The 144,179-nt window shown below is 45.4% G+C and overlaps 1 protein-coding gene across 4 annotated transcripts; it reads right to left on the minus strand.

Annotated features, from left to right (window-relative positions):
• Nucleotides 1–12,615: 12,615 nt before the first annotated feature.
• Nucleotides 12,616–97,849, minus strand: GAL3ST3 (galactose-3-O-sulfotransferase 3). 4 transcript variants are annotated; one of them, XM_030219795.1, is made up of 4 exons: nt 97,410–97,849; nt 88,469–88,563; nt 24,073–24,347; nt 12,616–14,594 (listed from the first exon to the last, which is right to left on the minus strand). In XM_030219795.1, the coding sequence occupies exons 3-4, from the start codon at nt 24,192–24,194 to the stop codon at nt 13,394–13,396; spliced, it is 1,323 nt and encodes a 440-aa protein (XP_030075655.1). In that variant the 5' UTR covers nt 24,195–24,347; nt 88,469–88,563; nt 97,410–97,849; the 3' UTR covers nt 12,616–13,393. The 4 variants fall into 4 exon arrangements, with proteins under 4 accessions (XP_030075655.1, XP_030075654.1, XP_030075653.1 ...); XM_030219794.1 differs by having other exon boundaries at nt 88,469–88,568; XM_030219793.1 differs by lacking the exon at nt 88,469–88,563.
• Between the last annotated feature and the right edge of the window lie 46,330 nt (nt 97,850–144,179).

Raw genomic sequence — 144,179 nt, forward strand, 5'->3', positions numbered from 1 at the left:
CCCTCCCCCTCCTCCAGCACACCAATTGCTTGGGTGCAGTGGCGGGAATCTCAGACACCAGAGACAGAGGGGGGGGGGGGGCTGACACCAGAGAGACACAGGAAGGGAGGTATCTCTGTCACACACACACTCTCTCACATACAATGTCTTTCTGACTCTCACTCTCACACACTCTGTCTCACACTGTATCACATTCGCTCTCTATGTGTCACACAGTCACTCACACACTCGCTTGGTCTCATACACTCACTCTCACAGAGAATCTGTGTCTCACACACTCTCTCGCACACACACACACACTCTCTCACACTGTGTCTCACATACGCACTTGCACACACTCTCATTCTCACACACACACTCTCTCACAGACACACTCACACCCAGACTCACTCTCTCTCTCTCTCACACACACACACACACTCACACTTTCACTCTCTCTCTCACACAGTCACTCTCACATACACTCTCCCAAACATACACACTCCAAGGAAAACCTTGCTAGCGCCCGTTTCATTTGTGTCAGAAACGGGCCTTTTTTACTAGTCTGTAATAATATTCATTTTGTTCAAATTTCTGGTCTATTATCATTTTCAGAATCTTAACCATTTCCTACTCCTGTAGAATTTCATTTGCTGTATCAATTTTTCTTTCTCAAAGGGTTTGATTAGGTTATCCATGTAGCTCACTAATAAGATTATATCGGAAGCAAAGTTATTTACTACCACCGTTAGGTCCTGGAGCGCCTTCCAGATGATATTCAATGTAACCTCCACGGGAGCCAAAAACTCCAAGCTGATAGTTCTTACGGGGTTAGGAGTGGCACCGCCGACTCGGGTTCAGCTGTAAATGACTTCCGTTTCAGCATGGACTCCTAACTCACTCCTCTACTCCTTTGGACATAGTGGTTAAATGATTCGAGAGCGATGAAGTTGTTTCCAGGTCCAAGAGCGTCAACGCTCCTTCACCGGCGCTAATCAAAGGACTCACCAACCCAGTCATCTGTGGGCAGCTCATCGCGCAGTGGTCCCACACTTGCTGCACAGGGGACAAAACTCTGGCCATCAGCGGCTGACCACCGATTGTCCCCTTCCTCTCAGTTAAGGTAACTGCAGTTGCAGAGAGGAAATTTCAAGTAAACAAAGACAAAACTTCAGAGGACAGCTGGGCCATTGAGCGTACGAGCTTCAGGTCACCATCTTTCCACTCTCCCTAGTTTGGGACACTCTTTGTCTGGTTTCTCCCCAAAGGCCTGCCTGTTATGGGTAACCCTTCAGCATAGCTGAGTCATTGAAACACAGAAGCCCCTCCACCAAAAAGGAATGTTTTAAAATCTGATTTATACTTTCAGTTTCTCCGCATCATCACCCTTGAAAACCATTTCTGATGGAACCTGTGGGCCAACACTTTACAGGACCAGGACACTGCACCAGTGATTTCACAGTAAGAATCCTGAAAGGTAACTTTAAAACAATACAGGAATATAAGACCTTTGAAGTCAGAAAGATTGAATATTTTGACACCCAACAGACAGGACTTAACAAGGATCTGGGTTTTCTAGCCCATTATAAACCATAAAGTTGTATTTCTCTGTTTATCACTCTCCTCTCAACTACCCACACCCATCCTGTTAGACTATCAATGAAATGAAATGCTTTGATGTTCCCAGGCATACCTCCTACCCACCCCCACCTTGCTAGACTGCCATTGAAATGCTTTGAAGCTTCACTTATATATATACTATCAACTAACACATTTGCTTATTTCCGATCTGACGAAGAAGGGCAACCTTCGAAAGCTAATCAAGAAATGTATTATGTCCAATAAAAAAGGTATCATCTTATTTTCTTTTCCATGTTTTATTTTGTTTGATTTCTATTGATAACCTTTAAGAGTGGACTAACACGGCTACCATACCTCTCTACTGATGATGGAACCTGATGATGCTAAAAATTTATATGGTGCTACGTAAAACTGATGTCATAGAGGTCACGTGATGCTAGGCTAAGGGGAGGACGCCGCACGTAGCAGCTCCGCGGATCCCCAGATAACATCGACCCGTAGCGACATCAAAATCGGGGGAAAACTCAGCGAAACCGCCGCAAGAGCAGTGGGAACTCCCCTACAACAAAATCTATCGAAATCGCCGCTGCAAACGGGCTGGAATGGCGTCAAAATCGAGCCGCAAGGAAGGAGCGAGGAGCAGCGTGGGAGATGGCAAAATGGCGGACGCAGGCTCCTCGGGTGAATCGCTGAGCTCGATCTGGGCGACAGAGATTGCGGGGGAAGTATCGAGCCTCTTGGAGGTATCGGTGGACAAGAAATTGCAACGGATCTCAGACCAAATCGAGCAGCTGGACGGAAAAATAGAAGGCTTAAAAACGGACATGTCAGGCTTTCAGCAGCGCCTTTCTGATATGGAAGACCAAAGTATGCAGCATGAAAGCCAACAGAAAGAGATGCTAAAAAGACTGGAAAGCCTAGAGTCCAAGCTTGAAGACTTAGAGAACCGCTCACGCCGTAATAATTTAAGGTTTGTGGGATTGCCTGAGTCCATTAGGGAAGTGGATCTCAGGCAGTTTTTGGAGAAATGGCTGCCAAAAGCGTTGAATTTGAAAGAGCTGGAAAACTGTTTGAAGATTGAGCGGGCACACCGGCAGGGCAGTACCAGACAAGGGAAAGAGAGACCAAGAATTGTAATATGCAGAGTCCTGAATTATACCCACAAGCAGGATATTTTACATACATGGCGCTCGCGGGGCAAGATCTAGTATGAAGCTTCTACAGTACTTTGTTTCCAAGATTTTTCAGCAGCGGTGGCGGCCCAGCGCAGACAGTTTACGGAGGTCTGCAAGCAGCTCTACGAGAGGCAAGCACGTTTTGCATTACTATTTCCCGCCAAGCTGCGCATCCAGTTTGAAGGCAAGCCACATTTTTTCACATCCCCTGCGGAGGCGAAGCAATTTGTGAACCGAATGGAAGTTCGCGAGCAGGAGAGCGGTGACGGAGAGGTATCTGGCAATCTGCCGGGTCAGCGCCCGGCGGGAAAGATCTATGCAGAGAGGAACACAAGCCGCAGGGAGAAGATCACTGAGGAAAATGCACCAGGAGCAGTAGAGGACAGTGCACTGAAGGTGTCAATTACTGGTGGGCATGAGGGCAAGTTAGAAGCGATATGCCTATAATTTGAAAACTTTTTCCAAAGTTGAGTTATTAAAAGTTATACTGTAAGGAGAGGTCGCCGGGTGAGGGGAGGGGCAGGGGGCGTGACCAGTTCTCAGCGAGGACGCAGTTACCAGTGAAGAGGGGCTGGGGAAGAGGGGGGGGCGGGATGGGGAGAGGGGGGGGGGAGTATAAGTATATGCCTAAATATTTTCTGTGTCTAGTATGGTTTGTTATGTTTTTTTCTTATTGTAATTCTTCCTTCCGAGCAGCAAAGGTTGAGAGATGTAACATGTTCTGTTTCCAATGGAATGGTGGATGGAGGTTGCACCCAGGGGCTGGGGGGTGCGGTCTCACAGGGAGAGTTCAACAATCTATATATAGCACAGGAGTCCTACTGACCGATGGGATCAGTTAAATTAATTTCCTGGAATGTGGGGGGGATATCCTCGCCCATTAAACGCACCAAGGTGCTGCAGGCCCTGCGGCGGCACAAGGCAGATCTTGCTTTGTTACAGGAGACACATTTGACAACTCAGGAGCACAATAAATTTCAGCAGGGATGGGTGGAACAGGCAATAGGATCCCCAGCGGTAGGTAAGAAGGGGGGGGGGGGTTGATATTAATCCGGAAAGGCCTACAGGCTCGGATAAAACGAGTCAAGCGGGACTCCGAGGGCAGATATGTACTAGTTGAAGTGGAATTGGGGCAATCTATGTATATTCTATGTAATGTGTATGCACCCAATGTGTATGACCGTAAGTTCCACCGATCCCTCATTGAGCTGTTGGGTCCCTATCAAGGGGGAAATGTGATCCTGGGAGGAGATTTTAATCTGGTGTATGATGTTCAGATGGATAAAACAGGTCCCTCGGCTTCAGGTCAGAGCCCAGGGGTGGGGGGCTTACCCTTTCTCTGCTCCACATTGGATTTGATTGATGTATGGAGAGTGTTACACCCAAATGTAAGGGACTATACTCATACATCTAGAGCACATCTTACGCAATCGCGTATAGATTACTTCTTCATCTCGAGAACTCTATTTTCAAAAGTACAAGTAGCGGAGATAGGGCCGTGCGAGGTTTCGGATCACTCAATCATCTGGTTCCAGCTACAGGGTCTAGGGTCTGGGGGAGGGGGAGGTTGGAGATTCCCCTTTGAGCTATTTTGGGACTCCCAATTTAAAGCATATGTAAATGACAAATGGAAGGAATATGCAACTCACAATAAGCAACATCAAAACCAACCTAGTTTATATTGGGAAACATCAAAAGCGGTGATACGGGGAGAGATAATTGCTTACAGGGCTAGAGTCAAGAAGATGAGGGATAAAGAGATCATCAGACTGGAAAAGGAGGTCCGTTCACAGAGGATTAGATGTGGGACACGTATGACACCTGGGGAGAAGGGAGCTCTCTTAGCCACTCAGAAAGCACTGAATGAATTACTCCATCAGAGGGCTGTTAAGTCTCATAAGTATTATCAATATCAATTTTTTATCCATGGTAACAAAGCTGGGGCACTGCTAGGGAGATTGGTGCGGGGGAAAAGAGGTACCCAGGGAATTTTAGAGGTAAAAGATGAAGGTGGCCAGCTTCGCAGAAAATCTAAGGACATTGCAGAATGTTTCAAACGGTATTATGAGAAATTGTACAGGGAGCCACTAGACACAATGGAAGACAGTATGCTGTACTTGACTAACCAGGCCTTACCTCGGGTGTCAGAATCCCAGAAGTTATATTTAAATGGTCCAATTACAGAGGGTGAGCTGATGCTGGCGCTCCAGCAGAGTAATATACAAAAGGCACCGGGGCCTGATGGATATACCATAGCATATTACAAGTTAGTCCAAGACCAGGTGACAATCCCTCTGTTAAATCTTTACAATGACATGGCAACTTCTGGGGCAATGTCAGATGCCTTGAACGTAGCAAAAGTAATAGTGTTATTGAAGCCTGGGAAAGATGGGTCTGAGGTAGAGTCGTATAGGCCCATATCTCTCTAAATTGTGATGTCAAAATTTATGCTAAGATTTTAGCCAACAGGCTGTCATGAGTATTGCCAGATTTGATTGCGCCCCCGCAGGTGGGATTTGTGAAAGGCAGGTCGGTGGGGAGCAATGTTAGGGCACTATTGGCATCCCTGGAGATTGTGGAGAGGCGGAAAAGGCCTTCCCTGTTGGTCAGTTTTGACGCAGAGAAGGCCTTTGATCGGGTGATATGGAATTTCATGTTCACGGTTATGGAAAGAGTCGGAGTGGACGGGTACTTTCGGAGGGCAGTGGGTGCGCTCTACTCTAACCCACAGGCTTACATGTGGGTCAACGGGGAGAACTCGGCACGGTTTCAGATCAGAAGAGGCACCCGGCAGGGGTGTCCATTGTCCCCACTGCTGTTTGTGTTAGCTCTGGACCCTTTGATCAGGGAAATTGAGAACCACCCAGAAGTGGAGGGGGGTGACATGGGGCACTTCATCGTTCAAGGTTTCCGCGTTCGCGGATGACATATTAGTACATCTAACACACCCAGCTCGATCGTTGAGAGCTCTGTTGGAATTGTTTCAGGAGTACGGCGATTTTGCAGGGCTCAAAATCAATTATTCTAAATCTTTGGCATTGACAGCTCACACAAGTGTGAAGACAGAGTGGGGAGATGGATTCCAGCTCAAGTGGGCTTCGGATTTTCTTCCTTATTTAGGAGTGAGAGTCTCTATGAGAACGTCCCTGTTATACCAACTAAATTTCAATCATCTGTTAGATAAGCTAAAGAGTCGATTGAGCTTGTGGGGGACATTACTGCTTACGTTACATGGGCAGATACATCTGTTTCGAACGGCTGAATTCCCGAGGTGGCTATACACATTCCAGGTACTACCCCTGTGGCTTCGGCGTAAAGACCTGAGTCAGCTCTATAGGTACCTGAGGAGGTTTGTATGGAGAGATGCTAAACCGAAACTTCCTTTAAACTTACTCATGGGCTCATGGAGGGAGGGAGGTATGGGACTTCCTAATATCCGCAGATACAACCAAGCTTGTCTGCTGCGCCACTTAGGGGACTGGCTAATGGGGAGGCAGGACTATACACCACGGGATATGGAATATGAGTTTTTTAAACCGTTTCATCCACACTACTTATTGCATTGCGAGAGGAGAGCAATTCCGATATACATGCGAAATAGTGTGCTATTGGGCCCCTTGAGGGAGGTTTGGAGGGACTTGAATAGGATATGGGGCTTGGAGGCAGATGTATCAGACCTACTGCCACTGCAGGACAACCCACAATTTGCCCCAGGGTCTGAAAATAAAATATTTCGCAAATGGGCGGATTTGGGGATCACGAGGCTTGAGCATGTTCTGGATACAAGGGGGAAGATCCTATCATTAGGAGCCTTAGGAGTAGGCATTTGTATGAATCACCTATTCGCATATCATCAATTGGCTCACTACGTACGGTATCTGAACCAAAGTAAGCTGGAAAGTGGGCATGGGCGTAGAATTAGGGCCTTTTTTGGGATAGTCCCCGGAGATAGGTTGTCGGTATCGGGCCTGCAGAAAGCTATAGGGGTGCAGGAGGGACAGAGGAATACGGAGGTTATTCACCAAAGATGGGGAGTAGATTTGGGACAACCAAACTTGCAATTAGATTTCCCTAAATTGATAGCTCGTATTTCCCAGTTGTCGGTTAATGCAGGTCTTTGGGAGTGTCAGTACCGTATAATATACAGGGCGTATATGGCCAAAAGTCAATTATTCAAATTTGGGGGGGTTGCAGATCCGCTTTGTGCGAAATGTGAGCAGGGGGAGGGTATGCTAGTACACTCCCTTTGGGCATGCCATAAGATTCAGGCATTTTGGAAGCAGATATTTCTTTATCTAGAGTCTCTGGTGAAGCTACGGATACCATTCTCACCTCAGGGGTATTATTGGATAAGTATGAAGTATTTCGACTTCATGGTAGAGGGACCCAGCAGCTCATTCGCAAGGCCAGTCTGGTCGGGAAGAAGCTCATAATGGGCGCATGGACGAGTGAGTCCCCACCAGATTACTGGCATTGGAGGAACAAATTACATGAACTTTTATTGTTGGAGCGCAGGAGGGTTGGGTCTTCCCCCAGAAGGCGAAAAGCATTTTTGGCGGTGTGGGAACCCTATATACAATCCTTGTCACATAAAGCTCGCAGTTTAATATTTAACAAGCTCTGATAGGAAGAGATGTGTGGTTTTTTTTTTGGTTTTTTTTGTTGGTTTGGTGAACAGTCAGGAAGAATAAGGACACAGAAAATGGGAAATTGCATTCATAGTGAGGGTTTGGATAGGGTCATGGGGGGGGGGGGGGTTAATAGATGGTTACTAAATTAGGGTGGAGTGTCATCAGAGTTCAGGCACTCTGCTAGAGCAGCGACTTTTAAATACTGCTGTGATAGTTGAAGGCTCCACTATTTATATTTGTGGTGCAGCATTGCAATATAGTTTTATGTTAGAGGGTCATAAATGGACTTCAATATAATGTGAAAAGCAGTGTATGAGGGACTTTTGGGAGGGGGGAGGAGAATACTGGGAGAAATGTTTGATGGTAGATTGTTCTATTCTATGAGAGTCGCATACGCATTTGTACTGTATGTCTTATCTCCATTTGTTACTTGAAAATGTTCTTTCTGAAGTACCATCAATAAACTGTTGGAGACTTTGGGGGGGGGGGGGGGAAGGGGGGAGGAAGGGAGGGAAGAAAAATGTAAAATATTCTTGGAGAGCAAAGGTAATTGTTCTATTTCTCTGTGTTAGTTGCAAAATGGAAGTTGTCTCTTCAATAAAATATATTTAAACATACAAATACTTGACAGGTCAATAAAATAAATACATCAACAAAACTGATGTCATATTGCACCTTGACAAAGCCGAATAGTGAAACTTTGGCCATAGTCAGTGTATTAACAGTTTTGATGTGGACCAGCATGAATGAATCAAAGCTAAGTTAAATTTTATATTTTTTGATAATTTTTATCACCATTTACAGGTTACCAAATGGATAAGCATTCCAAGGAGTTTTAATGATCTTTTGTGGATATTTTTTATGCCAATGATGTCACTGGAGCCCAAGAAATTCCTACCATCGATCTAAAGTGATTTATAGGGTGGAGGATGGAAATCTGAGGCATTTTCCTCCACATTTCTTTTTATTACACTCCTTGGAATCTTTTGAATATCAAGTACTCACAGTTGGTTTAAGACATTGAAGAGTTTTTGATATCTAGAATTGAATGGTCTCTTCAATCCTCTAATAGTAATTTAGTTACAGGTAGAACTCTTACATCTTCTTCTGTAAAGACCAAATGAAAGAATTCAAAATGGTCTTCTCCTACCTTTTGCTCCTTCATGATCTACCAGTTCCACAGAATCCCTCACAGGCTTTTTGCTTCTATTCATTCTGTCCTGGCAGATGGTAGTACAGCTCTACCAGAATACTCCTTCCCTTCACACATGAAATTTCTATCCATAAGGATTCCACACTGCAATCTGTTTCATGTAGAATAATTATTTTGTTTGACTCAATTCCCTCTTTAACAAATAGCACAACTCCCCCTCCAATTTGATCCACTCTATCATTGTGATATGATTTGTACCCTAACACAGTGTCCCATTGATTGTCCGCCTTCCGCCAGGTCTCTGAGATGCCTATTATATCTACCTCTTCGTTTAGTGCTATATACTCCAACAATCCCATCTTAATTTTTAGGCTTCTAGTATTTGTATATACAGACTTCAAATTGTGCTTTTTCCTTGCATCTACAAGCTGCTTAGAAGTTGATGGGGATAATGCATTTCCCTTACTCTATTCTCCCCTGAAACACTCCCGACTTTCACTATTGTTGAAATCTCTCTACTGGGATTCCCTAACTGTCCTGTTTCATTAATATCCTTCAAGGATACTCCACACCAAACCATGCACCGCTGGGAGACTATTGGCTCCTCCCCCCCCCCCCCCCCCATTTTAGTTTAAAAATCTCCTTTTTAAATGTTAGCACCAGCAGCCTAGTTCCATCCCGGTTAAGCTGGAGTCCATCCTTTCCCAGAATGTTGCCCAGTTCCTAACAAATCTAAATCCCTCATCCCTGAACTTCCCAGCATGGAGCCTTCTCTCTGCTGCATTCTGCTTCACCAGAAACAGGAAGTTGTGTTTGGGGGGGTAGAGAGGTTTGAGAAAGGAGATACTGGATTGTTGGTGGGGGGAGAGATACTGGATCATTGGCAGAGGGGGGAGGCAGCAGAGGGGGAAGACAGCAGAGGGAGAAATGCTGGACCAGGGGTTTAGCACCCTTTATCACCAGTCCATAGGTTGAGCCGGACCTGGCCAGCTTGCTCAGTGGGGTTTAACTGGGTGGGAGCCTCTCCTGCCCAGTTAAACTCTTACCATTGGGGGCCGATATTCAGCCAGTGGCAGGTAGCGCGGTTAAAGTCCGCTGCAAGTGCCAATCCGGTGATCGGCATTGAATTTCTGGTTTCATTTCTGGCCACTGGCTATTTATCGCGATTAGCCAGTTAAACGCTATTTAAATGGTCAGCAGCTGTCGCTGGTTAAATAGTGCTGAATATCGGGTGGGGGGGGGGGATTGTGTCTAGTGGAGGAGTGGCCTAGTGGTCAGAGCACCAGCCTTGCAATCCAGAGGTGGTTGGTTCAAATCCCACTGTTGCTCCTTGTGATCATGGGCAAGTCACTTAACCCTCCATTGCCTCAGGTACAAACCAAGATTGTGAGCCCTCCTGGGACAGAGAAACATCCAGTGTACCTGAATGTAACTCACCTTGAGCTACTACTGAAAAAGGTGTGAGCAAAATGGAAATAAAATTTTTAAAAAAATAGTTTTGGAGGCTGGACCTTTAGATGGAGATAGACAGAATGGAAGCCGTGCAGGGTAAGGCAATCAAAAGCCCTGTGAAATGAAGCCTAGGACCTAAACATGTATCCTAGAGGAAAGGAGAGAGAGGTGTACTGGCTCCTACGTTACCCTTGATATTTGGCTTGAATCTGGGCATTAAAGACCTATCTGTACTTCATCCAGGCTTTCCCACTTAGTTCCTATGGGCTTCCTCTCTCATATGATGCATGGGAATTGCTAGTGCAGCTTTATAAAAGAAGTCCAGAATAATTTACCTTAATATTTTGATTTTCTGTTTTCACTGGACTTCCTTGCTAGCTGAGCGATACCCAGTGCTGTGACCTATGACCCTTAGCACTGTACTGTTCTCCCATGCTTTTCCCTCCTATCATGTCTTTTATAGACTTAGTTGTCAGTATGCTCTCTTTTATACTCAGTTATTGAGTTTTATAAAATACATTTCGTAACCTAGGCCTTTTTCTGTATTATCCTTCTTGTTACCCCATCCTAATTGTTTTAAAATGTAAACCACTTAGATATTTACTTGGTAGGTGGTATATCAAAGAAATATTAACTATAACCGGAGGGAAGAGTAGCTTAATGGTTAGCACAATGAGCTGAGAACCTGGGGAACCATGTTTGATTTTCACTGTGGCTCCTTGTGATGCTGGGCAAGTCACTTAACCTTCCACTGCCCCAGGTACAAAAAACATAGATTGTGAGCCCATTAGGGACAGAGAAACTACCTGTATATAATAAATGTAAGCTGCTTTGGTTGTACCACAGAAGGGCAGTATATTCAACCCCATGATGCTTTACCTTTACTATTTAAATACCTGGAAGATAGAAAGAATGGCTCAGAAGCAAACCTTTTTCAGAAGAAAGTCTACTGTAGAACAAAAGGTCATGACATGAGACTCCAGAAGGGTAAATTCAGAAATAATATTAGAAAGCATTTGTCCATGGAACGGGTAGTGGATACATGGAAAGGCCATCCAGGAGAGGTATAAAACAGAATTAGGAACACCTAGGATATATGTAGAGGGGCATTTTCAAAAGAATGTCCAAATCAGAATTGGGACATCCTTCTCATAAAATCTAAAACGTCCATCTCACAGCCATTTTTGTACAGGAAAAAATGTCTGGGTTTCCTGTTCGAAAATAGTGACAATATCCAAAATGAATAACCATTTTTCAAAATAAAACATCCAAATTATGAATGCCAAAAAACCAGGGACAAGGACAACTGCCTAGCAGCATTTTTACAACAAGGACCACACAGACATCCCTGTAGAGCAGAGGGCCAGCCTAATGATTAGTGCAGTGGACTTTAATCCAGGGCTCGACAAACTCAGAACAGGAGTCCTCCGCACAGGTAACCCTGAGATACTGCTCAATAGTGCTTCTGCGTTCTTTCATGTTTATTAGTATTTTTAGACTTTCCATCCACGATATTGAGCAGAGCGTTGTAGAGCTATTTTATCACAACACACAGAGACTCCTGAAGCAGGCTCTTGGGGGCCAAAACACGATTTTGTGTCGCGTCCTTTTTAGTGTGAATAAAACTTCTGATGTGAACTCTTTTAGTCCATTGGTTGTTCCTGCTCTGCATCATCCTTCGTGTCACCCCCGCTGTGTTTGTTTACCTTTAATTCTGGGCACCAAGGATCATATTCTACTGCAACTCTATTATTTTAAATGCTGAACCCTCCAGCGACAGAGAAATACTTACTGTACCTGAATGTGCACTACCTCAATAGCTCTCAGGCTTGCCGTTGTCTTTAATATTTAGGTTCAGTAGGTATATCTCTGTTTCTGGAGGGCTCACAATTAAAAGCTTTAAAAAAAAAAAAAAAGAACTGAAGTAGGATTTCAACCTGGGTCCCCTGGTAGACAAATCACTGTACTGACCACAAGGCTACCCTTTAGACCTGCTTGTTGCTGTATTCAGAATGCACATAATACCTGATGTTGTCAGGGAGCCTAATTTCCCATCCCAGTGTCACTTTCAGGGGTGAGAGAAGGAAACAGTAACCATGCCTTAATCCCTCAATCACCTTTTTACACCCTGGATGTAAATGAAATAGATCTATCTTAGGACACCCTTCTTTATTGACTTGAATGTTTCTTCATGTTCAATTATCGCTGCTGGATGCCCCCTTGCTATTTGGATGAACTGCAGAGTAGGACATTCAAATTCTGCCTTTCAAAAATCACAATTTGGGTGTTTTTGGCAGATGGACTTTTTTTGGCCATTTTGAGACATCTATAAGATTTGAAAATGAGCCCCACAGAGTACCTTTTGTTGTGAAAAAGGTAGGGAAAAGCCAGAGTAAGTGGGGTTTGTGGCACTGTAACAGGAAGCAGAACGGCCAGACATAAATGGGGCTTATAGTCCATATTTAGTTTTCCTGTTTCTAATCTCTATTCTCTGACTGTATGGCCCAGTGTATGCTGATGGAGTTTGCATATAATAAGTATTGCTCTATAATCCTGTATGATAATTTATTAAGGACAGCTTCCAGAAAGTTCTGCAATTAAGGGAAAAATGTGAATAAGTATAAAATAATTTTAAAAACCTCTTTATTTGTGTTGCAAATTTCAGTTGTCATTCTAGGGTTGTACAGAACAGACATCTGCAGACCCTGTCCACAAATGCTGAAACATGATTGGCTGAGTCTGGTGAGTTCGTATTATAACCGTGACCATTGCCTCTGCAGAATTTCTGTTGGTTTTGCTGAAGAGGTATGCATGTACGTAGACATATGCTGAGAATCAGTGGAGAGGGGAGAAGGGATTTTTCAAGTGACAGTAACTGATTTATGAACTGTTCAGTCAATGAAACTCTCTCCTTTCTCCTTAAAGTGCTTGTTGACCATCTTTGATTCAGGTAAAAATCACAGAGAAACCCAGAAGCATCAGTAACTTATCTCTTGAGAAACTGAAGTGCTAAAACTTTCATGTGCCGTTTCTGGTTTTACTCTGTCTTTATATTATTTTTTATTTTCCTTTGGTACATTTTTGTCCCACTTGTAAAATTCCATTAACTTCTATGGGATTTTGCCCAGATCAAAGATGGCCACCTAGCATCCGGTGATATATTAGCATTCGTTCTCTCTAATTATATTAAAATTCCTCTTTGCCTGTACTGCCTAACTATTGCTAAAAAGAACTGGAAGAATTGTTTTATTTGATCTAGAGCTCCTTTTCCAGCTCCCAGGATCTCTGAAGATGGAGACTGACTGGAGGTAGAGAGCTGGTTTAATAGAACAAACAGGCTCATGTTAAGGGTGTGGTCTTTTAATGACACTGCATCCCCTCAAAGCATTATAGAAGATCCTAGAGGCTGTGGCCATCCTATATCAGTTCATTATTGAAACCCACTGGTTGATGGTGCTCCCTCTGGCAGGATAGGGTGACTGGACCCCCTTGTGATGCTGGCTCTGCCCCCTTGTTAGTGATTTTGCTGGCAGTAGTGTTCGGTGGCCCATCTTCTGCCGGACCTTTATACCCTGCTTCTTTAACAGGTACTTGGTATATTGCTTTTCAGGCATTACCAACTTCAGACAGAGCTCTGAGCCAGCAACAGCAGGAAGGTCATAGCCCACAATGCTAACCTTGTTGCTGGGCTGCCATGGTCGCAGATCCTTGTTTCTAATCTGTGCAGCTAAGCGAGGTTGGGGACTGCCACCAAAACACTGCCTGGCCAGTTGCTCCCGGGCCTGCCTCAGCTGATCCACCTCCTTTTGCACGCACCCTATGCCCAGCTGCCGTATCTTCTCCCAGAAAGTGGCATTGAAGTGATCATATAGCTGGGCATCCAGTGCATTCCAGGCCCGGATCTTATCTGAAAGAACTGATGTGACATTGACTTTTGACTCCAGGCTTCTCATGTTGAGTTTGACATACACAATGTCCTCCAGGTCCCATGAAAACAGCCTCCTCATGAGGACCAAGGACTCATCGAAGTATTCAGCTATCATAACCAAGGAGAAGAGACTCTCCATCTTCTTGATGAAGTCCAAGATGTAACCTTCGTCCTCTGTGGCATGGTCAATGTCTCCACCCAGGTCATAGATCAACGTGTTGTGAGCGTACATGGAATACTTCTCCTGGGGCTGGTAGTACTTCAGGGGGTTGCTGAGGAAGGCATCCATAGAAGCATTGGGGACTGTCTTGAAGGAGAGACAATACTGGTTATAATAGCTGAAGAGTGATTCAAACATGGCAGCTGGTTCACGCAGAATGGTAACATAAGCAGTATCATTGGGCATCAGCCGTTTTAGCTCTGATGTGTTCAGACGCATATGGCTGGCCACGATGCTGGGATGTATGGTGTAGGGGTGGACAAATCGGATTGAGAAGTTCTGAGGGTAGCAGAACTGGTGTTCGCAGGTGTTGTGTGGAAGGGCCACGGTGAGATTGTGTCGTTCAGCAAAGCGGAAGAAGATGTTCTGCACTGTACTGCTAGCTGTCTTGTGTGTCTTCAGAAAGGCTACAGCTGTTAGCTTCTCCTGTGAAGCACCAGGGGAAGCACAAGAAAAGGGCAGAGATTTGGGCAGCCTGGAAGAGGGAAAAAGAGAGTTATGAGCCATGGTCAGAAATTGCCATCTAGTTTCTTAGATCATGAGGAACATTCACTCCTCCTGCAAAATTCTTGACTTTTTGAGAAAACACTCAATTCTTCTACAGTCTAAATTCCTGTTTTGAAAAAAACCCCACTCTACAGAGACTCTGCTGTGTCACAGGTACACTCACTCCTTGTTCCTGCTATGTAACTTACTGTATGCTAACGTTATGTTAATTTATATGTCTAGACCACCATCCTTATACCAAAATACAATCCAAATACAATAGCATGTATCAATGTACCATTAATCTGATATAGCTGTAGATAACATTAATACAAAGCAATTAATAAATATAATATATTTGGTATCAATATGCTGAAGCACAAACCAGATAACAAGATCCAGTTGATAATAAAACATTCAACCATACCACAATACCCTTAACTCATTCAATACTCCCAATAAATGCTCCTCTTACTCTGACTCACTTTTTCGACAGTATCCCTGCTATATTTAGGGGACACTACATGATTCTGTAGAATCTCTGCTATGCCACAGCAAAACTTACTTATTTATTTAAGAGAGATTTACTATATCACCTTAACTAACGGGAAGATCTAGGCGGTTTACAGTGGTAACAATTACAAAATATCTGAAAATAGGAAAAAGAAACTACAAAATAAAAAATGGAAAGATAAGTCAATCATTCCTAAACAATCAAACCTAAAAGGTAAGGAAGCAGCTGCAGCGTTCAGTTGAAGGTGTTGTAGGACAGGAGCTTGGAGAAGGATGACATCTACCAGCTGAGGTGAATTGATAAAGATGCTGAGGGTGCTGTAGGACAGGAGCTTGTAGGAGTGGGGAGCATGTACCAGCTTTGAGTATCCTACATAAGGATGGTGAAGATGTTGTGAAACAGGAGATCTTGGAGGAGGGGAGGTAACATAGGAGCTAAGGCAGGTGTCCTGGTGGATGAGGACTCTGAGAAACTCAAGGGAAGTAAACATATCAGTTGAGGTGGGTGCCCTGGTGGACGATGGCGCTGTGGGACAGCTCAGGTAAGGGTTAGTAGCCACACACCAGCAAAGGCGAGTATCCTGCTGGAAGAGGACACTAAAAAGAACTATCTTTCAGGACATCATGGGGAGACAAGTAGCAGCAGAGGTGGGTGTCCTCATGTTCAAGGATGGTGAGGAAGATGGTGGGGATGTAAAATTACATGGGAACACAGCAGCTGAGGTGGGCACCCTGGTGAATGAGGATGGTTAGCTTTCTGTGGCCCAGAACACTAGCAACCTAGGTGGGCAAGTCACTTTACTCTCTGTTATTGCCTAATATTAAAAGCATTTTTCTGAATAGCAGTAGCTACTACTTGGGTAAATGCCTTTTCCAGGCCTTATCTTTGAAGTTTCAGCAGCACTGTCTGAATAGTGCCATTGAAAATTCTTACAGACTTCCACGGTGATGTTCAGAAGCTATTTAGATAACTATGCAGATAAAATTATGACAGCGAAAAGGCTAGTGTATGAGGATGGTGAACTTGGGACATGACACTAGAACAATGCTTCTCAACCAGTGTGTCAGAACACATTGGCATGTCACCAAAAACTTGACACCAAGCTTGTGCTGTCCTTGACAACCATGTGTGTAGCATGTTTGCTGCCACTATCACTCTGGAAGCCCTACCACCTTGTCTTTTTTGAATATTCAAGAAATGGTCCAGTACTTAGAGAGGGATCCTTAGGGATAAAGTAAGTACTTGGAGGGGGCCGTTGGGAATTGGATGAGTGCATGAAAAGGACACAGGATTAGGTGAGTCCTTGAAGGAAGCTTGAGGAATGGGTGAGTGCCAGAGAGGAGCTCAGGAATGGGTGAGTGCTTGTGGGAGCTCACTAAAAGTAAATGTTTGGGGCAAGAGTTGGGGAGGCAGGACTCAAGGACTAAGTAAATGTTTGGGGGGGGGGGGGGTGAATGCTTGGGCAGGGGAATTTGAGGATTTGGTGAATGTTTGGGGAGGGGGACCTCAGGTGCATGCTCCAGTGGAGGGAAGAGGGGACAAATAAGGAGTTAGAAATTCGGTAGGAGAGCAAGAATTTGAGAATCAGGTTGGAGAGTGAAAGAACATGGGATTGGGTAGGAGGGTGAATGGATTAATGAGCATTTGGTATGGAGGAGAGTGGGGAATAAGAGATTCCATAGGTATCCAGGGATTTCACAGTTAAGTGAAGGGTATGACTACATGTTAGACAGGCTGGATGGTGTGAGAAGGATAGAGAGATGATGTGAAGGACCTGGAGGGGTTGATAGGCAGTAGAAAGTGAGAGGGGACTCCGCAGGCAAGATGAGAGATACATTTATCGGACTGTCTTCATTGGTACCAGATGAAACGGGCACTGAGAACTCTTCTACATTGGAAGTGTCTGATTTTCGGCTCTCTCGATTGGAATACACAAGGAAGAGGATTTATTCCATAGAGGTCCAATGGAATGGAATAAACTACATTACTCTCAGGAGGCAGAAGTACTTGGTTCTGTTTTCAAAAAACTATTAAAATAGCATTTTTTGATGCAGGCTCAGATTTGATTTCAGTATAATGGGGACATAATACTGTGATAAATCTTATTGTATTTTTTATATGTGTGTGTGATTGATGTGATTTTATTATATGTTGTATATTTGTGCTACTCTCTGGATAAGAGTGGTATATAAATGGCATTAAATAAAATGAAAATGAGAGATGGTAGAAATGGGGAAGCTGGGACGAGGTGAAAAGAGGAATAGGGAGCTGATTAAGGAGTGACAGAAGAGGCTTAGGAGGGACTAAAAGGCTGTAAGAGTGGGAAGGGAGGTGAGCAGGTAAGAGTAGAAGCATGGCTGACAACGTTGGGATTTAACCAGTTAGGTTAAATCCCAATGACCAGCTCTGCCCCTGATATTCAGTGGCACTTAACCAAATAGTGCTGCTCAATTTCATCATCTACTGCTGCAGCTCTATTTAGTTAGTGCCGGGATGGAATGGTCCATGGGTGGAATTGGGGTGGAGTGGGGGCAGCACTGGGACTTGCCTAGTTAGCAGCAATATTCAGTCAGCTAACTGGGTAAGTGACTGGATAAAGTTAGGACAACTCTGCTCTCCTACCAAAGTCCTTATCGCCCACCTGCACTGAGGCACTCACTCAATTCCCAAATCCCTCCTGCTCAACCATTCACCTAATCCACCCAACATTTTCTCAGTCCACAACCACCATCTACAAAATCCCCAGTCCTCAAGCCCCCCTCAAGCACTCATCCAATCCCGAGGGCCCCCTCCTAAAACACTCACCCAGTCTCCAAGGGCCCCCTCCCCAAGCACTCACCCAATCCCTGAGGGCCCCTTCCTAAAGCACTCACCCAGCCTCCAAGGGCCCCCTCCCAAGCACTCACCCAATCCAAAACTCCCTCCCCATGCACTCACTCAATCCCATAATTCCCCTCCTCAAGCACTCACCCGGTCCCCAAAGACCCCTTCCCCAAGAACTCACCCAATCCTTAAGGTCCCCCTCCCCAAGAATTTACTCAATCCCTGAGCCCCCCTCCAAAGCACTCACCCAATCTCTGAGTCTCTTTCCTCAAGCACTTATCTGGATACTTATCTTAATATCGGTCAGTACCTGGATAAGTCCTGGGTCAGATAATCGGCGCTGGAATCCAGATAAGGTGCTATCCGGCACTCAATATCTAGGTATAAAATGCCATGGCAGATGTCATTTTAAAAAATCAATGAATGCTGTGGGCTCAACATTGATCCATTTTTTTCTTATAGTCATCAATGCAACAAATAATTATTTATTTTAAGATCTTTTAACAGTGCTAATTTCTTCCTCTGCTGTCTTTGTGCATTATTGTTAGTTTGGGTTTTTTTAAATGAACGAGGTACAGTAGTACCTCGATTTTCGTTGACGCCGGTTTCGGATTTCGTTGATTTTTTCAACGAGAAATTTGTCTCGGTTTTCGTTGGTTGCCTCGGATTTCGTCGAAAAAGAAGGACGTCCATCTCCCAATTTGTATCGAAAGATGGACGTCCTTCTCCTGATTTTGGGCATCCTCGTTAATTGCCTCGGTTTTCATCGGTTTCGGATTTCGCCGATTGTTTTTGGACAGATTATCGACGAAAACCGACGTTTCACTGTATCTTGGATATTATTGCAGTATATTCTACGTTATATATTTTTAGTGCTATCTAATTTGGCTTCACTTGGCTTTAGCAGATACACCCAGTGGTGTGCTGGTAAATTTTTAACAACAGGCTCTCTCCCCAGTCCACCTCTGTGCCCCACCCCCAAAAATACTGCAGAGCTGGCTATACCTGGGGAGAGAGCCTGGGGGGGGGGGGGGCAATACATTACTCTCTTCAAGGGAAAAAAAAAAAAATGCTCCCAGGTTCCAATCTAATTCATGTTTAATGTGGGTTACAATTCCATAAATAAGTAAATGAATAGATAGAAACTCTGAACATTAAACACCTGATTCTCATGTCTGTTTTATAAACCCTTAACCTGGAGAAAAAAAATAATCTCTGCACTAATATAACAGGATTAGGGTGTCCCTATAACCAGCCCCTCCAAATGACACACCGATTACGATATATAACAAACTAGTAAAAAAGGCCCGTTTCTGACACAAATGAAACGGGCGCTAGCAAGGTTTTCCTCGGAGTGTGTATGTTTGGGAGAGTGTATGTGAGAGTGACTGTGTGAGAGACAGAGTGAAAGTGTGAGTGTGTGTGTGTGAGAGTGTGTGTGTGAGAATGAGAGTGTGTGCAAGTGTGTATGTGAGACACAGTGTGAGAGAGAGTGTGTGTGTGTGTGTGCGAGAGAGAGAGAGTGTGTGTGAGACACAGATTCTCTGTGAGAGTGAGTGTATGAGACCAAGCGAGTGTGTGAGTGACTGTGTGGCACATAGAGAGTGAATGTGATACAGTGTGAGACAGAGTGTGTGAGAGTGAGAAAGACATTGTATATGAGAGAGAGAGTGTGAGCCCTGCCCTCCCAATCCATGCCCATCTGTCCCCTGCCCCCTCCATTCATCCTTTTCCAGCAATTCCCCTCTCTCCCTGAGCCCTGCCCTCCCAATCCATGCCCATCCATGCTCCTCTGTCACCTGCCCCCTCCATTCATCCCTATCCAGCAATTCCCCTCTCTCCCTGAGCCCTGCCCTGCAATCCATATCCATCCATGCCCATCTGTCCCCTCCATTCATCCCTATCCAGCAATTCCCCTCTCTCCCTGAGCCCTGCCCTCCCAATCCATGCCCGTCCATGCTCCTCTGTCCCCTGCCCCCTCCATTCATCCCTTTCCAGCAATTCCCCTCTCTCCCTGAGCCCTGTCCTCCCAATCCATGCCCATCCATTCTCCTCTGTCCCCTGCCCCCTCCATTCATCCTTTTCCAGCAATTCCCCTCTCTCCCTTCCATGACCCCCCCTCTCATCCATGCTCCTCTCTCTCCCATGTCCCAGCCTGGCCCGCCCTCTTCTCCCCCCCCCCCTTCGCATCCATGCTGTCGTTTCTCCCCTGCCCTCCCGCTCCCATTGTTCAACTTTACTGCCCACCCTCTTCTCTCCCCCCAACATCCCTTTTCTTTTTTCTTTTCTTTTTAAATTTACCTCCGTGGCGGTTCCGGCAGCGCAGCATCAGGGAAGGAGGCGGCGCTCCCGACGTCTAGCCTTCCCTTCGCTGTGTTCCGCCTTCTTCTGACATCATCCTTGACGTCAGAAGAAGGCGGAACACAGCAAAGGGAAGGCTAGAGACGTCGGGAGTGCTGCCTCCTTCCCTGACGCTGTGCTGCTGGAACCGCCACCACGGAGGTAAATCTAATATAATAAAACGCACCGTGCGTGGGTGCAATCCGTTTGTTTGTTTTTTTTTCCGCCCTCCACGTCATGACATTTGACGCGAGGGCGGGGCAGAGACGGCTGGCTGGCTTCACACCATGAATCCACGAACCCTTCAGGGAGTGTTTGAGTGACTTCAGAACGTTGTCTTCAGAACGTTCACGGTGCGTTGTATTATATTAGATTACTACTATACCTATGAAAAGTTATTCCCTTATTACACTTCCTCTGTGTGTATATGCACAAGCCGGCATGTTTGAAAATTCAACTTTTTTTTTTTACAGTATCCAGTCCACTGTCCACACCTCACCTCACCTCACCTATTCGAGACTTCCTCCCCGCTCCCCTGGTGAAAATTTATTCTGTTATTATACTACCTCTGTACACATCCATATGCACAAGCCGACATGTTTGAAAATATTTTTTTGAGAATCCTCCCTACAGTCCTCACCCTACCTACTCCAGGCCTCCTCCCCGCTCCCCCATCCCCCAAGCCGCACTGTCCCAGCACGTACCTAAACGCAGACAGCCACCCTGGTTGTCTAATCTATTCTTCGGGGCCCGGGCAGGAAAGATCCCCAGTCTTTCCTGCCCACTGCCGGCGCTGACCCTCCGCTCATGCCGCATCATCTTTAAAATGGCTGCCGAGATTTACAAGGGCGGCCTCGCGAGACTTGAGCCGCCACTGGAAGTCTCGACAGCCATTTTTAAACAGTGATGCGGCATTGGAGGGTCAGCACCAGCTGGGACAGTGCATACACTGCCGATTACCGCTGGGTACGTGCAGGAAAGACAGGGTGGTTGCCTTAAAGGCTATAGGTATGTGCTGGGACCCGCGGCTTGGGGGGGGAGGAGATGCGCTGCGAATTGGCTCACCCTGCCTCAACAACCAGCTCGCAAGATGTCAGAAAAATGAACAACCAGCTCTTGCGAGCCGGCTCCAGCACACCACTGGATACACCAATCTTTTTTTTTCTGGTCAGAGCAGTTTTTCTTCCTGTTCTATGTCTTTTGGCAGAAATTTAGATGTCAAATTGTATTCATCATATCTCATGTTAACAAATATGAGCCTCCAAGCTAAGTTATGGACAGTCTGGATATTAGCAAGCACATTGAAGCTGACTCAGATTTGATTCAATGGACATAAACCAAGGACAGAGAGGAGGCTTTCCTGGTGGGAAGTTTCTCCAATAGGAGGAGTATTGGTGTTCTAGTGGAGGAGTAGCCTAATGAGGCTTTGATCCTGGCAACCTGGGTTTGATTCCCACTGCAGCTCCTTGTGACCTTGGGCAAGCCATTTAAGGGCCCTTTTACTTAGGCGCGTAGGCGCCTACGCGCATCCAATGGGCGTCAAATTAGAACTACCACCCAGCTACTACATGCCCTGGGCGGTAATTCCATTTTTGACACTCATCCAAAACATGCGGTAGAAAGTTTCTACCACGTGGCGCTTATCCAGCGGTAATCGGCAGTGTATGCGCGCTGATGATTACCATCCAGTTAACGCGTGAGACTTTACCGCTAAGTCAATGGGTGGGGGTAAGGTCTCAGGCCAAAAATGGATGCGTGCTGGTTTTAATTTTGCCGCACATCCATTTCCACCCTCCCCCCCAAAAAGACCATTTTTGCAGGTGCAAAAGGGACCTGCGCACATCCAAAACACACACCTACACCAGCGCAGGCCATTTTTCAGCATGCCTTAGAGGGTCTTTTACTAAGGTGCGCTCACGTTTTTGGCGCGTGCTAAAATTCTGGGTGCACTAAGCATTAGAGACACCAATGCATTCCTATGGGCATCTCAAACATTTAGCACGCCCACAATTTTAGCGCTCCCTAAAAACGTGAGCGCACTTTAGTAAAAGGGCCCTTTAACTCTCCATTGACTCAGGTACAAAAACTTACATTGTGAGCCCTCTAGGGACAGAAAAAGTACCTGCATATATTGTGTACAGCACTGCTTATGTCTGGTAGTGCTATAGAAATGATTAGTAGTAATAGTCTAGGACATGGTATTTGCAGGGTTATAGTTGTATGAACTCTCAGAATTAACTACGTTAAGAATGGCAGGTTTTTTCCATAGGTTCTCAGTTTCTTAGTTTGAAAGGCTTTAAGACATTTCTGCACGTAAAACAGTGTTTCACGTAGAGCAAGGGCCTGTTATAAAACTGGCTGAACTATATCAGGACACTTCTGTGCTGGTAGGAGCTTATTCTGTAAAGCAGCGGTTTTCAACTGGTGTGTTATACACAGGAAATGAAAACCTGGTAAGCACAGTTTGCTGCCTACACATCCCGGGAAGGAGTACAGTGTTGGGGTTAGTGTAGCTGCGTCTTCTGCAGCCAGGCTGGGCTTCCTGCTGCCACTCTCTTCTCTGAGCCGCTGAACAATGAAGCTGCACTTGGGGGGAAGGGGGAGGACAGGAGACAGGGAGATGGACCATAAGGATGGAGGGGAAGGGAGAGGGGACAGGGAGTTGCTTGACCATAGGGGAGGGGAGAGGGGATGGGATAGGGAGTTGCTGGACCACAAAGGTGGAGGGGAAGGGAAAGCGAACAAGGAAAAAGTTATAGTGGATTTAGAAAAGGTTCAAAGAAGAGCGACCAAAATGATAAAGGGGATGGAACTCCTCTCATATGAGAAAAGGCTAAAGAGATTAGCTCTCTTCAGCTTGGAAAAGAGACAGCTAAGGGGGGGGGGGGGGGGGGGGATATGATTAAAGTCTATGAAATCCTGAGTGGAAACACTTTTAAGACAAATAGGAGGAAATATTTTTTCATGCAAAGAATAGTTAAGAGTGGAGGAGTGGCCTAGTGGTTAGAATGATGGACTTTGGTCCTGGGGAACTGGGTTCGATTCCCACTGCAGGCACAGGCAGCTCCTTGTGACTCTGGGCAAGTCACTTAACCCTCCATTGCCCCAGGTACAAATAAGTACCTGTATATAATATGTAAGCCGCATTGAGCCTGCCATGAGTGGGAAAGCGTGGGGTACAAATGTAATAAAAATAAAATAAATAAATAAAATAACTCACTTCTGGAGGATTTGAGAACAGAGGTTAGCGTATCTGGGCTTAAAAAAGGTTTTGGCAAGCTCCTGGAGGAAAAGTCCATAGTCTGCTATTGATATAGACATGGGGGAAGTCACTGCTTACCCAGGGATTGGTAGCATGGAATGGTGCTACCATTTGGGTTTCTGCCAGATACTTGTGACCTGGATTGGCCACTGCTGGAAGCAGGATAATGGGCTAGATGAACCATGGGTCTGACCTGGTATGGCTATTCTTATGTTCTTAATTGATGGACCATATAGATGGAGGGGAAGGAAGAGGGGACAGGGAGCTACTGCACCATAAGGGAGACTGAGAAGGGAGAGTGAACAAGGAGTTACTGGACCATAAGGGTGGAGAGCAAGAGAGAGTGGATCAGGAGGTGCTGGACTATAGGGCTGGAGGTGAAGGGAGAGTGGGCAGGAAGTTGCTGGCCCGTAAGGGTGATCTTGCTGTGGGATACAACATTAGCAGCAGAGGTGGGTTCCCTGGTGAATGAAGATGGTGAGATTGCTATGCAACAAGAACTCAGGTGGGGATGGAGTAGATACATACCTGCTGATGTGGATGCCATGATGGATGAGAAAACTGAGGGTGCAGAATCCTACCAGCACCAACAGGACTTTCTTCCTTGACATGTTAAGCAACCGTTTGTAGGAACACAGGGCAGAAGTCATAGCATCAGATGCTGAACTCTCTGAGGGGGTTCAGTCTTCATCCCCACTCTCCTAACCTGGCACCATCCGGTAGGCGTAGTCAGTCTGCATTGGTGTGTGAGCTGCAGAGACAAGTCATGGGGATTGTGTTTCTGTAGCTGTGAGAGGAGAGACCTATGAGAAAGGAAAAACACAGTCAATTTATAGAACAGCGTTTTATTTGATTCACAGAATGCAAGACTTTTTAAATAAATAAAACCTTGAGAAATCATATAGACAAACAGATAGAGGGAGATGGCTGGCAGGTGAGAGAGTGAGTACTGTACATATCTGGGTATGTGTGTGTATTTGTTTTTGTGTGTGTCTCTGTATGTGTGTAGTTCCACTCAGAATACTGCCTCCAAATATATTAATTTTCCATATTATGACAAGAATGAGACTCACTCATTAGCCAGAGTATAATGGATATGATATGACCTTTAATGTCTGTCCCCGAGCTCTGGTCCTACAGTTTCCTCAGTGTCCTCATCCACCAAGATACATACCTTGAGTCATTTCTCTCCCCTCCCCCCAAACTTCTCCCTCTCAAATTTACTGTACAGTTTCTCTCGGAGGTAATGTCTCCAGATGGATTATTTTTGTGTATACCAAGACACTAACGAACCTCACTCCTAACATTTTTGAAAGGTTTTCCTCATCCCCCCCCCCCCTCCACACACACACTGAAGCCCACCCCCTACCCACCAACATCAAACACACACACAAACACACACAAAACCTCTCAGACAGAATCCCCAAAATCCATTAACAAGAACAATGCTATAGAAATGGGTCCCAGATTGCTTTTCATTTAACCTGAGTGCAGCAACGTATTGCCCAAAGCTTCTCCATTTCACAAATATACCAAAGCTTATTAAGCCACTTTGTCAAAGAAGGAACAGAAAGGTCCTTCCATTGTGCAGCCAAAGACACTCTGGTTGCTGGCATATACATATTATAACATAGTAAATAACGGCAGATAAAGACCTGTATGGTCCATCCAGTCTGCCCAACAAGATAAACTCATTTTACATGGTAATACTTTATATGTATACCCAAGCTTGATTTGTCCTTGCCTTTCTCAGGGCACAGACCTGTTCCTGTACTAAAAATTCTGAAGCTAATGTCGAAGCCCCTTCAAATTTACACTCCAGCCCATCCATATCTATTCAGTCATGATCAGGGCACAGACCGTAGAAGTCCGCCCTGCACCGGTTTTACTCTCCAATTAACGGTGTCGCCATCCAATCTCTGCTATGATTCTGTGGATCCATTACTTCTAAACAGAATTCCTTTGTGTTTATCCCACACATGTTTGAATTCCACTACCATTTTCATCTCCACCACGCTTGCCTGACAAGCAGAACCTGAGATTTAGTAAGTCCCATAGGCTTCATAGGAAATATTTAGGGGACCACGGAATAGGTTTGGCCAACTGAAGTCTACAGCAGATAGCCTTCCAGAAAGCCTAGGCCTTAACACACATCCAGATCTCGTGCTCTCAAAATGTACAGCTAACACTTGCCACAAAACTTGCATTGTGCCAAAGACAGCTTCCCTCTGGAGTTCATAAGATGCAACATGAATAGGCAGGGCCGCCAAGAGGGGGGGAGGGGGCAGGGAGGCAAAATTCCCCAGGCCCGGGCCTCCAAGGGGTGTCTGGCACCGGGGTCTCTCTCTCTCTCTCTCTCCTGCCGGGATCTGAGTGATCGCATCCCGACAGGAGCAGGAGAGAGAAAACTTCCGCACCATGGCCGGGCCCCCCTTGGCGGCTGGGGAGAACCCGGAGGAGCAATTCCAGCACTGCTTTTCTGCCCAGCTGAGCAGCGACTTTTCCTCTCAGGGCACATGCTCGGTTTTGAAACCAGTATGCCCTAAGAGAAAAAGCAGCCGCAGGGGCAGGCAATCAGCAGAAGAGCAGTGCTGGAGAAAGAAGTCTTCTGCTGATGGGGCCTCAGGATCCTTGCCAGCCAACAAAATATTTCGGCAGCAATCTGGAGGGGCGGTGACAATTGTGGGGGACACCGGCCACAATCGGGGGGGTGGCAGCGGCCCTGCCCCAGGTGCGGCGACCCTGCCCCGGTTCAGTCTCTCGGTGGCCCTGTGATAGGCTCTTGAGAATTCCATTTAATCAGCCCTGTGGCACCCAAAACAATGGGAAATATTTCTGTATCTTGAGGTGATCAAAACCTCTTCTTTCTCCAGAATTCTTACAGTTGTGATCCCAGGGCTTTTCTGGTACAGCAATGTTGAATGTCTACACAGTTTCCAGTGGATGACATGTGCTGCATAAGTGTGGGTTCCTCTGTATCTTCATTGTGTGTTTATGTGGATGTATGTCTGTGGATGTATGTTTCTCGGCTCAAATGGGTTTGTCCAGCTCAGCTCCTTGTGACCTTGGGCAAGTCACTTAATCCTCCATTGCCCCAGGTACAAGAAACTTAGATTGTGAGCCCCTTAGGGACAGAGAAAGTACCTGTATATAATGTGTACAGCGCTGCGTACATCTAGTAGCACTATAGAAATTAGTAGTAGTAGTAGTAATGGCTAGGAATTTATTCCATCTACTTTGTAGTTCTCAAGAAGGACAGAAGTGCTTGTTTGGTGCTGGACTTGAAATGGGTCAATTGCTGCCTCAGGCATCACGTTTCCACATGGGGATGCTCCAGTCGGTCATCACCTCCATGCGTCCAGGGGAATTTCTTAACTCTCTGGACCGCAAGGAGGTGTATTTTCACATATTGATTTGGCCACCCTACCAGAAGTTCCTGTGTTTCACAATTCTGGCCTGCCCACGGCTCCCAGGACATTTTTTGTGATGGTGGCTATCTTTCTGCATTGTCGATGAGTCAGGGTGCATCCTTATCGGGACAACTGGCTGCTTTGGGTGTCTTCCTTTGCTGACAGCGAGCAGGCGACAAAATGGGCCAGATAGGTTCATTCCATCTCCTGTCATAAAACCTCTACATCTTGGCTACATCTTATGAACAACTAATTAACTATAGGGATTAATTTAGAACAACCAGAGTCAATTTTAATACATAACTACCAAAGACTCTAGAACATATGAAAAAACCTTTGCTTTTATTCACAATAAATGTCAATTATTCATACACCCCTACATACCCTGTAATGCCTCACTCAGACATTCACACTCATCTGCCCCCCATCTATGTACATACCATTAATATACAACTATAGATGCCTCTCACAGAGATGACACAGCTCATCACAGATTAATGCAATATACATATATCACTTTGAAACTCATCAATTAACCAATGAGCTCATCATGAGCGCTGGTTCCATAAGTCTTTAGAAACCTGCGTATAGTCTGTATCCATTGTCCTTTATAGCTGAAACCGCTCTATAAGAGTTACACCATATACAATTATATGGAAAAATTGGAATATTCCTCCAACCACATTGATGTTCCTTGTGGAAAACAAATATCACTGGGAATATCCAAAACCCACAGGTTAAGGAGGCTAGAAGCGTGTGTCCAAGTTTGAAAACATCAAATCGCCGGTTCCCCGATGCTGATCGGCATTTCGTTTCCTTCCTCAGGAGGAACCATAGCTGTAACAACATTAACAATCATCACCGTCTACAGACTTTAATGTATCTAATCATACAAGCAAATATTTTAAATAACACTTACTAATAATACTGCATCAGGCTGCACACCGGGTGGTAGTCGACCGGACTTCCGCCATGGAATCGTACCCCCGGAAACTGTTACACGTCCCCCACGACGGCTCACGAATTAAATACCTTTGAACTCATTAAGCAAACATGTGCGTCAATGCTTCACACCCACTCAACCTCCAAATTAAGGCCGTGCGGTGTTACTATATAGGGCATACAAAGAGACAATTAAAGAACCGACTGGCAGAACATGTCAGTAATCTAAGGTTAGGCAAAAAGGAGAACCCGCTGGTGTCTCATTGGCAGCGTTACAATCACACTATTGAACAACTTCAATGTGCAGTATTAGTGCAGATTGTACCTACCAATAGGACTGGAGACATTAGCGCTCGTTTATTATTATTGGAGCAGCGATACATTTACACATGGGGGACAGTAACACCGCACAGCCTTAATTTGGAGGTTGAGTGGGTGTGAAGCATTGACGCGCATGTTTGCTTAATGAGTTCAAAGGTATTTAATTCGTGAGCCGTCGTGGGGGACGTGTAACAGTTTCCGGGGGTACGATTCCATGGCGGAAGTCCGGTCGACTACCACCCGGTGTGCAGCCTGATGCAGTATTATTAGTAAGTGTTATTTAAAATATTTGCTTGTATGATTAGATACATTAAAGTCTGTAGACGGTGATGATTGTTAATGTTGTTATAGCTATGGTTCCTCCTGAGGAAGGAAACGAAATGCCGATCAGCATCGGGGAACCGGCGATTTGATGTTTTCAAACTTGGACACACGCTTCTAGCCTCCTTAACCTGTGGGTTTTGGATATTCCCAGTGATATTTGTTTTCCACAAGGAACATCAATGTGGTTGGAGGAATATTCCAATTTTTCCATATAATTGTATATGGTGTAACTCTTATAGAGCGGTTTCAGCTATAAAGGACAATGGATACAGACTATACGCAGGTTTCTAAAGACTTATGGAACCAGCGCTCATGATGAGCTCATTGGTTAATTGATGAGTTTCAAAGTGATATATGTATATTGCATTAATCTGTGATGAGCTGTGTCATCTCTGTGAGAGGCATCTATAGTTGTATATTAATGGTATGTACATAGATGGGGGGCAGATGAGTGTGAATGTCTGAGTGAGGCATTACAGGGTATGTAGGGGTGTATGAATAATTGACATTTATTGTGAATAAAAGCAAAGGTTTTTTCATATGTTCTAGAGTCTTTGGTAGTTATGTATTAAAATTGACTCTGGTTGTTCTAAATTAATCCCTATAGTTAATTAGTTGGTTATAACGTATACATATAGGGGCATGGCTGCCGCCGGGTGGGACTCTAAGGCCGGCCTGTCGGAGGATCGCATTACGGAACTATTGGGTGGAGTTCGATTGTTCTCTGGTGCACAGGTAGAACCTGACAGTTCCTGGGATGAGGTACTTCGGGTCCATAAGGCGCTGGTGCGTGCCAAGCTTCATTCAGCGGCACTCATTGAGTACTGTCATGCACAACGGGTCCCTAGGGGTCTACGGATTCCCAAGGAACCCAGATTTCTTGGTAATGACCAGTATGTGGCTAGATGGAATTCGGTAATCACACAGTGCTCGTTGGACCTGATGTTACTCACTATTGATGCCCTTCAGGAGGAGATGCAGGGCATTAGGGAAGATTTAACAGTAAAACAGAATGCCATGCGAGTAGCCCAAGATAAAAACATATTTGAGAAAAATTTGGAAGAACATAATATCAAAATAGATAATTACAGCAAAGAGCAACGTGCTATAAAGGTTGCTAAATTCCGCCGGGACGAGTATGATTACACCAAAGGATATATATATAGTTGGATGGATAAAAAACGAAGGGGTCGTAGAGGCAGGCCTGGTGGCAGGAAGGTAGCGTTTAAATTATCATCTAGTGAGTCATCAGGTGAAGAAGACAAACTAAATAAAAGAGGTATACCATCAGTCATGAGGGCAGGTGAAATACAGGACTCTATGGTAATGTTACCGGAGTCTTTTTTACGCATACCGCAAATACCTCCAGATTTGCCTCACGACCCCAAGCAGAGCAACAAATCCACCAAGCCCAAGCGGAATCTCAAGAAATAAGCACGGTAATCAATATATCAAGTAATAGATTGTCTGGGGTACAGGAGGAGACCTTGACCAAGGGATTATCATTTGTTCCTTCGAACAGATATGACTCTTTTGACACTAGAAGAGGTTTACATAGGTTCTTTCGTGTTTTGAGGTTACGCCTCCATTTTGGTAGTCCTGCCCAATTAGATAATGATAATAAACCCCTTATCAAACCAGGAGTTAGATCTCGATGGGTGCCCCCTGGAGTGGCGGATCCTTCCATTGTGGCCTATCAAAAATTAGTTTTGGCGGCGGTAGACGATCTGGAATCTCGTGGGTATAAGCAAGTCAGTAACTTGTCTCGAATGCAACGTCAAAGTATAACGGATTTGGCTAATGATGATAGAATTATTATTCAGCGGGCCGATAAAGGTGGATCCACGGTGATTATGGACAGGGACAAATATATACGAGAAGGGATGAATCAATTGAATCAGATACAATACTATACTCCTATTGATTATGATCCTACTAAATGGTTGCAGGACCAAATAGAAACATGTGTTGTTGAGGCGGTGTCGAATGGGGTTCTTACTAAGACCGACCAGAAATATTTATGTCACCCCAGTCCAAAAGTACCATATATATATTTTGTCCCTAAAGTCCACAAATCTCTCGTGGATCCACCTGGTCGTCCAATAGTCTCTACACGAGACTCGGTATTAGAACCTATATCCAAGTATATTGATAAACTCCTTAACCCTAGGGTGAAAAGAGCTACATCTTATGTTCGAGACTCTATGCATTTCATTCAGATATTAGATCAGTTGGACCCTTGCTGCGACGAGGAGTTTTACATGGTAGGGCTGGATGTCGTCGCCTTATACACAAATATTCCGCAAGCCCAAGCTATACAGATAGCAGTTGATCAGTTGATTGATTTACAATTGCCTTTGTCCAAAATTGAAGTGTTGACAAAATTGTTAACCCTGGTGATTGGGCATAATTATTTTCAATTTAACGATCAGTTTTATGTACAGACCAAGGGAGTTGCGATGGGTGCTACTGTCGCACCCTCCTTGGCTTGTCTATATATGACTCAATATGAAAGCACTTATGTTTACACTTCGCATTGGTACCGCCATGTTGTTATGTGGAAAAGGTACATTGATGACGTTATCTTGTTTTGGCGTGGCCCTCTTAGCGCGCTTAATGCCTTTATCGAAAGCCTTAATGGCGTCGATGCTAATATCAAATTTACCTCTAGAAGGCATTCTCACGAGCTTGACTTTTTGGATATTAAGATCATTAGAGCAGTGGATGGTAGATTTGCTACGACTATTTACCGTAAGCTGACTGATAGAAACACCCTTCTACACTATCAGAGCTTCCACCATAAAGCTCTGAGGAGGGGTGTTCCGGTGGGCCAATTCTTGAGGTTACGCCGGCTATGCTCTTCAGTTAATGAATTTAGGGTTCAAGCTCGGGACATGAGTGATAGATTTATAGAGCGCGGATATCCGAAGCAGATCATACGCAGTGCTTACAAGAGGGCGTTATATGCCTATCGTCCTTGGTTGTTTTATCCAGGTCAGGTCTCCTCCATTAACACAATGGCATGTGTCATTCCATTTTCACACAGAGCAGTGGGCATCTCTTCCATCATCCACAGATACTGGCATGTTTTGTCTGTTCATCCAGAGTTCAGGGAACGTCCCAAAGTAGCGTTCGCTCGACAGGCCAATATAGGGGAATTGCTTAAACGCCCTAAACGACAGAACACTGCAGGTAGACATTCCCCGTGTGGTAAATGTGTGTATTGCCGATATTCTGTGGACACTAGCGTAATTGATATTCCACACAGTGATAAACAATTCTTTTTAAGGCAAAACACCACATGCATCAGTGAGTGTGTGGTGTATTGCATTTGGTGCCCGTGTGCACTATACTATATAGGGCATACAAAGAGACAATTAAAGAACCGACTGGCAGAACATGTCAGTAATCTAAGGTTAGGCAAAAAGGAGAACCCGCTGGTGTCTCATTGGCAGCGTTACAATCACACTATTGAACAACTTCAATGTGCAGTATTAGTGCAGATTGTACCTACCAATAGGACTGGAGACATTAGCGCTTGTTTATTATTATTGGAGCAGCGATACATTTACACATGGGGGACAGTAACACCGCACGGCCTTAATTTGGAGGTTGAGTGGGTGTGAAGCATTGACGCGCATGTTTGCTTAATGAGTTCAAAGGTATTTAATTCGTGAGCCGTCGTGGGGGACGTGTAACAGTTTCCGGGGGTACGATTCCATGGCGGAAGTCCGGTCGACTACCACCCGGTGTGCAGCCTGATGCAGTATTATTAGTAAGTGTTATTTAAAATATTTGCTTGTATGATTAGATACATTAAAGTCTGTAGACGGTGATGATTGTTAATGTTGTTACAGCTATGGTTCCTCCTGAGGAAGGAAACGAAATGCCGATCAGCATCGGGGAACCGGCGATTTGATGTTTTCAAACTTGGACACACGCTTCTAGCCTCCTTAACCTGTGGGTTTTGGATATTCCCAGTGATATTTGTTTTCCACAAGGAACATCAATGTGGTTGGAGGAATATTCCAATTTTTCCATATAATTGTATATGGTGTAACTCTTATAGAGCGGTTTCAGCTATAAAGGACAATGGATACAGACTATACGCAGGTTTCTAAAGACTTATGGAACCAGCGCTCATGATGAGCTCATTGGTTAATTGATGAGTTTCAAAGTGATATATGTATATTGCATTAATCTGTGATGAGCTGTGTCATCTCTGTGAGAGGCATCTATAGTTGTATATTAATGGTATGTACATAGATGGGGGGCAGATGAGTGTGAATGTCTGAGTGAGGCATTACAGGGTATGTAGGGGTGTATGAATAATTGACATTTATTGTGAATAAAAGCAAAGGTTTTTTTCATATGTTCTAGAGTCTTTGGTAGTTATACATCTTATAAACACCAGAGAGGAGCTCTTTTTAGCAGTTTGCAGTAAATTTGAGAGACTGAGATCATACTCCACATATCCTGGCTTAGCCATGAAGTTCAATTACTGTTTGCGCAAAATGAACCTATTTGGAGGCACTGTCCCCTGGGAATACCTGCTTGCTCCTTGGTGAATCCAGACAGCTATACTCTTTGTTTGCATAATATCATATAAGGCATTCTCCATTGCCAATATGATGATGTGTCTCCTCTGTCCTACAATTCCTAAGTATCATCTTGTCAGAAATTAAACAAGGCTTTTAAAAGGACAATATACGTCCCCTTTATGAATGAACCAACATTATCAGATAATCTGCCACACACATCCAAAAAGCTCATATCCATATACAGTGGCAGCCCTACCATTAGGCCAACTGAGGCAGAGGCCTCAAGTGGCACTTTCCAGGAGCAGCATTCTCCCCTTCCCTCGCCAACCCTCTTCCCCACATTTACCTTATTTTTTTCATTTTCAAAATGCAGCAGTGGCAGCGACAGTGATTCCCATAGGCTGCCCTGCCACCAGCACCGGCCTCTTCTCTCTCTACTGCAGCCTGCCTCTTGCTTTCTACTAAAAAGTAGTATATTGAAACTACTAAGTAGTAAATTTAAAACAAATTGGAGAAAATATTTCTTCACTCAATGTGTAATTAAACTTTGGAATTCTTTACCAGAGACTGTAGTAAAAGCAGTTAGCGTAGCGGGGTTTAAAGAAGGTTTGGATAGCTTGCTAAAAGAAAAGTCCATAAGCCATTATTAAAAATGGACTTGGGAAAAATCCACTGCTTATTTCTAGGATATAACAAAATGTTTAAACACACATGAATACAAGTGTATTGCTTCTTCAGCTTATTGAGAGTGGAGTAGTCTCATATGTAACACACGATAAAGATTATTTGATTTTTCACCCAATGACTGGGTGTATTATCTGTGTGTATTGTCTAATCATTGACTGAACCTCCACCACCCTTTGCTAATCTTATATATAAAGATATATTTCTGTTTGTCAATATGCTAACATCTAATTTTATGTAGCACTTAGCTTGAACAAGTTGGTGCTCTTAAAACCCCGACAGGTCCCCGTTTCGTGGTTACTTTCTCAAGGGGGAGTCACCAGTTCTAAAACCAAAAACAAGATGCAGCACAAAGTTACTTACAAAATAGTTCTAAAGGCATATTAGTTGTATAATTACTTGTATTCTAAATAAAATTGCTGTTAGCTTACCAAGTAACAGTCCCCACAACCCCACAACCATTGAAGGGACAGATTTCGTCTGCAACGGCAGGAGTTATAAATTAAAGTGCAGAACTACATGCCGATCCACGGGCATTATTTACTACATTAAATGTCCATGTGACAAATATTATATTGGGAAATCAATGAGGTCACTACATGAGAGACTGATTGAACACCGTTCACGAATTACTGCACAAAATTTTGGAGCACCTATGGTACAACATTGGACATCGCAAAATCATACCATCGAAGATCTTAAATGCATGGTGATTGAACAAGTGATTCCCTCCACTAGAGGAGGTGATTTAAACAGAAAAATTTTACAGCGTGAAACCTTTTGGATTTTTACACTGGATACTATAGAACCAAGGGGTTTGAACACTTACACACAGTGGAGTTGTTTTTTCTAACACAATATTCCCCTTTTGATATAAGAAGTGAGCTATTCAGTCCTTGTCTCTGGTTGTATGGTTTATAACAAACACGTACACTGGTATTGGAATATTTCCATATCAGTTCTAGAGTGATTAATAGGCACCAAGTTCAACATATTTTTTTCAATGTTTTTCAATTTTCTCCTTTTCCTAATATATAGAAAAATCTTTTGATATGTTAAAACTTTTGCCACAAACAAATGGTTAATCAAGGAGTGCTGGCTCGAGACATACAAGATGAATATCAACAGTGGCAGTTTTCTATACTAGTCTTAGACAGGGCTTTTATTTAGTTTGAAGACTGTGTTAAGGACTTTTATTTTGAAGCTAGCTTCACAACCAGCTGGCATGGCTGAGCACTAACAAAAGACGCCGTGGCCATTTTTGAGAGAGACAGAGTAATGCTGCAGTTGCACTTGAGACTGTTACTTGGTAAGCTAACAGCAATTTTATTTAGAATACAAGTAATTATACAACTAATATGCCTTTAGAACTATTTTGTAAGTAACTTTGTGCTGCATCTTGTTTTTGGTTTTAGAACTGGTGACTCCCCCTTGAGAAAGTAACCACGAAACGGGGACCTGTCGGGGTTTTAAGAGCACCAACTTGTTCAAGCTAAGTGCTACATAAAATTAGATGTTAGCATATTGACAAACAGAAATATATCTTTATATATAAGATTAGCAAAGGGTGGTGGAGGTTCAGTCAATGATTAGACAATACACACAGATAATACACCCAGTCATTGGGTGAAAAATCAAATAATCTTTATCGTGTGTTACATATGAGACTACTCCACTCTCAATAAGCTGAAGAAGCAATACACTTGTATTCATGTGTGTTTAAACATTTTGTTATATTTTGATGCTCGACAGAGCACAGGCACAATTGTTTATTTCTAGGATAAGCAGCATAAAATATATTGTACTACTTTGGAATCTTGCCAGGTACTTGTGACTTGGATTGGCCACTGTTGGAAACAGGATGCTGGGTTTGATGGACCTTTGGTCTGTCCCAGTATGGCAATACTTATGTTCTTATGTACTGCATTTTCCTTAATTTGACATTATCAGGCAAGGGCTTCATCCTGGCAAAGAACTGGCCCAGCCGCTCCAACTCTTTGCTCCAAAGGTCCAGGAGGTCACTACACTGTTCTTCCCGCTTGAGACCCTTCCGGACCAGATGAATAGTCAAGACAAATATATGTTCTTGTTCTCTAGTCTCAATGAGCTTGGCCAAGCTCTCACCTAACCCTTCACACTCCCAATGACTAAACAGAACCTCACTTACTAGAATGCATTAACCAGTTCACATGTTAATGAATGTTAATGCACATTAATTCATGATAACTGCACATAACGAGGCTTGCATTAATATGTGTTAAACTGCACTAATGAAGCTAATGTGTATTAAAGCATATTGACTAATTAATACATGTTAGGCAATGAGGCCCATAGGAAAATAATTTGTGCCCCAAGTCAAATTCCTGTTGCAAACCTTAAAGGGCCCGATATTCAAAACTATTTAACCAGATAGAAATGGCTCCTGGTTGGTTAAATAGCATTTTAGTGCCTAACCGCAGATACTCAGCAGGAGATAACCGGTTATCTCCTGCTGAATATCCACAGTTAGCAGCTAGTCAGGCGGTTAGGTGTGGATATTCAGCGCCAAACCAGCTATGTTTAGTGGTTAAAATAGGCCGTATAGATAGCAGGCCTATTTTGGACTGAATATCGGCTTAACCAGTTAAGTGCCTAACCCCGCAACACAGCAATATAAATGTTCATATTGGACATAACCTACTCTTCTCCTTGACCCCCAATATGTTTATCAATTCTGATCATTGTATTTGTTCATGCCGGTATTGGCGACTGCCACTACTGCACTATGTAAGCCACATTGAGCCTGCAAATAGGTGAGGAAATGTGGGATACAAATACAACAAATAGATAAATAAATAAATAACTTGCCACGGTCAAAAATGAAAATGGATATTCAATGCCAGTCGCTGGAAACGGCCGACACTGAATATTTGGGTTTAGCCGCCGCCTGAATATTGGGGGGAGGGGGAAAGACCACATGGGGGTAATTCTATAAAAGAGATGCTAACATTAGTACAGCAAATACTTGTGTAAATGATTAGAGTACTGTGATATATGCCTATGTGTGTGCACATAAGTATGTATATGCCACATCTCACATAGTGTGTATTTGACATATGGGCGTACACATATGCAAAAACTGGATAGGGTGTGGACGGGGTCACACTTATGCACTTAATTTATAGTTAGGCACAAGCGCTTACACCAGCTCTATGGTGCCTAAGTTATACACCTGTATCTAACCTGTTAAACTAGCAATCTATTAAGAAAAGTAGGCGCCAACTTTCCTTTATAGAATATGTACCCCATAGGCGCCCTCTGGGTGCCTAAATATAGGTGTCCAATTACAGAGTTGTCCCCATGATGCATACTAACATTAACAATAAATTTATATTCCGCCATATACCTTTCGGTTCAATGCGGATCACACATCAAAGAACACTGGACATTTCTAGGAATAACAAAACATAACCTAACAAAAATAGGACATCCCTGAGCTACATACTCTATTTAACATTATTTAGCGGACTTCCGGTGAAGGCATGGAGCGGTGAAGACGTAAGACAGCACTGCTCCAAGGCGTCCTCACAAATCAGCGCTAGTAGAAGCGATTACCCACCCAAATTCGAAGCAAAATCAAACGGAGGACAGGAGGGTTTACCTGGCGATTTGCGGAGATTGGAAAGAATCGGATGGCAACGAAATCGGGACGAAAAGACCCCAGAGATAAGACCCGCGCCATAGACAACAAAATGGCGGACAGGGCATCGCCAGCATCGCCGTCACCTAGTTCAATGTGGGCTGCAGAGATCACTGAGGAAGTGAAAGCGGCGGTTGAACAAACGGTGGGAACAAAACTACAGCTCATACTGGATAAGCTAGAAGGGCTAACAGAGAAACACACACAGCTTTTTAATGAGCTTCAAGCAGTACAGCAAAGAATCGGGCAAGCGGAGGACGATATTAAAATGGTGTCGGAAGAACAACCTAGATTGCAGAAACTTCTAGCAGAGGTGGAAACGAAACTTGACGATCTCGAAAATCGATCAAGAAGAAATAACTTACGCCTCGTGGGGCTACCTGAGACTTTGCCAGAACGGAATCTATGTGTGTTTTTGGAAAAATGGCTGCCAGAAACACTGGAGAATGTGGAATTAGCGAAAGCTATGCGGGTGGAAAGAGCGCATAGACTCGGACAGAGAAGGGAGGACACGGGAAGATCCAGAGTGGTGATTTTAAAGATTCTAAACTATGCCCACAAAATGATGATTTTACAGGAGCTACGGACAGGCAAACAGCTTGAGTACAAAGGAAAGAAAATCTTGTGTTTCCAGGATTATTCTACGGCAGTGTCCACAGCTCGAAAAGGATTTGCACCACTGTGTACTAAACTCTTTGGGCACAAATACAAATTCAGTTTGCTTTACCCTGCCAAGTTAAAGCTGTTGGAAAATGGGCGCGCAGTAATTTTCGAGAAAGTGGACGAAGCAACCGCATATGTGGACCGCTTGCTTGCTACAGATCGTGAAGGCTGAGCTGGACAGGAGACCCGTGGAAGTGAAATGACCTATATTGAGCCCTGTAAGTCACAGTCTTGTTTGAGTTGTAGGAGTTATGTCATGAACTAAGTTATAAAAGTTAAAAGTTTGTAATTAATAGCAGAGTTTACCTGACAAAGAGATGGGAATGGACGGAGAGTAACTGACCGCGGAGTCAGGACTGGGAGAACTGAGATCAGCTGTTGTTGTTTGGTTACTGAGCCAGGTCACTGGAGGAGATCAAGATACTTGGCAGGGAAACATGCCAAGAAACAGCATCAAAGAGGAGAGAGCTGGGCACACAGAATGAGACCGCTGACTGACTGGATATAAATGAAAGACTATACCTAGCACTTTGAAGGCAGATGAGAGAAGAGACGCATGAAAAACATAGATGGGTAATAAAATTGATAAGTTATAGAGGCGCCAGAGCCTTCAAGCAACAGGAAGTTATGCCTAGTGGCATGAAGGGACGGAAAGGGGGGGGGGGAGAATAAGGGAGGGCTGAAGAGGAGGGGAGGGAGGGTGGGGAGGGAGGGAGAGGTTTTGGATGAATGTGATCACACAAAATGGGTAGGGTATGCAGAATCCTGGGTAGTTAAACTAATGCGGGCACTAATGGCACCTTGGGCCGGGGGGGGCGGAGCTGGGACACCCTCTCGGTCATAATAGAGCGCATGACAACAACTGGTGGAATATAAGAGCTGAGAGAGGAGTGACATGACAACATTACAGGTAGTGACATGGAACGTGGGGGGTATACACTCACCGGTTAAGCGACAAAAGATATTGAAAACATTGAATGATAAAAAAGTATCAATCGCATTTTTGCAGGAGACACACCTGACTAGAGAGGAACATGCAAAATTGAAAACATGGTAGGTGGGAGAAGTCTATGATGCCCCAGCGTTGGGAAAAAATGGAGGTGTAGCAATTTTAATAAGGAAAAATATTAATGTGGAGGTCAAGAAGATGGTGGCAGATGCGGGAGGGAGGTATGTCCTGGCACATGTGATAGTGGAACACCAACCACTGCTGCTCTGTAATGTTTATGCTCCAAATACTTATGATAGGCAATTTTACTCACAAATCACACGGAAAATACATGCATTGGGAGATTTACCGATGGTAATGGGGGGAGATATGAATGAAGTAATGGATCCAGAGTGGGATAGATCTAAACCCATGGGGAAGGAATTGGCAAGAAAGGAAAGAGGTATAGTTAAGATATGTGACGCTTTGGAATTGGTGGATGTGTGGAGGACACTACATCCAGTAGACAAGGATTTCACCCATCTTTCTAGAGCCCATCAAACATTGTCTAGAATTGATTATATATTGATTTCGAGAGACTTAGTGACAAAGGTGGAGGAGGTTCAAATTGGCCCTATAATGATCTTGGATCATGCTTGGGTGAGGATGCAACTGCGGATAGGTGTGGGAAGGCCACAATTTGGAGCCTGGAGATTTCCAGCTCATTTATACCGAGATGCCCAGTTCCTGCCTTTCCTGCTGGAGAAGTGGAAAGAGTATAGTATGAATAATGCCCAACATAGGGAAGACCCAGTCCTCTTCTGGGAGGTGGCAAAGGTGGTCCTCAGGGGGGACATCATATCATATCTGGCACACAAAAAAAGGGTTAGAGATAGAGAGGTGATTAGATTAGAGAAGCAAGTGGTGGCATTGCGGAAGAAATATGGGCAACAGCATGACTTAATTATTCGAAGACAGTTGTTAGAAACCCAACAGACTTTAAATGAAATATTACAGGAAAGAACCCAGAAATCGGCCATATATTATAAATATCAGCTTTATCGATTCGCCAATAAGAGTGGGAGGTTTTTGGCTAGGTTAGCGCACAAACGGCTTAGTGCTAAGAAAATACTTACCATGGAGAGTAGCACGGCCGGGAGGGTGAATAAGGATGAAGGTATAGTGGGCATACTGCAAGAGTTCTTTGGAAACCTGTATAAGCAGCAGGAAGACCTGGTGAGACCTAGTGAGGCCTACTTACATAGTATAAACTTACCTCGGATTTCGGCGGAGGAGGCGGAAGTATTAAATGCGCCAATAGCAGAGGAGGAGGTAGAGTTGGTAATAAAATGGAGTAAGTTAGGTAAGGCACCAGGGCCTGATGGTCTTAGGAATGAATTTTATAAAATTTTAAATACAGAGATAAGTCCATTGCTAGCCATGGTCTTTAATATAGCCATACAACAAGGACAGATGGGGAAGTATCTTAATAGAGCCCAAATCAGTGTATTGCCAAAGCCGGGTAAACCAGCTCATAAGCCGGACTCCTATAGACCTATTTCCCTGCTGAATGTTGAGTTAAAATATGTAGCTAAGATCTTGGCCAACAGGTTAGCGAGATTTTTGCCAGAATTGGTAGCAGACTCACAAGTGGGATTTGTCCGGGGGAGGGTGATCGCTAAGAATATGCGCCGGATATGGGTGGCCTTAGAGAAGATAAGACTTGAACAGATCCCAGCATTGTTAATAAGTTTTGACGCGGAAAAGGCATTTGATCGGGTGGACTGGACCTATTTGTTTGAGGTGTTGACAGCCTATGGTATAGAGGGGTTTTTCGCTCGGGCAATTCGGACCCTATATGCGAGCCCTATGGCTCAGATATATGCAAATGGGCTCCAGTCTGCATGGTTCCCGATACGGAGGGGCACGAGACAGGGCTGCCCACTGTCACCACTTCTTTTTGTCCTGGCACTGGATCCTCTCCTCCGGGAAATTCATAACAACACAGATATTGGAGGGGTAAGGGTCGGGAACTTCACTTTTAAGACAGCTGTGTTTGCAGATGACTTATTAGTTCTTCTTACAGATCCAGAGCGATCATTTCCCCACCTTATGGAAAGTTTAGAGGAATATGGGAACTTTTCTGGGTTTCGGTTAAACCTTTTGAAATCTGAGGCTTTGGCTAGCACAGAAACACTTAAGCAAAGATGGGGGGGCAGGTTCCCCTTAAAATGGGCACAAGGAGCCTTTCGATATTTGGGAATCCAGCTTCCCATGGACAATAGGAAGATCCAAGATATAAATGTCACCCAGTTATTGAGGGAAACGAGGGAGCAACTGGTGAGGTGGGAGGTATTGCCAGTGTCTCTTATGGGTCGAATACAGCTGTTTCGCATGATAATCTTCCCCCGATGGCTTTATGTACTGCAAACATTACCATTGAGGCTGACCAAAAGAGACATAGTGGCATTGAGGAGACTGGTGGTTAAGTTCTGTTGGGCAGGGAAGAAACCAAAAATGAAATGGCAGTACCTGCTTGGGAATTGGAGAAAGGGGGGGCTGGGGTTACCAGACATGCGTGAATATAACCAGGCCTGTCTCCTAAGACAATTGCGAGACTGGATCTTAGGTACGACTACATATACAGATGTGGAGTTGGAGCGGGCATATTTCTCTCCTTGGCATGTAAATTATTTATTGCATACTAAGAGAAAAGGACAAATACCGGACAGAATTAGAGGCTGTATATTGTTGGAGCCGCTATGGCATCTATGGAGGGAACTACTAGCTATGTGGGAACAGGACCCGACCTGTAGCATATTGTTACCATTGGATGGTAATGGAGATTTTACACCAGGAAGGGATAATGCAGTATTCCGTAAATTAAGGGAACAAGGAGTAGAACTGTTAGAAAGCTTCATCCAAGAGGATGGTACTTTGCTCTCCATGGCTGCATTTCAGCAACAATGTTCAGGGGGGGCAGCTGAGATATTGGCTTATCACCAACTAAAACATTATGTGCACAGTCATCCAAAAGAGAGTTTGGCCCCTGGGTTTGGAAGGAAGATTCGAGCCTTTTTAGAGGGGGATGCATTGGGTCAGGTATCGGTGTCTTGGTTCCGTAGGGAGCTAGAGAAAGGTCAGCGGGAGAGGCAGGTAACTGAGGTAGCAGAAAGATGGAGTGTGGAAGCACGGCATCAGATCTCCGAGCGTCACATACAACAATCAGTGGCAGGAACACCAAGGATAGTTCATAATGCGGAGTTGCAGGAATGTCATTTTAGACTACTACATAGAGCCTATTTCTCTCCGAGACGGGCGTTTCATGCAAAAGTCACACAATCTGATATCTGCTTAAAATGCAAGCAGGGAAAGGCAACTATAGCACATTGCATTTGGCAATGTAGATTCATCAAAAACTTTTGGGGGAGACTAGGCACATTTATGGGAGAGGCGCTGGGCTCTCGGATAGTCCTAACTTTCGAGAGAATGTTGCTGAGTATACCCGGTCATTGGAATATAGGTACACAAGGAGAACGTTTACTCCTGAGTAAGGCATGCATGGTGGGGAAAAAGTGCGTCCTTAATCATTGGATAATGGACACACCTCCCTCTTACTGGTATTGGAGGAATAAGTTTCACCAGTTAATGCTGTGGGAAGCACGAGGAGCTAGACTAACCCCTAAAAGACAAATGTGTTTTTTGCGTATCTGGGGGAAATACCTAAATATGATATCACCCCGAGCGCGCAGCCATGTGCTAAATAAACTACCCTGAGAGACTGGCAACAGGCAGGAGGGGGGGGGGGGGGGGGGGAGGGACGGGTAGGATAGGGCAAGGAGGGGGAGGGGATTTAAGGAATAGAAGGGAAGAGTACGGAGGGGAAGGGAGGGGGAAGCGACCCATATACATTATAACTGTGGAGTTATTGACCAATTCAGGTTAAGATATAGTGTTCTTATTATGTAATGTTTAAAGTGGGGAATGCATTACTTGGGAGGGGGATGGAGGGGGAAAAGTGTAAAACAGTTTGGATCTGGAACAATATTATGTTGTTTATAAGCAGCATGTTTGGATATCCCACATTTTGCAAGGTTGATGTATTGGAAAAGTTTAACATGCTGGTTTATCAATAAAAATTGTTGAAACATAAAATTATTTAGCACAAATTTTCTAAATAGGTATGTTTTAATCTGTTTGCGGAATTGGTTATCAGAGATTTCAGACATTAAGATATCCTTAAGAAACCTTATCCAAATGAACTGTCTGATATGAAAAGAGAATATCAATTAGTCTAGTTCTTCTCATATTTTTTAGAGAAGGGAAAGTGAAAAGTTCTGAAACCCTGATGCAGTGGCGTACCAAGGGAGGGGGGGCGGTGGGGGCGGTCCGCCCCGGGTGCATGCCGCTGGGGGGTGCCGCGGCGCGTGCCTGCTCTGAGTTCGCTGACTTCGCGCGTTCGCTGCAGCTCCCTCTGCCCTGGAACAGGTTACTTCCTGTTCCGGGTCAGAGGGAGCTGCAGCGAACGCGCGAAGTCAGGGAACTCTGAGGAGGCGCGCGCTGCGGCACCCCCCCCAGCGGCGTGCACCCAGGGGGGGTTCCGCGCTGCACCCGGGGGGGGGGGTCCGCACTACATAGGGGGGGCAGGGCGCCGCCCCGGGTGTCCGCCCCCCTAGGAACGCCACTGCCCTGATGACTCTTGTTTTATTAACAAAAACAAGATGATTAATGAGTAAAATGTGGATAGGCCATATATAATATATATAATATATAACACCCTCTCCGGAGTGTTTCCTGAATTTGGCGGGGGGGGGGGGGGGGAGGGAGGAGGCTCACCTGACAGATGCTCCCACTGGGGCCAGCTCTATTGTTCACCCTTTTATATATCTCTGGTTTCACTGATGACTCCAGTCCACCCATAGAATCCAGCTCAATGGGTGATGAGCACCTCGAATATTGAACAAACCTCTTGACTATGTCCAGGGAGAGGTAATTTCTATTGAATTTAGCATCCCCAATCATATTTAAGTTGGCTCCTATGACTCCACCTAAGGAGAAAGGGTATTTCCTCAGGAACTACTACAAAACTCAGTGAATTCAGCTTTCTTCAATTTCTCACAGCAATCCTACATCACAAAGCTCTGTCCACCAGTGGTGTAGCCATGAGAAGGGGGACATCTTGGGGGCCTTGACCCCCCCCCCCAGTTTGGGTTCAGACCCCAAAACTGAGGCGCTGCCTGCTGCTTTGGCTGGTGGAGGTCCCCAAAGCCCTTCCAGCAGAAGCCCTACTCCATGCAACGCTAGGGAGGCCTGGCAGCTGCATTTTTCCTGGGCTGCTGACATGCTGGCCACTCCCCACTCACTACTACTACTACTACTAATAATAATAATAATAATTCCTATAGCGCTACTAGATGTATGCAGCACTCTACACATTATAAGCAGGTACTGCTCGGTTTTACGAAATTCAGCATGTGCGAGGGAGGGAGGCCCCCCACCATGCATGGTTGGGTTTTGCGCATGCAAAAGGGAGCAGGCCTTCCTTGCACATGCTCAGTTTTACAAAATCTAAGCATGTATGGGAGGATCAGCAGCCCAAAAAAACTGACGCTAGTTTATGTATATGTACGTAGTGTCATGGGGTGGGGGGGGAGGAGGGGGAGTGAAGAGTGGTAGAAGGCAGGGCAAACTTTTGTGCCCCATTTTGGGCTCTGGATCAAAGATTCCAGATGGGCGGTTTTCCCACCCAATTGGGCGGCTTTCCGCGACCCGCTGCAGGAAATTTTTGCCCGCTGCGGGTCGCGGTTTTTTGGGCGGCTTTCTTTTCCGTTGGGCGGGGTTTTTTCCTTGCCGGCTGCGTTTTTTCATGACGTTTGGGTGGAGCTGTTGACGTCGGGGGTGGAGCTGTTGACATCATGGGCGGAGCTGTTGACGTTGGGGGTGGGGCTGTTGACGTCAGGGGTGGAGCTGTTAACGTCGGGGTGGAGCTGTTGACGTCATGGGTGGAGCTGATGATGGAGGGGCGGGGTTGATGATGGCGGGGGCGGGGTGTGTGGTTTTCGGGCGGGTTTAGAGGCTGGTTTGGGTCGGAAAAATTATTTAAATCTGGCAACCCTGCATGGACCCCCCAAAATTGGAGGTCTAGCTATGCGCTTGCTGTCCACTCTGACAGCCTCTAACAGCTTCCCTCAAACCTCTCACGCCTCTGTCACCTGTGATCTCTTCACTTCACACTGGCAGAGATCACAGAACTAACTCTCAAAATCCTTCACATCTCTGTCACCTGTGATCTGCTCACTCTGACAGACATCACACAACTAAGTCCCAGTGTTGCCAGGTTTAAATAAATTTTCTGACCCCAAACCAGTTCAGGTGGGGAAGTAAGGGAAGGTAAAGGCATATCTTCAAAGCACTTAGACTTAAAAAGTTACATGGTAACCTATGGAACTTTGTAAGTCTAAGCGCTTTGACAATCTGATATTTGCTTTGTAGGCTTAATTAAAGGGATTAATCTTGCTAATTAGAGATCCTGATCTCCAATGTTGTATTACAACACCTCTGCTTTTCAAAACTTGAAATTGTGTTCAGTTTTGGAGGCCGTATCTGGCTAAAGATGTAAAAAGACTGGAAGCGGTGCAAAGAAAAGCTACAAAATGATATGGGATTTGCGTTATAAACTGTATGAAGAGATACTTGCCGACCTGAACATGTATACCTTGGAGGAAAGGAGAAACAGGGGTGACATGATACAGACGTTCAAATATTTGAAAGGTATTAATCCGCATACGAACCTTTTCCGGAGACAGGAAGGTGGTAGAACTAGAGGACATAAATTGAGGTTGCAGGGGGGGCAGACTCAGGAGTAATGTCAGGAAGTATTTTTTCACGGAGAGGGTGGTGGATATGTGGAATGCCCTCCCGCGGGAGGTGGTGGAGATGAAAACGGTAATGGAATTCAAACATAGGATAAACACAAAGGAATCCTATTTAGAAGGAATGGATCTATGGAATCTTAGTGGACATTGGGTGGTGACACCGGTATTTGGAGAATAAAACCGGTGCAGGATGGACTTCTATGATCTGTGCCCTGAGAAAGGCAGGGACAAATCAAACTTGGATATACATATAAAGTATTACATACCATGTAAAATGAGTTTATCTTGTTGAGCAGACTGGATGGCCCGTTCAGGTCTTTATCTACCGTCAATTACTATGTTACTATGTAAATCTTCCGACACGAGACCGGGTGGGGGAGGGGCTAGTGCACAATACTTTAAGGAATAAAAGAAGCAAGCAGAAAAACTACAGATATCTAATTTTTATTGAGACCAGTGGTAACCTATCAAATATAGATTTAACAGTTATGAAATGCAGTGCTCAGGTAAACAAATAGATTTAGGTTTTGAAGATGCAGTGCACAGGTTCAAGCAATTTTTAAAAAATTTTTTAAAATAAGAACAGACAAAGTTTAGAGAAACAGAATAAAAAAGCCCAAATCACAGTGCAGAGGTAAGGATTAGCCAATATAAGGAGGAATTAATGCAGAAATTTTGCTTATCTCTAGACCATAAGGCTCAGCCACAAGACAGATCTCAAAGACCACAGTTAGGTCTTAGCTTCCTTATTTTAGAAGGTTAGCCACACCTCTCAAAGAGAGATGCTGGACCATGGAGAGGGGGGAGGGAAGAAAGATGGAAAGATGCTAACCATGGGCTAGGGGTTAAAGAAGAAAGGGAAAGGGGGAAAGAAACTGGATATGGGGCCATAGAGGGGGTGATGCTGGACATAAGGGGTGGGATAGGGACATAGAGGGCAGATGCTGAACATGGGGAGAGATAGGGACAGGGACACAGAGGGCAGATGCTGGACAGGACAGACATGGATGCAGAGGGAATGAAGGTGGACATAGTGACAGAAGGAATGTCAAATGGACAGACCATAGGCAGTCAGTGACTCAGATGTTGGGAAGGCTAAGGGGTAGAACTAGAGTGAAGCTGGGCAGGGCTAAAATGGGGCATGGCTGGGCAAGTTAAAATCTCTGGGGTGGGGGGAGGTGACACCTACGTCAGAGGTAAATGGACAGTGGGCTACTTTTGAACACATCAGGGAAGGACTTCTCTACTGTGTTGCTCAGATGCAGTTGCACCAGCTGCTTCCAACCCCTCACCCCGAATAACTCTGTTATTTATGGTCATATTTATACTGAATGAACACCAGGGAATTATGTGCAAAAAAATAGCAATGAACCAAAACAAACAGTAGATTAAACAGAACAATATTTGTAGTACTCTTGAAATACATGCAGGTGATTTAAAACTTAGTTCTCAGTCAGCCCTAGCCCTCCAGTCCTCCATCTTTCTATTGGCCATGTGAACAGTGATGCTGAATAGCACTGTAACAGAAATCCTGTGGTTACTGGCAAACAAAAAATGAAATTTATCATCAGTGGTTTTGTTCAGTTTCTATATGACCACCAGGCGTCAGATCTGCTGGCCTTTAGCTTATTATTGAGTTACCAAACATGCTTGGAATATCTGTTCATCTGCATTAGCTGTTCCTAACGGTAAGGGCAGTAGGCTCAGAATCAGGGAAGCCAGAGTTCAAATTCCACTGCCTCTAGGACCAGTGCTTTTTTTGTGCCGGTACGCAACGGTACGGCGTACCGGCACCGCTACTAAATGGACTTGGGGAAAAATCCACAATTCCAGGAATAACATGTATAGAATATTTGTACGTTTGGGAAGCTCGCCAGGTGCCCTTGGCCTGGATTGGCCACTGTCGTGGACAGGATGCTAGGCTCGATGGACCCTTGGTCTTTTCCCAGTGTGGCATTACTTATGTACTTATCCCTGATGTTACAATGGAGTTATGAGCAGTGCTAGAGAAAAATGAACACTGGAAGACAGAAGAAAAACAAAGTTAAGATGGTGGTGCCTGCTGAACAACAGCCTGTTCTGATTATGTCTCATGAAGTGGCCAAACACCCTACAATGCATCAAAGTGATTTTAGAAGATCAGATGTAACTGAATTCCACCTTACAGAAGCTGAAAGATGCTATAGGAGCCCGTGCAACTGAAATTGAGGACAACCAACAGAGACTAATTGCCCGGGAAATGGCGACCGAACAATTAACAGAGCGACTTCAGCAATGAAGTGACAAAACGCATTGCTCTCTGATCAGCTAGATAATCAGGAAAATAGGAGCAGAAGAAACAACCTTTGCCTGATTGGCTTACCTAAGACTGTCGCTGAACAGGAACTCCTGGGGCTTTGTGAGCGAGAGCTGCTGAAGGCCTTGGGCCTAGATGGAGAGCATGCTGTCATCAGGGAGGAGAAAGCGCAATGCGTGGGCACAGGTCCTAAGAAGAGAGGTAAACCTCGACCTGTGATCTTTTGCATCTTAAAGTTTGCAGACAAGGTTGTGATTATGTGCACCTACTGAAGCTCCTGACAGCTAGGGATTCAAGGGGCAAAGGTGATGCTTTTCGAAGACTTCTTGACGTAGGTTACAGCGCAGCAAAAAGAAATGATGCCATATTGCTCACTATTCTATAATAAAGGAGTAAAATTTTCACTACTATACCCAGCTAAAGTGCCAGTATATCAGAATGGAACAGTTAATGTATATACAACATCATAAGAGCTGCAGAAACTTTAGGCCACTATGAAGGACACTTAAGTAAATAATAATGGACTGTTCGTGATCTATTATGGAACTTATGGACTCTCAGATTTATTAATTACCATGTGGCTGCTTCTATGTGCAATTTTTTGTTCCTTTTTTTTTTACTGCACCAATGGTTTTCACGCTAGTTTCCTCTGATATTAACACTTCTTAGCTAATGATGGCTGAACTCCCATCGTGTATGACAGCAAGGCTCGGATTTGCTATGAGGTGGGAATCTTTAGTGCACTTATTTGGCATTTCCATACCTTGCCTAACAACACATTCCCCTTGGCGACCAGTCAGAGATATAGTTCTTGGGATGAGATCCATTGCCCCGTCTATTGGACAATGCCAAGTGATAGTTATAAGTTATAGTTTACATACTTAATTTTCTTTGTTGCGGTGTTTAAAGATTTACTGTTAGTTACTGTGACCTCACTCTCAGTAGTTTAAACTCACCCTACTATACCCGATAAATTACCTCAGATGTTTAAACCAAAACGGGAGAAAAGATACACAGTTAGTACGCTAACCCCATACTTCTATTTCTAAAATAGAGTAGGAAAAATTCTAAACTAACAGAAACATGGTGGACTAATAGGAAAAATCTAAACTTTAATACATGTTTGTTTTAAATAGAATCACAGGCAAACTACTACCTTCAGATAAGTATTAACACTCAGTGGCATTCCTAGGGGCGCTGACACCCGGGGCGGATCACCGATGCGCCCCGCCCCCCGGGTGCAGCGCCCTTCCCCGGAACAGCGCGACACCCCCCCCCGGTGAAATAACCCCCTGGGTGTAGCGCGATCCCCCCCGGTGAAGGAAACCCCCCCCCCCCGCGAAGGAACCCCCCCCGGGTGCATGCCGCTGGGAGGGGGGGGTGCCGCGCGCCTTTCGGCTCGTTTCCATGCTCCCTCTGCCCCGGAACAGGAAGTAACCTGTTCCGGGGCAGAGGGAGCATGAAAACGAAGAGCCGACAGGCGCGCGGCACCCCCCCAGCGGCGTGCACCCGGGGCAGACCGCCCCCCCCCTTGGTACGCCATTATTAACACTCAATACTAAAAAAACATGACTTCTATCTCCTAATCTCATAAAACTACAGAATCTACGAAGAAGTTGATTCTTTGCATTTATATTTTACTTTACCCTTTAATAAAACCTTTAATATTTTTTTTTCTTGCTAAATCCCTTGGTTGTGTGGAGTTTATTTGGGAACCCTATTTAAAACTGTGACACTCATATATTTATTTCTTCAATTATTCAAATTTACCTGCTCCACGACTAGGGGGTTTACAAGAATGGAACAAGTTCAGATCAGGCGGACTGGAACACGCTGGGACAGTTGGACTGGAACAAGCAGGCTGGAGCAGATGAACTGGAACAATCGGGGGGACTGGAACAAGCTGGGACCGTAGGATTGGGGCAGCAGGCAGAGAGAAGCTGGCTCGGGTGGACTGGGGAAGGCTGGAGCAGCTGGGCTGCCCTCAAGCAACACAGCAACCAGGGCGCCTGTGGGAGACTGCCTCGCTGTGCGCCACCCCAACAGCCCAGTCTGGAAGACTCGCAGTGCAGGCAGGCCGCGCCACGCAGCGGGAAGGGCAGCGTGGGTGTTGGGCTGCTGGGCCCGGGACTGCTGCGGTGGTGCGGTGGGTCCCCTGGACCGCTGGGCCAGGACCACGCAGGTCCGCAAACACCACTTCAAGCGGCAAGAGTGCTCACCGCCTGTGCGCCATGCCGCCCGGACCGGGCTCGCGCCACAAGGTCAGGCCCACACTACAGGCCGTAGGCGAACTCCCTCCGACTCCCAGCCGACTCGGTCCCGGGCAATTCCTACCGGGGAGCGCGAGTGCGACGACCGAGGGTGAACCTGGACCCAGGACAGCAGAGGCCACCGCGCCAACCAACGACTCGGGCTCTTCTGGGGGGGATCGCACTGCAGCGGGAGCGCTGGGGATACGATCCTCAGACCGGAGCTCCTTACAGTGCGTCCTCCCAGTCGGCCATCTTTGACTCCTCCCTCTCCTTCTCTGCGCATATCCAGCAGACTGCGAAGACCTGCCGCTTCTTCCTCTTTAACATCAGCAAAATTCGCCCTTTCCTCTCTGAACACACCACCCGAACTCTCGTCCATGCTCTCATTACCTCTCGCCTTGACTACTGCAACTTACTCTTCACTGGCCTCCCACTTAGCCATCTATCCCCCCTTCAATCTGTTCAGAACTCTGCGGCACGTCTCATATTCCGCCAAAACCAATTTACTCATATCACCCCTCTCCTCAGGTCACTTCACTGGCTTCCAATTAGATACCGCATTCAATTCAAGCTTCTCCTTCTTACCTACAAATGCATTCAGTCTGCTGCCCCTCACTACCTCTCCTCCCTCATCTCCCCCTATGTTCCCGCCCGTAACTTCCATTCACAGGACAAATCCCTCCTCTCTGTACCCTTCTCCAACACCGCCAACTCCAGGCTCCGCTCATTCTGCCTCGCCTCACCCTATGCTTGGAACAACCTTCCTGAGCCTTTACGCCAAGCCCCCTCCCTGCCCATCTTCAAGTCTTTGCTTAAAACCCACCTCTTCAATGCTGCATTCGGCACCCAACTCTTACCGTTCACTAAATCCAGACTGCCCCAATTTGACCGCCCCTATCGGACTGTCCGTTCACTTGTCTCTTAGAATGTAATCTCTTTGAGCAGGGACCGTCCCTCTATGTTAAATTGTACAGCGCTGCGTAACCCTAGTAGCGCTTTAGAAATGTTAAGTAGTAGTATTTTGTTTCACAGAATTCCTTTGGAAAACTCATATCAAAGGAATTCAAGTAAGTTCTCCAGTTTATTTATTATATATTTTTTTCTTAGCTGAGGGTGAAAGTTTTCTTTTCTTCTCACGACCAGATTTGCAGATAGCGTGGGGGCCCAAGGTTGATATTTTTTTCCTCTTCTTTGATGCTGGCAACTTCTTCTCAGGAGTCTTGTTTCTTCTTCCTACACCTCTCTTACTTAAAATAAATGAGGAAGGAAAACCCTGTCTTCCTGCCTGTTCATCAGTTCTAAGTAAGTGTCATTAATGGAACGCAATACTGTGGCCCAACTCACTAATAAAAATAAAATTAACCATAGTTTTCTAAACTTCCAGGCCTATGCTTCAACTTTCACTTCCCTAACCTAAAGGGCACATGAACAAGCACTAGTACTTGCTTTTACCACAGTACTCTGTCAGTGCTGCAGTTATCATTCCAAAATACAGACTCACAATCCATTCTCACCCCCTTAGCACTCACAATCTTTAAATACTTTCTGATACTATATCAAAATTTACTTTTGATTTAATATTATAAATAGAATCAGTTTGTTTTTGTTTCTCTCACTATTCCTAGAATTCACAAATACTTTTTGTATGAACTCAGCCCTTTCACAAAACAGTGATACAGAACTTTACTTAGCCCTGCTCCTAGGATCTTTCATCCAATCACACTGGATACACAAACGTTTGGTTCAGTACACTCAGCCTGACTCACTTCCCAAAGGTTTACTGACTTCATTGAAATTTGCTTTACTCAAGCTTCACTTTCCCAGGCAGTCATAGTGATGAAATCCACGAACACTCTTCCCCTTTTTACCTGAACTCATTCATGACACCGTTCCCACTTAAAAAAATATATATCTTTTTTCCCTAATTAGTACAAAAATCCTTTTCAGGATGCTTTCAAACCCCTTTTTACCACCTTCTCACCACTCTCACACTCAAAAATACATATTCTCTCTATTCAGCTGCTTCTGCCCAACTCTCAACTGACCAGCAAGCCGTTCCTTGCTCTGGAGGAAAGAACAAAGCAGAAACGAGAAAGAAGGCAATTAGGGACCAGACCATGCAGTACTTTGAAAAGAAAACAAGCTAATTTAAAAAGCACTCTACCTTCTATTGGTAACCAATGAAGTTTAACATAAAATAATGAGACGTTATCATATTTAGATAATCCAAACATTAAGCGTATAGTCGTGTTTTGCACAGTTTGGAATCTCTTCAACAGCTGCTTGGCACAACCCAAATACACTAAACTGCAGTTATCAAGATATGAAAATAAGAGTGCATGCATTAGATGCTCAAATTGATCTCTTTCAAAATATTTTCAAATACTGTGTAATTTCCTCATCAAAAAGAAACATAACTAGTGTATTAACCTGTGCTTCCATAGAAATTGAACTATTGACCTAACTACCCAAAATCTTGATAACCGTGGAAAGGTTATATTCAGCTTGATTAATATTAATAGTTTCAGGAATGCAGTCTGGCTTAGTGTCAAAACACTAACATTTTGTTTTATTTATTTATTTATTGCATTTGTATCCCACATTTTCCCACCTATTTGCAGGCTCAATGTGGCTTACAGAGGTCTGTTATGGCATCGCCATTCCAAGATATCAGATACAATTGGTGATGCAAAGAAATTAAGGATGGGAAAGAAGATCTAGAACTGGGGTGGATTGTTGAGGTGGTATAGTTAAGCTATGGGTCCTCTTTGTAGGCCTTGTTGAAGAGATACGTCTTCAGAGATTTACGAAAGTTAGATATTTCGTCGATTGTTTTCAGGTCAGTTGGTAGTGCGTTCCACAACTGCGTACTCATGTAAGAGAAGGAAGTCACATGTATAAGCTTGTATTTTAGTCCTTTATAGCTGGGGAAGTGTAGATTAAGAAATTTTTGGGATGATCTTTTGGCATTTCTGGGAGGCATTAAGTTTTAACTTGATAGACATCCATTTATCCAGTAAATCTATGCAGTAATGGACTCTAGAAAGATCAATGTCAAAAACCGATTGCAATGGGATCAGCATGGAGATATCATCAGCATAAATATAATGACGAAAACTGTAACATAGGCAACCGAGACCCCTCGGGCCTAAAGGTTATCTGATGTTTACAATAATAACACAATAATAACACGACACATGGTATTTTCTTAACATGGCATAACTTGGCCGCAGCTTTATTTATATACAAAACATCTTAACCCTAGGTAAACCCAAGCCGATCCAGCCTCAGGCTCATTTTCCAACCCAGTCCGCCGTCATAGCAAGACTGACCAATCGTAACCAGAGCTCCCCGCCGTACAGCAAGGGGGTTTGACCGTAAGCGCAGCTATCCCAGCTGCCTAGCTTATACCATCAGGCTTGGGTACCCCGCTAACGCTGCGACAAGATATATACGGGTACAATTCACAATAAACTGGGGAGGGGGGGCTGGGTGCATGCTGGTGCCCGGACGCCTGAAGAGGTCATCCGGGCTCCTCTCAAGGGTTTTTAAACCCCGCTTAGCCCTTCCCCCTTTAACAGTGGGGTGCCCTTGGTCGGCGGGAACATGCCCGCCACGCCTCGCCCACACCCCGCTGGCACTTATGCGCAGGCCCGTCGGGGCACGGCGCCATGTTACTGGCGGCTCCGTGCACCCGCTGGGGCACTGCGCCTTGCTTTAACATAGGCAACCAAGACCCCTCGGGCCTAAAGGTTATCTGATGTTTACAATAATAACACAATAATAACACGACACATGGTATTTTCTTAACATGGCATAACTCGGCCGCAGCTTTATTTATATACAAAACATCTTAACCCTAGGTAAACCCAAGCCGATCCAGCCTCAGGCTCATTTTCCAACCCAGTCCGCCATCATAGCAAGACTGACCAATCGTAACCACAGCTCCCCGCCGTACAGCAAGGGGGCTTGACCGTAAGCGCAGCTATCCCAGCTGCCTAGCTTATACCATCAGGCTTGGGTACCCCGCCACCAGCCCGGGGTAGCAAAGCTTGCCCCGGGCCCCCCCCACCATTAGCTGCGGCCTGTTATGCCGAATAACATGGTCTACCACGTTCTGCAACACGTTATTGAATAGGCCGAGACAAGATGGTCCCATCTCTTCGAAAGAACCCTGGGCAGATCTCCTCTGTCCATTCGTGCGTCGCCTGCCGTTTATCCCACGGCCGCAGCCCAAGTGGCGATTTGCCGATTCGCTTTCCTCCTGGGCCTGGCGTCTCGTGCATTCTTAATCCTTCGCCTTTAGTGTTTATGCCCGAGTGTAAGCCTTACGGTCTGAGAGCCGCTCATGTGTTACCGAGTGCCCAACATCTCACCCTGCAATATAAAATAGTGGTTGGTAGACATTCAGAAGTACATAAGTAATGCCACACTGGGAAAGACCACTTGGCCATCGAGCCCCGCCTCCCGTCCAAGACAGCGTCCATGTGTTACCCAGTGTCGCACATCTTGCCCTGCAATAAAATTAGTGTTTGGTAGATAATCATAAGCACGTAATGCCGCACTGTGCCATCGAGCCCAGCACCCTGTCCGCGACGGCCCCCAATGCCGTCATGTGTTACCGAGTGTCCACAAACTCACCCTGCAATATAAAATAGTGGTTGGTAGACAGTCATAAAGTACATAAGTAATGCCACACTGGGAAAGACCACGGGGCCATTGAGCCAAACATCCTGTCCACGACTGCGGCCAATCCGCCAGTAGTGCCTGACAAGCTCCCCAGTCGTGAAAACATTTCGTAATGTTATTCCTGGCACTGTGGATTTTTCCCCCCGTCCATATAGTAAAACGTCTAACCCTTTTAAAACTCTGCCAAGCTACTCGCCTTCAGCGAGGTTTTTGGCGATGAGTTCCAGAGTGTAATTATGCACGGGGTGTAAAAATTTTTTTTTTTTTTTTTTGTGGGGAAGTCGTCCCATTGTTGCTATCCTTTTTGTCGCCCTTCATTGCACTTACCAATTCTACTATATATCTCCTGAGATGCGTCTATCAGTACGGGATACTCGAGGTGCTCCTCCTCGCCTTTGAAATGGACCCCATGACCGTTGCCAGGAAGAAACAAGTATGAGATGTTTCTCGTGATGAGACCTCTCAGGACATAACTCCTAACTGATGACGCTGGCTGCATCGGTCCAAACTGCGGGTCTGTACACGTTATTGTTAGTTCGAGGGGCGTATGTCCTTGCTACTGAATCATCGTAGTTGCTCGGGAACGTGTTCCATGTACAGGGGTCTTTCTACATGGGTCTAGGAACCTGTCCCATGGCCGGAGGTTGTTCTCCGTGGCCTTAGTCGCCCCACCATAATGGGAAGGCTTTCGAACAACTCTGCCCCGGGGCGTCTAACCTATGCCTGAATGACTTGCCCATGATGATCACTAAGTTTCTCCACTAATGACTGCATGTCTTGCCTTGTTACCTTTTCCCTATACATAAGTCCCTGCCCTGGATGCTTTGCTTGTTTGCCACCAGTGATTGCCTTTCCCCTCTACTCCAAAGCACCAGCTATTAGAGTTTATGCCTCCTGTGTTTGTCACTGGGGAGTCTAAACACTATGTCCGCTCAGTGCACAAAATTTGCCGTCACGCATATGTTCTCCAGTTGTGTGTTTGACTAGGGGAATACCGAATGACTCTGCTCTAGGGGACATGGGCAACCCATGGGCATGCACTATTCTAATCGATTTAAGCCCCACTTCCCACTCCGACATCGTACTGGTGCACTGTCGGCAATCGTCAGGCCGGCTCGATGTCTGCTTTGGCCATGAAGGATCCCTGCCCTACTATCCTCGGGAGGGATCCCTGCCCTAATTGTCCTGTTAATTGCCATGACTCAAGGGGCGTGTCATACTAATCTTTCCTGGGGAGGGGTTTGTTCACAAGAGAATCGCCTACTGTTTAATGTCTGGTGCATATGGCCTTCTATCAGCCAGGGTCATTCTGTGATGATTCCTACTGGGTATACACTGATCCTTTGACAAGGCTGATTAGGGAAAATTCCTGCCACCTTCCCTGTGTTCACTACCTTCTCTCGCGTGCGCATCCCTGATGTGGAGTTCCTAAACGCTCTTCTGAGACTTGGGCCGCAATAAGGAATACTAAAACCCTGTGTAAAACTTTTGAGTATGTGGGCTTCGATTATTGTGTCAATCCCCACAGCATAGTGGTCTGGTTCCTGTGTGCTAGATTCTGCTTCAAACCTGATTGATGTTGCCTGGTTGCTGCGAAGGCACCATACTGTTAGCCGAGCTAAGTCTGCGGCTGGCTGTTCTCGCACTCCGTGCCATCCTTGCCTGGCTCTTGTGCTGTCTCTGGGCTCATGCAATGCTGTCTACTGTTTCTCCACCTTCCACTCTTTTCTATATTCTTGGCCCCTGTCTGCTTGTCCCGGCCGCCGACACTGGTCTCTTAGCTGGTTGAGGTGATCACTCTGAAAGATGGACTAAAATTATAAACTAATGAAATGGTTATTACCCACTCATCTGGCTTATATTCATGCATTGAACCATCGAGGCCCCACCCTTGATGTCTGTCCTTCACTATCTTTCATCGATATACATATCTATATCTGTACAATGTACTCATACCAATATACGTATATACATATACTTGCCATATGCTGCCATCGTCATGAAAGCGCTGCCATCCGCACCTGCTTGTTAAATATGAAGGAAGAGAGCACAATATGATTGAAACAAGCCACTTTGCACTCCGAATTTCCTTTTTATTCGGCGCAATTCTATATGCTATGTTATGCTGCCATCTGCTGTTGGCTGTGTGGGACTTCTCTTTAGGAGGCAATGAATGGCAAATGTTATGCTGCTATCTGCTGTTAGCCGGCGGGGCTACCTGCTTTCTTAGCGGCGGGGCCGAGGTTTCCTCCTTTTTTTTTTTTTTTTTTTTTTTAAGGGGTATTGGTTGCCATCGACTGAGCATTTAGGGAGCTGTTACTAGTTGGCCTCCACTCAAACGTCCACAAGTTATGGGAAGCTACTCTAGCTCGCAATATGTACAATATACTGACTTCAATACTTCGTTTGGTAACAGCTGACAACAGTCCTGACGCACAATATTTTCGTCCTAGCCTACTCTTCCTTGTCCAAGGCTGGAATGCCTTACGTTTCCATCCCAGACTCGCTAAATTTAAGACACAGGCCCCGTCTAATGGTATTAGCACCGCAAGGCTGGCCTACCTTTAATTTCCATCCATTACCATTAATACTTTCTTATTAAGGCCTCTGTAAATTTAAGGCACAGGCCCAGTCTAATGGTATTGGCACCTGATGCTGGACTATCTTTCAATTCCATCCTGTACCGTTATTTAATACTTTCTTACTAAGGACTCTGTAATTGAAGAACTTGGCCCAGTCTACGGGTCTTAGCACCCAAAGGGTCTCGTATAACTCCTCACGATGTAATCCATAGCCGAATTGTAACAAACTGTATTTCATTATTCATAATGTATTGTAAGCTACACTGAGCCCACAAAAAGGTGGGGAAATGTGGGATACAAATGCAATAAATAAATAAATAAGTCTGGAATACCTTCATTGCCACATACCGCCTTTTAAATTATGAAAGACAGAGAGAGATGAGATGTCAGCAGGTTTGATTGCTATCAAAAATTTCCCTGTTCTCTTGTGCAAGTCTCATATCTATAATCAACTGCGATTTGCTGGTCACTGGTGAGACCATCTGTTTAAAAGGCCACACGTTGTCTATAATTAGGGCTCGTATTCCCCACCCCCCTTGTCGTGGCCTACCGCGATGGCCGCTATTGTCTATCGAGAGCCTGGCTGCCCTTCGATTCGTGCCCACTCAAATGTGGCTGCCCTGAATGAAACCCATAGCTCCATGTCTAACCACCCCAAGATGGCCGCCGCTTGTGAGCCCTGTCCGCAATGTCTGCCCCATGTACTTCCCTTTTCTCCCGTGAGCTCACTAGTGGGACAGCCCCATTGCTTACATGGGGGACTAACCTCTGATCGCTCCTAAGGTCTGTCTTGAAAATGGCGGACACAGATCCCGGTCAAGTATACACATGCCGTATCACACGTGAGCTTACATTGTTGTGCAGACTATATGGATCGTGTAGGTCTCTTTCTGCTGTCATCTACTATGTTGCTATGTTTGTTTGCTTTGTTTTGAGTGAATGGTGATGACGGCCACATGGGGAGTGGAAACAGAGATCTACCCTATTGGCTTCCTTGCATACAGTGGACTAGAATAGGCTCGCTTCCACTGTTGTCAATTAAAACCTCCTTGCAACAGCTCATGGGTTTTTGATTTGTTTTGAGTGAATATCAATGATAGCTGCTTGGGGGAGTGGAAACAGAGATTAACCAAATGGCCTCCTTGCTTACAGTGGACTAGCTAGCAGCTCCCTCTCTTTGTTTAACCTCCTAAAAGGGGTGGCGCAGTGCTGGGTTATGGTTATCGAATTCGCAATGCGCGCAATGATTTTATTTATTTATTTCTATCCATTTATTTATTTATTTTTTAAAGGAGCCGAGCAAAGGAGACAATGGGCGGGGAAACCGTGCAGCGGAGTGGCAATTGGAGGGGCCGGCCGCACTCCCACTATCACTGACGGGCCTCTAACTCAACCCCGATCTCCCGACCGCATGGCACCCTCACTGAAGAACAGTGGGGTTGGATCTCGTGGATCCAAACGGATCCCACCCCGATGTCCCCTGCTGCACGGATGCATGTCTGCTCCCTTTGTTTTACTTACTGCGAGGGAGCCTCTAGACCGAGTGACGATAACTCCGCCGTCTCGCACGCTTCGCCGCTGCTGCGGGAGCCATAGCCGACCCGGCAAGGAGAAGAAGCGCCCGCCGCGCCTGGCAAGGAGAGAAGGCGCACTGCCGTGGGACTCCTCGTGGCTAGGCCAAAGTATTGGCCGGCACACGAGTGAGAGTTCGCGATGGGGACAAGGGCCGAACAGGCCAAAGGAGCTCAAATTCGCTTCAGCACTGCCGCCGCACCCACGTCGCTGCACCGGTAAACCCGCATCAGAGCACGCAGCTGGCTGCGATCGGGCGCTCTGACGCTGCGGGCTTAACCGGAGAACGCGCCTGGTCGGCAATGGAAAGGGATCGTTCGCTTCCCACGGACCTGCATGCTGGTGCCCGGACGCCTGAGGAGGTCGTCTGGGCTCCTCTCAAGGGTTTTTAAACCCCGCTTAGCCCTTCCCCCTTTAACAGTGGGGTGCCCTTGGTCGGCGGGAACATGCCCACCACGCCTCGCCCGCACCCCGCTGGCACTTATGCGCAGGCCCGTCGGGGCACGGCGCCATGTTACTGGCGGCTCTGTGCACCCGTTGGGGCACTGCGCCTTGCTTTTACTTTCTAACAGTGAACCAAGTGATCGCAAAATACAGTAAACAGTACAGGGAAAGTTGGGGAGGGAGGATCCCTGTGGCACTCCACATAGGTTGTGCCATTGGGAAGATAAACCATCATTCAATTTGACCCTATATGATCTTCTGGTCAAGAAACCGTTGAACCAGTTTGGAACATTCCCTGTATTTCTCATAACCTCTAAATTTTGTAGGAGGAGAGTATGATCCACTAAATCAAAGCAATAAAGCACTTTTGCCTTCACTCAAAAGTACAAAAACACATAATGCTGACTGAGAAGGTGAAGAATATTGTGCAAATCAAGATATTGAACTAACTGTAAGGTCACCTATCCTTCCATCGATTTGGCAAAGAACAGAATTGAAGCCACAGGCCTTTAGTTGGACACTAAATTTTTGGATTGTTTTAAGTCCTTTAGTATAGGTGTTATAATTATTTCCCCAAATCTACCAGGAAAGTTACCCAAGTACAGTTGTAGCTCAATCCAAGATCAAAACAGCACAGAACATTGGAGGTGCTAATCGATAAGGGAGACAAGTCTCTAACATACACTAAGAAGAAACGTATTTCTTAAATAGTTTAGAAAAATTGCTCCAATGAATAGAACAAAAATCACTCCAGGTTTGGTTGACAGGGATCCCCTCCTTTGAAGAACATTCAATGGTTACATCAGAATTTTTACCAGCAATCCAATCTTAATTATTTTCTGTTGGAAATATTTGGCTTACTGATTGGCAGAATGAGATTGTTTTGAATCTTGACTTTGAACAACAGAAGACTTTATAAGTGAGTTAACAATCAAGAAGAATTGTTTTCTAGTAGAACAATCCTTGCCAATCCAGTATAATAATTCTTTCTAGCGGACTTAATAGCCTTTTTATAATTATGAACTGCTTCCCGCCAAATAGTTCTAGAAAGAATAGTTTTATCTTTTTACCATTTCAGCTCTTGTTTTCTACATAGATGCTTTAGCTTCAATAGGTCTGGGGTAAACCATTTGTCACTGTCTAGATTGCTTAAGAGGCTCTTTTAATAAGCTGCATAGGCGCCTATGTGCACCCAATGTGCGCCAGTTTGAAACAACCACCTGGCTACCACGTGGCCCAGACAGTAATTTCATTTTTTACGTGCACCAGAAATTTTCCGGCGTGTGGCGCTAACCGGGCGGTAATCAGCATTGTACGTGCGCTGATGATTACCGCCCGGTTAACACATGAGACCTTACCGCTAAGTCAATGGGTGGCAGTAAGGTCTCAGGCCCAAAATGGATGCTTGCCAATTTTCATTTTGCCGCACGTCCATTTTCGGCCAAAAAAAAGGCCTTTTTTGCAGGTGCGCTAAATAATGAACCTGCATGTGTCCAATACACGCGTCTACACCAGCACAGGCCACTTTTCGGCGCACCTTAGTAAAAGGACCCCTACGTTTTGGAAAAAAAGAGGAGCTATTTCGTCTAAAATTCCCAGACTAGCTTCAAGCCAGTCACCTACAAAGCCCAGATCTCTATTTTCTGCCCAATGTAGAGATGCAGCATCCCAGAAATTGCTAGGTTCATTTCTACCTCTAATAGTATAATGGTGAGCTTGTGATTTGAATGAACCCTTAAACTGGCACCAATTAATTGTAAATGAACAATGAAAATTATCTGACCATAACATTTGTTCCCATATTGCATCTGACAAATTAATGTTAGGAGCAAAGGATCCATCATCACTGAAGGAAATTAAATCAAGTTGGTGACCTTTCTCATGGGTTGGGGAGGGAGGAGATGTAGAATAATTTAAAGAGGACAGAAAAGGGAAAAGGTCATTCCTTCCAGCACTCTGCAAATCAAATTCACAATAATCTCCCCTAAAATCAAGCTATAAGAGCTAGAAATGGAATTTTTAAAAACAAATTCATAAAAGAACGGATAGGTTTAGCTCACATCAGGAGGGCAGTAACAAATACATGTCAAAATATCTGACAAAGTGGAATCCTTAAATTGGCAAGCAAAAATCTCTAATTCTGGAATATTAAGGGAATCAATTAGGGTAACATCAAATATCTATATTAATAAATCCCACCTTGAACGTTCTGAAGCTCACTCCAAGGCAGAGAAGCTCACTCCAAGGCAGAGAAGCACAAAAATCCTGTAGTCTTCATAGGCTAGGACCAGTCACCCTCACTCATAGACCCGCCCTCAGCCACGCCCCATCTCTCTATATAAAACGCACCTCCAACATTCTAATGAAGCCTCACTTTCCCAACGTTCTAAAGTGAGGCGGCAGAGACCACTTTTTGAACATCAGTGTTTGCCCCGCCCACACGCTGCTGATTGGCTGTGCCTCAGGTGATGCACACAAAGTACGGTTCCACCTCCCAAACACTCACATGGACTTAGAAACCACCAAGCCTTTGAATGGGACCGGTGCTGCAGAGGAGCAGGAGTGGGACAGCGAAGAAAATGCAGCAGCGTTCAGGAAAAAACAAACAAACACACATGAGTCCCGCCCCTTCCTGAGGAGGGGGTAGCTACCAGCACGGGGACAAACCGCGAGGAAAGCACGGACGAAGAACGCCACTAAACAACCACTACATCGCGGACCTTACTCTGCAAGCTGTTCATGCGGTGAGTCTCCAAGCCGGCGTTCAGTGCCTACAACAGAGACTTCCAAACACATGCGCCCTCAGCCCCGTCCCCCCCTACAGAACACCACCCACATTCCACACTCGAAAAAAACCCATATCTACTCCTACTGCCTGCCTGCAACGGATCCCTCTGATTTCAACAAAAATACAAGTGCCTACAAATACCACATCAGAGTGCCCTGCTGAATTAAGATTACTGTATCACACTCACACGCAGAGAATCACCCCCTACCAGCCACAAAAAAAAATCCCACATCTAATATGGACAATCAGCATCACTCACTAACACACATACATACAACCAAACTGCCCACCACCCAAAATGCCACACACTGCCATGGACAGACAACATCTTGCTTTCACACTCATACACACACACTCCCTCCCCCAACCCCCTTAATACAAAAACTGAAACAGTAAAAACCTACATCTCTCTCTTACAAACACCCACAGATTCCCATAATCCCCCCCAAAAAAACACAAACACTCATACAGAACAACCCTACCCCACAAACACCCCCCTACAAACCCCCCCCACAAAATGGCACACACACCCACAGACACCCACAACCCCCCTCAAAACCACAAACACTCATACAGACTTTACAACTTAAAAAAACAACTCTTTTAAAAAAAATATATATCCCTTAATATCAAACAGAAAAAGAAAACAAAAAAAAAAACCACATGCTAGCGCCCGTTTCATTTGTTTTGGAAACGGGCCTTTTTTACTAGTATTCTTATAAAGAAGGGCAATGCCACCTCCTTTCTTGCCATTCCAAGATAAGGAAATAACCTTATAACCTGTAGCACAAAATTCATTGATCCGGGGATTATCATCAGAGAACAACCAGGTTTCAGTTTAAAAAAAAAAAAAGACATCCTGACTGATGTTCCCCAATCCAATCTTTAATCAGGAAAGATTTATTGCCTACTGAACAGCCTTTTTGCTGTCCTAACTTTATCCACTTACTTACGCTGATAGTTTATATTCTTGATCTTTCCAACATATACCATAAATATTACCATTTTGTCGGATGGCAAGAAGAAGTGATTCTAGAGCTAAATCAAATAAAAGCGGTGAAAGAGAACACACTTTTCTGATGCCTCTCTGTAACCTAAAAGGAGATGCTAAAAGATTGTTAATATATAGTCTAGCTGTGGATTGACTATATAATGATCTAATCATATGACAACACTTGGGGCCAAACCCAAACATTTCTAATGTTCTAAATATATAATCCCATTCAACACTGTCGAAGGCCTTCTCTGCGTCATGTGACACAGAGAAGGCCGACAATTGTATGTTTTGCTATTTGCATCAGTTAAAAGCATAATCAAGTGTCTATTGTCAATAAAACCTGATTGGTCTATGTGAATTAGTTGAGACATATACAGTAGGGTGCCAATTATCAGTTTTCCGGATGTCCAATTATCTGGATGGCTTCTGTTCCTTATCTTTTCCATTTTTTTATCATAATCTCTGTATCACAGTTATCACATTATCTCTAATATACAGTAAAAACATTTTGTAACATCACAAATAGCTTGAATTTTTTCCCATTTATAATTGAAAACAAAAAAATAATGCTCAACATGTAACTCTCAAAGTATATTCTCTTTTCAAAAATGAATTTCCAATTATCCGGATTCATGATTTATGCAGACCACCCCCTGCAGTCCAGATAATCAGAGACATACTGTACTTAGCTAATCTATTGGCTAGTATTTTGGCAAATAATTTTGCATAAATACTCTATTTGAAACTTCATTTGGATTGGGTCCTGATTTTGGTAAAACAATCATTAGCACTTCTGTCATAGTGCCCGACATGCCTCTTGACATCAGCATAGCTTGATGACAGCATATATGGCAAAATCAAGTGTTTAAATGCATTATAAATCTCAACTGTGAGGCCATCAATACCAGGTATTTTCCCTTGTTGTAATTCTTCTAGAGCATTTTGGAATTCTGCAGTAGTAATATCCTTTTCTAGAGTTTCATAATTTATGTCGGATAGTTTTGGAAACTCTACTAGAGTTATTTTTTGGGCTTTCTCTTGATTATAAACTTTTATAAAATTCCAAAATTTTTTGTATAATATCCTTTGGTTTGACCATGACCGTACCATCATCATTGTTAATTACACTTTTACTTTCCTTTTGTTTTTTACCTTTCAAATAATTTTCCAGTCACTTCCCAGCTTTATGATTAGATTCATAATATAAAGATTGCTGAATAAAAATTTTGCTTTTTCAATTAAGGGTCCTTTTACTAAGGCGCGTAAACAGATTTAGTGCTCGCTAATGATTAGGGTGCACTAAATGGTAAGACACCCATAGGAATATAATGGACATCTTATCATTTAGTGCGCCCTAATCATTAGCACGGACTAAGGGGTCATTTTACTAAGTAACAGTAAGCCCAACATGGGCTTATCACGTGCCAATACGGAACTACTGCCAGGCTACCACGGGAGCCTGGCGGTAGTTCCCACCCTTAACGCCCGCCATTTTCAGCACTACAAAAATATTATCTATTTTTGCAGCACCAGAACTTAACTGGCGGTAATTGGGCAGCGCCGCACGCTACCTAGTTACCACCAGATTAGCACAGGAGTCCTTACCACCATCTCAGTGGGTGGCAGTAAGGGCTCCTCCTCAAAATGGCCGCATGGTAAGTGTTTCACTTACCACACAGCTATTTCTTTTCCTAAAAAAAAAAAAAGGCAGCCTTTTACCTGCTGGGTAAAAGAGAGCCTAAGCGTGCATCAAAAACACATGCTGATGCTAATTCAGACCACCTTTTACCACAGCTTAGTAAAACAGCCCCTAAACTGTTAGCGTGCTTTAGTAAAAAGGACCTCTTAATATTTCATTGTATTTAAATTTAGACTTGACTATATTGCTAGGGGTTTCATTAGTCCATTTATTTTTAAGTCATGTTTCCAACATCTTGATTTCATTTTCTAAAGCAATTATTGCTTTTCTTTTTTAATGCAGATTTGCACTAAAGCTTATAATATTACCTTTTGTTGTTGTTTTGAAAGCATCCCATAGAGAAATTGGTGAATTAACCTCCTTGTTTACTAAGTCGTGCTACTACTTACTACTACTAATACTACTTATCATTTCTATAGCGCTACTAGACGTTTGCAGCGCTGAACACTGGACATAAAGATACAGTCCCTGCTCAACAGAACTTACAATCTAATTAGGACAGACAAACAGGACAAATAAGGGATAGGAGAATTACTAAGGTGGGAATGATAAAACATGGGTACTGAACAAGTGAGTAGGGGTTAGGAGTTAAAAGCAGCATCAAAAAGGTGGGCTTTTAGCCTAGATTTGAAGACAGCCAGAGATGGAACTTGATGTATCGGCTCAGGAAGTCTATTCCAGGCATATGGTGCAGCAAGAAGGAACGGAGACTGGAGTTAGCGGTGGAGGAGAAGGGTGCAGATAACAGAGATTTACCCAGTGAACATAGTTCCCGGAGAGGAATGTAGGGAGAAATAAGAGTGGAGAGGTACTGAGGAGCTGCAGAGTGAATGCACTTGTAAGTCAATAAGAGGAGTTTAAACTGTATGTTGAAACGGATAGGGAGCCAATTAAGTGATTTGAGAAGAGGGCTAATATGAGCATAGTGACACTGGCAGAATATAAGTTGTTAGGCAGAATTTTGAACAGACTGAAGAGGAGAGAGATGGCTAAGTGAGAGACCTGTGAGAAGCAAGTTGCAATAGTCTAAGCAAGAGGTGATAAGAGTGTTGATAAGGGTTCTGGTAGTGTGCTCAGAAATGTATATTATGAACCTTACAATTTGGGGAGGGGTGATATAAAAGCCTAAAAACATTGGTGACCATCCACCGCTGATAGAGGGGATTGATCAACCCCACTAATCGAGAAAGATAAAATCTTATATTGATATTAGGGTAACTTCCATGATCTAGTATTGGGTTTAGACTTGGAGAAGTACAATTAACAGAGTGAATCCAAGTCTTAATACTTGAAGATAATTGAATCCAAGTAGTTATACTTGAAGGGAAATCTGGCTCTGGGACGCTGGAGCCGATTCCGTGAGTAAATCCTAGACAGGTCTCATCGGAACCGTGCCTAGCAGGTATCCTATACAGTCCAAATCGGGACCGCACCTAGAGGATCCACGTCGCTGGTGCAGGTTTGCACGAAGAGTGGAATCGCCAGACAGAAGGGGGATACCTTGAAGGGTTCCGAAAATCCTAAGACCGTGAAGATAGGAGGCCTAGTCCATAGGAAGTATTACACCCATAAGACCAGGAAATATCCCATATACGTTGGCCCATTCAAAGTTGAAGCCATAACTGCCACCGCAGTAAAACTACAAGGTCACACTTTTTGGGTCCACCGGAAAGATATTAGAGTTTTCAGTGAAATACATGCCTCAGAAGCAAGAAGTGCCTCTCTCACAGACAAGTGACAAGCCAGAATCAGGAAGTGTCACTGATGTTACAACACCCAGCACAGCTGGACCAGCAGATTGATAACCCAAGATTGAGATTTACTGTAGAAATCTAGGGACCGTACGGATTTTTAATTGGTTTCATTCTTATCCTAGCATTTACTTTGTATTTACTACATTGGCTTAATGTTAACTGGAATCAACTTTGTGTTATAGCATCTGTGTTGAAAATTGTTGATATTTTACTGATTGCTTGTATGTCCCTGATTCACCAAAAGACAAATAGTATAGAGGTGGTACTTACTTCTTTGGGATTATTGTTTTACTTTTTTTCATTTTTGCTTTACTTTTGTTGTTAATTGACACTATAGTCCTACTTCTACTCCTGTTAGACTTCTGTTATGGTCTTTAACTTGTGTCTGCCTTGGCTGTCTTAAGGTTCAACGAATGGATGTTTGCGACTACACTTGTGCTATTTTTTGGAATTGCCTTCTTATTTACTTTGGCTTTAACTTTGACTTTACTAATCCTTTAACTATTTTGTATTGTCTTTACTGAGAACTGCTGAAAGAACTGTTGGTTATTGTTTCAGAATCAAGAAACAATTCCTACTATTATTCTAGGATCAGGTTAAACCCAGAAGCCAGCAAGTGCATCCAGCACAGCAACAGCAGAAGACACTGATCCAAAATTAAGATTTACCATACGTAATTTACAGACTATACCTTTACTAGTGATTTGCTTCATTTTTTTTTCTCACTGCATAAATATTGTATAGATAATTTCCAAGTTGAACGTGCTTAGCGAATGTTTGCAACAATTAACAATAGCTTGTTATTTTTAGTGCTGTTTTACGTCCTATGTTTTGCCCTTAGCTTTACCCTGGTTTTTGCACTTATCTTGTTTATGTTGGAAAAGTATCTATATATATATCACCCATCCCCCTTGATTTAAATTTACAACTGGGTATATTTTAATTTGATTTGGAGCATAGCATTATCACCATGTCCCCCAGTTACTTGCTGTTCTTTGCTATTGATTTGGTTAGCAACATTGACTTTGCCTTTGATTTGTCTAAGAACAATCGTCAGCTTACCAGTCAACGATATAGTGGCCTGAACAATCTTGATCCTCGAGAGGTAGATAGATTTTATGCTCAGGGAAATTACCCAATGATGATTACTAAGTATTATAACGAAACCACTTACCTGACCAGATTGATATCTGTTGGATTGCCAATTGTGGAACCCTAGATTGGTAGAGATGTATTACCGATACCCTGCTCAATTGTGCATTGTGATTGAAAAAGTCAATAGGAACTCCCCCTGTGAAGACTGGAAAAATATATGGTGGTACACCGGCAGTGGCCACCCAAAAAAGGAATTTTTCACATGGAATGATCCCCTGTGTAAAAGCATAATTCTCACCCGGCTAAAAGTTGATCCCAAGAAGTGCGAAATGACAAACTGTAACCCCATACTCATTACTTTCCAGGGAATGGATAAAACAATGAGTCGCACCTTTGGTATAGGAATAGATGCCCTGAGCCCCCATAAGGACCCAGTTGGGCGTTTTCGAATTACAGTACAATCAAAGTCTTTCTTCCTAACCAGACCGAAGCCAAGTAACCCTTTACTACCCCCACTCGTTAAACCCCAATTACCAGAACAACAGATGCCCGTCAAAGTACTCAATGTGACCAGCCTCAAGGAAACCTTTGCTATTGAGAGTGGCCCCACAGATGAGAACTTATGGCTTCAGTGAGGCCCCCTGCTTTTAAAATACCCCATAAAGATACTAAGTTTTCGCCTGTTTGTTGAGAATGAATGTTGCTAACCCTCAATTTGTTGGAAATTTATCCGCATGTGATTTTAGAGTCCTCACCATCAACTCTATTGACTATTCCAAATTCTCCAACCTTCGGGCAGATGTTTGGTGGTATTGTGGAACTAAAACCTTTTACCCTACCTTGCCCTGTAATTGGCAAGGGCAATGTGATTTGGTCCAACTCATGATCCCCCTCACCATAGCATCCCTACATCTAGGAGGCACCAAACCTGCCCACTCAAGGAGGAAGCGAGAAGAAGAAGAACCAATCCCCGGTTCCTTTGATGATAAAGTTTACATTGACGCTATAGGTGTTCCAATGGGGGTGCCAGATGAGTTTAAGGCTCAAAATCAGATTGCTGCAGGTTTTGAATCTTTATTTTGGTGGGTCACAATTAATAAAAATGTAGCATGGATTAATTACATTTATTATAACCAACAGCGTTTCATCAACTACACCCATGATGCAGTGAAAGGCATTGCTGAACAACTGGATGCCACCAGCCAAATGGCCTGGGAGAATCATATGGTTCTCGATATGATGTTGGCGGAAAAAGGCAGAGTTTGTACCATGTTAGGAGGCCATTGTTGCACTTTTATTCCAAACAATACTGCACCAGATGGCACTATCACCAAGGCCCTGCATGGACTCACTACTTTGGCTGAGGAACTTGCAGAGAATTCAGGGATAGACACATCCTTGAGAGGATGGTTAGACAATGTTTTTGGGAAATGGAAAAATTTCATTTTGTCTGGTCTAACCACCGTCATAATTGTTGTTGCTGTATTTGTGCTTCTTGGTTGTTGTGTAATACCATGTGTTAGAGGTTTGGTGCTAAAATTGATTGAAACTGCTTTAACCAAGAGAGAGCCTGCAGGGTATGCCTTAGCCCTGTATGAACCCATACAGCCTACTCCTGACGCTAATACCGCCTATGCTGAAATGCAACCGGTTCCCAATAATGATGACCCTGTTTATGCACAAATGCAAACTCCTCCTAGTGAAGAGGAGTCATATGATATCAAGAGCTCTGCTTAAAGCTGTATTAGGGACCGACTATAACATGATATAGAAACTCCTGTTTAGAGCTTTATTATATACTCAGTAGGTAATGGTCCTGTCCATCTCCTGAGGGACTACATATGGTAATGAAAGGGGTTGTTGCCTATAATATGTTGTCCATAGCTCTTTGCAACCTTGCCACTATCACCTTTGCTCCATACTCCTCACTTGTCAATATCCCATGACTATACACTCCCCTATATCTCGTCTCTTAAGTATAGAAGTCACCTCTTAGTGCTCACGAGGTCATACGGCCATGACAGGTAAGACAGGAACTGGAGTCTCATCCTGCTGAGGGGCTCCAAGAGGCCTGCAACCTAAGACAGCCTACGACTGGGGCACTAAACCTAGCTGTAATAACGCTGAGCTTAGAGGTGTGAGCAGGAGTCTGGGTGCAGGACCACACTTGTTTTCAGAGACACTACTTATTTGAAGCCCTTATTCTCTAAGGCCTTCAAGGGGGGAGATGTATATTATGAATCTGACTATTTGACTTTGGTTCAGGGCCTGAAATTACAAATAGCCTGACAGACCTCAGTGACAGTGACACTGGATTCAACTCAAGGGTGACTCAAGGGTGATCTGTTGAGACATGCAGGTGCAAGCAAGAATAAGGAAGTAGCAGGGGTGCAAGAGCATAACTGCCAGGGTTAGCAAACTTGTGGTAACAGATGTTCAGGAGAAAAACAGAACCATGAGTTCCCCCAGGAGAATGACTAGGCCTGATAAGGTTTTCCGAGAATAGATAACCACATTATTAGCATTTACAGTAAGCATTAACCACATTATTATCATATAACCAATAAGCATTAACCATATTATCATAGATCCAATTGGTATTAACCACGATATTATCATATCCAATAAGTGTGATTATTGTCATATTACCTATGTATGATTTACTTCTTTAATGAACATATATAAGTTATTGCACGGAAGTATTTTACTGGAGATCTTGTGCAGCTAACATGGATGTGTAACAGCCTTGTCTCCCATGAGAAACTGTATTGTGTGAGTTGTACTTGATAAATAAAGCAGTTAACCTTTCTCATATGCAGCCTTGGTCTTTTCTCACTCTATATATTGGGTAGTGGATATTTAATAGTATAGGGTGGGGGCCAAAAGGCCAAAATAACAGAAAGAAAAGGATGAATTTTGGTGATATTATAGAGAAACAAACAAGAGGTTTTAGCAGTCTGTTGAATATGTGCAGAGAAGGAGAGAGAGGAGTGGAAGATGACCCCAATGTTATCAGTTGAGAAGACAGGGAGGATGGGAGTGTCATCCACAGAGATAGGGGAAGAGGAGAGGTTGGTTTAGGGCTGTGTCAGCATTGCCTCATGGCAGCTGCTAACTCAGCTTAGTAAACAGGGGATAACTGAATTTACATTATTACTGAAATATTCCTCTATATATTTCTCCAAATATATCTTAAAATCTTCATTCACTAATAAGGAAATTTTAAATCTCCAAAGTGATGGGGGTGAATTTTCAAAATCTGTAAGCAACTTGACAGAGATGCCTGCTTGGCCACTTACAATAATATTTTCATACAATTCCAGGCAACATGGGCCCCATTCTGGATGACCCTGACCCCTGCCCCAAGAGGCCGTTTATTGAACATTTAAGCATCTTTCGTAGACTCAAACTCTGCTACTGACAGACAGATAAACATCTTGGTTTGACTAGGGGAAGGGGGTGGGGGGAGGAGGGGAAGGAATTGTAATAAGAAAATAATCGGTTTTTGAAAAGGTTTGATAAACATCTCAGCAGAAGGTAAAATCTAGCTCAGTTGAATGAAGTGTCTTCCACCCCCCGAATTCTATGTTTAAATCTTTTTTTATTGGCACATAAAAGCGAGTCATACAGTTCCAAAGTGTCAAACATTTAAAGGATTTTCTCCCAAAACTCCAAAGTTCTTCCCCCCAACACCCATTCCTCCCTCCCTCTGATCGCCATCAGTACACAGTCTCTTCCTAAGTTAAATATTTAACAAAGAACTACTGGATCTCGGTGTCAAGGTCCTCCAAAAAGGCTTCCAAGTGGCTTGAAAGTGTCGTCCAGTAACATGGGTAAAGTCTCACACCTGTAATCGATCCATTAGCAGTTGAGTAGTCATTAAAGTTTGCCAGTGCTGTAGGGTAGGGCTAGTGGCATCTAGCCAAAAATTAAGAATTGATGTCAGGACAATCAAGATGTCTTTGTGCAAAAACTCCCAGAGTGCCTTGGGCCCGGAAGCAGAGGTGACAGGAATCCCAAACAACAGTTACAGGCTACTTGGAATCAGGCAGAAACGCCGAATGGTAGTCAATAAAGCTGCCCAAAATGCCGCCACCTTCTGGCAATGTCAAAACATATGTCCAAGGGTAGCCCTCCAGAGTTCTGCCCTTAGGGCAAGCTCCATCAGAAGAGAACCCCACACAACGGACTCCATGTGATGAGATGTACAACCATAAGAACATAAGAATAGCCATACTAGGTCAGACCAATGGTCCATCTAGTCTAGTATCCTGCCTCCAACAGTGGCCAATCCAGGTCACAAGTATCTAGTAGAAACCCAATTTGTAGCAACATTCCATGCTGCCAATCCCAGAGCAAGCAGTGGCTTCCCCTATGTATATCTCAATAACAGACTATGGACTTTTCCTCCAGGAACTTGTCCAAACCTTTTTTTAAAACCAGAGAGCAAACTTACATAGAGTTTCTCTATGCTGAATATTCACGCTATACTTAGGGATGCCCAGAACAAAGTCCCGCACCTGAACAGATATAAGAGGCACTTGCAAGTCCTGGGACCACTGGGCAGCCACTCATGCAAAATCCATCTCCTCCATAGTATCCTGCAAACCATTTAGGTGCCACAAGCATATTGAATAAATGAATATGCCCCCAGAGGGACAGGGGTCCCACCAGGTCCAATGCTGTGGCAAAGTTATTCAAGGCCCTGGTCCCCTGCAAACCCCACACTGCAACCCAATGACTTCCATATCTATCAAGACCATGATCCAGGAACACGTAGAGCAGCAGTTGTCGAAGTACATTAGGATAAAATTTTGCATCAAAAGGGATAGGATTGTATTCCATTAATAAATAACCCCCCCCCCCCCCCGGCCCTCCATCCACACCTTATGGAGCATATATCGACCTTGAGTATCCATAGGGTGGCCTTATAGGCCAAATTTTTGCGAAATAGGACCCACCACCAACCCCCCCCCCCCCCATGCACCCCTGTGACGGCCTCCGCAAGAGGAATAAAAGACATTCCCAACCCAGTGGCGCTGCAATTTCTGGTATTCAATATCAGTAAGTGTGTCTCCTGAAGGCAGGCAATATCTGCACAATGACATTTAAGGCCATTCAAAATCTTGACTCGTTTAACTGGGGAAGTAAAGCCCCCTACATTTCAGGTGACAATGCAGCAAACTGAAGTCTTCTGAGCCAGTATAAACTAAAGAACCTCCACTAATACCTTATTTCAAGTACAGCCCCGGAGTGCCCAGCCTCCACCCCAGGGATCGCCTGTCTCTCTGGCACTCCAGAATGAGCCCAGTGTTCAGTCCACCACAAGAATACAGTACTGTACAGCAACATTGACATAGTACCAAGGGTGACAATTAATCCTCCCCCACCCCAAGCACCCTCCAAAAACATCTTCCCCACCTCCCTCCCTCTCCCGAACTCTATAAAAACTGCATGCACAATTTAATTACGTAATGAGCCAATCAGACAATAATTGACTTTTTAACAATTATTGGCACTAATTAGATTTAATTAGAACTAATGCACATAAATTTAGGCACGGGATCCGTATCTAAATTTTACATGCAGCCCAAAAAAAGGGGAAGTGGAAATGGGAGGATTATGGATGTTTTGGGGTGGATCAGGGGCATGGTTTTGAGTTTCACGTGATGTTATAGAATATAAATAAATTCATTTAGTTTTTTTCATTATGCTTGTGTCGTCCTCCTTTTTTTGATTTTTTCTATTTCACTTATAGTTTTGTTTTTTATAGTTCTTTTTTCCAATTGTGTATTTTGTATTTTTTACTTTTTATTTTCCACTGTTCCTTTTTTATTTTTGGGATTTTTTTTTCCTTTTTTTCTTTTTTTTCGTCATCTTCGCTGTTTTTGATTACTTATAGAATATAGGGGCTCCACGTGTAAGACATTTTCATGTTTTCATTGGTGCAAATGACGGCACCTAAATTTACACGCGACTCCTGGGCATAAGTGCTATTCTATAAACCGTACCTAACTTTAAGCATGGTTTATAGAATAGCATTTTTTCAGCGCCGATTTTTTTTGAAACCGTATATAGAATCTGGCCCTGTTGTGCCTCTGGGATCAGCTGAGTGCAGCTTGAGCCTCGTTTGTCCTGTTACCGGCTTTCTCTTCGCCGAGTATTGTGGACTGCCTTCTTGTTTCCTCCTTGGATTGCTTGCCTGCTAGTCTTCTAGCTTCTGTTCTGGAGGAGGTTCCTGGACTTGCTCTCAGCAACAATGCATATGTATAAGACATTTTTCATATTTTGTTTCCTTTTGCTATTTCACTCATCGCTCTCTGCGTCTCCCATTGAAAACAATCTAATCCCCATTATTCATACAATCAGCATAGATTGGCCAGTCATCTCTCTGCTCGGCACACTAAAGGTGGATTAATTGGCCATCCTTGTCGCTCTACGACTAAGCAGGCCACTGCACGACAGCTTATAAAAATCTGTCCCCTACAAAATTCCTGCCAATATATCTTCATGGGTTATGTTAACGCCAGATCTGTGGTTAATAAACCAGTGCTCATCTCAGACTGGATTACTTCCGGCAATCTTGACCTTGCCTTTATCACAGAAACTTGGCTCCATAATCTCGCTGATCCTATCTTGCTTGACATTTGTCCCTCAGGATACAAACTTGTGCATTGGCCGCAACCTGGAAAACGAGGTGGAGGTATTGCACTTGTCTATCGATCTGGCTTTGTCAAATACAAACTAACGTATGTGTCAACCTTTTCCTACCTGAGCACACAACTCTGGAATGCGCTGCCATGCAAATTAAAAACGATCTATGAATTAGCTAACTTCCAAATTCTACTGAAGACTCATCTCTTTAACAAGGCATACAACAATGATCAACAAATATGAACTCCAATATGCACATCCAAAACTACCTCTACTATATCAAATTGCCAAACCACCACCATGTTTTTCACTATCATGATACCCAAGATCCTGTAACTACTACTAAATGTATACAGTGGGGGAAATAAGTATTTGATCCCTTGCTGATTTTGTAAGTTTGCCCACTGACAAAGACATGAGCAGCCCATAATTGAAGGGTAGGTTATTGGTAACAGTGAGAGATAGCACATCACAAATTAAATCCGGAAAATCACATTGTGGAAAGTATATGAATTTATTTGCATTCTGCAGAGGGAAATAAGTATTTAATCCCTCTGGCAAACAAGACCTAATACTTGGTGGCAAAACCCTTGTTGGCAAGCACAGCGGTCAGACGTCTTCTGTAGTTGATGATGAGGTTTGCACACATGTCAGGAGGAATTTTGGTCCACTCCTCTTTGCAGATCATCTCTAAATCATTAAGAGTTCTGGGCTGTCGCTTGGCAACTCGCAGCTTCAGCTCCCTCCATAAGTTTTCAATGGGATTAAGGTCTGGTGACTGGCTAGGCCACTCCATGACCCTAATGTGCTTCTTCCTGAGCCACTCCTTTGTTGCCTTGGCTGTATGTTTTGGGTCATTGTCGTGCTGGAAGACCCAGCCACGACCCATTTTTAAGGCCCTGGCGGAGGGAAGGAGGTTGTCACTCAGAATTGTACGGTACATGGCCCCATCCATTCTCCCATTGATGCGGTGAAGTAGTCCTGTGCCCTTAGCAGAGAAACACCCCCAAAACATAACATTTCCACCTCCATGCTTGACAGTGGGGACGGTGTTCTTTGGGTCATAGGCAGCATTTCTCTTCCTCCAAACACGGCGAGTTGAGTTCATGCCAAAGAGCTCAATTTTTGTCTCATCTGACCACAGCACCTTCTCCCAATCACTCTCGGCATCATCCAGGTGTTCACTGGCAAACTTCAGACGGGCCGTCACATGTGCCTTCCGGAGCAGGGGGACCTTGCGGGCACTGCAGGATTGCAATCCGTTATGTCGTAATGTGTTACCAATGGTTTTCGTGGTGACAGTGGTCCCAGCTGCCTTGAGATCATTGACAAGTTCCCCCCTTGTAGTTGTAGGCTGATTTCTAACCTTCCTCATGATCAAGGATACCCCACGAGGTGAGATTTTGCGTGGAGCCCCAGATCTTTGTCGATTGACAGTCATTTTGTACTTCTTCCATTTTCTTACTATGGCACCAACAGTTGTCTCCTTCTCGCCCAGCGTCTTACTGATGGTTTTGTAGCCCATTCCAGCCTTGTGCAGGTGTATGATCTTGTCCCTGACATCCTTAGACAGCTCCTTGCTCTTGGCCATTTTGTAGAGGTTAGAGTCTGACTGATTCACTGAGTCTGTGGACAGGTGTCTTTCATACAGGTGACCATTGCCGACAGCTGTCTGTCATGCAGGTAACGAGTTGATTTGGAGCATCTACCTGGTCTGTAGGGGCCAGATCTCTTACTGGTTGGTGGGGGATCAAATACTTATTTCCCTCTGCAGAATGCAAATAAATTCATATACTTTCCACAATGTGATTTTCCGGATTTAATTTGTGATGTGCTATCTCTCACTGTTACCAATAACCTACCCTTCAATTATGGGCTGCTCATGTCTTTGTCAGTGGGCAAACTTACAAAATCAGCAAGGGATCAAATACTTTTCCCCCACTGTACTTTCTTATACAATTCTTATATATTTCTTAGATACTTCTTAATATGTTTGTTTGCTGAAACACTATTATGTTTTATCATTATCATACTACCCAAAATCCTGCAGTTATCACTACACGCATACTTTTTCATGTATTTCTGTTACTCATGATGTATTGTAAGCCACATTGAGCCTGCAAAGAGGTGGGAAAACATGGGATACAAATGCAACAAAATAAATAAATAAAAAAATACCATAGCAGAATCTATCACACCGCAACTAGTAATTGCATCACTCAGGATCCATAAAAACGCCTTGCGTGATCAACTGACCTGTATCCTTTTTTTTAGACCACCTAGTAACTGGAATGACGCTCAACCTGCTTTTATGGATTTCATCTCTAGCACCTGCATGGCAAGCCCCAACGTGCTCATCTTAGGAGATATTAACCTACACCTGAAAAATTCTACTTTATTAAGCACTCGCTCCTGCCTGGATTTTCTCCACTCTTGGGACCTAACGGCTTGGAATCATCAGGCAACCCATTCCAAAGGTCATACGCTTGATCTCCTCTCCCATAAATCGGCCGATAGCCTTAACTTGCAATTAACCAGCATTACTTGGTCGGCAATCCCATGGTCGGATCACTATCAGTTACGCTGTGCTATTTCTTGGCAGGGAAAGGTTCAGCAGCGCGTCTGAAACCACACCACGTATAGTACGAGAGGACGTATTGACCCCACGGCATTCTGGAATTCTACTTACGAGTCTGTCTGGCCTGAGCCAGTGGACTCAGTAAACTTCATTTCTGCCTGAAATGACCGTTGCAGGAAAATTTTAGACACCATTGCTCCGATCAGAACGAAGACAGCAAAACAGCAAACCATAGCGCCATGGTTTAATGACGATCTCAAGGAACTCAAGACCACTACGCGAAGGCTGGAAAGAGCGTGGAGAAAAAGAAAGGATGATCAACACTACCTTGCATGGAAGCAGTCACATAGGAAATACAAGAACGCTATTAGACAATCTAGAAAGGACTTTTATAAATCCAAAATTGGCCCGGATTATGCAGGCCTGAGACAACTTAACTTTTACATAAACAAACTAACTGATACCGCTCCACTCACAACAAGTAGTATAGGCGCCCCAACTGCAGCAGATCTGGCGAACTATTTCAAAGACAAAGTCATAAAGTTGCAGTACTCTGTGCCGCAGAACAATGTTGGAATAAGTGATTTTCTCAGCGGCCTAGACTCTGGCCCGGGGGAGTATCCAGCCGATCGCACGTTTTCACTCTTCACACCTCTTACAGTTGACTCTTAAGCAGGAACTGCGCAGATTTTCCAGTAAATACTGCAAATTGGATATTTGCCCAAACTATCTGCTTAAATGTGCACCTCCCTGCTTCATCTCTGATCTGACGCTGCATCTTAACTTTATGCTTAGTAACGGTATCTTCCCTGAAGCCTCTGGAAACATTCTACTCACCCCTATCCCAAAGGACGCCAAGAAAAGTAGCAAGGAACTCTCAAACTACCGACCAATAGCATCAATCCCGTTGTTTGTGAAACTAATGGAGAGCATGGTGAACAAGCAACTCAATGAGTACCTGGAAAAGTTCCACATTTTCCATGAATTGCAGTCAGGCTTCCGCCCCCTCCATAGTACAGAAACGGGGCTCGTCACGCTACTTTCAAACTTCAGGCGGGAGATAGCTGTCGGGAAAAGCATTCTCTTGTTGCAATTCGACATGTCAAGTGCCTTCGACATGGTGAACCATACTATTTTACTGCAGCTCCTTGATTATTTCGGAACCAGTGGCAATGTACTGAATTGGTTGAAGGGCTTTCTGACCACCAGAACCTACCGAGTCAACTCCGGAGGAATGTTTATCACCTTCTTGGCCAGCTGTCTGTGGTGTACCACAGGGTTCGCCGCTTTCTCCTACACTGTTTAACTTAATGCTAATTCCTCTAGTCGCAGCTCTTTCTAAACTTGGTCTTCATCCCTTCATTTATGCGGATGACATCACCATCTACGTTCCTTTCAAAAAAGACTTAGCTGAAATAGCTGCCACCATCTGTCTTGGATTACAAACTGTACGTGCATGGGCAAACTCCTTTAAATTGAAGCTCAACACAGAGAAAGCTCATTGCCTTCTACTCACATCACCTTACACCAAGTATAATCCTACCACCTTAACTGCACCTGGGCTTGACCTGCCAATCTCTGCGTCTCTGAAAATTCTAGGAGTTATACTTGACAGAAATCTAACTCTGGTAGAACACACTAATGCAGCTGACAAAAAGGTATTCTTCTCTCTTTGGAAATTGAAACGTATAAAACCCTTTTTCCCTAGAGAAGTATTCTGCAATTTAGTGCGGTCTCTTGTTTTGAGTCATCTTGATTACTGCAATGGTATCTATGCAGGGTGTATGAAACTCCTTCTTAAAAAATTACAGACTGCCCAAAACACCGCTGCAAGATTGATCTGTGGTTAATCGAAGTTCGTCAGCTCCAGACCATTACGTGAAAAACTGCACTGGTTACCTGTTAAGGATCGTATAACATTTAAAATTTGTGCCCTGGTGCACAAAATCCTTTACGGCGAAGCTCCAGCTTATATGGATAATCTTATCATCTTACCACCGAGGAATTTGTGCAAATCTTCCCGATCCTACTTACATCTCCACTACCCCTTGTGTAGCGGCCTCAAGTATAAAACCAGCCACGCATCTACCTTTCTCTACATCAGCGCACGTTTGTGGAATGGTTTGCCCAACTCAGTTAAAGCTACCTCCGAAAAACAGGCTTTCAGAATATCATTGAAGACCGCTTTATTCAGGAAAGCTTACGCTGCAGACCCGCACTGCCTTAGTGTTTTCTGACCTGTTACTGTTGTGTGACCGTATTGCATTCCTTACCACCTCTCTCTCTTCTCTCCTTCTGTCTCTCCCCACCGACTGCCTCGCCCTTAATGTGTCTGTTTGTTTATTACTAGATTGATGTGTCTTTTTATACTGCTGTTAGCCTTTTTGAACTAATGTAAGCCACATTGAGCCTGCCCATGGGCGTGAAAGTGTGGGATACAAATGCCATAAATAAATAAATAAATATGTCTACCAATCCTCCTCAATCAAATCAGCAAGACCTTTATTAAAGTTTTCAATACTTCTTAGTTTTCTATCTATTAAGGGATCTAAAACATGATTAAAGTCTCCAGCTATGACTAAGTAAGCATGGGCCTTGCTTATTACATCTGTGCAAATTTTCTGGAAAATTCAGTGCCACCAGTAGAGGGTGCATAAATATTAAGTAGTGAGTATGAAGATTGTCCCACCATAATATTAACTAAATTCCATCTACCTTCTGTATTTATTTATTTTGATCACGCCTTTTCAGTAGTAGCTCAAGGTGAGTTACATTCTGATACACTGGGTATTCCTCTGTGCCTGAAGGGCTCACAATCTACTTTTGTACCTAAGGTAATGAAGGGTTAAGGGGCCCTTTTACTAAGTCGTGTAGGTGCCTACGTGTGCCTAACATGCGGCACGTCGGTCACTCTTCATTTATATAATAGGATTCCTACTTCCTCCTATATTATGAACTTTATGATTAATATGTTCGCATGGTATAAAGTGAGCAAGTATAGCTTGAACATGTAGAATATTAGACAGTCGACCATCCCATCAGTTATGCGAATTGTTGTAGTATAAGATTCCATGTAAACCCCATAGAATCCAAAGAAACAGTGAACAATCCTATATAATAATTCTCACCTCCAACGTTCTATGCTTGGGACCGTGGCTCCCTGGCTGCAAGTGGTCTGTGAGGCAGACACGCACGGACGTCACTGACGTCAACACAGCTGATTCCAAGGCAAGGGGAGGAGTTGAAACGTCAGACGCACAGAGTTAAACTTTCAAAGAAGATGATTGAAGAACCTACGGGAACGGAAGGTAGCACAACAACGGCGGCGGTGGCGGCAGTTTTCGGCGTTCCGGGGGGGGGGATCGACAGGTTCGCGGGAGGGGATGGGTTTCGAGGGGGCCATAGCGCGGGGGGGGGGGGGGGGGGAATTGCCTGCCTAAGGCCCGTTTCCTTGCCTACAGAAACGGGCCTTTTTTACTAGTAAAAAATAAAGTTAACATTCCTCCACAGAACAGCATTCTCAAGTGAGTTAGCAGCGAAAAGTAAGATGCTCAGGCCACTCCCCTTCACCCGACAATTTTGAAATAAAAGACATGAATATTTGAGTATGATAGTATGCGTTAGTACCATCACATCTAAAATATGTACAGAATTATATATGAGATTAAAGTCAATTATATCTATTGTGAAATAAATTTACATATCCCTTCTCCGATACGAATTTACAAGGTTTTTGAGATCTTCCGGATTTACAAAGGTTTGTGTGTTGATAAGATATGGTAGCTTGAAAATAGCTTGATAGAATAGGCCGTACTTCACTCCGAGTTGTTTTAGCTGCGGTCTTAATGCCAGAAATTGTTTTTGCGCCAGTACTGTGGTTAACAGTGGTTGAGAAGAGGTTTGAAACAATGGAGAACTACTGAGTTAATAGCATGAAGATTCCTAAATGTATTGGTGGGGGGGGGGGGGGGGGGGGGGAGACTGGACGGGAATGGGGAAGGGTGTTTTAAGTGTGAAAGTTATCAGATGATGTTCAGAGAGGGAAAAAGCTGAGGTGCAGAAACTGGAGAGAGCAGTTGGAGAAGAAGATAAGATCAAGACAGTGGCCATTCTGGTGAGTAGGGTAGTGGAGCACAGTTGAAGATTGAAAGAGAATGTTAAAGCGAGAAACTGAGAAGCATAAGAGTCAGAGGGATCATTAGCATGTATGTTAAAATCCCCAAGAATGAGGGAAGGAGATGAAGGTTCAAGAAAGAAGGAAAGCCAGGAATCAAAGTCAGTGAGAAAGGAAGAAAGGGACTTATCAGGGGGTTGATAAATGACTGCTACTTGGAGAGGTAGACATTTGATAAATGACTGCTACTTCGAAGGAAGAAAAGCAGCGAGACTGAGGTGGAAGAAGAGGTTGAAATCTACAAGAGGGTGAGAGTAGTAGCCTGACACCACCTCTGCGGCCAACCAGGCAAGGAGTATGGGAGAAAATACAGGACTGTGGCCAGTGGCATAGCTAGGTGGGGCGCAGGGGGAGCGGTCGCTCCCCTAAACGGATTTTTTTAAACAGCGCCTATACAGTCTTGAATCGGCGGGGCCGATAGCCTGACACATTTTGTAAAAAATTTCCACTTTCTCCCTGTCCTCTCCCTTCTCACCCCACCGTTCCATGACACGCCTCCCTCCAGTCCAGCCCAACGCCACTTTCAGTTCTCCCTGTCCTCCCTCCCCCAACTGTCATGCCTATTTTGAGCATGCCCTGCAACCTGCCTGATTGACGCTGGACCGGGCTCAGATTCCTTGCACTGCTTGTGTCACGACTCACGAGTCCCTCCCTTGCACACGCACAGGAAGTGTCTGAGAGGAGCGGGACATGGATGGTAGAGGAAAGGATGTGAGTCTGACTGATGCTGGCATTCTATCGCTGCAGGGGCGGGGCTGGTAAATGAAGCAGGTTTGATGAAGGTCCGGGTTGGGGGGCCAGAAACTGGCACTGGACTCGGAGGGAGAAAGAGAGGGGGGAAAGAAAGCGGTGCTGGACTTGGGTGGGTGGGGAAACAAAATGGTTCTGGACTGGGGAGGAGAAGAGAAGGGGGAAACAAAGCGGTGCTTGACTCCGGGGGGGAGGGGGGGGGGGTGGAGAGAGAAGATGGAAACAAAGCAGTACGACTAGTAGTAGTAGTGCTGGACTGGGTGGGGGGGAGTGGAGAGAGAGAGGGAAAACAGCGGTGCTGGACTTGGGGAGGGGAAGAGAGAGGGCAAACAGAAAGCGGTGGGGACTCGGGGAAGGGGATTGAAGGCAAGGAGGTTAGATAAAGCAGGAGAGGGGGAGGCTACCTAGACTTTTGACCCAAAACAATAGTAAACGCTATTGAAAACAATAGCAAAAAAATTATTAGCAATAAGGGGTTGCCTTTGTGTGGTCATATGTAAAAAGTCTAGAGCTGTTCTAGTTGGATGGGTGCCTTAAAAGGTGGAGGACAAAATGTTTTTTTTTATTTTTTGGATTTTTTTTTACAGCTTTTCAATTTATTTGAAAGCTTCCCATATCTAGATTTAAATACCATGAAAACAGCTTTTAGTGATGTTCAATTTTTATTTCATGATATTTAAATCTAGACATGGGAAGCTGGTAGAAACAAGCAATTATCTCTGTATTTTGTGCTCATTTTTCTGCACTCTTCTATACAATACAGATGTAGAAATTTCAGTGAGAATATCCTGTTTCTTGGTCTTGATTTTAATTGTTCATCTGTTTCTGTAATATGCCTTTGGGAAGCCTAGTGTTATAAAGATGGGATATATTGAAATTAAATGGAAATAGAATTAAACTCTCTTTCCATTGGGGCACATGGAATCACATCTGTATCTGATGTCTGTTTTGGTAACTTGGTGGCCCTTTACTAACATCTCTGCATGAATACAGGGGGCGTCCCTATAGCCAGCCCCTCCAAATGACACTGATTTAAAATGTAGAACAAACTAGTACTCTAATCGATGAAACCAATACTTCCTCTGTGTACATCCATATGCTGCACAAGCCAGCATGTTTGAAAATAAGTGCGATTAAATAAAAATGCTACCAACAATAAAGAACGACAACAAGGATGTAGCAGCTCATAGGCTTGCTCGCTTTGTTTTGAACATACTAGATGATGGCTGTGCGGGGAAAGGGGAAACATAGACCATTGGCTCCAACGTTTTGATGTCATCATCCCATCTCCTGTTTTCTTCAACCTTCTTGATGTCAGACTTGATGGGATTGGAAGGAGGCAAGGGAAACAAGGAGGAGATACCAGACCTTTGGAGGGGGGACAAGGGGAGGAATCAGGGGATGCTGGATCCAGGCAGAGGGAAGGAGCAGAAGATGGATGGGACTGGGAGAGGCTGGGGCAGAGGGAAGGAGCAGGAGATTGATGGGACTGGGAGGGGTGGTGAGCAGAGGGAAGAAGCAGTAGATGGATGGGACTGGGAGAGGTGGGGCAGAGGGAAGGAGCAGGAGATGGATGGGACTGGGGGTGGGAGAGGGGAAGAAGCAGGATGTGAAAATAGGGATATAAGAAGAAGGGCAAGAAAAGGGGATGATTTTATTTATTTATTTATTGCATTTGAATCCCACATTTTCCCACCTATTTGCAGGCTCAATGTGGCTTACATAGATCTGTTATGACATTGCCATTCCAGGGAGTCAGATACAATTGGTTATGTAAAGAGAATGAGAATGGGAAGAAAGTTCTAAGAAAATAGATATTGAAAGATGACTTTCAGTCTGGTGAGGATTGGTGTGGTGGTAAAGCTAAGCTAAGGGTCCTATTTGTAGGCTTTGTTGAAGAGATATGTCTTCAAGGATTTACGAAAGGTAGGTAGTTCATCGATTGTTTTCAAGTCAGCTGGTAGTGCGTTCCATAACTGCGTACTCATGTAAGAGATGATGTGGGGAAAGGTTGAGAAATAATGTGAATGACCTGGAAGACTGGAAAGAGGATAAGAGGCATTGAAAAGGGATTGGGGTACTGGTGAGGGGTATAGGAGAAGGGAATGAGTTTCTGAAGGGAGTTGAGTTTGGGTAGAAAGGGGTTAAAAAGATGGTGAAAGAGAAGCTATTGGGCATGGGGTATAGGGTAACAGACAGAAGAGTGACCTTGCAGGCAAGGGAGGGAAGGAGATATGGATGGAGCTGGGACCGATAGGGTGATGAGATGCAGTGGAGGGTAGATGATGACAAAGAGAGTGAGTACAGAGGATGGGAATTGGGGACTAATGAAGTGGGTGAAAGATGGGAGAGGACTTAGGAGACTGGGTAAGGGAGAGATAGAGGGAGGAACGGGAGTGCTGGAAAGGGAATAAGAGGGAGGTGGTCAAAGCCAGTAGGTAGATGGGTACTAAGGACTAAAGAGTGAGAGAAAAGTGTGTGTGTGTGTGGGGGGGGGGGGGGGGGGGGGAAACATAAAATGAAAGATCAGTGGTAGACAGATGCAGAGAAGGACAGGAAGAAGACAAGAGAAGAGCAAAGAAATGGAAAAGCCAACCTGGAAAAGAATTTAGGAGAAGACTGACACATGAAAAGTGGAAAAGAGACTGGGACCAGCCCAACTAGAAGAACAGAATGCTCAAACAACAAAGGTAGAAAGCAAAACATTCTTTTTATTTAATGCTTTTTAAGGACTAAGATGTGCCTGCTTTGTGAAATGTACATTTTTTTTTTGCATTGTTGTATTTTGCAGAGTACAGGAGAAAATACATTTCTGTTTCTCTTTTACCAGTATTTGCACTGCTTACAGAGTCTGGCTTTCTTGAAGAGAACTATATTTCATTTTTGTGGGCATGTTTTTTGTGGTTCCCTATTTTGTATCACATGAGGGTCTGTCCGTGTTCTGCAAATGTGACTGAGGTGACAGATTCTGCTAGCATGTATTGTTTTGTGTAGGAATGTGTAACAGTCCAGCATGCTCCATTTTCCAGTAGAAGGTATATTGGTGCTCTAGGGTCCAGTGCCTTTTCATAGGTGGGTTAGGGCTCTTGTGTGTTAAGTTTTCTGTATAGATTTTGAGTGTTGTTTTGTAGGGTTTTGTATTATTTCATAAAGTGTCTGGCCTTATTGTTTTTGATATGCTGGCTTCATATTCAGCATTTTAGTCTGGTGTGTGTGTTTTAAATAGCCTTAACGACTATGTATGAGATGTATATATGCAAATGAATATGCAAATGTGCCAAGCTACACCCTTTGCCCCCCAAAATGAAACAGTCAAACTATGCCCATGTCTGGCGCCTATTTTACAAAAGTCTGCTCCCCCAGACATCAAAACCTAGCTATGCCTCTGACTGTGGCTGAAGCAGAGTCTTCAGGGCAAAGCCAAGTCTCAGTTAGAGCAAGCAGATGGAGAGTACAAGAGATAAAGAGGTTGTGGATGTAGGAAAGTTTGTTGCAGACAAAACGGGCATTCCACAGAGCACATGAGAAAGGCAGAGAAGGGGAGAGGAGAGGAACAGAAATTAGATTGGACACATCACGGTGTGACCTGTACGAATAGGATGACAGATGATCAGAAGGACCAGGATTGGGATTGATATCCCCAGCGGAGAGCAGGAGAAGGAACAAGAGAGTACAGAGAAGAGTGGGAGAGGCATGACAACAGCGATGAAGGCGAGATGTACTCAGACAGAATGGAGATGAATGAAAGAAGGAAATGTTGAAGGTTGAGAGCTGAGAAGGGAGAAGACAAAAGGGATGGTGAGATCAAAGCAGAAGGTGGGCAATGTGTTCCTACGGTATACAGTGCTTTCAGATGGAGAAAGATTGGGAAGGGACAGTATCAAAACAGAAACTGTACTGGAGCCATAAGAAATAGCAGAGAGAAAATACAAAGTGTATAGAGAAAATGTTTTGGCGTCTGGCGCTAGGAGCAAAGGCTCTGGGTGATTGGGGTGGACCTCGGAGTCACCCCGGAGAAGGCTGTGAGGATATGCAGATGGGCTACAAGTCCTTCACAGCACCTGGAAGGCACAACTTGCTAAGCATATTCTGTAATGCATTACGCCTAAATTCTAACATATGCAGCCAAAAAGGGGCATGTTATAGGCGTTTCGTGGGCGTTCAAAAATTTACATGCACTGTTACAGAATATGCCCGTGCGCCAACAGTTAATCTGTGCACTGGCATTTACTCCTCATTTCCCTGGTGTAAATGGTTGAGCGTAGTTTTAAGCGCTGTGATATCAACTAAGTATATTCTACATACCGTGCCTAAATATAGGCGCAGCTTACAGAATACGCTTAGGTGGAAATTTATTTTGTGCAAAGTTTTTAAGCACCATATATACAACTAGTAAAAAAGGCCCGTTTCTGAAAGAAATGAAACGGGCGCTAGCAAGGTCTTCCTCGGAGTGTGTATGTTTGAGAGAGAGTGTGTGTGAGAGATGGAGTGTGTGTGTCAGAGAGAGAATGAGAGAGAGACAGAGTGTGTGTGTGTTTGTGTGTGAAAGTGTGTGAGAGACATGAGTGTCTGTGTGTGTGACACTGTGTGTGTGTGACAGAGAGATAGAGTGTGATAGACAGAGAGTGTGTCAGAGAGAGTTTACATGACAGACAGTGTGTGTGCCCCCCCTCTCGCAGGTCCCCACCCCCTCTCTCGCAGGGCCCCCCTCCCCACCCCACCCCCACCTCTCTGGTCTCAGGAACCCCTCCCCATCTCCCTCTCCCCTGCCCCCCCCTCCAGCCATCCATGTCCAGCGACCCTCCTCTCCCCCTGCCCCCCTGCAGCCACCCATGTCCAGCGAGCCTCCCCTCCCCCTGCCCCCCCTCCAGCCACCCAAGTCCAGCGACCTTCCCCTCCTCCTCCCACCCTGCCCCCCCCTCCAGCCACCCATGTCCAGCGACCCTCCCCTCTCCCCCGCGCATCAAACCCCCTCGCCACCCACAGCTGCCACTGGTAACGCTGTCCGGCTGCTGCTGCTGCTGCTGCTTCTCCTGTTGAGCAGCAGTGGCCGCTACAAAAAGAAAAAAAGCAATACATGTTTTAAAACATCAAGCGCGGCACCGCAGACAGCCATCAGGCACTGGCTGTCAGCTCTGCAGCCGCTCCTCCTCTCGCCTCTCAAGTCACTGCGCTCCTCCGGGATCTTACTCCAGGGACAGTGACGTGGAGGCGAGAGGAGGAGCGGCTGCAGAGCCGACAGCCAATGCCTGATGGCTGTCTGCGGTGCTGCGCTTGATGTTTTAAAACATTTATGGCTTTTTTTCTTTTTGTAGCGGCCACTGCTGCTCAACAGGATTAAGCAGCAGCGGCTGGACAGCGTTACCAGTGGCAGCTACGGATGGCGAGGGGGTTGATGTGCTTTGGGGGGGAGGGAGTGTTTGATGTGTCGGGGGGGGGCTTGGGTGATGCGCTGAGGGGGTGTTTGAGCGGCGCACTCACAGCTGATTCCCAGGCAGGGGGAGGAGTAGGGAAACACGCAGAGCAAGTTGCTCCGCGTGTTTCCCTACTCCTCCCCCTGCCTGGGAATCAGCTGTGAGTGACGTCAGCCTGGCTACAAAGCCTAGCTCAGCAACTCCAGCAGCCACGGACACAGGCAGCTACTTTAGAACGTTGGTGGTGAGAATTATTATATAGGATCTGGCCCATAGTGCTCAACACCCCTTCAAATTCCCCACTTATTATTATTACTTTTACAACAGTGGAGGAAAAGACTCCAAAAAACCATGGTACCCTTCAGAACCTCACTGGTATAGCAACCACAAGATAACTCATCATTGGTTGAAAACCTCCAATTTTTTACTGCATTACTCTTCATTCAATATTTTTAATATATATATTCCCCTTCAATTTATCTTCCTCGATGTCCACAAAACAGCAACAACATACAGAACAGGAGCAAAAGAGTAACCGGAAGCACACTTCTCCTGTAGTTACTATAAATCATTGACATTCTGAAAAGTACCACGGCTTCCCGAGGTCCTTTCCTCCACTACTATCAAAAATACTACAAATGAAGAATTTGAAGGAGTGTTAAGCACTATCTCTCCTGTTTGGGCTGTGTCGGCAATTCTGCTCGGCTTTGTAAACAGTGGGGTACACGTTTAAATTCCACGTTACGGTTTTTGAAGATTTTTCATATTTTGTTTCGTGGAAGTTCAGGATATATTTTTTATGGGTATAGAAATACTAACAATTTCCAGGCTGCACTGCTCCTTATACCGAGACACAACTGGAAAGTTCAGCTTCTCTGCCACCATCTGCTGGTAGGATGGTATAACCAGTCCGTCTGAACTAGTCAAGTAGAATGAGAAAAAAAATTAATATCATTTTCTTATTAGTTATTTTGCAGGTTTATGACTCCAAATTGGGTTAATACAGAAACAATACTGTTTCCAGATACCAAAAGCTATACAAATGAATCATATTTCACTGGCTCCCTATCCGCTTCCGCATTTGGTTCAAACTTCTCCTTTTTACCTACAAGTGCATCCACTCCGCAGCTCCTCAGTACCTTTCCGCTCTCATCTCTCCCTACACTCCTCCCCGTGAACTCCGTTCGCTGGGTAAATGTCTCCTGTCGTCCCCCTTCTCCCCCACTGCTAACTCCCGGCTCCGTTCCTTCTATCTCGCTGCTCCCTATGCCTGGAATAGACTCCCTGAGCCAGTACGTCAGGCTCAGTCTCTGGCTGTCTTCAAGTCCAGGCTTAAAGCCCACCTCTTTGCTACTGCTTTCGACTCCTAACCATGACTCTCTTACTCAACACCCTCACTTATCACCCCTACCACTGCAATTTCCCCACCCCTAGCTGTCTGTTCGTCTGTCCAATTTAGATTGTAAGCTCTGTTGAGCAGGGACTGTCTTTTCATGTTCATTTGTACAGCGCTGCGTAAGTCTAGTAGCGCTATAGAAATGTTTAGTAGTAGTATATTTCTATTAAAACCTATATATTCAAGGCAATAACTACTTGTCAAGCTTGAATAAATTATCAGGGTATAGTAAGTATCTAGGCAAAGCATTAACTTTGAGTATTGAGTAAGCTCTTTGCCTGTGTCCAGGGAGGGGTAATTTACATTGGGTTTAGCAACCCCCAATCAGTTTGAAATGTTGGCTCCCATGATAACAAAAACCAAAAGGTAACTGAACACAAAAGAGTCCCACGGAGAAGCCAACAGGAGATACAGGAGTGGGAAATGAAGGGCAGCTAGCCCGACCTCTGGTTCAACCAATTCAGTTTATTCTTTACAACTTAAATAAAGACTCGACATGGCAACTGCACGATTCCCAACCCGCACACTTCAGGAGTATGCAGGTTGGGAATAACAAGGGGGTAATGCTGGAAGCAAAGTATAGGTCTTTAAAAAGACCGTTTGCCTATAGATGTGCTGTTGCAGAGCTAAAGAAATTGTCCACTGGAAACCTCTGTGTCGCCAGGCAGAAGTGAATTGGTTGAACCAGAGGTCGGACTAGCTGCCCTTCATTTCCCACTCCTGTATTCCATGATAACAAGCAATATTCTCCTGTTACTGACATAAGTACATAAATTGCCTTACTGGGACAGACCAAAGGTCCATCAAGCCCAGCATCCTGTTTCCAACAGTGGCCCATCCAGGTCACAAATACCTGGCAAGATCCCAAAAAAGTACAAAACATTTTATGCTGCTTATCCCAGAAATAAGCAGTGGATTTTCCCCAAGTCCATTTTAATAATGGTCTATGGACTATTCCTTTAGGAAGCCATCCAGACCTTTTTAGAACCCCGCTAAGCTAACCGCCTTTACCACATTCTCTGGCAATGAATTCCAGAGTTTAATTACACGTTGAGTGAAGAAAAATTTTCTCCAATTCGTTTTAAATTTACTCATCCCTCTGCAACTCTCCCTCTCCAACTAGAGTCTAGTACTGCACCAGGAAGGGAACACCTCAGAACCACAAATATTCCCCTGCTATCTGCCTGAGGTCCCTCAGCACTGCTTCCTGAAGTAGGTATTTTATGGAAAGGGAAGGAGAATTGGATTTAATTTACCCTTCCTCAGTGTCCAAAGCAAGTTACGTCTAGGTACAGTGGGTACCTTCCTGTCCCCAGACGGTTTACAATCCAGATTTGTAACCTGAAGATTAAATGACTTGCCTTAGATCACAAGGATCCGCAATGGGATTTGAACCCCGGCTCTTCTAGTTTCAGTCTGTTGCTCTAACCACTAATCTTCTCCTCTGCTCCAGTGAGACCAAATTTAAGGTGACAGGTAACATTAGAAAGTAACCTGTAATTATCGGTTTCATTTCAGCAGGGAACGTGGAAAAGAGAAGAGTCAATTATTAACAAGTGAAGAGAGTGATGGAACCAGACGTAAGCTTCTTCCTTGGATTACTCTGAGAAGGACACCCAAGACAGGTCAGATTCAATGAACTAGTGATCACTAAGGATGAAGTTACAGTGAGTCAAAGAGAGACAGCACCAGAGGGAGAGAAAAGCAGAGAGGCAACCGATTTATGCCAAGGATAGGAAGGACAGAGAGAAAACCAGGAACTAAGCAATAACACAGAGATCAAGACTAGATATCTGCAATTCAACCCAGTCCTGTAGTGAACACATGCACACATATACGGAGCTCTGCCAACAAATTTCAGTTCTGCACCAAGGCACCTCTTAATTTTCAGTACTACTGAGATCCCCTTCCCCTACAACCATGCCACTGCACCTCATTCCTGCCCGACAGCATCCTCAGCTATTCCAGTACACACACACACACATATACATATATTTTGTTACATTTGTACCCCGCACTTTCCCACTCATGGCAGGCTCAATGCGGCTTACATGGAGCAATGGAGGGTTAAGTGACTTGCCCAGAGTCACAAGGAGCTACCTGTGCCAGGAATCGAACTCACTTCCTCAGTTCCCCAGGACCAAAGTCCACCACCCTAACCACTAGGCCACTCCTCCACTCCATATATGGAGCTCTGCCAACACATTTCAGTTCTGCACCACAGCACCTCCTAATTGTCAATACTACTGAGATCCCCCTCTCCTACAAATCTGTCACTGCACCTCATTCCTGCCCAACCGCATCCACAACTATTCCAGTACACACACACACACACACACACACACACGTATACATATACAGAGCTTTGCCAACAAATGTCAGTTCTGCCCTGTGGCACCTCTTAATATTCCAGGCTGAAAGACACTCCATTCCCGACCCTCACTCTGCCAGTGCACCTCACTCCTGCCCTGCAGTACCTGCTGCCTTTCCAGTAAGATCCCCTTCCCCCAGTTTTCCTAGTGCATCTCAGAAGAATGAAAAGCAAAAGCCTCATACAGAAAAATCTAAAATGCATTTAACTGATAAAGCTGTTAAAAATCATTTTAGATTAACCATGAATGTGTTATCAGACGTAATTAATAATTTCTAAAAATACACAATAGAATCCTTTTAAAAACCGCAGTTCAGGCAAACATTCATGCTGTACACATACAGTGAAAACGTAGTAAGCTAACAGAATCTGGGAAAAACAGCCAAGTCTTCCAGAAGATGGGGAAAGCATATTACAATAATACACAAAACAACTAATTCTGTGTCTGGAAATTACATTAATAATGAAAAGTCTATAAGAATGCACTTATTTATTTATTAGGATTTATTTACCGCCTTTTTGAAGGAATTCACTCAAGGCGGTGTACAGTAAGAATAGATCAAACATGAGCAATAGGCAATTAGAGCAGTAAAAATATTCGAACAACAATACAAAGTATGGCATGGTATACTACTTGCAATGACAACACAATATGTACTAGAACATTATAATTGGTAGTGAGGGGTAAGGCAAAGTCGTACCATATAGATGAGTAAGAAAGTAGGAAGAATTAGAAAGTAAGGTGATTTCTTAAGTAACGATGAAAAAAAAAAGATACGTTCTTAAATATTTAGGTAAAGAATTCCACAGCTGAACAGCTTGAAAGCAGACTAATTTAGGGGGCTCATTTTCAAAGCACTTAGACTTACAAAGTTCCATATGTTTCTATGTAACTTTGTAAGTCTAAGGGCTTTGAAAATACTTAAATCTCTGTAAAGTCTATTCCCTAAAAATGAAATGATACAAGGGAAGACCCTTTTGTGGTCTGGGATAGTTCAGCTTATTTCACAGAAGGCACCACAAGAAAGAAGCCTTCTAGATGAACAGGGTAACGGCGGAGTCCAGCAAGTAAGTAGCCTGGACTTAGGCCTCATTGGTCAGGCACCTCTCTTCTTTCTCTTTCAGTGGCTATTTTCTGATAACTTTCACCCTTAAAACGCCCTTCCCCACAGCCATATCCAAGCACCGCAGCCTCTTTTGCGGATATCCAGGCTACAGACCTTTTCATGCCCTCTAATAGTGGGTCTTCTGTCCTCTCCTCCCCAGCCTCATCAGAGTTTGTCAATGAGGCAGTTTCGTCTTGTAACACTATAATCTGCTATGCTTTGGGCACTCTTGCCCCACACATACCCCATCGTGTAAGGTATACAAAACTTCAATCTTGACTCATTTCCAGAGTTCATTTTCTGTGTTTCTGCATCAGTTCTGCAGAGTGTCTCTGGCTGAAATCTTGCTCCCAGGCTGCCTTTATATATTTCAAATTCCTGCTCACCTCCTTTCAGCCTCCTTTCCAGTCTCCAAGCAAGATCCATCTGACAGAAACCCTCACTGGGTCTTTACCAGACTAAAGCCCTCATCCGCACTTCACAACTACCCAGACTTTGGCTGATTTCCATGATAAAATTAATCGATTAATTGTGAATTTGCCACCAGATCATTGCCCCTTTCCCCACTTTTCACCTCTCCTTCCTCTGGCCCCTGCCCCACCTTGTTTAGAGGGGAAATTGCCCATCATCTTTCCTCCTGTAAACTCACTACCTGTTCCTCAGAACCCACCCCACCCCACCCAATCTATGTCCCATCTCCCTCCTCCCTTTCATACCCAGATAAGCAATAGCAAACACAGTGCTTTAATTTAGACTCACTAGTAAACTGTTGAGACCAATGTTATATGCGCTCTATAGCCATAATCTCAAAAACACACCCATCTATTCCAACAGATACCACACTCACACATACTGCTCTTCCAGTGCACCTTATTCCTACCCCGTAGTGACCTCTGCTATTCCAGTACTGAGACCTCAACACAGCTCTGGCAATGTACCTCACTCCCTGCTGCCCTAATATGTGGTCTCTTCCATGGCAAACCCTTACACTGTTCTGCAGTTACAGATCCCTTTGGATGTCACCTCTTCCCTCAACAGTCTTGTCCACAGTACTTCCAGGGCTAAGGATTCTGTCTTCCTTCCAGACACCCAAGCAGGGTAACAGGCATGAGGCTCTGATGCTGCTTCTCAGGATGCTGCAGGTGGGATGAGCTTTTGTGAGGATCTGTTGGCTTCTGTATTCCCTGTAACCCAAGATCTCACATGGGAGAGGGTGAAAGGTGTACACTACCTCAGTACTTAGGTTCTGATCTCTGTGGTGATTAGAGGGCTCAGCTGACTTGAGGGGGAGGGATCAGTGTGGAATTACATGGCCAGGAAGGGGACAGAGGTCCTCAATCATTGCAGTAACCTATATTTCCATTGACAGCCTGCTCAGGATCTTCTGTAACCAGTTTATTTTTCTCCTTGCCCTCTCCCTCCCTTTCTCTTTCCCCTCCCCCAATAGCTGGCAGATCCTCTCCCACCTCCTCCCCTCTCCTCACCCAGTCTCCAGTTTCCCAGCCCCTCCCTTAGGGGTCACAGTAGGTCCTGTTCCCAGCAGTTCAATTTCAGGAGATGAATAATGATGGGGAGAAATGCACAGTTGCAGCATTTAGCTTCCAGGCCCAAGGTCATTCTTACAAGGTCAAAGGGACCTGGAGACCACGACAGTATACCTGAGATACGTACCCAATATTCATCTTGGCTGGACATAGTCAGCAACCAGCATATTCTTCCAGTTCTATATCTAAAACAGTTGCAACACTGCACACTTCAATTTGCTAAGTGAATTCTTTCAAAAAGGCAGTAAATAAATCCTAATAAATAAAGTCATCCACGGGAGGTCCAGTCCAGGGGCTCATTGGCAGTGCTTCTGCTCCTTTGCCTAGCTGCAGAAGTGGCACTCACAACCCCATGGGTGGGGGAGGGAAATCTGAATTCTGGGCAATAGCAAGACCTGGGTAGCTATGTTCAAGGTTCCATGAGTTGTGGTCTATGGCTCCTGGCCAAGATCTGTAACTGACATGACTAGGTTAAAAAAGGGTGGGGTTTAAAATGGAGATTACTCCCGACTACTTGTTAGTTGTGAATGAAGGTTCACGGTGCAGTGGCTCCAGTTCCCAATGAGCTGGAAGCCTAAACTAGGTCAAGAATCCTCCCCACAGGCAGGCTGGTTGCACTGCCAATGTCAAGGAATTTGGGTTTGATTTCTTCCTCAGGCTTTCTCTTGGGTCAGCCAAGCTGGGAAAAGTTCTCGCGTACCATTCACTGACACTGGGAAGTGTCATCATCCAATAATGTCTCCGTCTCATCACTACAGGATTCCAGAAGAAGCCCTGATGCACAGTCCCTGGCCTGAATGACTGAAATGGCTAGGTGGGGATATGCAGCAGAAGCAAAAAACCCAAGTGAGTTCTGAATGAAGACTTAAGGCACCAGATCCAAGCCCTTTTCTGAATGAACTGGAAACTCAAAGAAACAGGCAAAAACCAGCAGTTACAACCAATCCCTGAGCTAGCCTGGGTTTTCTGAGAAGTTGCCATGCCATCTACTGCTTTCAAGTTCCACAGCATGTCACAGCTGCATGGGGATGAAGGGAGAGACAGATTACTTCCTCAAATTTATCTGCTTTAGGTGGCCATTGTCACAACCTGCTTCCTCAATGCTCCATGCTTGGGGAGGCAGCCATGTTTGGGGAAGGGGTAAGCTTGATGACATCACATGCATACATACAAAATGATTGGTCCATGTATATAAGTACATAAGTAATGCCACACTGGGAAAAGACCAAGGTTCCATCGAGCCCAGCATCCTGTCCATGACAGCGGCCAATCCAGGCCAAGGGCACTTGGCGAGCTTCCCAAACGTACAAACATTCTATACTTGTTATTCCCGGAATTGTGGATTTTTCCCAAGTCCATTTAGTAGTGGTTTATGTACTTGTTCTTTAGGAAACCGTCTAACCCCTTTTTAAACTCTGCTAACCGCCTTCACCACGTTCTCCGGCAACGAATTCCAGAGTTTAATTACGCATTGGGTGAAGAAAAATTTTCTCCGATTTGTTTTAAATTTACTACACTGTAGTTTCATCGCATGCCCCCTAGTCCTAGTATTTTTGGAAAGCGTGAACAGACGCTTCACATCCACCTGTTCCACCTGTGACATTGCACTGGTTGATGTTATCGCTAACTTAGCAGCTCCCAGTGCTTCCAGGACATTTCCAGAGAAGCAGGCAGCTCTAGGGAAGGAGGGACAGGCTGAGCCAGTCCTGGTTTTACACTGCCTCTCTAGAATTCTAGACTACAAGTCTTATTGTGCATTAGGGGTAAAACCAGGTCTAGCTCAGCCTGTCTTCCATGACCAAGAGCTGTAGGGTTGCCTGGCAGACTTTTAAGGAACCATTTATCGCCATAAAATGCTGCCTCTGAACTTAAGGTGAGTACCACCTTCCTGCCCTGCATACTTTAAGAGTAAGTAGATATCTTTTGCTCCCAAACCCTTATGGTTCCTGGCACTGGATGTAACCCTTGTTTCACTGGTGCATGTCAACATTTTTGGAAGATGAAAGGGCTCAAGCTATCAGCTTCCTGCAATTCCTCCCTGGCACCCAGAACAAGCCCATCCGGGCATTGCTGATATCCTTTCTAAATTATATAGGCCAGGGTATCTATCTGTTCGGCTTTCTTTTATGATACAAATTCAACAAAAATTGTGGAAAACCTTTTTTTTTCTTATCTACATAATCATCACTGCTGATATCCTGTCAAGATTCTGGAAACTTTCTGGGCCTGATGATGTTACCATAGAAATACATACATGATTAAACAAATGAAACAGGACAAAGGTCTAAACTGTGCTGGCATTATGATGACACCAACCCTCTTCCTCCCTCCTCCGTCAAGCTTTAAACTACTCTCATACGAATGGCCCAGGGAGAAAAGGGCAAGAGGGAGGCCAAGCTCTCTGGCTCTCATCAGGTGCACATTCTCATGCACAATTCTCTCCTACAGCCTCCCCCCACCCCCAGAAAAACCTTATTGCGTTTCTGACAAAAAGCTCTATAGAGAGGAGGCTGTTATAATCATAGGTGCCATCATTTCAAAATGATTGGGTTACCAAACCCCACACAGATTACCCCTACCTGGACACAAAGGGAGGAACCTGGTCATTACCATAAAACCGGCTCATGTAGTTATAATTTATACATATCGGGGGTGAACTGTTTTTTTGGGTTTTTTTTTTTTTAATTCTATGCACGTATTTCCAGGGGGGGGAGGAGTGGTGCTTTATTTCCGAGATTTCCAAACTGGCGCATTCCCCAGTTCACTGCAAGTCCAGAAGCTAATGGATAGCACTGAAATTCGCCAATCCTACTACATGCCCCCTCCCTCCCCCCGGCCACTTTTGCTAACACATGGATAGCCTGGGGGATTTGTCTGTTTCTACTGCACCTGCCTCTCTCTGTCTTCTCCCCCCTCCCCCTCCCCGTCCGCCCCCCTTTAATCAAATGTGAAGTCCGGGGGAAGGAGAGCACGGATTGCTAGGAAGGGGAGCGTGTCCCCCCCCCCCCCCAACACTCCACTGCAGAAAGGTGCCACAGCCAGACTGCTCCCCACCCCCGCCAATACCAAGAGACATAAGGCGTCTCTGCTTTGATCTATTTTTTTTTTTTTGGGGGGGGGGGGGGTTCTTCTGCTTCCCAGAATCATCCCTGCCTGGGAAGAATGAAAACGACGATCCCCATTCCCGCAGCCCATGCTCGGCTTCCAACAAAATCAATCCGGAGTCGCAACGAGAAAGGCACAAAAGAGACTTCGGATTAAGGAGAGGGAGGGGATAAACCCGACACAAGCATAGATCCATCCCCCCCCCAGCATGCACACACATCACCCACAGATGCTTTACCTCTTATCCTGGGCAGAGGAGCGGCTTCTGTTTCTCCTCACACGTCTGTCCTGATTCCGCCTTCCAGTCGAGTCGAGGTGTATTGATTTTAGGAAGGTGGGGAGGAGGGGACTGGAGTGAGTGATTTTGTCAGGATCATAAATCTGCTGCCTGCCTCCTTCCAAATCCCAGCGAGGCTCTCCGAGAACTCAGCTTTTACTGTGGGTTCATTTTGCTCCTAAACGATTGACTGTGTGTGTGCGTGTGTTATGTTGTGGTGATGCTGGATGCGGTGTGGTGGAGGGGCTTATGGGAGGGAGTGGGGGTTGTGCTGGGAATGAGAGTCTGCAACTGGGAGAATGGAAGAGACCGGGAGCTTTTGTGGAGGGAAAGTCTTCAAGTGAATACTGACAGTATGTGTTGTGTGTGTGTGTCAGAGAGAGAGAGAGAGACACAGACTTCGTGCGTATGTACAGTGGGGGAAATAAGTATTTGATCCCTTGCTAATTTTGTAAGTTTGCCCACTGACAAAGACATGAGCAGCCCATAATTGAAGGGTAGGTTATTGGTAACAGTGAGAGATAGCACATCACAAATTAAATCCGGAAAATCACATTGTGGAAAGTATATGAATTTATTTGCATTCTGCAGAGGGAAATAAGTATTTAATCCCTCTGGCAAACAAGACCTAATACTTGGTGGCAAAACCCTTGTTGGCAAGCACAGCGGTCAGACGTCTTCTGTAGTTGATGATGAGGTTTGCACACATGTCAGGAGGAATTTTGGTCCACTCCTCTTTGCAGATCATCTCTAAATCATTAAGAGTTCTGGGCTGTCGCTTGGCAACTCGCAGCTTCAGCTCCCTCCATAAGTTTTCAATGGGATTAAGGTCTGGTGACTGGCTAGGCCACTCCATGACCCTAATGTGCTTCTTCCTGAGCCACTCCTTTGTTGCCTTGGCTGTATGTTTTGGGTCATTGTCGTGCTGGAAGACCCAGCCACGACCCATTTTTAAGGCCCTGGCGGAGGGAAGGAGGTTATCACTCAGAATTGTACGGTACATGGCCCCATCCATTCTCCCATTGATGCGGTGAAGTAGTCCTGTGCCCTTAGCAGAGAAACACCCCCAAAACATAACATTTCCACCTCCATGCTTGACAGTGGGGACGGTGTTCTTTGGGTCATAGGCAGCATTTCTCTTCCTCCAAACACGGCGAGTTGAGTTCATGCCAAAGAGCTCAATTTTTGTCTCATCTGACCACAGCACCTTCTCCCAATCACTCTCGGCATCATCCAGGTGTTCACTGGCAAACTTCAGACGGGCCGTCACATGTGCCTTCCGGAGCAGGGGGACCTTGCGGGCACTGCAGGATTGCAATCCGTTATGTCGTAATGTGTTACCAATGGTTTTCGTGGTGACAGTGGTCCCAGCTGCCTTGAGATCATTGACAAGTTCCCCCCTTGTAGTTGTAGGCTGATTTCTAACCTTCCTCATGATCAAGGATACCCACGAGATGAGATTTTGCGTGGAGCCCCAGATCTTTGTCGATTGACAGTCATTTTGTACTTCTTCCATTTTCTTACTATGGCACCAACAGTTGTCTCCTTCTCGCCCAGCGTCTTACTGATGGTTTTGTAGCCCATTCCAGCCTTGTGCAGGTGTATGATCTTGTCCCTGACATCCTTAGACAGCTCCTTGCTCTTGGCCATTTTGTAGAGGTTAGAGTCTGACTGATTCACTGAGTCTGTGGACAGGTGTCTTTCATACAGGTGACCATTGCCGACAGCTGTCTGTCATGCAGGTAACGAGTTGATTTGGAGCATCTACCTGGTCTGTAGGGGCCAGATCTCTTACTGGTTGGTGGGGGATCAAATACTTATTTCCCTCTGCAGAATGCAAATAAATTCATATACTTTCCACAATGTGATTTTCCAGGATTTAATTTGTGATGTGCTATCTCTCACTGTTACCAATAACCTACCCTTCAATTATGGGCTGCTCATGTCTTTGTCAGTGGGCAAACTTACAAAATCAGCAAGGGATCAAATACTTATTTCCCCCACTGTATGTGTGTGTGTGTGTGTGCAAGAGAGAGGGAGAGAGTGTATTTTGTATCTGTGTGAGAGAGTCGGAGTGTGCATATAGGTGATACTATGTGTGTAGGAGAGTGTTTGAAACAGAAAGCTGTGAAAGTGTTATATTTGTGAGAAAGATAGTGTGTGTATATAAGAGAGAGAGAGAGAGAGTGTGTAACAGTGTGTGCTTGACTGCTTGTGTGATAGAGTGTGTGTTTGTCAGTCAGTCAGAGACAGCACGAGTGTGTTGAAAGAGAAAGAGTATGTCTAGTATCTATGTGAGAGTGTGTGTGAGACAGACAGTATATGGGTGGAGCCAGATAGGGATGGCACATTTGCAGCTTCTTTCTCCCATTCACTTGCTGTTTCCCCCTGTCCTCATGGAATGCCAGCATAGGAGCCAGCTGTGCGGGTGCTGAACACCCCCCAATAATGAGCAATCTCCTTCAGTGTCTTGGGGGCAGTTTCTCCAAGTCAGTTAGTTTTGTGCATACCATGACAGGAATGAACTTCATTCCTAAGCCAGGGCATTTGGAGTATGATCTCAGTCAAATTTACTACTAACGCTTGCCATAATACTTGCATTGTACCAAAGAGAGCTTCTTTCTGGAGTTCATAAGATGTTACATGTATAGGCAACTTATCCATAAGTACATAAGTATTACCACACTGGGACAGACCAAAGGTCCTTCAAGCCCAGCATCCTGTTTCCAACAGTGGCCAATGCAGGTCACAAATACCTGGCAAGATCCCCAAAACGTTCAATACATTTTATGCTGCTTATCCCAGAAGTAATTTTAATAATTGTCTATGGACTTTTCCTTTAGGAAGCTGTCCAAACCTTTTTTAAACCCCACTAAGCTAACCACCTTTACCACATTCTCACAGATGCACTTGGAAGTTCTTTTTCATCAAACAATGAGAAATATTTCTGTATCTCTGTTCCACATTTTCTTGGTCTCAGTCTGCATTTCTTGGTACATGAGGATCTTTCTCTCTCAACGCAATTTACCGAGTAATCACTTGGGACCGACACCTCTATAATCAATGCCGTTCTGGTGTTTTTCTCTTTTACCACTATTTTCTTGCATCCAGCTTTTTATCTGACGGAATGGGGATGTCCACAATTTTTTAACATTTATTTTATTTTTTCATTCTTATAACCCACAATTATCCAAAAACAAGTTTCGGTTCAATGCGGTTTACATTTATCAGGAGAAGTTACAGTATTGTTTTACATACAAGCAGTATGGAGCATTTGTAGCACGTATGATCGAACATAAAATTTCTTGAAAAGATAGGTTTTTAATTCTTTTCTGAACTGAAGATAGTTGGTAGTTCTCTTAAAGTCTCCGAGGAGTGGTATTTGGTATTGTTTGTGGCACCCCCAATCATTTTGAAATGTTGGCACCTATGGATGCCAGTAAGAGGAGGTGAATGACAGCACCTTTTCCTTTGCTGACTGGAGCCTAACTGGTAAAAGCCAGGGTCAGATATTCAAAAGCATTGCGGGATTGAAAATGGTACTTTTGATTCTATTCTATTCAATTTCATTCTAAAGTTTTGTAACCTGCCTAATCTTCAGGGGTTCAAAGTGGCTTAACGTTGAAAAACCAAGTCAGTCAGTTGTAAGCTACAAACGACATTTTACATAATTATCAGTAGACTATAAAAACCTGCAATGTGGAGATGGGAACTACTGCCAGGCTCCTGCAGTAGTTCCAGATTGGCGCACGGCAAGCCAGTTGCCATATGCCAACCCTTTAGTAAAAGGCCCACCTAACAAGCTATTTATTTCCGAAATAACTTGCTGAAATGAGTGTTCCAGTTTCAAGTTTATTTACATCTTTATATACTGCCCATCAGAAAGCTGTCTGAGTGGTTTACAATATAGTAATAAAAGCAAGCAAGAAACTACAATTATTGATAATAAAGGGATAGGCTGAGAGTTCATAGAATACAACAGGACAAATGTAGAAAGAGATGGTAGCTGATGGCCTGATCCTTGGAGGGAGGAAAGCAAGGGAACCATATGCACAATAAAAAGATGACACAATGCAGGTTTTTATAGTCTTACTTGCCTGGACCATAAAAGAGCCCTCCCACAACTGTTCAAAATAAAGGAAGGATAATTCAACATTAAAGAAGTCAAAAATCTTGAAGAGTGCCGTTTCATAGGATCTGCGCTTGGTTTATTGCTGTTCCATTTTTTTAGGTCATCTATTTTTATTGATTTTATAGAAGTAAAACAGTACAACAAAAAAGGTACATAGCTAATATCAAAACAAACATGAAAAACTACATTTTTATTGTACTTTTAATTTCTTGTAGGTTCTCACAGACCTCACCATAAAGCCTATGCCACTCAGAATTCTCTATCTATAATCAGCACCATTTGCTATCTGGATTAACGCTGCGGCCGGCATTTCATAAAAACACTTGCTGCTCTGGCTGAATATTGAACCATTGTAATGCTATGGATTTACAGCCTGTCTCACTAATATAGACTGCTCAATGATTACCATGGATTCTTTTGTAATGAGTAAATGAAACCTTTATTAGAGGCGCTAAATTCTAAAATGATTAGGATATATATACAACATATAATGGTTAGCACATATACAAGGATTAGCTGTATAAACAATCATTACATCACTGGTCTCTACATCTAAGTAATGCAAAGAGTTCTTAGACCAGGAAACGAAGCAAGAATATACATTATACATACAATCATCACTGGTCTCCATCATCCAGGCTCTTATCATCAGCTGGGGGGGCCTAGTACAGCGAGAGCTAGGAGCTTTTGGACCAGGAACCAAACCCTCTGCGCAGTCCATACATTACTCACAGATGAACCCCCACCTTACTGTGACAAGCCCTCCCTTTTTATAGGCTCTTAGCTCATGTCCAGAGCTAAGGAAAATTACAGAATGCCTACTGTGGGAACATGGTCACATGCATTCCCAAGTCCAGGTGGCCAAGCTGGGCCTGGGAAAATAAGTACCATCCTCCCCTTTGCATACCTAACTAGTTAGAGCTGTGTCTTCTTCTGCATCCCAACTTGTTTACAAGAAAAGTCAAGGACAAGATTACTTCAGAGTTCATTATCAGACAAAAGCAGGGTTGAAAAGCAATCATTTTTAAACAGAATTACTTCCAATCAACAATACAGACCCCGAGTGCACTGGTTGTTCAAGACAGGGTTGAAAAACAATCTTTAAAATTCACTTCCATTACAACCATTAATGTTCAAAGGTACAAACAGTGAATCAGGCCCTGGGAAGAAAAGGGGGAAGATTTGGCCCAGGGCACTGCCACCCCTGGTCCATTTACTACTGGGAGAGGAGGGATGCCTGCAGGTTAAGGAGGGGACTGTGAATATCAAAGGAGAAACTGGTGTGAATTGCACTGTCAAAGAAGCTGTAAGGGCCTGAATTAAAGGGTGTGAATGAAAGAGGGGCTGGGGAAAGGTGTGTATGTGTGTGTGTATTAGTACTTGAGACAAAGGTATGATAGAGACAGTTTTTTCCAGGTGTTCTGTAAGGGCCTGATTGTGTGTTTTTTTTTTTTTTAAACAGGTGGTGCATTCCCCTCCCCCTCTCCCCTCCCCCTCTGAGTTCCAGGCCCCCTCCCTCTCTCCCTCCCTCTCCTTCCCTCTGTCCGTCCTCCGAGTTCCAGACTCCCTCCCTTCCTCCGAGTTCCAGACCCCCCTCTCCCTCCCTCCCTTCCCCCTCCGAGTTCCAGACCCCCCTCTTTCAGTCTCACACACGTCCTTGCGATGCCTCCACCCGCACCCCTCCCATCCCCGACACTGGCCCCGCCCATCCCCCTATGTGCACATCGCCCCCCCTCCAAAATCGCCAACCCTCCTCTGCTACCCTCCCCTCCCCCCCTCTTGCCGGGTCCCGGCAGCAGCAGTGAAGAGGAAGCAGGCTCGGCGAGTCTGCTCCCTTCCCTTCTCTTCGCTGTCAGCTCTGACTCTGGTCCCGCCCTTGCGGAAACAGGAAATGAGGGCTGGACCGGAGTCGGAGCTGGCAGCGAGGAAAAGGAAAGGCAGCAGACTCGGTGACCTGCTCGCCCTTCACTGGTGCCGCCGGGACCCCGGTGGGAGGAGGAGGAGGAGGGGGGTGGTAGGTAGGTGGCGATTTCAGGAGGGCGGCAGTCTCGGTAGGTTTTCCATGAACGTTCGATGAAGCTGCCTGGGCCCGCACTGCAAAGCCAATCAGAAGCGAGGCACGGTCACAGGCAGCCTCATGGAACGTTCATAGAGCAAATTATTATATAGGATAGCAATGGTTTTGATATTAACATGGGGTATGGTTAAGATATATATTATTTTATTGTTAACACCAGTTTTTAGTAACTAGATATCATTGCATAAAATGGATCTGTGCTAAAATAGCACAAGTTAGTGGTAGCACATGATGATAACTTCCCCCCCTTAGTGATCAAAAATTTTATTTATTTGGATTTATTAACCACCTTTATGAAGAGATTCACCCAAGGCAGTGTGCAGCTTGACTTAAAACTTTCAATTTTATTAACTGTATAATAATAGTAAAATGCAGATCGTTTGCCTTGTTGCTTTCTGGGACCCTAATAATAGTAAAATGACACAGTAACATTGTAGATAACAGCAGATAAAGACCGGTATATTCCATCCAGTCTGTTCAACAAGATAAACTCATAATGTAAGGTATTATGTGATACTTCATATATATACCGTAGAAGTTTGTCCGGCACTGGCCTTGTTCTCCAACTACTGAAGTTGTCTTCGAGGCTCCACTCCAGCCCATCCAAATCTGTCCAGCCAAGATCAGGGCACATACTATAGAAGTCTGCGTGCTTTTGTCATTTAGACCCACAAATGATAAGAGCACACAAATTCCCCAGAACAAGCCTTATGGTGAAACGGGAACCCCATTGGGAATTGTGAAGATAAGTGCTGCATAATATATTATTTTTACAGAATTGTTTTTTTTCATAAATGTTTCACAAAGTATAAGGAAACATTATAAAAATTCAAATTCAGGTTTTTGGCCAGTGATTACAAGAGAGTCTGTTGTGACTATTATATTCTCAAATGGACAAAAGTCCGCAGACCATTTCTAAGGTCTTTTCCTCCCTTTTTGTATTTCCAAGAGTGATTTATTAATGCACGAGATATATTCATTCTTTTTTTTTTTTGTTTGAGTGTAATACTACTTTAGTTTTTGAATGAATCCCTCCTTTTGTTTTGTATTACATTTTACCTGCCAGACTTTTTGACCATTCTTCTAATTTTTGGAGATCTCTTATCATTAATTCTCGTTGTTTCTACTTCCTATATTAACAGCAACTAAAGCCTAAGGTTTTGGAAGTAGGGGGATCCTTTTTTCTTAAATTTCCTTGTAAGTATCTTGTCAGTCATGAGGATAATAGCTATGTTTTTTGGGGATCCAGTTCAATTGCAAAGTTTTCTGGTGGATAAAGAAGATCAGGAAAATATTTAGTTTGTTAATGAAGACTTAAAAAGAATTGTTGTTAGCCTTCTCTGCTTCTTGTTTCTTATTTTACTTTGAATTTTGTTTACTCCACCAGTTGTTAATGGATGATCTCCGTAATGTGGGTAGATTTTAACTTTTTTTTCTTTGTAATACTTATTTTTCTTGATACATTTCTTTTTTGAATATATATTTGAAATTGCAAATAAAATTAAAAAAAATTAATCTGCCCCAGTACCGACTCCCCCCCCCTCCCCCCACTTCCCGAGGCACTCCACTGCTCACCTTCCTTTTCTCAGAGCAGATTCCATTTACCACCACCCTCTGCCAGTTTCCCATCCAGTTCACCATTTTGGGTCCTAAGTTCAGCCCTTTCGGCTTATTCATGAGTCTTCTGTGAGGAAATGTATCAAAGACTTTGCTGAAATCTAAGTAGATTACATCTAGTGCATGTCCTTTATTCAGTTGTTTATTCACCCAGTCAAAGAAATCAATCAGATTCATTTGACAGGATTTTCCTTTAGTAAAGCCACGTTGTCTCAATTCCTGAAACCCATTCAATTCTAGAAAGTTAACTATCTTTTCCTTCAGCAGCAACTCTATTATTTTTCTTACCACCGACTTGAGGCTTACCGACCTGTAGTTTCCCACTTTTTCCCTGTCTCCGTTTTTATGGACCATATCAGCTTGTTTCCAATCCCGTGGAATACTCCCCTCTGTAAAGATGTATTAAATAAATCTTTAAGAGGTCTCACCAGGATTTCTCCGAGCTTCCTCAGTATCCTGGGATGTATCCCATCCGACCCCCATTGCTTTGTCCACTTTCAGATTTTCAAGGTGTTTATAATGCTTTCTTCCGTGAACACTCCATTCCCAGATATAGCCTCGGAAGCCGTCTGTGGTCCTTCCCCAGGATTTTCTTCCATGAACACCAAAGAGAAGTATTTGTTTAGCATATTTAGTACATTTTCTTTATCCTCGTTACTCTCCACATAGCTATTCTCAGCATCTTGTCTTTCAGTTCCATTCCTAGCTTTTCTCCTTTTCCTAATATATCTGAAAAAGGTCGGTGGTGGCGTACCAAGGGGGGGGGCGGTCCGCCCCGGGTGTCGGCGGGTGGGGGGGTGCTCCGCCGTCTCCTGCCACCACCCTGCGTTTTTTTTTTAATCCATTCAGCGAGGGACGCAGGCAGCGCTTCGTGTCTGCCCTGCTGTGTGCTTTGAAAAAAGAAAATCGCTTCGCTGGCGTCGGGCCGGCCTTCTCTCGCTATGTCCCGCCCACTTTTGAGGTAACTTCCTATTTCCTCGAGGGCGGGACATAGCGAGAGAAGGCCGGCCCGACGCCAGCGAAGCGATTTTCTTTTTTCAAAGCACACAGCAGGGCAGACACGACGCGCTGCCTGCGTCCCTCGCTGAATGGATTTTTTAAAAAAACACAGGCTGGTGGCAGGAGAAGAGGGCTCTGTCGCGCTCTACGGAGGGGGGGGCTCAGATGGGAGAAGGAGGTGGGGGAGCTCAGAGGGGAGAAGGGAATTGGGGAGGGGTGGGGGGAGCTCAGAGGGGTTCTCAGAGGGGAGAAGGGAATTTGGGGAGGGGTGGGGGAGCTCAGAGGGGTTCGCAGAGCGGAGAAGGGAACTGGGGAGGGGTGGGGGAGCTCAGAGGGGTTCACAGAGGGGAGAAGGGAATTTGGGGAGGGGTGGGGGAGCTCAGAGGGGTTCGCAGAGGGGAGAAGGGAATTTGGGGAGGGGTGGGGGAGCTCAGAGGGGTTCGCAGAGGGGAGAAGGGAACTGGGGAGAAGGGAACTGGGGAGGGGTGGGGGAGCTCAGAGGGGTTTGCAGAGGGGAGAAGGGAATTTGGGGAGGGGTGGGGGAGCTCAGAGGGGTTCGTAGAGGGGAGAAGGGAACTGGGGAGGGGTGGGGGAGCTCAGAAGGGTTCGCAGAGGGGAGAAGGGAACTGGGGAGGGGTGGGGGAGCTCAGAGGGGTTCCCAGAAGGGAGAAGGGAACTGGGGAGGGGTGGGGGAGCTGAGAGGGGTGCTCAGAGGGGAGAAGGGATTGGGGGGGGGGGGGGGGTGCTCAGAGGGGAAAGGGGTCTGAAGCTGGAACTGGGGTCTGACAAGGGGGCAGGAGGGAGAATGGGTCCATGCCTGGGGCAGGTGGGAGAATGGGTCTGGGGCTGAAAAGGGGGGGATGCAAAGCATGTGGTGGATGAAGGGGGCTGGAACTGGGGGCTAAAAAGGAGGGTATTTGGGATAAGGGGGCTAGTGCTGGAACTGGGGGCTTTAAAGGGGACAGGGAGAACTGGCTGGGGCTGAAACTGGGGGCTTTAAAGGGGACAGGGAGAACTGGCTGGGGCTGAAGCTCAGGATTGGTGAGAGAAAAGGGCTGGGGTTGAAACTAGGGGCTGAAAAGGGGACAGGGAGAAGTGGCTGAGGGCTGAAGTACAGGACTGATGGGAGAAAGGGCTGGGGACTGGTGGGATAGTGGGGCTGAAAAGGGGGGCAGGTGGGAGATGTGGGCTGGGGCTGGAACTAGGGGCAGGTGGAACTGGGGCCTGAAAAGGGGGGGCAGAGAGAGGGGACAACAGACCCTGGATGGAAGTGGGGAGCGTGAGGGAGGGCAGACCCTGGATGGATGGGAGAGGGAGGGCAGACAGATTGAAGGGGCAGAGGAAAGGGCAGATGGTGGGTGGAAGGGGGAGAGAGGGCAGACAGTGGATGGAAGGGGCAGAGAGAGAGAGGGCAGACACTGGATGGAAGGGACATTAGAGAGGGCAGACACTGGATGGCAGAGAGAGAGCAAAGACAGATCCTGGATGGAAGGAAGACAGTGAAAAGAAGATGAGAAAAGCAGAAACCAGAGACAACAAACTGTAAATATATATTTTTATTATTTTGCTTTAGAATATAGTATTGTAGCTGTGTTGTTTATAAATAGAACATGTAAATAAGGTAATCTTTTTATTGGACTAATTTTAATACATTTTGACTAACTTTCGGAGAACAAAACCCCCTTCCTCAGGTCAGGATAGGATACTGTAACAGCACTATACTGTACTGACCCGAGGACGGAGGTTTTGGCCTCTGAAAGCTAAATGTATTAGTCCAATAAAATGGTATTATTTTACTTTTTATATTTGTTTTATTTCTATTTGTTAATTTGTAAAGTGGTGATTGGTACTTGTTAGGTTTTTTTTTTCAAATTTACATCTGCTGTCTTTATATTTTGCACAGTACTAGGGGACAGTTTCTGTGGTGTTGCATTGTATGCAGAGTCTGGCATTGGGGGTTCAGTTTAATTTTTGTCTAAATAGAAAGTTTATGATTACTTATTCTATAGTGGATTAGGGTGTATCTGTGTTTGTGAAAAAGACATGGCTTTCAGTTGACATTGACTGCAGGATCTACGATCTGTACTATTCTGTCTGGTTTCGTTTTACAATAGGTGAATTGATGTTCTAGTGCTCACTGTAGTGTTTAAGATGCTTTCCTTTTCCTTGTGTGACTCGTAGAAATGACTGCTTATGGTATGGTAGAATTGCTCTATAGGTCCTGAGTGTTTTGTATTCTCGGTATGCCTAGTACTGGATTTGGGGGGGGGGGGTGTTAAAAAATGACCGGCCCCGGGTGTCAACTACCCTAGGTACGCCAATGCCACCTCTCTTTACATCTTAGCCATTTTCTTCCCTTTGTGCTTTTGCTAGCTTAACCCTCCATTGCCCCATGTAAGCCGCATTGAACCTGCCATGAGTGGGAAAGCGCGGGATACAAATGTAACAAAAATAAAATAAATAAGGAAAGGACAGGACATGAAGAAGACCAGAGTAGGGAAGAGAGAGGATGGAGAATGTGCAAGAAGCAGGGAAGACAAGAGCTCTGGATCCCCTCAAGATATGAGAACCTCCCTCCTGCTCCCTTGTCCTATTCTTGACAGCTCCTTTTCCTCACCTACCTAAAGAGGATAGGATTTGATATACCACCTTTCTATAGTTATAATCAAAGCAGTTTACATATTATACGGGTACTTATGTCGTACCTTGGACAATGAAGGGTTAAATGACTTGCTCAGAGACAAAAGGATCTGCAGCAGGAATCAAATCCGGTTCTCAGGCCACTGCACTAACCATTAGGCTGCTCCTCTAGTCCAACTAGCTAAAACCCCCCAAAAAACAACATTAATTAAATAGATGCACAAGCAAGACTGAATAAGTATTGTTATAAGGTAAATATATTTTCTTTTTTAATATGCAAGATAATTTAAATTACACAAATGTAAAGGCCATCTGTAAACGTGTTCTACAGTAATTTGATGGATGGACAGAAGCTAGAAAACCAGAAACCTTCCAGCAGCCATTCCCAGTGCAAATCTATTTCATGCAAATTCATTGTAGATATTCTGAAAACCCAATGGGACTAGATGTGCCCTGAGGACTGGGTTGGGAATGGCTGCTTTGGATGGTGCTGTAGCTAATTCTCCATGGTGCCAACATATGTACTCTTCGTCCAGCAGCAGCACATGCCACAAACCATGCCTCAGGCAGAGGAACAGAAAGAGGTCCATAGCGTTTGTGCCAACACTACAAGCAAGCTCAAAGCTCATGAGTCAGCAGTTCCTGCCTGCTTTATGTCAGGATGCATAAAATTAAATTAAAGATTAGCAGGTAGGAAGTGCCACAGGGTCATAGGCGGGATCCTGCTTGTTCTCTGCTTGCACACCTTAACTAAGAGACAGGTAGAAAGAATCTGGGAAGACGGGACAAATTTTGGATTTCAGTTGTAGCCAGAACTGATTTTTTTAGGGGGGCAAGGTTAACATGGATGGGCTGTGGGCATGCAGGTTTGGGCCACGCTAGATATACGCTTATCAACAAATAATGACTTAAAAGGAAATTCTATAAGGCGCGCTTAAAATGCCAATTTGTACGCCAAGGGCCAGATTCTATATAAGTCACTTCACTGGCTTCCGATCAGGTACCGCATCCAGTTCAAGCTTCTCCTACTAACCTACAAATGCACTCAATCTGCAGCCCCTCATTACCTCTCTACCCTTATCTCCCCTTACGCTCCTACCCGAAACCTCCGCTCACAGGACAAATCCCTCCTCTCTGCACTCTTCTCCACCACCGCCAATTCCAGGCTCCGCCCTTTCTGCCTCACCTCTCCCTATGCTTGGAATAAACTTCCTGAGCCCATACGCCAAGCCCCCTCCCTGCCCGTCTTCAAATCCTTGCTCAAAGCCCACCTCTTCAATGTCGCCTTCAGCACCTAACCATTATACCTCTATTCAGGAAATCTAGACTGCCCCAATTTGATTGTCTGCACATTTTGTCGATTAGATTGTAAGCTCCTTTGAGCAGGGACTGTCCTTCTTTGTTAAACTGTAGAGTGCTGCGTAACCCTAGTAGCGCTTTAGAAATGTTAAGTAGTAGTAGTAGTAGTAGATAAGGAGCCTAAAAATTCCGAGCGGTAAACATTTCCGGTTAAGCGTATTCTATAAGCGGCACCTAGATTTAGTTGATATCCCAGCACCTAGAATTACGCGCCTCCATTTACACCAATGAAAATGTGGCGTAAATCCCTGAGCATAGATTTACGCACATTGGGCCGTATTCTGTAACTACGCATGTAAATTTTGGAACGCCCATGAAATGCCCATTTCCCTGACCATAACCACGCCCCTTTTGAACTGCACGCATTAGAATTTAGGCACAGTTCATTATAGAATACGCTTAGCGAGTTGTGAACATAAATTCTTTTTTTTTTTTTTATTATTTAAATTTTCCAATATATCACCACTTAAAGTGAATATGCAATCGGCATTATTTAACATTAGGAAACAAAAATGATAAGTATATATCTTTACAGCCCATTTGTCCACAAGTTAAAGAAATTTAATTCCAAGATTAAGGAAATTTAAAACAGTTCCTAAAAAGCCCTTCGTCTCATCTGCGTAGGCCGTGAGAGATCTGGAAAGATACGGACCTTTGAGCCCAAAAACAGATTTTCTAAGTGTCTCAACGAAAGCCGTAGTACGGCATTCCCATCAGGCTCCAACGCGAAAGTGGCAAGCAGAGTTAACCTCTGAGTAACTATTTCTAATGAGCTTTCTAAGAATGAGGTAAGATTCATTCCCTCCCCTATTACCTTTTCTAATTCCACTATCCAGCTTATTTTTGAAGGAGATCGCCGGCCATCTTCCGACACAAATTGGGAGATGGCCGACGATCTCCTAAAGCCGGCCAAATCGGTATAATCGAAAGCCGATTTTGGCCGGCGCCAACTGCTTTCCATCGCGGAGCCGGCCAAACTTCAAGGGGGCATTTTGGTAGGGTAGCAAAGGCGGGATGGGGGCGTGCTTTGAGATGGCCGGCTTCACCCGATAATGGAAAAAAGAAGGGCGTCCCTGGCGAGAATTTGGTCCACTTTATTTGGTCCCTTTTTTTCAGGTCCAAGTCCCAAAAAAGTGCCCGAAATGACCAGATGACCACCGGATGGAATCGGGGATCACCTCCCCTTACTCCCCCAGTGGTCACTAACCCCCTCCAACCCTCAAAAAAACAACTTTAAAAACTTTTTTTGCCAGCCTCTATGCCAGCCTCAAATGTCATACTCAGGTCCATCGCAGCAGTAGAGAGGTCCCTGGAGCAATTTTAGTGGGTGCAGTGGACTTCAGGCAGGCGGACCTAGGCCTATCCCCCACTACCTGTTACACTTGTGGTGGAAAATGGGAGCCCTTCAAAACCCACCCTTAACCCACTGTACCCACATGTAGGTGCCCCCCTTCGCCCCTTAGGGCTATGGTAGTGGTTTATAATTGTGGGGAGTGGGTTTTTTTTGGAGGGGGCTGTGGGGATCTCAGCACACAAGATAAGGGAGCTATGCACCTGGGAGCAATTTGCGAAGTCCACTGTAGTGCCCCCTAGGGTGCCCGTTTGGTGCCCTGGCATGTGAGGGGGACCAGTGCACTACGAATCCTGGCCCCTCCCAAGACCAAATGCCTTGGATTTGTTCGTTTTTGAGATGGGCGCCATTGGTTTCCATTATCGGCGAAAACCAAGGGCGCCCAGCTCTAAATCTGGAGATCTCAGCATTTAAGTCGACCATCTTTAATGTTGACCTAAATGTTGAGATTTGGGCACCCCCAACCGTATTATCGAAACGAAAGATGGACGCCCATCTCGCTCGATAATACGGTCGGCCTCGCCCGTTCGCGGCACCGTCCTCGGAGATGGGCGCCCTTAGAAATGGGCGTCCCCGGTCAAAAATGCCCCTCTATATCTTTTTTGATATGCGGTGACCAGAATTGCACACAGTATTTGAGGTGCAGTCACACCATCGATAGCAATACAAAGGCATTATAATGTCCTCATTTTTGTTTTCCATTCCTTTCCTAATGATACCTAACATTCTATTTGCTTTCTTAGCTGCCGCCACCGCACACTGAGCAGAGGGTTTCAATGTATCATCAACGATGACACCTAGATCCCTCTCCTGGTCGTTGACTCCTAATGTGGAACCTTGCATCAGGGTGTTCTGTCCTCCGACACCTTGCACTAGTTTATAATGTGACTCTAAAATGTGTTTAATGCCTTTACTGTTATTCTCACTTCTAAGGATTTTTACTGCTGCAGTCCTCACTGCAAAGATGTGTGAAGAATGCATTGTGTGTAATGTAGTTTCACAGGTAGTGCAACCACACCTGCCTGTCTGTATAAGAACTGTTACTATTGGTCTGTGCTGCTGCCTAGACCTTTTCTCTTTCTCAGCCAAGCTTGTCTACCTGCTATCATTTCCTGGTCATTCTTACTATCTCTGTCCTGAGAGGTCAGACAGGTATGACCTTTCCCTCCAATCGAGGGCTGTTCTCTAGGACCACCCTTGCTACCTGATAACAGGCTCTGTCCTCATTGGTCTCTTTACTCCCTCCTCCCTGGGCCTGTGTGAGCCTTCTTGGCCTCTCTCTCTCTCTCTCTCTCTCTCTCTCTCTCTCTCTCTCTCTCTCTCTCTCTCTCTCTCTCTCTCTCTCTCCATGAGGCATTCTCCATCTTGCTTCAGACAGCACTTGTCCTGCTAAACTCCTTGGAACGAACTTGGCTTTTTACCTTGAATATATTTTCCTAATGAGATATTGCATTTTCCAGTCACCTAGCTCTGAGCTACTTCTACCTGTTCAACTATTTTCCCATCTCTGCAATAAAGCTGCCTTTGTTCAGATTTCTACCTCCAACCATTGATACAGCTCTCAGAATTACGGAGTCTCTGTGCCCTGGGGCAAAACTTCTGAACATCTGACTGTGAGTAAATTATCTGTATTTATTCAATAAAGGAAACTTCAGAAAACAAAGAGACTTCAGGTGTGTGCTGGTGTGCCAAGGTTATACTTCAAGATATTGAGACTTCACAGTTAACAAGTCTTAGGAGGCTTGACACACGTAGTACCTAGAGCAGAGTAGGGGTGACAAAGAGAGAAAACCCCAAGTTAGTAAACAAAAACTTGACCATGAAAGAAAAGCTTAGAATCTAAAATCACACCAATGGTGATCCCGTACACTCCTATTCACTCTCTTTGCTCTCTTGATTCTCACCACCTTGTTCTTCCTTCCCCAAAACAGATTTACTACTATCCCTTTAAGAACTCATTGGGGCCGATATTCAGACTACAGGAGGGAAACCGGCTAACTCCCACAGTCAGCCTGGATATTCAGTGCCAGGTCATTTCTGGTGATTGGCATTGAATATCCAGTTTATTTTTTGCCAGTTTAAGCTTAACCTGCTAAGGAGTCCTTTTACCAAGCTGCAGCAAAAGGACCCCTGCAATGGCATTGGTGCACGGGTTTGATGTCTCGGCTTCTTTTGGAATGTAGATCATAATCTTCTTTTGAACAAACTGTATGACATTGGTTTGAGAGATATTGTATTAGCGTGATTCACCTTGTATTTGACAGATGGAACACAGCAGGTCAAAGATGGTGAGAAAAACTTCACCAGCGATTCTGCAGGTGGGTGTTCCTCAGAGATTTCTGCAGTATTTACCATATTATTTAACATCTACATGTTCCCGTTTTGCATATTGTTGAATGATCTTGGAGTTGAATGCCATTTTCATGATGACGATATTCAGGTCTTTGTACCAGTTCAGGATTCTTTTGAAAGTACTTTGAATAGAATTAAAACATCTACCCTGTTTCCCCGAAAGTAAGACATCCCCCGAAAATAAGACCTAGTAGAGGTTTTCCTGAATTGCTAGATATAAGGCCTCCCCCGAAAGTAAGACCTAGCAAATTTTTGTTTGAAAGCAGGGCCGCCGACAGCCGGACAAGGCCGCCCCCGGGCGGCCCCCCCACCCGAGATCACCGCCTCCCCCCCTCCACCTGCCCTCCGTCGCTCCCGGAACTAACCTTAAATGCCTCCTTTCACCTTCGCAGCAAGCAGCAGCAGGGCAGACCTCTCCTTTCTTCCGTGCCCCGCCCTCGCGGACGTTATGTCAGGCGAGGGCGGGACATGGAAGGAAGGAGTGGAGTGGCCTGCCCTGCTGCTGCCAACCCCGATCCAACCCCAATGTTTCCCCGAAAAATAAGACAGCCCCTGAAAATAAGACCTAGTGCATTTTGGGGGGCAAAAATTAATATAAGACAGTGTCTTATTTTCGGGGAAACACGGTAGATTATTGTAATGTTCTCTATCTTGGCTTGTGTTCTAAATTGCTAAGGAAACTTCAAATTATACAGATCATCTCTGCGAAGTTGATCTCTAGACTTATAAACATAGTAGCATATCTTCTTACACTCCCAAACTTCATTGGCTTCTGATCAATAAATGATTTTTATTTAAAACTTCTTGTTTGTTTTTTCAGATATTGTAGGGTAGCACATCTGAATTGCTGATAAACATTTACTGTAACTCTACCAAGATTGTCATATCGCTTAAGTAATCAGATGATACTTCGCCCTCCATAGGCGGTCAGTGGCCCAACTGTTTGGGGAGGCTAAAGGGGGCGGGGTTAGGGGTGGGGCCAGGGGTGGAGCTTACATCCATAATTGTCTAACACAGAAAAAAATAAGTAAAAATAAAAGTCACAATTAATACCATTTATTAAAGTTAGATATTAGATATGTATCATATGACAAAGAATAAAGTGGTTGCTCAAAGCATATACTAATCACAATCGCTCAACTGCAAAACACTATGCACAAATTTGTGCAAAAACACACTCAGAACCTTACTGTACCATAAATATTACACTGGGCAGACCCTAATACACCTTAGAATAATGTCTGTACCTTTCTGCTACATTTTCTTGGTCTGGGGTAACTCAGGTGTCCATTTTCATAAATCAAACTTACATCAAACTGTCCTATTATTTCTATAATCACAAGAAATTGATTTCCCTCCTCCATTTGGCAATTATGAATTTTTACATTTTGTAATACAGAAATATTTAACTGTACAAAATAGGTGCAACAAAACTAATGTTTGTTTCAAGTTCTGCCAACCAACTGTAGATCCCAAACTAGGAAACAATCCTTTTTTCCACCGTTATCAAATGAATGTCCCTTCATCTCTCAAACCCCCATGAAAGAAAACTGAACTGGTCGCTTTCTGTGCATGAATAAATTATTTGTGTGTGTATGTGTGTGCTCTCCTCACTTTGTACAAATTTCGTCCTTCCCGTGAACTGAGCCACCCATGTTGCACTTTTGCTTCACTTCAAAAGCAGCTGACGTAATATGAGGTCCCGCGACCGCTCGGATTTTGGTGGGAGTAGGCACAATGTACTCACGGGTGGCGGACTGCGCTACTCCATGTCCTTTGGCCCTGCTAGAACGATGGGCACCTTCTCCGACCACCGTTCATCCATTCTCTTAGTGCACAACTGAGCCTGGAGCTTCAGCTCCGCACTGCTGCACCTCCAGCAACAGTCCATCTGTTAATCATCTCTCTGCCACCCCTCTCCTCTCCAATCACTACTGATCAAGGGCCTAGGAGCCAACTTTTCAAAATGATTGGGGGTGCTGAATTTTTCTTTTTTTCACAGGTGGTGCATTCCCCTGCCCGCCCCCTCCCTCTGTCTCCCCTGTCCCTCCCTCCGAGTTCCAGGCCTCCGTCCCTGCCTCTGAGTTCCTGCCCCCCCTCTTACTCTCCCAGTTCCAGGCCAGGCCCCCTCCCCTCCCCCTCTGAGTTCCAGGACTCCCTCCCTGCCGCTGAGTTCCAGACCCCCTCTCACCCTCTCAGTTCCAGACCCCCCCCTCACCCACCCTCCCTCCCTGTTCCAGGCCGCCCCCCCATCTCCCTTCCTCCTTCCAAATTTAAAAGTCACTCATCTTACCTCCTCATCGGAGGAGTTACATCTGCAGCAGCAGCAGCAGCCCAGGAAAAAGCATGCAGGCAGGAGACTCAGAGCTGTTCCGTCTGCTCTCTCTGAGCTCTGGTCCTGCCCTTGCATAAACAGGAAATGAGGGCGGGACCAGAGCTCAGAGAGACCAAACGGAACAGCTCTGAGTCTCCTGCCTGCACGCTTTTTCCTGGGCTGCTGCTGCAAATGTAACTCCTCCGACAAGGAGGTAAGAAGAGTGACTTTTAAATTTCGAAAGGGAGGGGGGACGCCCTGCAGGGAACTCCTGCCAGCCCGGAAGTGAGTCACGCAGCCCGTGCAGGGGAGGGAGAGAGCGAGGAGAAACCACCGCAGGGCGCTGCAAAAAAAGAGAGCGGACTGGCTGGGGAGGCGTGGAGGGGCATAATGGAAAGAACGTCCAAGTACGAATTAGGACGTTCGTAAGAAACCGTCCAAAATTAGACATGTACTGTAAAATCGAAAAATAGTAAGGGCGTTTTTCGATAATCGATTATCCCTGTAGGAAAACAATCAAATGAGGAGCGCATAAGCGTGACTAAATTGGGCGCCCTAACACGGTCGATTATTGCAGGTGCAAACGACCAAATCAGAAAGTGTGTAAAATAATGTACATAGGTGTACCGCAAGTACAGTACATGTTGTTCTGGCCATCCAGGTACGGGAAAATATGAGGAACGCGTATATGCGTCAACAACAGAAAAATCATGCTGCTGCTGCACCCATATTTTCCTCATATGTGCCCATCTGCATGTCCGGACCTGCATGCACTGTACACCTACTGAATATGCAGCTATATGCATATTGTGTATATGTGAAAAGGGTCGGGTGGGGTGCGTCATACTCATCTATATAAGGCACGTTCCGCACACATAACCAGGCATGTGCACGTCAAAGACGTCTATGCTTACGACGGCGTCCACGTGCTGATAGGGCCATATATGGGATGGTCATCCATATATGGAGCTGTGCATGAAACGACGTCCCTCACGCAAGGTCGTCTATATAAGGCACTTGTTTTCCAACATGTGGAAAAATGGCGCAACGACGAGAGCCCAACTTCGGACAGGAGGAGAGCCTGCTGCTGGTGCGCCTGTGCCTAAGGCACCGGCACAGGCTCTTTGTCCAGCACCACCACCTGCCCCCCAGGCTCCAGGCCATGTGAGCCTGGTCCCGTATTAGGGACAGGCTTGAAAGGTAAGGTTATGGCCCACCCCCCCTCCTGTACCTACACATATAACAGCTCCATCATCAATGTTACCACCAGTAACTGGAGTGTGCATGCAAGGATAATGAGTAATATAGGAATATGCACAATATCACTAATAAAATGTATGTTATTGAAAGGACGGCCATTCCCACATCCCTACAAGAATGTATTTCGTTATTTATGTATATCTTGCCTGTGAAGGCCACATTTCCAATCCCTCTTTGCAGCCTCTATATGGCTTACAACACATCCGAATAGTGGAAACATGATACCAATTAAACGTATACCATACTTTATAACATGGTAATGATAACACATATAAAGTAGTTTTACAAGCATACATTATAATGCATACAAACGGTACTTTCTGGCCTCATGGCCACCTCTATGGCATCATCTGCATAGGAACCAACTCGGTGGCTGCTGTGGGTGCTTGAGCACCCCCAATATAAAAGAAATGCCTTGTATGTTTGGAGGGAGGGAGGGAGGGGTAATCTCCACTGGGGGTTGCACCCCCCAAAATGGTAAAAAGATGGCTCCTATGTATGATTCAGTACCAATGGAGGTGGTCCCCCCCCCCCCCCAAACACTGTTGACCCTCTCTCTCTGCTATTTGAATAACAAATCAATGTGTGCAGAGGACAAAAAGGACCATCCCCTCCTGACCCCTGCTCTACAAACTTATATCTTACAGACGCTTCGGAGTGCACCGGGACCTGGAGTCCCTGAGGAGGCGGTTCCACCGTGTGCGGCGTGAGAGGCCCGAGCTCATCCGGGCGGTGCGACGGCACCTCAGGGCTCGGCGTAAGTATTCAAAAACAGGACACCTGTACAGATTGCTAAATACACGTCTTGAATAATGCCAATGTGCTGTACAATATCAATTCCCATCCATGTGGCTAATAGCCAACGAGTAAGTAATAACATATCTGTCCCAGATCAAGGATGCAGGTTGCAGGGGTCCTCCCATGAGTGTGGCTGCAACTTCCGACCATCCCCCTGAGATGAATGAGATGATATGCCTCACTTTACTATTCCCCTTTCTGGGGTGGCTGATTAGTGTGTCCTGGTAGACCTGCCTGAGGCCCTACTTTTAGTGGATGTTATGGCCTAACTCACATAAAAGTTTTGTGCTCAACACCCTTCCCACTGCCCCCCCCCCCCCCACCAATAAAACCAACAACAACTGCCCATCAACCCCTTGTCGCATATCACAATGCAAACATGCTGGTCAGCAATGAATGTGGTATGGCAACATGTCCTGTGTGGTGTGTGTCAGAGGAGGTTCCAGGGTTTTTTGTCATGTCATTTGATGCAGCTCAGTCCCCATGGGCATAGGCCACGCCTTACCACACCGTTGCCCATCCCCCATCTCAGGCCACCCAGCTACTGCACTATGCAAGCCATGTTGTATGTGCTGATCTCAATCACACTCCGTTTACATACACAGGGCTCCACCAGCAGTAAGCCGAGCGTGCAGATGAAGAGGGCCACCACCTGCAGGAGGAGGAGAAGGAGGACAAGGAGCAGGAGCAGGATCCAGGGCAGGGAAGCCACGTGGAGGAGGAGGAGGAGGCAGCGGCCCCAGCACAGGAGCCGGAGGAGGAGGAGTCGGCGGGCTCGGAGGAGGGGGTCCTCGTCATAGATGAGGACTATATGGAGGCCCCCTCCCCACCTGTAACACCAGAAGAGCCCTCTCCCTCCCCTCGGCCATCCTCATCCCCTGCGGGACCTCAATCACCTGCCCCACCGCCTTCCCCTGGGTCTGCTCCGTCCTCTGGGCCAGCTCCAGCCCCTGGGCCACCACCACCAGCCCTAGGCGCAGGTGCCATGATTCGCCTCCTGCAGCAGCTGGTAGATGGCCAGCAGCAGCTGATAGATGGCCAGCACCAGCTGCTGCAGGAGGTCCGAGCCCTACAGCAGGGCAATGAGCAGCTCCAGAGCCCACTAAGGGTACTGCTGGGGCTGCTCATTGCCCTGCTACAGAGGGCCTTACTCAGAAGGCGTGCCCGCCCTTGACTTAAATGGGGGGGGGGGGAAATTGTTGGGGTTCTGTGTGGGGGGAGGGAATTGTTTGGGTTCTGTGGGGGGGGAGGGAATTGTTGGGGTTCTGTGTGGGGGGGAGGGAATTGGGGGGGTGTGGAGGGAATTGTTGGGGTTGTGGGGAGTTGTGGGGGGGAGGAGGGCATTGTTCGGGGTTGGTTTGTAGGGGTGGGGGTGGGGGGGGAAATAAATGTTTTTGTTATACTTTAACTATCAGGGTGTCTGTGTGTTTGTTTCCCTTGTGCATTACATATAAGCAAATGGTGCTGTTGAGTTGAGAGGAAGCAGGCAGCAATATGCATAGCATGAAATGTGCAGTGTGAATGAGAAAGTTGATGTATGTGTGAGAATGTTGGCCATACAGAAGGCCATCTGTTCATTTCAACCTGCATGGCCATATGTGCAGGGGAGGTGGGCCAGGGAGGCTGGATGGATATTAGTGTTCATGAACACAAATGGCCAGCCAGCCTCTTTCCCTCCGTCCCCTCCACCATACTGACCCACAACACAGAGTGCCATCAATAAGAGATTAATTGTGTAGCACGTGTGATCTCCCAAGTAGACATGTCCACATAACCCCAGGTAGCACATACACAGTGTTTGCTGTCTGATGGCCAGACATCTTTACCCACAAGCCACATTGGTGGGGGGGGGGGGGGGCCAAGAAGGACCTACAAACAGCTGGCTCATATTTTCACATTCAATACATCAGCTATGGTATATAGTGCTGAGGTGAAAAGGGGAAACAATGGGAAACCCATTAGATGGATGGTTACTTCATCACAGTTGCAATGTAATACTTGTGTTACAGACGCTGAGCCAACTGACAGTGAAGTGACTTGCCTTAGGTGGGAATTGAACCGGCAACCTTGTGATTATAAGGCTGGTGCTCTAACCACTAGGCCACAGCAGCCACCAGGCTGTAGCCACCTGCAGGTACTTTGGGTTGCGACCTGTACACAGAACCCTCTCCCTCACCACCACGTCTTAAGGCCTCAGTAGCAGTACCTGTAGCCACCTTGAGCATTTTTTCCAGGCTACCAATTGTGACAAAATGTTCTTGTTCCCTACCTATGGAGGAATTTAGGAAGGTGTTCCATAATGTGCTAAACACATCCATTGCATATATCATTCCCCCTCCCCCTCCTATGCAGCTTCAGAATGGGTGGGCACTGCATAAATGGGGACTGGGGTTCACCACATAAACAAGGAAGATGGAACCTACCGGGAACCAATACAGCAGCTCCAACAGCTGGCCCACACCACTGAGGACCTGCCAACCCCACAGTACAGTGCACAGGAACCTGGTGAAAAGACAGCCAGCTAAGAGTTGACTCCAGACTACATACAGTGAATGCACACTCCTTGACTATGAGCACAAAGAGAAGAGATGGCAGACAAATGAGAGCTTACCATGAACGTCTGTTTCAAGACTGTGTAGTGCGCCTTTTATCATCTGGAACATTAGCTGCACATCTCTCTTATTGAAATGTCCCTTACCGAGGGGTGCTTGATTTGGGGCGAGTGTAGGAATATCGTCGGCCCCACAGACTGCCTGTTACAAGCAGGCAGAGAGAATGGGAGAAAGTAAAGGAGCCTCATGGGATGTGGAAGAGTGGAAACGGAAGGCGTGGTGGCTGAGGGCCAGCAATAATCCCCCCCCCCCCCCAAATACACAGGTGTACCCAAACATACATTGCCAAAACCCTGTAAACGATTCTTAAGAACAACCGGCAAGGTCCCAGTGCAGGAAATGGCGGGTTAGATGGCAATGAAGAAAGGGAAGGCAGGTGGGGACGCCCATAATTATCTACCCATAATCGAAATCATGTGCTCCAAATCGCTATCTGAGCTGGGTACGCTTAGGAATTATGTGTATAATTGAAAAAAAAACACCCATATCAGACACGCCTATTCTCCCGTGTCAATGGGCGTTCTTGGCGACTATATAAACGCCCACTCCGTATTTTCGAAAACCCCATTGGTACAATGCCGCCGTGTCAGCCCCCAACCCGGAAGGGTAACTTTAGCGACGGTGAAGTGGAGCTCCTGGTGCAGGAGATACAACAACGGCACCGGAATCTGTTTGCTCCCACAGGGCAGAGGCTGGCTGCAACCACGAAGCAGCGGGAATGGGAGGCAGTACGGGACAGCCTGAATGCTGTGTACCATCGTGGGAGAGACGTGGAGGACTGTAAGTGAAAGTGGCGGAAGCTGAGGAGGGATGTCAGGAGGAAGGCGGGGGCCAATCCCCCAGGACATGACACAGCCAACCTCACCCCCATGGAGCTGATGGTGCACTCCCTCCTACCCCAGGAGGGCATCCACGGGATTGGCTCCCTCGACACCTCGGCCCAGGCTGAGGACTCAGGTAGGTTTTTCATTATGAAGTTGGGGTATCTGTTGTGCTGTAGTACACTTGTGTTATAGAAGTTGGGGCCAGGGGGAGGGAGGTGAGGAGTGGGGGGCAGGAGGAGGGAGGTGGGGGGGGGGGGGAGTGTCTGTGGCTGTCTTTATGTACAATAACAGGCCACCTTTATGATGGTGTTGTGACCTGCTAACCCCTACTCACTTGCTCTGTACCCTTACTCCCTATCCCTACCGTTGTCATTGGCTTTCCTCCTACTTGTCCTGTGTGCGCATCTTAATTTAATTGTAAGCTCTATTTGAGTACTGGTAGTGTTCATGTGTGTTATAGGAGCAGACTGGGTGGGTGCCGTGGGTGTTTGAGCACCCCCAATATCGAGGAAAGATCATGTAGCTGTGCAGGGAGGAGTTTTGTGCACTGGGCTTAGCACCCCCAATAATACTTTTCAGTTGGCTCCTATGGGTGTGTGTAGGTTACTACTGTGGCACAACTTTGGGGGCCTTCCTTCCCTACTACTCCCTCCTATTTTCCCATCACCAAACTGTGCCTATTTCCTTCTGTCACCTCTTTGCTCTAGTGAGTGTGGGCCACATGCATTCAACTGAAGGAGCCTGTAATGGGGGTCATAAAGCTGTTCTATGCAGTCTAGCAAGTCAGTAGTAACACAACACATGCTGAAATGTTCTTCAAGGTAACAATTATAGAACAAACAGCTTGTCCAAAACGTTGTGAGCGGTGTCCTTCTCTTGGCTGATCGTCCACCACCTCTACCTAGCTGCCTGTGGGGCTTTCTCTTTCGCACCGGTGTCAATTCCATTCCTCCTCACCATCTCTTTGCTGGGTCATCAGGTTGGGGGACATGCCAATGTATATGAACGCTGAAAGACAAATGTGGGTTATTTGCACCAACACAGTTCCTCACTCTTGTGCTATACAGGTGATGACTCAGAGGAGGCTGGCCCTAGTGGCCTGCAAGGCCAATGCCCTACACCAGCCGTCCAGCCTCTGCCTCCACCCCCTGCAGCACCAGCAGTCCAGCCTCTGCCTCCACCCCCTGCAGCACCAGCTGTCCAGCCTCTGCCTCCACCACCTGCAGCACCAGCAGTCCAGCCTCTGCCTCCACCCCCTGCAGCACCAGCCGTCCAGCCTCTGCCTCCACCACCTGCAGCACCAGCCGTCCAGCCTCTGCCTCCACCACCTGCACCAGTCCAGCCTCTGCCTCCACCACTTGCAGCAGCAGAACCTGCAGTACAGGCTCATCCTCCACCAGCACCACCAGCAGAGGCCGCACCTCCAGCACCGGATGACTTTGGTGAGGAGGAGGAGGATGCATATAGGGGGCCAGCTCCTCGCCAGAGGCCATCCGGCCAAAGGAGGCAACTCCTGCGGCTGGCCACAGAGTTGCTACGCCACAACGTGCGCTTGGAGGAGTACCGGCAGCAGAAGCTAGACCTGCAGCGGCAAGCACTGGAGTCACAGCAGCAAGCCCACCAGGAACTCCTCCGGGCGCAACGCGAAGGCCACCAGGAGGTGCTGCACGCACAACACCTAGGCCACCAGGAGGTGCTGCACGCACAACACCTAGCCCACCAGGAGGTGCTCCAGCAACTCAAACGGCTGGAGCAGAGCATCGAACGCCTGCGCCCTCAGGTCACTGCACCTACTCCAGCCGTGCTGCTGGAGCAGGCCCTGCCATCAACTTCCTCCTCCACTGACCACCAACCACCAGCTAAGAGGTGGGCGTTGCGATCATCCACCTCCGCACCCACTCCTGCAGCACCCACCAAACCTGCTCCCATTCTGGGTCGTGTGGCCAGCCTACAGCCAACAAGGTGGCCAGATTTCCACAGTGCAGCCGAAGCCGCAGGCTGCTGTGGGGATATGGAGGACACTAGGAGCAGCACCTCTGAAGAGTCTGAACAGACTTCCCGTGCAGCACCAGCTGCAAAGGAAGGCCATGGGAGGGGTAGGAAGGGACGGGGGAAGGGCAGGGGAAAGTGATAGCACATGCTGTAGGGTAAGGGTTGGTGGGGGTGGGAGGGGGGTGGTGGGGGTGGGGGTGAACACAGGAACACATGCACTTAATATAAATCAATAAATGTACACTTACTTTCACCTAAAACTTGTTTCAATGAGTCTTTGTCTTGCTCTTACGCCAAGCTGGTAAGCATTGAGCTCTGCTCTGTGGGCTGGGGGTGGAGGGGGCTCCTCTTCCTGGTCATCTGGGGCCTCTTCTGGTGGTGGCTGTGGCTCCTCTGGGAGAGGCTGTCCTCTGTGCTGGGCCAAATTGTGCAACATGCAGCACGCCACAAAGATCTTGGCCACCTTTTCTGGACTGTAGAGCAGCTCTCCTCCAGACCGGTCCAGACAGCGGAACCGGTTTTTCAACAAACCAAAGGTCCGCTCAATGATCCCCCGGGTGCTGTGATGTCTCCTGTTGTATGTTTCTTCTGCCCCTGGTTGTGGGTGGATCAGGGGGGTCATGAGCCATGTCCTTTGCGGGTAGCCTCGGTCATCTTTGGAGAAAAGCAGAATGAGATAGATGAGTGTGTATTGCTTGGAGCAGGTACGGGGGGGGAGGGGGGGATTTGGATAGTGGGTTGTGGAGTGAGGTGGAAGAAGCCAGGGCGGAGGGTTGCCCAGTGGAGGAGGTATAGTATGGGTACATGCATGTTGCACTTACCTAGTAGCCATCCACGAATGAACTCCCCTCGCTCGAACCTGCGGAAGATGCCCGAATGCTGTAGGATGTAGGCATCGTGGGTGGACCTGGGGTACCTGGCACACACGTCTAATATCTCCCCCTGGGCATCACATACAACTTGCATGTTCATAGAATGAAATGCCTTCCTATTTCTGTAGGTGGCTTCGTGTGGCCGGGGGGGTCTGAGGGCTACGTGTGTGCAGTCTATCACACCGATGACCGAGGGGAATCTAGCAAGAGCATAGAAGGCAGCCATGTTGTTGTGCAGGGCCTGGGGGGTGGTGGGGAAAGTGATGTAGTGTGAGGTGTGAATTAGAAAGGCATCCAGGAACTGGGTGAGACAGTGTGAAATAGAAGCCTGGGTGAGCCCTGTGTTAGCAACTAATACGGATTGAAAACTCCCAGTGGCCAGGACAGAGAGAGAGGAAGTGATTTTGAGGTGGGCAGGGATGGGGTTATTCCTACGTGTCTGGGGCTGAAGGAGGGGTTTCAGCTGCTCACACAGCTGAAGAATGGTGGCCCTATCAAACCTGAACCTTGTTAGACACTGCTGGTCAGTGAGCTGTAGGAAGGTGGTGCGGGGCCTAAACACTCGGGGCCGTGAATACCTCCAGCGGTGGGTGGCCTCTTCGTGTAGCATGCATGCCACAAGTGCATTAAGTGCATCCCTATCCCCACCACCAGTGCAAGTATTAGGACTAGTAGTCAAACACCAACACACACAGATCCCTCACTTCCAGCCACCACGCCCTCTGGCCACTCACTCGCCAAACAGTACAGGAACACAGAGACAAAAGGAGGTCAGGGAATAGAGTATACACGTGGGAACAGTGAATGGGGAGGGATAGGGGGAGGGGAAGGGGGCGATGGAGCAAAGGAGTAGGAGTAGGGAAAGGTCAAAGAGTAAGTCACAAAAGAGGCAGGGCACACAGACGAACGTCACAGTTACTCAGCACGCTCGGCTTTCTCTCTGCAACCACCAATTCAGCTCTTCCACCAACGATCTCGCCACTCTCCAACTACACACAATCGGTAATGGGTCTAAAGACGATTTCCCCCTTGCTCTGGTCGCTTTTATTTCGGGTCCAACATATTACGCCCGTCTTCGCGCTCAACCAGAGCCATTTCGCTATCCGTTATACGTTGTACACGTCCATGTCATATCAGCGCCCCTAACACGCCCCCGACACGCCCCTTATTTGGGCGTTTTTAAGTAAACGTAGAAGCGACATGGACGCACTGAAACTTTGGTTTCCATTATATTGATTTATTCGTTTTTGGGAGATGAACGCCTATCTCCCGATTTAGGTCGCAATATAAGCGTTTTTGTCTTTCGATTATAAGCTGGTTAGCCTCTTATACCGGGCACCTATGTCGCCCTCCAGTCTTTCGAATATGCATTTTCACAGAATTGTTAATTCACTGTTCTCATTTATGGGGTTTTCTCTTTGTAACGTGGAGGGGCATAATCGAACGGGGCGCCCAAGTTTTCCTGAGGGTGTCCTCACAGTATGTTCTTAGGAAGGGGCGTGGAAACCCGTATTATCGAAACAAGATTGGCGTCCATCTTTCGTTTCGATAATACGGTCGGGGACGCCCAAATCTTAACATTTAGGTCGACCTTAGAGATGGTCGTCCCCAGTTTTCAGTGATAATGGAAACCGAGGACGCCCATCTCAGAAATGACCAAATCCAAGCCATTTGGTCGTGGGAGGAGGCAGCATTCGTAGTGCACTGGTCTCCCTCACATGCCAGGACACCAACCGGGCACCCTAGGGGGCACTGCAGTGGACTTCACAAATTGCTCCCAGGTTCATAGCTCCCTTACCTTGGGTGCTGAACCCCCCCCAAAACCCCTCAAAACCCACTCCCCACAACTGTACAACACTACCATAGCCCTTACGGGTGAAGGGGGGCACCTACATGTGGGTACGGTGGGTTTCTGGTGGGTTTTGAAGGGCTCACATTTACCACCACAAGTATAACAGGTAGGGGGGCATGGGCCTAGGTCCGCCTGCCTGAAGTGCACTGCAGTACCCACTAAAACTGCTCCAGGGACCTGCATACTGCTGTCAGGGAGCTGGGTATGACATTTGAGGCTGGCATAGAGGCTGGCAAAAGATATTTTTAAAGTTTTTTTTAGGGTGGGAGGGGGTTAATGACCACTGGGGGAGTAAGGGGAGGTCATCCCCGATTCTCTCCGGTGGTCATCTGGTCAGTTCGGGCACCTTTTTGAGGCCTGGTCGCAAGAAAAAATGGACCAAGTAAAGTCGGCCAAGTGCTCATCAGGGACGCCCTTCTTTTTTCCATTATCGGCTGAGGACGCCCATGTGTTAAGCATGGCCCAGTCCCGCCTTCACTACACTTCCAACACGCCCCCGTGAACTTTGGTTGTCCCCGAGACGGAAAGCAGAGGACCTTTCGATTATGCCAATTTGGGTGACCCTGGGAGAAGGACGCCCATCTCCCAATTTGCGTCAAAAGATGGGCGCCCTTCTCTTTCGAAAATAAGCCTGATAGTAACACAGTAAATGACAGCAAATAAAGACCTGTATGGTCCATCCAGTCTGCCCAACAAGATAAACTCATTTTATATGGTATGTGATACTTTATATGTATACCCAAGTTTGATTTATCCTTGCCATTCTCAGGGCACAGACTGTAGAAGTCTGCCCAGCACTGGAATTCTTTTCCTTCATATATTAGAACTGAACTATGCTATATAGCTTTCCAGAAGAAGGTTAAAACTTTTTAATCTGAGCGATTTTAAGATGTAATAATGAGCCAAAAGACTGTTTTGTATTGGTGTATATACTGAAGTATGATTTGTATTGCTGTTTAATTTCTGTACACTGAAATGAATCCCTCTTAGGGAAATTAGTGGTTTATAAGTACTGTATTGATATTAATTGATATTAAAACACATTTGGGATCTATAAATTCCTGGGTGTTTTAAATAAATTGGAATTAAATTTGAATAAATATGAAATTTTGATTACCACTCGTACTGAGATATCTAGCCTTCCAGCTCACCTGTGAGATGTGGTATTCCAATGGGACATTTGGAATCTAGGCATTGCGATAGTCACTTCTTTGAGCATGCACTCAGGTCGACTATGTGGGAAGGCCAAGTAGGTGCCTGATTCTAGCCAATGTTGTAAAGATACCTAGATATCTATGTGTATTTTAAAATACATTAGGAATAAACCAATAATAATCATAACTAGATTGTAGCTGTGGACATTTATGTCTGCTTGGGAGCAGACATAAATCTTAGTGACTAAGTATGCGCATAAATCATTATTCTGCTTAGGTTCTGCCTAGACTCCACTCTGGAATACTTCTCCACATGGCTGCATAAAAGTCTGCACTTTCTTAGTACCACACATGTAGAATCATGAACACAGATCAGCACCCCTGCACAGGTCAAAAAGGACAGAGGCTGACAAGCCGGTGCGACTCTGGAATCTATCAGAGATTGAGAAGCCTGTAATTTATTAAAGAACATGAGCCTGTGTAAACTCAGGAATTTATGATCTATTATGGTACCCTTATGGGCAAGCTGGCGTGGGAAAGGTGCAATTATGGATGGACAGAAGAATGTGATATAGTAACTTAAGGGAAAATAGATGATGAGAACAGAGAACAGAATGATCTCTGAGGAAGATAAGTGCTGAAGTAATGTGAAGCATTGCCTAACACAAAAGGTATATAAACAATTGAACCAGAGCTTTACGTTGGAGAGTTAGTGGCAGACCACATGTTTGTGTCCCCAGCTCTCCACATGAGAAACTAGCATTTGTAATTGTAACTTTCTCTTGGTAAGTAATTAAAGAATTGCTTTTCTCATACGCATGGCCTTCCTAATCTTTTATCTCTCTAAATTGCGGGTGGTTGGTGAGTACTAATTTGGGGAGGTAGTAAAAAGACTAGTAATATAAAACACACATGACCCCTGGGGTAATTTTATAAAAAGACCCTTATACATGAAAAATCTTTTATAAAATTACTTCCAAAGACTGTAGTGAGAAATTTGTTTATTAAGTTTTGATTATTGTGTAAACTGAGAACATTTTTTCTTACAATGATTTTAGGACTGTTCTTCAAGTGTTGATTTTATAAGCCCTTCATTATTGTAATTCCATTCTTATTAGTTTACATATATCTTTTTTGAGGAGGCTGTTGTGAAACATATTACCCCAAATTGCCTGTTATGTGACATATTAAATTTAAAGTATTGCTGAGGATTTGTAAGTCATTGCACTATGATGTCCTTATTTATTTAGATCTACCATTTCTTGGTATTGTTCCTTAAGGTCTGTTGACAATAGGTGGTTGAGGATACCATCTGTTCAACACTATCGGCCAACTGAACTTCTTCATCATACCTTTTTGACTGACAGCCCAGTATTATGGAAATCTCTTCCCAAAACACTTAACGCCCCTACGTCTTGCCCCATCCTTGGCCACCTTTAAATCTAGACTGAAAGCCCACCTTTTTAACATTGCTTTTGACTTGTAACCACTTGTAACCACTCGCCTCCACCTACCCTCCTCTCCTTCCTGTACACATTAATTGATTTGATTTGCTTACTTTATTTTTTGTCTATTAGATTGTAAGCTCTTTGAGCAGGGACTGTCTTTCTTCTATGTTTGTGCAGCACTGCGTACGCCTTGTAGCACTATAGAAATGCTAAATAGTAGTAGTAGTAGATTTGCTGTCCTTTAATAGGAAGATGAAGGCACATTTCTCTCAACTTTGCTTCAGTTGACACATGTGGGAATAATTCTCTAAGTGGCTGCCTAGTTTCAGGTGGAAAGAATGTGCATAAATGGTGGTATTCTAGTCATTCATGTGTGTAAGTGGCCCAGTGGCGTACCAAAAGCAGGGTGATGGGTGCGGTCCACCCCGGGTGCAGGTAGTAAGGGTGTGTACTGAGCAATGGCATAGCTGTCAGCTTTGCTGGTCCCCTGCCGGCTCTGAAGTCAACTTCCTGATCCAGGGCAGGGGACCGGCAGAGCTGACAGCCACACAACTGCTCTGTGAACCCCTTTACTTCTTGGAGAGAGGTGGGGGGGGGGAGGAACGCACCTGGAGGAGGAGGGTGTGCTTCGCCCCAGGTGGCAACCAAGCTAGACACGCCACTGAAGTGGCCTTTTATAGAATACCAACTAGTGGAAAAGTTATTAGGATGATTTGATGGTATGTACAGTACTTTTCCGATGGACATGTGCATAGGCGGTGTTTGCGCAGAGAGGGTATGTATTTACACCACTTATAGGGTTGGTGTGAGTAATCGCTCCTAAGTGTACATGCGTTTTCAGCTATTTGCACTGGTGTTCTATGAAGAAAAATAGGCACCTGCTTCTCTTTATTGAACAGGTTTGAAATAGTCGTCCTAACCGTTGCCAGTTACTGTTAAAGAATTGCCCTCATTATGCAATGCTACACACTGTTGTAACCACATCGTCTATTCTCTAGAGTATGAACTAGAGAATTAGTTACATTTTGTTATTTTAAGTGTTATATTATTTTTAAATGTTTTGTCCATTTTAGTTTTGTTACTTTCCAGTCAATATTCAGCCCACAGTGGTCAGCGTTTTTGTGCTTTGTGACCACCACAGGCAGAATTAGCCCCAGATATTTAATGCCAGGCCATGTCCGGGCACCAGCATTGAATATTCAGTACTAATTATAGATGTGCTGGCTGCTGGAGCTATGCAGGTCCCAGCCGATATTCAGCTGGAACTGACATAAGACACTTATGTGGGCCCTGGCTGAACATCAGCTAGGACTTGCATAAGAGATGCAGGAGCCCTCTGGTTCCCTCCTACCCCTAACATGAAGAAGGGCTGACTGAGCCCCCACCCCCTTCTACCCCCATAGGCACTCCCAGTCATACCTAGTGAGTCCTGGTGATCTAGTTGACTCCAAGGGGCAGGGGTGATGCCCAATCACTCTTGCCTACAAAATGGCTGCTGTGGCCTCTGTGGCAGTCTTGCGATACTCACCACTGTTGGAGGCAGGATGCTGGGCTGGATGGACCATTAGTCTGACCCAGGTACCATGGGGCACAAACAATGAACTAAAATATTTTTTTCATGGAGGGTGCGTGTCTGGGGTAGAGAGTGGGCACATTTATTCAAATCAGTTAGTGTGTTGACATTGCTGTATACTGTTCACTAACCGATTAGCACAGGTTTAGTGCATGAGTCCATACCACCTAACCTGGCATTTCAACATCCGAAGACCATTGTGGAACCAAGGTTCTCATCAAAAGCAGATAGAAGGGTGGAATTCCATCATTCTGTCTGTTAAGCAATTGGCAAGGAGAGCAAATCAAGGGGAAAAGAAAGCAAACAAAGGAGCACATGAAAGGGGGCTCGTTTGGCCCTCCGACTGCGGGCATCCATCTGTTCCTCCAGGCCGATGGCTTCTTCTGTGCTGCGGGTCTCCCCCCAATGTGGGCCTGCAACTCGATCACTTGCTGGATGTTGGACGTTGCGGCAGCGCCGTTGGGACCTTCTGGAGAGTGTGTCTTATGGTGGGGTGCCTCGTCTCCTGCCGTCTTGCCATTTACAACTGCGACCATGGCCTGATTTGACTGTTTGCCAACTTTCACCTTTTAATCTGCTGTTCTTCGTTGAAGATTTCAGCGAGTGTGCGGGTCATAGCTCCAGATGTCTTGGGAGTTGGAGTGGACGGTTAAAGGAGCGGCTTTCAACTCCATTTCCACCTTGCAGGGTCAACTTGGTCTTTCCGGTCACTTTTTATCTTTTCCAGCCTAAACAGGTTCAGGCTACTTCAAGGATTCAACTTATAACCTGAAGTCCTTCTTAACAACATTTCATGGACCATTTTAGTCTCTTTTACCCTTCCCCTATTTTCTTTTACTCTGTTTATTTTATCTTCTCTAATTTAATTGAAATTGTATAACCACTGGTCTGGCGATAGCCTAATCAGTACACTGTAAGCCACTTTGAGTCTGCACAGTGTGGAAAAAAGTGGGGTATAAATGTGCTAAATAAATACAATTTACATAGAGGGACAGTCCCTGCTCAAAGAGCTTACAATCTAGAAGACAAGTGAACGGTCAGTCCGATAGGGACAGTCAAATTGGGGCAGTCTGGATTTACTGAACGGTAAGAGTTAGGTGCCGAACGCAGCAATGAAGAGGTGGGTTTTAAGCAAAGACTTGAAGATGGGCAGGGAGGGGGCTTGGCATATGCTGACTATAATAAATGTAATTAATCCAATCAACATTTTTGTTAATAGTGGACCACCAAAACAAAGAGGATTCAAAACCTGCAGCAATTTGGTTGCGAGCCTTGAATTCATCTGGCACCCCCCTTGGTACACCTATAGAGTCAATATAAATTCTATCATCAAAGGAACCAGGGATTTCTCACTTCTTTCTAGAAAGAACTGGATTATCAACTGATTGGGTTGCTATGGTAAGTGGAATTACTAATTGGACTAGACCACATTTGCCCCATAAATTCCAGAGATCATAAATTCCAGAGTCATGCAGGCTCCTCAATCTCTGACCAATTCCAGAGTCACATAGACTTGTCAATCTCTGGCCTTTTGACCCATTCCATAGTGCATGACTGTGCTCATAATTCTACAACCTTAGTAAAAGGACCTCTTAGTTTGTAATGTAGTTTATGTCAGGTTTTGAAATTTACACCTGCTCTCTTTTTATTTTGCACGGTATAAGGAGACACACTACTGTTTCTCTGATGTTGCATTGTGTGCAAAGTCTGGCATCCTGAGGGTTCTGTTTAATTTTTCTATATATATTTCTATTTTTAGTTTGTGGTTACTTATTCTGTATTTGGTGAGGGTCTATCTGTGTTCTGCATGATTGGAAGAGATCAGGTATTCTGCTAGACTGAATGTGCGGGATCAATCTGTATTCATTTGACTTGTATAGTTTTCCAATAGGTGTATTGATGTTCTAGTGCCCACCACAATGTGTACAGTGCAGCCTTTTCTTAGGTAGGCCCTTCTTGTGAGACTCCTGGAAATTAGTTTTATTATGGTATGGTAGAATTGCTCTATAGTTCCCGAGTGACATTTGCAGGGTTTTGTATTACTTTAAAATATACCTGATACTGGATTTTGGATTTGAATTTAGATTTCTCAGAAGTTGCTCAAGGCAAGTTACATTCAGGTGCAGTAGATATTTCCTTTTCCTGGAGGGATTGCAGTCTAAATGTGTACCTGGGGCAATGGAGTGTTAAATGACTTGTCCAATTAATGAAGGAACAGCAGTGGGATTTGAACTCTGGCTTCCCTGGTTGGCAACCTGCTGCTCTAACCATTAGGTACAGCTAATACATATGATACCTATTGCAAAAATGTTTGGTAACCCAACAATAAACTAAAAGCTGGCAAATCTGAAGCCTAGTGGCCATGTGGTAACCTACTAGGCAAATCAATTTATGGTTTCTGTTAAAATGCTGCTGTTCCTAGGTCGGCTGCCACCAGGGGTGGATTGCTGCTACGTCCCCTCAGTGCATCAACACCCCTCCCCTGCGAATCATGACACCCATCCTGGCGTATCACCTCCACACACCTCCCCCCCAAGCGCATCGCTCTTACCTCCTGGGGGTGCAGGGAGCAGTCACAAAGCTGTTGGCTCCGCTGGTTCCCTGCCCCAGAACAGGAAGTAACATCAGAGGGAACAGGGAACCGGCGGAACCAACAGCTGCATGGCTGCTCCCTGCAACCCCTTGCAGTGTGCACCTGGGCAAATCGCCCCCACCGCCCTGCCCTTGATACGCCACTGCTGCTGAACACTACTGTTCACATGTCCAACAGGAAGACGCTGGACTAGGGAGCTAGAACTGACTGCTAGACAAGAATACTGAAAATCAGGGCCGTGCCAACGCGGTAAGCGAGGTAAGCGTGGCAGGGGGCGCCGTCCTCTGGGGGGCACCCTGCCGCGCCATGCTTGCCTCGCCCTTCCGCTCCCATGTCCCAACTGCCCGCCCTCTTCTCCCCCCAACAAAATCTCTTTTAAATTTACCTCCGTCCGGCTGGCAGGGCAGCGAACGGCGCAGCGTCAGTGAAGGAGGCGGCGCTTCCGATGTCTCTACTAGTCTTCCCTTCGCTCAATGTCCTGCCTTCTTCTGATGTCAAGGAAATGACATCAGAAGAAGGCGGGACATTGAGTGAAGGGAAGACTAGTAGAGACGTCGGGAGCGCCGCCTCCTTCACTGACGCTGCGCCTTCGCTGCCCTGCCAGCCGGACGGAGGTAAATTTAAAAGAGATTTTGTTGGGGGGAGAAGAGGGCGGGCAGTTGGGACATGGGAGCGGGAGTGCAGGGGAGAGAGGACAGCGATCATCTTCACGGCGGGGGGGGGGGCGCGCGCTCCAACCGCTTGTCTGCGGGGGGGGGGGCGGCACCCGATCTCCTGCGGGGGGGGGGCGGCACCCGATCCCCTGCGGGGGGGGGGGTGGCACCCGATCCCTTGCAGGGGGGCGCCACAGACCCTTGGCACGGCCCTGCTGAAAATACTAGTCTGTTTAATATGTTATATTATTTAGCGGGTCCTTTTACAAAGGCACGCTGAAAAATGGCCTGCAGTAGTGTAGACATGGGTTTTGGGTGCGCGCAGAATCATTTTTCAACGCGCCTATAAAAAAGGCCTCTTTTTTGCCGAAAATGGACGTGCGGCTAAATCAAAATTGCTGCGCATCCATTTTGGGTCTGAGACCTTATCGCCAGTCATAGACGTAGCAGTAAAGAATTTGGGTGGTAATGACCTATGCGTATCAGATGCCACTTTGCGTGCGTCTGCTATGTGCACCAGAAAATAAAAAATATTTTTCAGACGCACACCAAAAATGAAATTACCGCAAGAGCCACATGGTAGTTGGGCAGTAACTCCAATTTGGTACCCGTTGGGCGTGCGTAGACGCTTAAGCAGCTTAGTAAAAGGACCCCTAGATTTTTTTTTGGCACATAATTCCCTAGAGTAGTGTTCAGTGTGCATATTACCATCTGTAAGAGATTTTACTGTTGATGTAGGTGTTGCCCCCCACCATAAAGATTTTAACTTGCCCCATCATATCCCAGCCCGCCCCACCTTAGCCCCAGCCACCTGAACTTCCCCAAACAGTTAAGTCACTGATTGCCTATGATGGATTGGAGGCCAAAAGTGGAGGTCAGCATGAGAAGCAAGAAAAATAGGGAAGTTATTGTGCAAATTCTTCAGGGAGAAAAGAGGATTTGGAAAGGATATTTTAAGGGCAGTTCTATAACACAGTGCTTATATTTAGATACCTGATAGGAGTCTATTCTATGAAAGAAAGTAGGGGCCTGCTTTCCTTTATGGAATGGACTCCTATCAGGTGTCTAAATATAGGTGCTGCTTTATATAATTGCCCTTATTTGTGTGTTTGTGGGGGGGAGGGGGGAGGATAAAAGTGGCTGTTGAGGGAAGATGAAAGGTCATGTGGTTGTGTGGGGTTGACGAGCCCCTTTTGTGGTGTGGTGTTCTGCTCTGGTATATTCTTCACCTAGGGATTTCTAACAGTCTAGCTTGTTCTGTTTTCCCAGTAGGAGGTGTATTGTTGTTCTAGGGAAGTGTTTTCTAATCAGCGATCATGATCAACTGGTATACTGTTAATGCTCATTTCGGCCCTTCCTTCAGAAATTTGTAAAGTGTAACATTGATTAGCAACATATCAAAGTGTATTTGTTCCTTGTCGAAGTTACATTCTACAAACTTCTGAAGGAGGCTGTTTTCAACACAATTAAAAAAGTGTAGAGATGAATATTAACAGTATATCTGAGAGTCTGAGATAATCTTGGGGTAAAGTACCCTGATTTAAGAGTGTGACTCATTCCTATAACTGTTATGGAATCATAAAACTAACTTATTCTGGAAGATAAGAATCTACTTGCTGTCACTGTCAGCCATTTTGCTTCCCGAATACATCATTTCTATACTTAGAGCCTGTGTATATGGGGGAAATATTGGAGTACTGGGGAAAAGGGAGTGCTGGCTAAAGGAGGAGGGAGGGAGGAAGAGAGAAAGAGCAGGGCTTTGGAGAGGGAGAATGAGAGAGCAGGCCACAGTAGTGAGGGGAAGGGGAGAGTGATAGTGTGCATTGGCCTTGATGGGGATGTGAGTAGGAGCACCATGAGACAAACTTCCCTTGATGCTGGTTCATTTCAGTGAAAAAAAAAAAATCTTCACTGTCCAATAAACTGGGTTCCTATCCAGTCTGTTTTCTTGAGATAACCATAATGAATATGTATGAGATGTATATATGCAAATGAATATGCTAATATGTCACAGCCCACACTTTTCTCCCCCCCCCCCCCTCCCCATTGATGGAAAGTCAAACTACGCCTATGGGATGGACTTAACTTTTGGCACGCGGCTTTGCACTAGTATTTCTCTAATACCCAGAAGCCATTAGAAAACTGGTGCTAAGCATACCCTATTGTGGCACTTAAATCATATTGACAATTATCCCCTATCCTCTTAATTCTATAAATAGCACAGAGAGTTTGGTGCTGAAATTTTCAATCTGTGTGCAAATGAACTAACCAGCCAATGAATTGCAATTCATTGATGTTAATGATCAATTATTGCAGTTAATTGAGAATAATTGAAATTTGCATGTGCATCTCCCCATGCCCTATTCTACAACCCTGCGTGCCTAAAGGATTTATTTTCAAAAGAGAAAAGCATCTAAAAAGTGGCATAAAGCAGCATTTGGATGCTTTTCTCACAAAATCGTCCAAATGGGTATTTCAAAACTTATTTTTCAGATGTTTTTCTATGCTGGTCATCTGCAGTACGTCCAAATGTCAAGAAGGCATGTCAGGGGCATGTTAAGGGCAGGATTTGGGCGTTCCTAAGACTTGGATGTTTTTGAGCCGTAATGGTACAAAATAAAACCGCCCAGGGCTATAATTTGGACGTTTTGGTCTAGACCTGTTTTATCCTATATAATAAAATGCACCTCCAACGTTCTGAAGCTGACTTCGTGGCTGAGGCATTCCTGCTCTCTGGCTCCAGCTACTAGACCGATGTCAAGTAGTTCTAGGTACGTCAACAACACGAGGCCCTGCCCTCGCCGCAATGCCACGCCCCCAGGGTCAAACGACAGCAGCACGAGGCCCCGCCCCTGCCACCCTCGCCGCAACGCAATGCCCCCCCAGGTCGACCAACATCAGCATGAGGCCCCGCCCCTGCCGCCCTCACTGCAATGCCACACACCCCCAGGTCGCTGCCCCAAGGCGTGCAGGCTCGGTCCTTCTCTCTCTGTTAGCTCTGGTCCCGCCCTAATTTCCTGCTTCCGCAATGAGGGTGGGACCAGAGCTAACACAGAGAGAAGGGCAGAGGCTGCACACCTTTTAACGCTGCTTTCGACATGGTAAGTGTGAAGATGATTTTACACATTTGGAGGGAGTGCGGCTGGAAATGGAAGGGAGGGAGGGAGGAAGGGAGGGACGACAACCCTAGAACTGGGAGTGAGGGAGGGAGGGAGGGACAGGGACCCTGAAACTGGGAGGGAGGGAGGGGGCTCTCAAACTGGGAGGAAGGGGGGACCCTGAAACTGGGAAGGAGGGAGACCCCAAAACTAGGAGAGAGAGAGGGAGGGGGGAACCTGAACACCCCACCCTCTCTCACTTACACACACACACAAACTCTCTCTGTTACACACACACAGACACACTCTCTCACACACACAATATAGCTCTGTGACACACATGACCTTTCACTAACACACACAGACACACAACCACCCCCCCCCCAAAAAAAAAACACTCACATACACTCATGCGGAACATGGATAGATGCACACTCCATCTCTCTCTATATATATCATCCCAGAAACAATAACCACCCTCAAAGCCACACAACACTTCATCCCAATTTGCCAGCACGAGACATCCCCCAACCCCCACAACAAAAAAAAACAAAAACAAAAAAAAAACACACCACAGCATCACAGTAATACGAGCAAGCAACAACATGGCCAACCCCCCCCCCCCCCCAAAAGAAAACCCTGACCCACCCTCCAAGCCCCCTGCCACACCCTCTCAGATCACCTTGGTGAGAAACACACAATAACACAAAAACACAGACACTAGCATTCAACCTCACAGTCTGTCCCACCCTCTCTCACTTTCACACACACACATACAGTCTCTGTGTCACACACACAGTGATGCAGGCTCACAGATTGCCAAAACACGCCCCCTCCTTAACCTATGCCCCCCAAGCCCACCAAACTAGCAAGACTCCTGTACCTGTAAGACAAAAACAATACAACCCCCCCACCAAAGTTACACACACAATAAACACAACACACACACAACACAACCCTCTCTCACTTTTACACATACACACACTATCTCTGTGAAACACACACACACACTCTCTGTGACACACACACAGTGATGCCGCCTCACAGATCGCCACACATGCCCCCTACCTAGACATCATCTCTCTCTCACACATACTCCTTCCCATGCATCACTCTCAGACACACACATACTCACTTCATGTAACTGTCAGACTTACTGTCTCCTAACAGAGTACTACCATACATAATTGAAAATACATGACAATTGTGACACTGCCCATTTCATTTCTAACAGAACACTGGACACACAGAAAACAACAACTGTGCCACCAAATAACATTACAACCAACACAACAAAAAAAAAAAAACCAAATAAAAAAAAATACTATTGCACACAACACAAAAATGTAAATTAATCATTACCATGACAACACAATTATCCTAAATATCCCTTTCAAAATATTAATTGCAGAAAACAAATACCTTATTACGTTTTATTGGTCTCAGAAACGGGCCTTTTTTACTAGTTAATGAATAAGTCACAAAAAAAGTGGCCTAAATGACCAGGTGACCACTAGACAAAATCAGGGATGACCTCCCCTTACTCCCCCAGTGGTCACTAACCTCCTCCCACCCCCAAAAATGTGATTAAAAATATTACTTACCAGCCCCTATGCCAACTTCAGATGTTATACTCAGGTCCATTAGAGCAGCATGCAGGTCCCTGCATTAGTCTAGTGGTGGGTACAATGCGCTGTAGACAGAGGGGCCCAGGCCCATACCTCCCCCTACCTGTTACACTTGTGGTGGAAACTGTGGGCCCTCCAAAACTCACCAGAAACCCACTGTACCCACATAAAGGTGTCCCCTTCACCCATAAAGGCTGTTGTTATGGTGTAGAGTTGGGGGTAATGGGTTTTAGGGAGCTCAACAGACAAGATAAGGGAGCAATGGTGAGATGTGTACCTGGGAGCATTTATTTGAAGTCCACTGCAGGGTCCCCTTGGGTGCTCCACTGCTCTCCTGGGATGTCTGTGTGGCCAGTCCACTAAGAATACTGGCTCCTCCTACATCCTAATGGCTTGATTTTATGTGTTTTTCACTTGGACGTTTTTATTTTCAAAAATAAACCTAAAAGATAAACGCACAGAGCACAAAAACATCTAACAAATAGACATTTTTGAAAAATAAAAAATAGGCACGTTTCTGTTTTGAAAATGACTATATTCCCCACTTGAATTTTGGACATTTTTAGCAAAACGTCCAAAGTTGGACTTGGACGTCATATCGAAAATGCCCCTCCACATCCCCTAGCGTACAACTCAAAAGAGGGCATGGCTAGGGGAGTGGCAGGGGTGTTCCTAAAAGTTGCACACGGAGTTTTAAAACAGTTCCATTTTTTGTGCCAAAATGGCCGGAGTTGGGCGCTGGCATTTACACCAGGTTTCAGCTGGTGTGGAAATGAGATCTAAGTGCTATTCTATAAACGGTACTCAACCTGGAGAAGAAAAAGCTTGGCTCTTCAACCAGGCCTTTAATGGAAGAAGTAAAAAACTTGCTAGTCTCTCTCTCTCTCACATACACACACACACACACACACACACACACACAAAAGGAGTGACACAGGCTGCACATACAGCAGCAGGACATGTTTATCCACTTCTTTCCTAACAGATAATATTTAATCACCTCTCTGACCTCATGTGCAATTTTCTTTAAATTAGTCCCCTTATTTTCTAACTCCTCTTACTCTCTTACCTATCTATATGCTCCTTTTTTCCTTATAACCTACGCTGTCTATTAAAATGTTCTATTATGTACTGTTGACATTGTAAGTAGTATACTGAATCTTTTCTAATCCAGTGGATTCCTCGTGATGCAGAAACGAAACAGGGGACCCTTTATCGAGGATTTATTGAGGATTTTGACATGGTGCTACTATGGACAGATTGGAGAGCTAACCCTGGTTAGATGGTTTGCAAACTGAAGGCTATGCCGAGAGTCCGGGTGGACAAGCAAGGGGGCCCTTTTACTAAGCCACGTAAGCGTCTACGCGCGCCCAACGTGCACCAAAATGGACTTACCACGTGGCTCTTGTGGTAATTTCATTTTTGGTGTGCATCCGCTACGCACATCTGAAAATATTTTTTATTTTCTGGCATGCGTAGCGGACACATGCCAAGTGGCATCTGACACGCGTAGGTCAGTACCACCCAAATTTTGTACTGCTAGGTCTATGACTGGCAGTAAGGTCTGAGACCCAAAATGGACGAGCGGCAATTTTGATTTTGCCACACATCCTTTTTAGGGGGAAAGAAAAAGAGGCCTTTTTTATAGGTGTGCTGAAAAATAATTCTGTGCGCGTCCAAAACCCGCACCTACACTACCGCAGGCCACTTTTTACCGTGGCTTAGTAAAAGAACCCCTAAGTGAATTATATTCTGTTGTGTGCATATGTATTTAAATCCCTATTTTTTTCAGCTTGGTGTTGACTTTCTCCTGGTACTACACTTAATATCTATTATCCTCTGGTTGTTTTTTTTTTTTTTTTTGCTGCATAGGTTTTTTTCTCCAGTATGGAGTTCTTTTCCTTTGCAGTTGGTTTTCAGAGGTTTTATTGAAACCAATGATAGTAGCCGGTTAATTGGGGTGGTCCATCTATGTAGGCACCCCAGGCGGTTGAGGTTTCCTTTATTTAAAATAAATTTCTCATTGTAGTCCAGGTCTAAGCCAAACCTTTGAGCAAATTTGTTAATAGTTTTCCTATAATTTTTTGCTCATCAGCATTTTCAAATTTTTGAAGTAGTATACAGTGAAGGGCATAATCGAACGCGAATGCCCATCTCCATGGGCGACTATCTCCGAGGACGGGTACTCGAAAGGGCGGGACAGATCGTATTTTCGAAAAAGATGGGCGTCCATCTTTTGTTTTGATAACACGGTTGCTGCTGGGCAAATGCATTGGATTTGGGCGGATTTGAGCTGCGCAGTTTCAGTTTTCAGCGATAATGGAAACTGAAGGCGCCCAGCTCAAAAACGAACACATCCAAGGCATTTGGTCGTGGGAGGGGCCAGGATTCATAGTGCACTGGTCCCCCTCAGATGCCAGGACACCAACCGGGCACCCTAGGGGGCACTTGTAAAAAGTAAAATAAAAAATTAAAATACCTCCCAAGTCTATAGCTCCCTTACCTTGGATGCTGAGCCCCCTAAATCCCCCCCAAAACCCACTCCATACAACTCTACACCATTACCATAGCACTTATGGGTGAAGGGGGGCACCTAGATGTGGGTACAGTAGGTTTTGGGGGGGGGGTTGGAGGGCTCCCATTTACCAGCACAAGTGTAACAGGTAGGGGGGGTGGGCCTGGGTCCACCTGCCTGAAGTCCACTGCACCCACTAACAACTGCTCCAGGGACCTACATACTGCTGTGATGGAGCTGGGTATGACATTTGAGGCTGGCATACAGGCTGGAAAAAAAAAGGTTTTAGAGTTCTTTTTTTTGTGGGAGGGGGTTAGTGACCACTGGGGGAGTCAGGGGAGGTCATCCCCGATTCCCTCGGGTGGTCATCTGGGCAGCTGGGGCACTTTTTGGGGACTTGTTTGTGAAAAAAAGGGTTTTAAAAAAAGCGGCCCAAATTCTCGCTTCTTCCGCCCTTCCTTTTTCCATTAACGGCTTAGCGCGCCCATCTCTCCTCGGCCGATAAACATGACCCAGTCCCGCCTTCACCACGCCTCCGACACGCCCCCATCAACTTTGTTCGTTCCTGCGACAGACTGCAGTTGGAGACGCCCAAAATCGGCTTTCGATTATACCGATTTGGGCGCCCACAGGAGAAAGGCGCCCATCTCCCGATTTGGGTTGAAATATGGGCGTCCTTCTCTTTTGAAAATAAGCCTGTATGCCATACTTTGTATTGTTATTTGAATATTTTTACTGCCTATGTTTGATTTATTCTTACTATAAACTGCCTTGACTTGATTTTATCAAAAAGGCGGTAAATAAATCCTAATAATAATAATAACCAACAAAATTTTAATGGGACCTAATCAGTTTATCCACGTTTCCAAGTTTATTAAAGGATTTCCTATCCTGCCCATCAATGCCATGTCTGAGCGGCTCACATTCTAATCATGGGATGAGGGGGGTGTATAGACAACAATATCAGTGTGAGTAAAGGGAGTAGAACTACAATATCTGATAAGACAATGGGGGGGGGGGGGGGGGGGAGTGCAATGAGGATTCGCTCTGTGGTCAGGTCTCATATCCGATTTGTTCCAAACAGGAGTTAGGTATAGGCATCTGAAAATAAGAATGTTTTAAGATCAGCACCTCCCAGTCAATCTTACAGCTAAAGTTTTGGGTACAATTTTGGAAACATTTTTATCTATGGGACAGCAGATAAATTAGTATAAAAAAAGGGGGGGTTACAAACTTAGGGACCCTTTTACAAAGGGCTTGGCATGCGAGCGCCATTAGGCTTGCCGCACGCCAATTCAGAACTACCACCGGGCTACCACAGGAGCCCAGCAGTAGTTCCCACCCCCCAGTGTGTGCCATTTCTAGTACTACAAAAATATTTTGTATTTTTGTAGTGCCAGGGCTTATCTGGGGGTAATCGCTGCCCGGTTACCATCAGGTAATTGCAGGAGCTGTTACCTAAATAGGTGGTAATAAGGGGTTCCCCCTGGAAATGGCCTTTTACCCAGGGGCGTAGCCAGACCTCACGGTGGGAGGGGGCCAGAGCCCAAGGTGAGGGGCACATTTTGGTCTGCCTCCCCCCCCCCCCCCACCGCCTTGCCGCCCTCCATGTCCACCTCACCGCGTCACTGCTCTGCCGATCCCCCAATTGCTAACTGCAAGCTGCAGCAAATACCTTGGCTGGTGGAGGTTCAGCTGAAGCATTCTCCAGCGCCGGTCTCCAGTGCCGCAGTGTTGCCTGCCCTGCTCTCTCTTCCCCCTCATGTCCTGCATGCTCCTTTTAGTGAAACTGAGCATGCTCAATGTCACTACAAGGAGCATGCAGGACATGAGGGGGAAGAGAAAGCAGGGCAGGCAACTCAGCGGCGCCAGAGACCAGCGCTGGACAAGGCATCAGCTGCCAGGAGTTGGGGATCCCCGCCAGCAAAACCAGGGTCCCGGAGGAAATTGGGGGGGGGGTTGGGCCCAGGCCCCCATGGCCCAATTAGCTACGCCACTGCTTTTACCCACTGTAGTAAAAGGGGACCTTGACGAGTGTCAAAAATAAGCACTGATGGTACCGCAGGCCCCCTTTTACCACATTTTGGTAAAAGGGGGCCTAAGACAATTGAGAACTGTGCATCAATTTTTTTTTTAAAGGAAGAACATTATTGCCTTCTAGTTCACAGTGATTCAGACTGAACTGGATTATTGCAATTCAGTTTATGTTGGGATTTCACTGAAGTTGCTGAAGAAAATTCAACTGCTTCAAAATACTGCAGCCTGCCAGGTTCATTTTTAAACTGAAGAAGTTTGATCAGGTTTCATCAACATTTATAAAACGACACTGGCCACCAGTGAATGCAAGGACAAAGCTTAAAATATCTTGTTTTGTTTTTAAAATGCTTAATGGAGAAGCTCCACTGCAATTGATGGATCAATATCTATTCTATCAGGCAAGAAAATCTCACGATCAAAGGACTGTCTCATATTGAGTTTTCCTTTTATGTAACGGAGTATGTTGTAAGAGAATGCTGCTTTGATGGGACAAGGTCACCAGGAAGGAAAGCATCAGTTTAGTGTGGCAGTGCATTTTTTCTATCAAAAAAAGGTGTTGGTACTCAAATGCTAGGCAACCCTTCAGGGGTGGGGTGATCACTGAGGGACCACCCCACAATAGCTAGGCCCCCTGCAATCAGTCACAGAATCTATGCCAAAGGCAGAATTGGTGTGTAGAGCCTCAGCTCTTTCATCAAAACTTGGGGACTATGGGTCAATTTTAGCAGACAATGGAAAAGGTGCTGGTACTCAGTACTCCCAAGTACCCCCTCTAAAAAACCCCTCTAAAAAAGCTCTGATCTACTATGTGATGTGTTATTCTCCATGGACAAGCAGGATAAGTCAACCACACACTGGGTGCCGTCATCCACCAAACTTGGAAACAGTGTGTGGCTGACTGATCCTGCTGTCCATGGAGAACCCTCGTTACAGGAAAGTAAACCCACTTTCTCTTACATCAAGGATATGTCTCCAGGGGTA

Source organism: Microcaecilia unicolor, chromosome 11, assembly GCF_901765095.1.
Source record: "Microcaecilia unicolor chromosome 11, aMicUni1.1, whole genome shotgun sequence".
Taxonomy (NCBI): domain Eukaryota; kingdom Metazoa; phylum Chordata; class Amphibia; order Gymnophiona; family Siphonopidae; genus Microcaecilia; species Microcaecilia unicolor.

Coding starts and splice junctions, on each gene's coding strand:
- GAL3ST3 (XM_030219793.1), bottom strand. CDS start 24,194: ATGACTTCTGCCCTGTGTTCCTACAAACGGTTGCTTAACATGTCAAGG. Junction 14,595..24,072: donor CATGGCATCCACATCAGCAG/GTATGTATCTAC, acceptor TCCCTCTTCCAG/GCTGCCCAAATCTCTGCCCT.